The following is a 143,051-nucleotide window of genomic DNA, read 5'->3' on the forward strand; positions in this document are numbered from 1 at the left end:
AGAGGGAAGGCGGGGGCACAGGGCCTGGCGTGAGGACAGGGAAGGTGAATCCCAGCCAACCCCTGCCCCTCACTGAACCTCTTCATCCTGGAAATAAGCCAGTGAATAAGACCCCATAACACCTGAGAGCAGAACTCAGACAAGCTCAGCCCTGAGTTCTGAGAGGTCCCCACTGTCAGGTGACATTGTGGAAAGGGAGGTGCCTTCACTAGGCTGAGGGCCTACTGATGCTTAAAGGGTTTAGCCAAGTCCCCTGACTGAGCACAGACTGCTGGCTGGCAGGGCCCAGAGTACGTGGTATGAGAACAGCAGGCACTCAGGGTGAGGGCAGGACTCCCGGGGCCTAAGAGCAGCATGGGGGCTCCACATGATGTGTCAGCGGGGAGGGGACCCACCCAGGGCCCAAGATGAGAGGGGCCGGGCTCTCATCCCAGAGAAAGGGGTGGGAAGGCCTTTGCAGACCCAAGTCCAAAGGCCTGTTCTCACAGGAAATGGCATGGGTCAAGCAGGAAGGCAGAGCCCCACAGCAGAGACTGGGGCAAGGGCTGAGGCCAGGCCTGTGCTCCTGGAGCAGCAACAGTTGTGACTCAGCCTGTGGCCTGCATGTCACCAGCCTCCTGGGGACCCAGAGCCCCATCACTGAGCAGCCCTGCCTTGAGCAGAGGTGCCTGGGGATGGTGGGCCTGAGCTGGGGTGGAGGCGCCCAGTTGGGGGGACCAGGAAGAGATGGGGGCAGGGACCTTGGTCCTGAGAGCTGTGTGTGCTGCTCCGAGGATGGAGTGGCGCGAAGGAAGGAGGATTGCCCGCAGACCACCAAGGCTGTCAGGAAGCAAGGCCCCTCCTCTGGGGACCTGCTCCCTGGTCCTTTAGGCCCCACTCGGGGAGGATCTGGACCTGAGTAAAGGAGCAGATTGATTCCTCACTGGCTCCAGTCCTGAGCCTGAGCAGGGGGTGTCAGGGCCTGGGGTGACTCTGTGATGCAGGAAGGAAGGAGGAGGTGACAAGAAGCTGCTGGGCCTGGGGTGGGGGTGGGGATGGAGGACACAGGAGCCCCTCAGTGAGGGCGGGGCTGCAGGGGCTGGTGAGGGGCCACCCCAGGAAAGTGACAGGAGTTCCTCAGCCTCCTGGACCAAGCCTCTTTCTTTTCTGCAGGAGGCGGTGCTCCCAGGAAAGCCTGACAGGGGCTCTGTTGGCCTGCAGGACTCGAGTCTCTGCTTGGCCGCCTTTGTTCTCCTGCTCGTTCACCTTAGAGCCAGGAGATGAGACCTCAGGAATCCCAAGTCTGTCTGTCAGTTATGACGACACGGTGGCTGCACCATCTCGTGTCTCTTGTCGCATCTGATGAACATCCTCCTCAACATCTTTACTTTTTTCAAATCTCCTTTCCCACTTTCTCTTGGTGTTGAGTGATGCAGTCTCTGCACTGATACTTCCAACTACTTGTACAAGAGATCACCACAAACATAACACTTTCAATCTTCTGGTTTTTGGAAAATTAGACTTTTCCCTGCATCGTGACCTTATTCTTAAAAATGATGATATTGGTGGAAAAAATACATCTGCTATTACAGGACTCAGGGTTTTTTTCGTTTATCCAGAGAAACAACTTCATTATATTTTCAAAGGGATACAATTTTACATTGACTTGTTCCCTTCATAATTTATTACCCTATTGGTGCTGAGTCGTGTTAGACTCTTTGCGACCCCATGGACTGTAGGCCACCAGGCTCCTCTGTCCATGGGATTTCCCAAGCAAGAATCCTGGAGTGGTTGCTATTTCCGTCTCCAGGGCATCTTCCTGATCCAGGGATCACACTCACGTCGCATGTGTCTCCTGTACCTCATTCGTTGGCAGGCTGATTCTTTACCACAAGCACCACCTGGGAAGCCTTTATAGAGATTCTTAAATCAACATCTCTATATTGAAGAAAAGTTACTTCATGCCTGTTTTCTAATCCAGGAGAAAAGTCATCAGTTCAGTTCAGTCGCTCAGTCGTGTCCGACTCTTTGTGACCTCATGAATCACAACACGTCAGGCCTCCCTGTCCATCACCAATCTCCCGGAGTTCACTCAGACTCACTGCCCATCGAGTCAGTGATGCCATCCAGCCATCTCATCCTCTGTCGTCCCCTCCTCCTCCTGCCCCCAATCCCTCCCAGCAGAGGAGAGAAAAGACCAGAGTCTTTTCCAATGAGTCAACTCTTTGCATGAGGTGGCCAAAGTACTGGAGTTTCAGCTTTAGCATCATTTCTTCCAAAGAAATCCCAGGGCTGATCTCCTTCAGAATGGACTGGTTGGATCTCCTTGCAGTCCAAGGGACTCTCAAGAGTCTTCTCCAACACCACAGTTCAAAAGCATCAATTCTTCGGCACTCATCCTTCTTCACAGTCCAACTCTCACATCCATACATGACTACTGGAAAAACCATAGCCTTGACTAGACACACTTTAGTTGGCAAAGTAATGTCTCTGCTTTTCAATATGCTGTCTAGGTTGGTCATAACTTTTCTTCCAAGGAGTAAGTGTCTTTTAATTTCATGGCTGCAATCACCATCTGCAGTGATTTTGGAAGCCCCAAAGAAATAAAGTCTGCCACTGGTTTCCACTGTTTCCCCATCTATTTCCCATGTAGTGATGGGACCGGATGCATGATCTTTGTTTTCTGAATGTTGAGCTTTAAGAGAACTTTTTCACTCTCCTCTTTTACTTTCATCAAGTGGTTTTTTAGTTGCTCTTCACTTTCTGCCATAAGGGTGGTGTCATGGTATTTCCCATTCCTCCACATTCTATAAATAAAAACAATGATAATGCTTTATTTCTTGTGGAAACAGAGAATTAAAGGATCATTCCTAAAGTAACATGCCGTCCAGCTGTGAAGTGATCCTTAAATTTTCTGGATTTTTAAATGTATATTTCACCATATCCCAACAGTAGGTCATGTGTTCATCCTACTATGCAGCCATCCAAGTGTTAGATCCAGGCTGGGAAACAGACTAAAAGCCATGTAGATAGAGGCCAACCTCAGAGATACTGTGGGCTGGGTTCCAGACCAGGGCAATAAAGTAAATTTCACAATAGAGGGAATCACACAAATTTTTTCATTTCCACTGCACATAATATTGTGTTAACATGGAAGTCTGTTAAGTGTGTAATACCTTTATGTCTAAATAAACAATGTCCAGACATTAATACACAACACTTTGTTTCTAAAATAAAATATGTTGAGCATCATCTGAGCCACCAGTGAATCATCATGTTTTTTGCTGGTAGAGGGTCCTGTCTCAGTGTCTGTAGCTACTGACTAATCAGGGTGGTGGTTGCTGAGGGTTTTGGTGGGTAGCACAATTTCTGAAAATAACACAACATTGAAATTTGCCACATCATTTGACTCTTCCTTTCACAGAAGAATTCTCTTAGCAGCAATGCTCTTTGACAGCGTTTTACCCATAGTAGAACTTCTTTCAAAACTGGAGGTAATCCTCTCAAATCCTCCTCCTGCCTTTTCAACTAAATTCATTCTAAACTTAAACGATTCTAAGGCCTTTGTTGTCATTTCAACAATCTTCACAGAATCTTCACCAGGAGTAGATTTTATATCAAGAAACCACTTTGTTTGCTCATCCATTAGAGTCAACTCATTCCAATTTTATCATTAGATTGCAACAATCAGTCCCATCTTTACATTAGGCTCCACTTCTAATTCTAGCCGTCTTGCTATTTTCACCAATCTGTAGTTACTTCTTCAAAAGTGAACTCTTGAATCCCTCAAAGTCATCTAAGAAAGTCAAAATCAACTTCTAAATTTCTATTAATGTTGAAATTTCAACCTCTATTCATGGATGACAAATGTTTTTGGTGGAACTTATAATCCTGAATTTGCTTTAGAAAGTTTCCAATTGACTTTGCCCAGATCCATCAGAGGAATCATTATTTGCGGCAGCTATAGCCTTACAGAAACTGTTTCCTAAATGCCACGACTTGAACATCATGACTACTCTGTGATTTGTGGGCTGCAGAACAGATGCTGTGTTAGCAGGTGTGAAAACAACGTGAATCTCATTGCACTTCTCCATCAGGGCCCTTGGGTGCTTTCTCAATGACCAGTGATATCTTGAAGGGAATCCGTTTTTGGGAGCACTAGGTCTCCACAGCGGGTTTAATATTTTTGGTAATCAGTGTTATAAACAGAGATGCTGTCATCTCGACTTTGTTGTTCTGTTTGCAGAGCACAGGCAGAGCAGATTTAGCATAATAATGAAAGTCACTAGGATTTTCAGAAGGTAAGTGAGGCTTGGCTTCAAGTCACCAGCTGCATTAGGCCCTAACAAGAGAGTCAGCCTAGCCTTTGAATCTTTGAAGCCAGGCACTGAGTTCTCCTTGTTAGCCATGCACGTCCTTGGGGGCATCTTCTTCAATAGAACACTCTTTTCTCTACGCTGGAAAGCTCTAATTTAGGATCGCCATCTTCAGAGATTATTTTATTAGATCTTCTGGATAAATTACTGCAGCTTCGGCATCAACTCTCTCTCTTCCACTCTGCGCTTTGTGTTACAAAGATGGCTTCTTTCCTTAAAACACATGAACCAACCTCTACCGGCTTTCAACTCTTTTTCTGTAGCTTCCTCACCTCCTTCAGCCTTCATAGACTTGAAGTGAGCTAGGGCCTTGCTCTGGATTAGGCTTTGGCCTAAGGCAGTGTTGTGATCTTTCCTCCAGTCCACTGAAAGATTCTCCATATCAGCAGTAAGGCTGTTTTGGTATCTTCTCCTTTGTGTGTTCACTTTGATTTCCTTTAAGAACATTTCCTTTGCATTCACAACTTGACTGTTAGGGGAAAGAGGCCTCGTTTCTGGCCCATCTTGGCTTTGACATGCCTTCTTCAAAAGCTTAACCATTTCTATTTTTGGATTTAAAGTGAGAGAGGCGTGATTCTTCCTGTCAATGGGACATGTAGAGGTAATGTTATTAATTGGCCTAATTTTGATAAGGCTGTGTCTCAGGGACTCAGGAGTCTCAGGAGAGAGATGGACGGGTCAACGGAGCAGTCAGGACACACACACATATCAGATGGCAATGTGCCCATGGTTCCTGGCACCCCAAAACAATCACAATACTAACATGAAAGATCATTGATCACACAAAGGCAAAATCTAGATGGCCAAGTAGGACACCCTGAGCTCCACTCTCCCATGAACACACCAAAACTGCAACCACATACAAAACAGCTCTCTTTCCTAGAAAATGACCTGCAACCAGCAGAACATCCCCTCTACAACCAGCATAGAGAAAGAACCACGCTGAGAAGGGCAGGACCAGAAAAGAAGGGATCTAGTCAGGACCCTTTGGCCAGGTAGTCTCCAACAGAGGGGTCATCACAAACTGGAGCATTCTGCCTAAGGAGCAGGAGGTTTTGGCCCTACATCAGGCACCCCAGCCCTGGTGCAGTGCTGGGAGAACCAGCCCCACGTCCCTACTCCCTCACTCCTGTTTTAGAAACCAAGAGGGTTTATGATCTGGAGCACTGGAGGACTATGGGAAATGGAGACTCCACTCTTAGAGACCGTGGGCACAGAATTACTTGCTTCCTGAACCAGCAGAGTCAGCAGATTGCAAAGTGTCTGGTGCTCTGGCCAGCATCTGGAGACCATGCCTAGGAGTGGCTGGGCTCACAGCCAACAGAGTTCCAGGCAGGAGCCTCCCCGCAAACCATCTCCCCACCAACACACCCACAGACACACAGGGAGAGGCCAAAGCTTGGCTCTAGCCAATCTCTCAGCTCTGCCCCACCTCCATGTGACGCCAGCCCAGGCTAAGACAATCACGGCAGGTCCCTGGGATCCTGATGAGTTGTGTGATTGCATTGCCACACACAGGCTTCTCTGGTAGAAGCCCTGACTCACATCAGTCCGACACAAGGCTCTACCTTGGGGTCACCCAGCTGCCGCCCACGGAGAGCAGCAAACTCTGTGAATCAGCAGGTGCAAAGGAGACAAGAAGGTTCTCAATGGACTCACTAGAGTCTCTGTGTGGGACAGACCTGTGCTGGGCGGCTGGTTGGAGGACAAGAGACCCACAAGCGTGGGCAGGACTCAGGGTTGGGTGGGGCAAGATCTTGGTGGGGCCAGGTGAGCTGCGTGGGGAGAGACTCTCTTATGAAGGGCTGAGGGCGACAGCCTGGGTTGAATCCCCCGGAGGAGGCAACCCGGAAGCCCCTGGTAGACTCAGACCACAGGGAGGAAGGACTGGGAGAACAGGAGGAAGTCAGAGGCTGCCGTCAAAGTTGGGCGGGGTAGGCCCCATGTGAGGAGCATGGGCGCCAGGGACCTGGGCACCCGACTCACCCCATGCACGCCCCTGACCCCCGGGCTCACTCTAGATCCCCAGGCGTGAGGTCAGAGGTGGAGGGCTGGGGAGGTTGAAATTAGTACTGAGAGCAGTTTCATGGATGTGGACTATAGATACCTCCAGAAACAGGAATCTGGACAAAATTCTGACTGTGCTAGTTTCCTCATCTTGCCATGTCTCAACTTACACATTTGTCAGTGGGAAACGCTACCTACGGAAATGAACAGAGGCTGAACATTCATTTAGGACCTGAGGAGATCATGCAGGTGGTCCCGAGTGTGTATATGCTGAGGGCTCGCCAACCCCTGTCTCGGGAGTTGTTGTTGTTTAGTCACTAAGTCGTATCTCTGTGATCCTGTGGACTGTAGGCCGCTAGCCTCCTCTGTCCATGGGATTTGCTCAGGCAAGAATATTGGAGTGTGTTGCCATTTCCTCCTCCAGGGGATCTTCCCCATCCAGGGATGGGACAGACATCTCCCACATTGACAGGCGGATTCTTTACTGCTGAGCCACCTGGGAAGCCCCTTATCAGATGTTGTGAAGTCGCTCAATCCTGTCCAACTCTGTGACCCTATGAACTGTAGCCTATCAGGCTCCTCCGTCCATGGGATTTTCCAGGCAAAAGTGCTGGAGTGGATTGCCATTTCCTTCTCCAGGGGATCATCCTGACCCAGGAATCGAATCCAGGTCTCCTGCATTGCAGGCAGACGCTTTACCACTGAGCCACCAGGGAAGTCCCTATCACAGGTGTTAGTGCTGCTAAAAAAACACAAGGAACCCGGGGATCCAGAGAAGGGGATGCATAGAAGAAAGGTGAGGGACAGATCGTTGAAATTTTGAGGAACATCAGTCCCACAGAGGGTGTGGGGAGCCTGTGGGGAGCCCCCAGGAGAGACTCCAGTGGGAGGACTCTGGGGACTGATTCCCTTCTCCACTGGCCAACCAGGCTCCTCCCCTAGGGTGGGTCACCCGGGGCTCCAGGTGGCAAGGGCTGCTGGCACCAACATCAGTCGTGCTTCCTGGTCCTGCTTCTGCTGCCCAACTGTGCCCACGTAGCACAGGGTGGTGAGCTCCCGGTGCACTTGCTGGGAGAGGGAGGGGATGATGCATTATAACCAGAGAGCGGGACCCGAGCTGCCTTGATTAGAGAGCCCATGGGTGCAGTGTTGCCTCCGCCTCCTCCTCCTCAGTCCTTAGGTGAGCTCCTTTCCTTGTTGGCAGCTGCTGGGCTGATTGGCCACTTTCAGGCCAGCAAAAGCGCAAACTGGTTGAAATAGCAATGCTCAGACAATGGGAGGTGGGGAGGCAAGAGGACAGAGAGAGCATGGCTGCCATCCCTAAGCTCCCAGCCCCTCAGCCATGCCTCCAGGAGTTGGAGCCCCCGTGGCTGGGCTGGGATGGGCAACCTTCCTGTGGGGAGGAACCCGGACACCCCCTGAAAAGCACACACACTCATCTCATCTGTCCACACAAACCCTTCTCCTCCACACAACTCCCTGCCCTTGACTCCCAGGCCACTTTACCACCCATGAACCACCCGGGCCGCCTGGGCTCTCCCTTCCCCAGACACATCCCCTTAGTGGCCACAGCTCCTCCCCCGCAGCTCACCAAGTTCATTCCACATCTGCATCCCGAGAAGCCCAGGGCCTCCAATACCTTCCCACCTGTGAAGGGACATGAATCACACTCTCCACTACTGACATCATATCCCCTTGCCTGAGGACTCACCCCAACAAAAGCCTCCCAGCCTGGTATCCAGGAGGGGCAGGAGCCCATTCTTCCAAAGTGTGACATGGGGGCCTCAGGGTGAGGAGGGACACCCCCACTTCTACCCTTTGGTCCCACATTCATATCGTCCACAGACTGTGGAGATGGCAGCCTGTAATGGTTATTGATTAAGACAGGAGCTGGGGAAATCTTCTACAGAAGACAAATCTGTTCGTCTCTTCAGGCCTTTTGGCATCTGTCTCTGTGCACCTCCAGGTCTGTGGTGCGACAACAGGCAAAGACAACGTGAAAAACCAAAGGAACCCCTCTGACCACTGCCCTGGTTTGTGAACCCCAGCACTGGGCGACTCATCACCTGGGGAATTATCCAGAGGCTGCCTCGGCTGCCTGTTTATGAATCCCAACCCTGCCTGGTCCGCCTTGTAGCCTCTGGTGAGTGGGAATGTGACAGGAGGGTGGGTCCTGCAGTTATAGGCTAATGCCCCCCTCCTCTGCTGTAGAGTGGCTTCCTCGGTCCAAGCGGCCACGGGGACCCTGTGAAGCCACAGAGGTGAGCAGAGGACAGGGAGGTGCCACAGTTCTGGTGTCAGGTCTTGGTCCCCTGCTGCTCATCTTTCTTGTCCCCTGTGGCCCTGCTTATGCCAAACCACACGATCACTTCTATCCTATGACAGCTGACCTCTCAGTAACGATTACTGAGTGGATGAGCCCAGTTCATCAAGACCGGAGGTCCCTTCTCTACCAGACTCAGGACCATATCAGTAGCCATGTTTAAATGTTAGACTTTCCTCACTCAAGTGGCGTGGTTGTGCCTCTGACCCTGTGGGGCTGGGTTGTGATGCTCTGATTAGGATGTCACAAGCTTTCCGTGGGGGAGGGCATGGCAACCCACACTGGTATTCTTGCCCGGAGAATCCCATGGACAGAGGGACCTGGTGGGCTACAGTCCATAGGGTCGCAAAGAGTCAGACACGACTGAAATGACCTAGCAGGCAGGCAGGTTACCCCTGGCACGATTTGCCCGCTGATGGACTTCTGTGTCATGGGTGCTACAGGGTCCTAGGGTCCCAGTGGCAGATCCTGCCAGACTCATTCCTTCAAGTCCTTTCCATGAACACCTTCCACAGCTGAGTTGAGCAGTTGCAGAGGCCTCTGGTCTGCAAATTCTGAAATATTTAGTGTCCGGCCTTGATAGAAATGCTTTAGACCAGGCAGATATAAAAAGGAGATGTGAAGGGATCAGAGCCCTGCATGCTTTCACGTTATGATTATTCACTAATCTCTGTCATTTTGCCCAGAAAAGGGTGGTCTTGCAACATTCTGTTTGCAGCAAAGGAAAGGCAATATGAGAACGTATTCGTACTTCTTAACTATGGCAGCCTTCACCCCATTCCTAACTACAGAGACTTTTCCATCACTGGTTCAAATCTGGAGAATGTGAAATAACCACGGTCTTCACACACCGTGAGACCCCTGTAAGCAGGATGCAGGACGGTTATGTACTCAGCACCCTGCATCTCATGCATCACATTAACAACAGCGGGGCTGCGATGATGCTTCAGATCCCTGGACATGATGTGAGTCACACCCTGGGTCCATAGGAATGTGGGGTGGCTTCTGCTTCCCAGTGGGCACTTACCTGAGTCAATGGCCACGTGGCTCCCAGGGATGGGGAAGGCCAGAGGACTGCTGCACTGCGCTTGCCATGGTGATGAGGGCCCGCCTGCTGGAAACTGCATCTCTCTCAGGTAACGGGTTCTCGGTCCTGATAACTGGCTCAGTTCTAGAAACTGGGCAAAGTATCCAGACAAGCTGTTGTGATGGCTGTTTTCAGCATCCTGATCATCCAGCTTGTGTTCTATTTTCTTTTCATTTCTTGGGTTTTTTGTTTCTTGGTCAGCTGCCTGGCTTTTGGGATCTTAGCTCCCTGACCAGTGATCAAACCGGGCACCTGGCAGTGAAAGCCCGGAGTCCTAACCAGTGGAGCCCCAGGGCATTCCCTGTCTCATTCCTTTCAGTCGTGCAGTTTGCGTCCAGGTTGGCCGCCCATCCGGGTGTTTGCCTCTAGGATCGCCCTGTGCTGGGAACCAGCGTCATACTCTACAGTCAGGACCTGGGAGCCGTCCCATCTCTCTACTCATATCAACCATTGTGCCTGCTTTGTTCCTGACTTGGTGCATCCCCACCTGGAATCTGCATATGTTCAACCCCTGTTTCTGCTGGAAGCCCACTGGAGACACCATCTCCGAGCAGCATCCTGACCTTCAGCAAAAGTCCTCCTGTGTCACCGACCAGGGCTCCTGGACTCGATCAATAGAAGTTGGTAAAAGGCCAGACACAAATTCAGGGGGGAAAAAAGCTTTATTGGGACTCATGAGGGAGCAAAAACAAGTAACATGTTCCCTTGCTGGCTCCAGAGAGTGGGGGAGCTGGTCCCACATATGAGATGAGGGTGGGGGCAGGTCCTGGGTCCAGGCCAGAGGGGTGAGCTGGGTGTTTGTTCCCCCTTGGTGGTGCTGTGTGCAGGGATCATGACCAGTACTCTGCTTTTGCTCCTGGCTGCTCTGAAATCCCCTTGGGTTTTTGGTCTGTTTGTATCTTGTTGTTGATTATTTTCCCCAACTGCACATGCATGCAATTATTTTTAGCCCCTTATAATTTCTTTGTATTGTGATGCTTGATGTGACTTTTGTCCAGGTTCACTCACTGCAGCAAACTGTCCCACCCTGTCTCATTACCTACTGAGGGGTCTACACCCTTATTCTTAACAGTTAAGGGGCCAAAGCTTTCTTCTATCCAAACTTCTGCCTGCTGGACAGGGACCACTGAACTGAGCCTCCCCTCAAGGTGCAGAAGCCCCTCACAAGGACCTACATGGATCGGGGCCACCCTCCACTGGAACAGGCTATATTCCTTGAGCCACCAGGAGTGTTATTTCAAACTGGTAGATCCTACAGACACAAAGTCAATCAAAAGGTGAAATAAACAAGGGCTAGAAAGGAAAGAACAACAATAGCCATTAAAGGGCAGAGAAAGGGAAGGACCCGGGTTAACTTTGGAAGGACTTTCTCTTTTTTTTAAACTCTTGGCAGAGGCGTAATCTCCCATGACAAAATTGTGAAGCCCCTCTACCTGTATATTTAAGGTGCATATTTACACCTTAATATAAGGTGTAGTAATATAAGGTGTATATTTCCTTAATATTGATCTAGAGGGACCGCAGTGAGCCGTGCTAAAGAGGGATCTTAGTTTCCTGCCCAGGAATTGAACCTGGGTAGCTTGGTGTAAAATGAGGAATTCTAGACACTATTCCCTGTGGTCACGTATGGATGTGAGAGTTGGACTGTGAAGAAGGATGAGCGCCGAAGAATTGATGCTTTTGAACTGTGGTGTTGGAGAAGACTCTTGAGAGTCCCTTGGACTGCAAGGAGATCCAACCAGTCCATTCTGAAGGAGATTAGCCCTGGGATTTCTTGAAGCTCCAGTACTTTGGCTACCTCATGCGAAGAGGTGACTCATTTGAAAAGACTCTGATGCTGGGAGGGATTGGGGGCAGGAGGAGAAGGGGACGACCGAGGATGAGATGGCTGGATGGCATCACAGACTCGATGGACGTGAGTCTGAGTGAACTCTGGGAGTTGGTGATGGACAGGGAGGCCTGATGTGCTGCGATTCATGGGGTTGCAAAGAGTCGGACACGACTAGCGACTGAACTGAACTGACTGAACTGAAACACCAGGGGCGAGATGCAAAGTTCCCTTGGCTCTTACCATCTTTGAAAGCAAGAATGTTTCAAGGAGGCAAAAACTGTAAAAACAGATACCAAAGTTATTACTGGAGACAAACAGAAATAGTTTGTTTATTTAAGATGGAAGCAAGGTGGAAATATATACCCAGAGAGGAGTGCAGGCGTCCTGAATGAGCAGCACAAAGAAGCTAGGCTAGGGATTTAACACACACATACAGGGCTTCCCTTGTAGCTCAGTCAGTAAAGAATCTGCCTGCAGTGCAGGAGACCCGGGTTCGATCCCTGGGTTGGGAAGATCTCCTGGAGAAGGAAATGGCAACCCACTCCAGTATCCTTGCCTGGAAAATCTCATGGACAGAGGAGTCTGGTGGGCTGCAGTCCATGGGGTTACAAAGAGTCGGGCACGACTGAGCGACTAACACTTACTTACTTACATGTCTCTATCTTCCCTGGTGGCTCAGTTGCTAAAGAATTTGCCTGCAATGCAAGAGACTCGGGTTCGATCCCCGGGTCATGAAGATCCCCTGGAGAAGAAAATGGCAACCCATTCCAGTACTCCTTTGCCTGGAGATTTCCAAGAACAGAGGAGCTGGCAGCTGACAGTCCATGGGATCCCGAAGAGTCGGACATGACTGTGTAACTAACCTTCTTTCACTTTCACTTCCATACATGCATCTATTCTTCCCCAGCTCCCCTCCCATCCCCACCCAGGCTGCCACGTAACATTGAGCAGAGTTCTATGTGCTATACAGTAGGTCCTTGCTGGTTATCCATTTTAAATAAATCAGTGTGTACATGTTGATCCCAGACTCACTAACTATTCCTTTCCCCTCATCCTTTCCCCCTGGCAACCATAAATTCATTCTCTAAGTCTGTGAGTCTCTTTCTGTTTTGTAAGGAAGAGCACTTGTATCATGGCTTTTTTGATTGAGTATAAAGGATGTCAACAGGTGCCTCTGCCTCTCTGTCTGACTTATGTTGTTCAGTATGACAATCTCCAGGTCCATCCACATTGCTGCATATGGCATTATTTCTTTCTTTCTGATGGCTGAGTAATACTGCCCTGTGTATATGTCCCACAGCTTCTTTGTCCATTCACCTGTGGGTGGACGTTTAGGTGGCTTCCAGGTCCCGGCTGCTGTGAGCAGAGCTGCGTGTGTCCTCTCAGACCCTGTTTCCTCAGAATCACCAGGTGCACTGAATCCCATAAGACGGAGAAATGGTGACACATCATGACCTCTCTTGTGGGTTAGAAAACAAAACTCTCACAGACTTCAAGCTTTCTGGAGTCCTGAGATGCAGATTTAAATAGCACTAGCATAATAAACAGGCTTCCCCAGTGGCTCAGATGGTAAAGAATCTGCCTGCCAACGTAGGAGACACAGGAGACGTGGGTTCAATCCCTGAGCTGGAGAGGTCCCCTGGAGAAGGAAACAGCAACCCACTTCAGTGTTCTTGCCTGGAGAATCCCATGGACAGAGGAGCCTGGCGGGCTACAGTCCAGGGGGTCACAAAGAGTTGGACACGATTGAGCGACTAACACTTTCACTTTCAGCATAATAAATTATTAAGGGAAATAGTCATAAATAAAACTTTCTTCTATTGAAAATAGGCTGAGGTGATTTCTCCAGACACAGAAAGAATCCCTGAGTCCTGTAATAGCAGATGGTATTTTTCTTGCAATATCATCTGCAAGAACGAGGTCACGAGGCAGAGTCTAATTATCCACAAACTAGAATACGATGAAAAATGTCCTATTTGTGGATATTTCTTCAAGTACTTGAACATTTCAGTGTAGAAATTCCATCACTTAGCACCAGGAGAAGGTGGCTAAATAAATTGTTTCTGTTTTTTTTTTTTAGAAATGCTGTGTAGGATATCGTCAAATGTGATAAAGCCCATGAAGTGATGCATCTACTGTGACATCATAACTGGAAAACAGACTCAGGATTCATGGTGTCTGATCTCCTGGATCTAACGTGAAGAGCAGGAGAAAGGCAGAGAGAGCACCTGCCGTGCTTCCTGGGAGCACCGTCTCCTGCAGAAAAGAAAGAGGCCTTGGTCCAGGGGGCTGAGGAACTCCTGTCACTTTCCTAGGGCGGCCCCTCCCCAGGCCCCCTCCAGCCCCGCCCTCACTGAGGGGCTCCTATGTCCTCCACCCCCACCTCTCCCAGGCCCAGCAGCTTCTTGTCAGCTCCTCCTTCCTTCCTGCATCACAGTCACCCCAGGCCCTGACACCCCCTGCTCAGGCTCAGGACTGGAGCCAGTGAGGAATCAATCTGCTCCCTTTACTCAGGTCCAGATCCTCCCAAAGGGGGGCCTAAAGGACCAGGAAGCAGGTCCCCGGAGGAGGGGCCTTGCTTCCTGACAGCCTTGGGGGCTTCAGGGAAACCTCCTTCCTTCACTCCCCTCCAGCCTCTGAGCCAGCAGCTGACAGCTCTAGGGACCAGAGTCTCTGCCCCCATCTCTTCCTGGTCCCTCCCCGCTATGCACCTCCACCCCAGCTCAGACCCACCCATCCGCAGGCACCTCTGCTCAAGGCAGGGCCGCTCAGTGATGGAGGCTCTGGGTCCCCAGGAGGCTGGGGTCGTGCAGGCCACACTGAGTCAGACCTGCTGTTGCTCCAGGAGCACAGGCCTGGCCTCAGGCCTTCCCCCAGTCTCTGCTGCGGGGCTCCTGCCTTGCCTGCTTGACCCACGCCACTTCCTGAGAGAACAGGCCTTTGGAGTTGGGTCTGCAATTATTGCTCTTGGGTGATATGGGGTCTTATTCACCTGCTCATTTCTAGGGTGAAGAGGTTCAGTGAAGGGCTGGGGTTGGCTGGGATTCACCTTCCCCGGCCTCACACCAGGCCCTGTGCCCCTGCCTTCCCTCTGAATTCTGCCCTCAGTACCTGCTCCTGAAAAGGACTCAGCCCAGGAAGACAGTTATGACAAAACTGGTGAGGAGCATGGGGAGGATCCAGGTGATGTGCTTGATGGCTGTGGCCGAGGACTTCACTGTAGGGGGGCCCGTGGTCGGTGACGCTGCAAGGAGAATAAGGGTGAAGCCCTTGTCCGGACCCCAAACTCGGCAGATGCCGCCTCAGCCCTCCTGACCCAGGTACCCCTACTATGCAGCCTGTTTGCACCCACACGTGGAGGCCCTTGTGACAGGTCCTCAGGCAAGATGGGAGGGAGGGAGGAGCCCAGTCCCCATGGGACTCTTGACAGCTAATGGGGAAGCAAGATTTCCAACAGAGTCACTCAGTCCTGCTGTGACATCAGAGATGGTGACATCAGGATGGAGTCCTCAGGAGCTGACAGCAGAGGTGCTATTGACAGATTTCCAGAAGGAGGATTGGTGACATTTAAAAGAAGGTTCCGGAAAGAGGGAATGGTAAGCAGGAGACTGGAATCATAGAGATGCTCTCATGTTTAGGATCAGTGAGAATCTGTGTCCAACAGTACAAAGGCCTGTGCTGTGAGGAGAGATGTCAGGAGGTGAAAGAGGAAAGAGGATGACAGAGCATCCCCGGGATGTTCTCCCAGGACAGCTCACCTCTGACGGGTCATTTCACACACACACAAACAGACACACACACACAGAGGGGTGGGTCCATGTCACCATGAGAGAACTACCACTTTCTCCTACTCTTCTCACGTACCCGAGGTCTTCAGCATTTTCTCCCAGCACACCATAAAATCCCGAAGCCAGGCCTGACAGTCTCCCATGGAGACTGTCCTGAAGAAGTCCGTCACACCTCTGTCGTTCCCCCATTTCTGTTTCATCTGCCTCCCTTTAGAATGAACCATTGTCCAGAATCCATTCTTCGAATCAAAGAGGAGGCACAGTTGTCCATTGAAGCCAAACTCCCAGGATGCACTGGTGTGTCCATTGCCTTCACGCCAGCATGTCATCCTGGCCTGCAGGGTGAGAGGTCCTGACCCTACCGAGGAAAAGACAGAGCTCAGCCTCTGCACTTGACAGATTCTTTGCCCCACCTGGGTCCATCTCCCCTGGGCCCAGCTAATCTGGTCCTTGTCTCTCCTGCAACAGCTGCTCTTTCCACTAGACTACTAGGGAAGGACAATACCCTTTTTTTTTTTTTTAACCCAAAAACAGCTGATGCAGCTAAGCCCCCAGTCTACTCCTCCTGCATTTGGATTTTCTAACTCACCCTTATCTGTGTGTTTCTCTGGTATAACGTCAGGCATTTGCCCCTTGAGCAAGTCTCCAGTGTCTTTGAGTGTGTCAGTCTGTGTTTCCCAGGTGCTCATACTTTTCACTTCCTCTCCCAGTGGACTAAGGTACTTGATCTTAGCTGTACCACAGTCATAGGAGAGAAAGATCTTTTGATCAACTTCTCCTTGAACCTTACACCATGGCTGATCATCTCTGGGCCGAGGATCAATGGTGAAATTATAGGAAAGAGAATGAGGGTCTGTGAAGGCAAAACACAGTGAGGGTGAGGTTGGGGAAAAAAGACCCTGAGGCCCCTTCCCCCAGTTATGTGAGAGCAGAGTAAAGTGAAGGGCGGGCTGACAGAGCAATAACACCCCACAACACACACCATACAGCCAGTGCCCCTCCTCTCCTTGTGAAGAAGGAGGAGTCCCCTGCCTGGAGAATTTCACACATCCTGGGTGAGTCCCCTTGTCCACCAGGTCCGTTCCCAGCATCATAACCTTTGCAGAGACGTGCCAGGCTGCTATGCAGGAAAAGCCTAGATGACAGAGGATGGTCAGAATCTAACCCCGGGTCCTGTGAGAGATGGGGAGCTGGTGGGGATGCCCCTGAGGAAGCAGGATCACAGGGAGAAGGGCAAAGAGGTGACGGGTGAGCACAGAACCCAAGTCAGAGAAGGAAGAGTTAATAATTACGGGTCATAGGACTTAGTAAGGCTGGGGAGAAGCTGCTGATCTCCCATTAGGATGGTTTTTGGAAGCCTGGAGAAAGGCCTGGCCCACATGGCATGAAAGAGAAAGTCCAGAACTTCCAAGGCAGGTGGTAGAGGAGAGGATCAAAGGCTCAGGGAAGTGAATCCGCCAGGGTGGACACGGGATGAAAGGGCAGGAAAGTTTCCAGGCCACCAGGCACCATGGGAAAGCCTGATGGAGTCTATGCAGCTAGAGAGGAAAGCGTGGATGGGAACCATCTCCAATAGCTCACGATTGACTTTTGCGGAAATCAGGGATAGTGATAGGAGACTGTGTACCTGTGGGCTTCCGACTGGAACAGGGATGGAAAATGGGGAAAGATCAGATTCCAGTTGGAGTGTTGTATGTCAGGAGTAAAGTTGGTACAACAGTCAATGAGATTAGTGAAAGTCGCTCAGTCATGCCTGACTCTTGTGACCCCTATGGACTATACATTCTCCGGGCCAGAATACTGCAGAGGGTAGCCTTTCCCTTCTCCAGAGGATCTTCCCAATTCAGGGATCGAACCCAGGCCTCCTGCATTGCAGGTGGATTCTTTACCAGCTGAGACACAAGGGAAGACCAAGGATACTGGAGTGGGTAGACTACCCCTTCGCCAGCAGATCTTCCCGACCCAGGAATCAAACGGGGGTCTCCTGTGTTGCAGGCGGATTCTTTACCAACTGAGCTATCAGGGAAGCTGAAAGTGATTAGAGAGTCCCAATGCCAGCCAGGGCCTGATGGCAGGGAGCACAATGCTGGCTCAGAGCACAGGGTGATCTAGAGGCAGAGAGATGGCCAGTGAACCTGGATGCAAACTGCTTGATTGACAGAAAACAAGGAGAGACAAACACAAGACTGGATGATCAGCAGGCGGAAAGCAGCCATCCCTCCCAAACATCCCTACCAAAATTTCCAGAACTGAGCTACTTCTCAGAAGGCATCACCAGAGAAAGAAGCCACGTCCCAGTGAGGAGGGCCCTTTCATCACCACAGCAAGTGCAGAAGACCTTTCATTCTCTCCCGATGAGCCACATGGTTATTTACTGGGGTAAGTCAGTCCAATACTTTGGCCACCTGATGGGAACAACTGACTCACTGGAAAAGACCCTGATGCTGGGAAGGATTGAAGGCCAGCAGAGAAGCGGACGACAGAGGATGAGATGGCTGGATGGCATCACCGACACGATGGACATGAGTTTGAGTAAGCTCTGGGAGTTGGTGATGGACAGGGAAGCCTGGCAGGCTGCAGTCCATGAGGTCGCAAAGAGTCAGACACCACTGAGTGACTGAACTGAACTGGACTGCAGAAGGAGAAACTACTCCCACATTCATATGGGACCCAGTGTGTTGCTAACACCACGCACAGGACTGTAGCATGATCATGGCCCCCGTGCTGTGAAGTGATGCTCCGAGGACCAGGCAATTAATAGACACCTGTCCCAGGTCCTGCTAACAGTGCTTATCTCTGGGTCCACAGATCCACTCAGTGTCCATTGCACATGTCCTGGACTTCTGACATGAATGGACAGTCTGTGTTGTTAGTAAACTACCATGGGTGAGGGTACCATAGTCATGAATTCCACATTCACTCTTCTGACCCTGACTCCCCATCCCCTGACAGTACGTGTAAACAACATCATCTCCTGGAGGAAATCATGGAAACGAGTACCAACCTACAGTCTCCCTAGGCCTGTAGAGCTGTGGTCCCTATCTTATCTCCACTGAATTACCACTGAGGTCCTAGATTTCCTCTAATGGTACATATGACACATTTCAGGCTTCACAGACCCTAAGTCTCTGCTGCAACTACTGTCCTGGCACAAAAGCAGTCACAATGATGAATGATGACTGTGGCTGGACCTGCTTCTTGGGCAGATGACCCAACAGAACTGGTGATGTCACAGCTATCTTTGTTTAGAAAGGTGCTACATGCTGTATGTGGCATTTTACTTGGAGGCTCACAACACAGACTCCTAGTGTCCTGAAGAAAGGACACACCACTTGCAGTGAGAAAGCCCATACCATTCAGTGTGGCTCCTGGTATGGCCCTGGGGCCTGGCAGAGAAGAGGCCTCTGGTCATGGAATGTCAGAGTTGCCCAACATGATCTGGGTTCACCAACTCCTAACCATTAGTTCAGATAGGCCAGCCATCATAGCATAGAAGTGATTATGTGGCTTGGCATAACCAGGGCCACAGGGAACAAATAAGATGTACCAGCAGGGGACCTAGGCCTGACACCAGAATTGATACAGGGCCACTATCCCCTGATCACACCTGTGACTTCATGCAGTGTCCCCTACGGCTCCTTGACCAAGGAAGTCAGTCTACAGCAAAGGGGTGCATTAGCCCATAACAGGCAGACCCACACTCCTATTACAGTCCCATCACCAGGAGCTACAAGGCAGGACAGGGTAAGTTTCTGGTTCATAAACAGACAACTGAGGCAGCTCTTGGATGATTCTCTACGGGATGGGTCACTTATTACTGGGGTCAGAAACCAGGACAGTGGACAAGTCTAGTTCTCAGTTGATTTACACATTACATTTGGCTTCTGCTGCTCCACAAACGTGCAAGCTCCTTTTCCACCCAGAGACAGATACCAAATTGCCTAAAGAGACCTTGAGATTTACTTTCTTCTGTAGAAAAAAGTCTGTGAACTCCTACCTTAATCAATAACCATTATAGGCTGCTGCTGTCCCAATTCCTAGACACTATGAATGTGGGACCAAAGGGTAGAAGTGGGGATGCCCAGCCTCACCCTCGAGCCCTGCGTCACTCTGGGAAACCCTGTTCCCGTCCCTCCTAAGTTAGGTCCTGGGGGCCAGGTCGGGGGTTTTGCTGGGTGAGGTATCAGACAGAGGGATAAGATGCCAGTTGAGAGAGGGCATGTTTAGACTTTCTTCAAGAGACAGGAAGCTGTTGGAGGCTCTGAGCTTCTTGGGATCATGGAAAAATGGGTAATAATGGTCTTGTAATCAAAAGGGCTCTAAGGCGCCTTAGTGGGAAAGACCACCCCCCATGGTATCTGTCTGCCTCTTGTTTGTAGAAAAGTTTTATTCAGCCAGGCCTCCTGTGAGTCTCAAACAGTGGTTTAAGAGTTAAGGATTAGAACATGTGAAGATGGAGGAAGAAACACTCCTTAGGTTGGGAAACGTAACAATTTAGACTGTGAGCAGCCACAGAGCAGTGTCATGAAATTTCCGGTTCCCTGAAAGATAACAAAGAGCTGACACAAGCCTCAAGTTGTTTCTACAGGAAGTAGATCCCCAGCACATAAAAACTGCGGGCTGCAAGCACGCAGACCCCCAGACTGGTTGAAACCATAAGCTTGGTGGTGCTCAAACATTAGCCTTGTGCCAACCATTCTGACTGCGCTCAGGCTGATGCGCCCTGCAGCAGCCACCTCTGCCCCCTTTCTAACCTGGAAACTTGGAGGCGGTCTGAGGACATTAGGTCACTATTTTCCCAGGGCTTCTGGACAAACCATCTTGTCCTTTTACACCACTTGTTAACTTCACCAGTGGTAGGATCTGGGTCATAACCAGCTTCAATTAGTAATAGCCTGAGCTGTCTGGGAGGAGCTTTGACTCCAGGGAGGCACTGATCAGTGGCTAGGCATTGAACGCCTTCCTCATGATGCATATGTAATTTTTTTTTTAAATTGAATTCTTTAATTTTTCAAGTGTTTAAAAAAATCCATTTTATACTTAAGCCAGCCTTGAAGATAAGCACAAAATCTGTTTACTTTTTTTTTTTTTAACGAAACACAACTCGGGCACCCATTCTGTGCAGAGCACTGTTCTAGGTGCAGTAAAAGGGATTCTTAACCTTAAACCATGATTGCACCTTCTGGAATTGTCTTATCCTCCTTTTCCAGAAAGTAAAAATTAATAAAATCACCTTTGTTTACTATTGACCTGCCCCAAATCCACTTCTGGCTCTGAGAACTGCTGCTGCTACTGCTGCTGCTGCTAAGTCGCTTCAGTCAGGTCCGACTCTGTACGACCCCATAGACGGCAGCCCACCAGGCTCCCCCGTCCCTGGGATTCTCCAGGCAAGAATACTGGAGTGGGTTGCCATGTGCTTCTCCAATGCATGAAAGTGAAAAGTGAAAGTGAAGTCTCCCAGTCGTGTCCGACTCTTAGTGACCCCATGGACTGCAGCCTACCAGGCTCCTCCATCCATGGGATTTTCCAGGCAAGAGTACTGGAGCGGGGTGCCATATGCTAGGATCTGCCAAATTTAAGATGTTTCAGTGAATTCCTCTCCTACTTTCCCCAAAGTAAGAAGGCAGAACTGCTCTTTATTTAAAAAAATATTTAAAATGCAATTTTTCATGAAATAGTAGTTTCTGTTTCTATTGTATTTTTCTCTTTTTTTCTTTCTAGCTTTTAAGGTTTCTTCCTCCAACACTGCCTTTTCCTGTACAAGGCAACAGCATTTTTTCATTTTTCTTTTCCTAAGACAAACTATTTTATCTTATAGACAAATAATTCCCAAGACTGGTGACAAATATTTAAAAAAGAAGAAGAAGAAGAAACTTAAGGGTTTCCCTGGTGGCTCATCAGGTAATGAATCCACCTCCAATGCAGGAGACTCCAGTTCAATTCCTGGGTCAGAAAGATCCTTTGGAAAATGGGGAGGCTACCCAGTCCAGTATTCTTGAGCTTCCCTGGTGCCTTAGATGGTAAAGAATCCACCTGCAATGTGGAAGACCTGGGTTCAATCCCTGGGTTGGGAAGATCCCCTAGAGAAGGGAAAGACTACCCATTCCAGTATTCAGCCCTGGAGAATTCCATGCACTGTATAATCCATGGGGTTGCAAATAGTCGGACACAACTGAGCAACTAAGCCCGGCACATTCAAGGGTGAATCAACTACATTACTTTGATGAAGTAAAAACTAAAAAGCACTTGCACTAAGCTAGTCCAAGTATTTGTTTTGGAACAGTTTTTAAAACTATTTATTTTATAATACTGTTTAAAAATTTCTTGGTCAAAAGATTTATACAAACATTTTCAGTTCAACCTAATGAAAGTGATATCTAGAAAATATTCCACATCACTAAGTCTGTCTTAGAAAGTTCAGATGCTATGGCATTCCTAAGGCACAGTGTTCTGGAAGACAATGTGCTTCTGCGGTGCCGGGTGATGTATGTGACTGCCTGGCTCCAGTGGACCTCAGCAGGCACCTTCCCCCTGACGCTGGGGGACTGTGAGAGGACAGTCAGACACAGGCCCCCAGGGCTGCCTGGAACCCTGTGAGACACTGGGCCAGCTGCTGGAACTGGGCTTCTCCTCCGAATCTGAGGCCCAGCACAAGCCATCACACCAATGGTTCATCAGGACAGTTGATAGGCTGGGGTATTTGATAACCTTCTTTCATATCTCTAAAGAGTCGACATCCGTGTAGGGTATTTGACCCAGAGCTATGAACTCCCACACTATCACTCTGAAGGCCCACACATCACTAGCACTGGAGAACTAAAAAAATTATTTTTTTAAAATCTTTTTTTTTTTTTTGGTTGTAATGGGTCTTAGTTGTGGCACTTGGGATCTTTTTGCAGCATGAAGACTCTCAGTTGCAACATGCTGACTTCTTAGTTGCAGCATGTGGGATCCAGTTCCCCGACCAAGGATCGAACCCGGCCCCTTCACTGGGAGTGTGGAAACTTAGCGACTGGATCACCAGGGAAGTCTGGAGACCTCATTCTTAACCAAACATTCATGAGCCATCCATCGATCCCACGTTTTCATTGTCCCCCACACAGTGACAGTCCATGTGTACAAGATTCTGGAGAGGGGCTATCTGCACTCTTAAGTTGAGGCTGTCATCAATGGCAGAGCTCCTAGCAGCCAGGTCTTTGTGGAGGACTTTTCTTCTGACCAGGTAATCCATTCCACAGGCACTCTGACCTTGTGGACCAGGTCCTGCTGAGAAATTGCCTGCGGATTATTGGCCTCTACTAATTTGTGCTGCAGGCTCCCCTGGTGGCTCAGACAGTAAAGAATCTGCCTGCAATTCAGGAGACCCGAGTTTGATCCCTGGGTCGGAAAGATCACCTGGAGAAGAGAATGGCCACCCACTCCATTATTCTTGCCTGAAGAATTCCTCGGACAGAAGAGCTTGGCGGGCTACAGGCCATGGGGTGGCAAGAGTTGGACAGGACTGACTGGCTAATACACACACAGACACACAATTTGCAATGCTGTGAAAACTATTTATGATTCTCCCAATTCATGTAAGGCAATATCACCAGGGGTTTCCTCTATCTTTTATACACACAAGGGAAATAGGTGGAAGATTTCTGTGATGAAGATCTCATAGCTTGCAATGTTCAGTGAGAATCATTGTCACCTGAATTTCAGAAGCTTAATCTCTGTTTTTACAGATGATTGCTGTTCTTTATCTGGATCTTTTTCATCTACATAAATCCCATGGAAAATATGCCTTAAACTACCTTCTCAGAGTACATCCTCTCCGTGGATAGAGTTATCCTCTCCTTGGATATTCCAATATCCTTCACCTTCACTCTGGCCTCCAAAAGAGTGGCACTTCTCAAAACACTCCTCTACCCAGCCACAAGGTAGGATAACGGGATGGAAGTACCACTGTTGGGTGTGTCTCCTCTCAGATACTGAGTCATCTGGGACATGGCTGAGACCACCTTTGGGAACTACTGGACACTGATGCTGTCTTCCAGTTCAGTTCTTGTCATACTATGAAGGTGCAAAACAGCTAATATTATTACTAGAGGAAATATAACTGCATGGCAAACCCCTGCTCTGATATAAAACACACGGGTAGAAATAGCTGGAGCTGCATGAACAGGATCATAAATAGTTCTGCTAGTGACTTTGTCTAAGACCGAAGTTTTTTGTAGCACATTTTCTTTCCTTTCAAGTTTCTGAAGAAGGGAAGTTTTTGAAGAATTTACAGTCAAGTTGAGCTGCATTTAGTATTATAACCTCATCATCTACTTTGCAGAAAAGGAAAGCTAGAGCCAATATAGTGCGTGGAAATCCCCCCACCCCGTGCCCCTCTCACGCCCCACCCCCACCAAGCAGAAATGCTGACCCGGGGCAGGTCCACGAAATTGTCTACTTGGAAACCTGCTTATATTCAACTTGGACTCTGCAGGTCAAGTGAAAGGCAGGACATCTGTTTCGCCGGGTTAAAGGATAGACGTAGTGCCCAACAAGGCCACTTCTCTGCTAAAAAATTTCTGCATCTAGACCAATGAGCCGAGGCACCTGGTCCCTGCTCAGGAAGAGACTCGCGCCGAACCCGGGGTCGAGGGTGAGGCCCGGGAACTGGGGGTGGAGCCTGGGGCCAGGGGTGGAGCCCTGGGGCCGGGGGTGGAGCCGTGACGCAGAGCCCGGGAGCCGGGGGTGGAGCCAGAAGCCACCGCTCTGACAGGAGAGAGCACTCAAGCACGTTTCAGCCGGGAGCGCGCCGCCGCCGCCTCCTGGGCACTCGGGTCCGCTCTGCGTTTATAACTTACGGCCGGGAAAGAGCGCTGGTCCCTCAAGGGCTGGGAGACGTAGGGACCAGAAGGGTCTCTGTTGCACAGGTCGGGGCGGGAGGGTGTGCTTTTCGGGGCGGGTATGAGTCTCTTCTCCGCGGAATGGCCGACTGGTCCCAAACGGCCCGGCTCCAGGGCTCCCACTTCCCAGGGGCGGGCTGGACCCTTGGGGGGTTTCAACCCTATATCCTGCCGGGTCCCGGCCCCCTCTTCTCCCAGCGTCACTTCCCAAATTCCCGGCATTACTACTTCACCCAAGTCACCCTTGTTCTGGCCCGGAGAGCCGGCAAGAAGCCGGGAGGAGCCTCCGAGGACTAAATGGCCCAGGGAGAGGAAAGAGGTGGGGGCAGCGGCGGCGCCACCCTTTAAAAAGTTTCGCGAAACCCTACGGACACCGCCTCCATCCCCTTCCCGGCTCATAACCCATCCAACCTCCTCGCGTTCCCCCCCACGCCCCGCGCAGGGTCATCCCCGAACTCACCGCTGGACGTTCCGCTGAACAAGACCATCGAAAGCAAAACGAGACTGGTCTTGGATCCACCCATCTCTCCCTTTGCCACCTGGATCCCAATTTTTCAGGAGTGCGAGGCTGCCAAGCCAGAACCCGCGATCCTCTCCGGCTAGCCCACAGCTGCACTCTGGACCTCCGCTCTTGCCCTGACTGTCTGGCCCGCCCCTCCACCCTCAGGCCCCGCCCCAGGTTTCCTAGCAGTAACCACTAGGAACCCCCGCGCCGCCGGGGCTGGGCGGAGCATCCTAACAGCTCACTCCCTCTCTAGCCCGGCTTCCCTGTGTACTCGGCCGCCCACTTGCTTACGCGGTGTGCCAACTCTCAATGGTGATAGGAGACCGCCTAGTTCTTGTTGCTGAAGCTGAAATGCCAATACTTTGGCCACCTGATGCGAAGAACTGACTCACTGGAAAAGACCCTGATGCTGGGAAGGATTAAAGACGGTAGGAGAAGGGGATAACAGAGGATGAGATGATTGGAAGGCATCACCGACTCGATGGACATGAGTTTGAGTAAGATCCGGGAGTTGGTGATGGGCTTGCAGTCCATGGGGTCGCAAAGAGTCGGACACGACTGAGCCACTGAACTTAAGGCTCTTGTTTCTCACCTTGTTCCTTATCAGTCTTAAGTCTCTTGTTCCTTATCAGATCGGGGGCATTCAGGCCAGTCATCTGAGTTGGGAGGAGACAAGGAACAAAAGAAAATTCTTGTTCGGGCCACTGGGTCAGGACAGTCAGCGGACAAGCTTGTCCCTAAGTACCTGAATGGTCAGGGCATCAGTCTCAGTGAGGAAATCCCACCAGAGTCGCCATCTGTTACAGAAAGGGCGACTCCTTGCAGGGTCTGAGAGTGGGCTTTTGTGTAATATTGGGAAATTAATGGTTCCAGGAGACACGCATGCTGACAAGGCAAGAGGCTTTTTTGGGAAGGGGATACAGGGCAGAGAGCCGCAGGGTAAGGGAACCCAGGAGTACTGCTCTGCCACATGGCTTGTAGTCTCAGGGTCTCTGGTGATGGAGTTAGTTTCTGGGTCATCTCTTGCCAATCATACTGACTCAGGGTCTTCCCTGCTGTAAGAAATGTGTTCTGGTGAGCTTTATTGATATTTCTGAGAGTTTATTTATATAGTGCTTACTTTCCCTTAACCCAATTAAATCCAGCTCAGTTACAAATTCATTTTCATGTAAAGACAGAACCAGAGATCTCCTTGTTTTACTGCTTCAGTTTTTAAAATGCTATTTTTCCCCCTCACTCTAGGGGACCACAGATGGATCAGATGGTTCCTGAGAACCCAGGTGAAAGACTTACATTTTGGAAGGGAGAAATGGAAGCTCCCTTTTTTGTTTGTTTTGTTTTTAAAGCCTTCCAAAATGATTGTGAACAGTGACTGCAGCCATGAAATTAAAAGATGCTTGCTCCTTGGAAGAAAAGCTATGATAAACCTAGACAACATATTAAAAAGCAGAGACATCACTTTCCCAACAAAAGTCCCTATAGTCAAAGCTATGGCTTTTTCAGTAGTCATGTATGGATGTGAGAGCTGGACCATAAGAAGGCTGAGAACTGAAGAACTGATGCTTTTGAGCTGTGGTGTTGGGGAAGACTCTTGAAAGTCCCTTGGACAGCAAGGAAATCAAACCAGTCAATCCTGAAGGAAATCAGTCCTGAATATTCATTGGAAGGACTGATGCTGAAGTTGAAGCTCCAATACTTTGGCCACTTGATGTGAAGAGATGACTCATTGGAAAAGACCTGGGAAAGATGCTGGGAAAGATTGAAGGCAGGAGGAGAAGGGGATGACAGGGGACGAGATCGTTGGATGGCATCACTGAGTCAATGGACATGAGTGTGAGCAAGCTCCAGGAGATGGTGAAGGACAAGGAAGCCTGGTTTGCTGCAGTCCATGGGGTCGCAAAGAGTCAGACATGACTGAGTGACTGAACAACAAGTAACCCATGCCCACAATTGTAGCAGAGCTTTGCAGGAGCAATTGGACAGAGAAAAGTACATAAAACAAAGATGCTTTTAAATTCACTGACTGAGAGAACCTCCCAATGACAGAAAATTAACAAACAAGAAACAAAGAGAGGGTCTTACTGGGAAGTGGCCTCTGGGGCACTTTGGCCAGCCCAGCCCAACTCATCTCTCAACTGGCCCTTCTGCAAGGGGGCCAGTGGGAAACTCAAGCCTGAGGTGGGAACACAAAACAAACAAGTGGTGGTGAAAACGGTGACCCAGCAGGGAGTCTCTTGGATGCAAAAGGACAGGAGTGTAGGTATGAGGCCCAAGGGGGAGCAAAAGGGAGGAGGCACAGAAAAGGCTGAAAAACGGAAAGGGCGCCATTGCCGTTTCAGCCCCTGCACCTGCGGGTGTCTATTTATTTAGGCACCAACCTGCAGGCTTTCAGAAAGGGCCAGTGAGGGAGGGAGCACCCTGTCCACTGCCCACTGGGGTGATCAAGCCCAGAAACCAGCCCCTTGTACATCGGCTGTGGGCCTGCAGCCCAGAGGTGGGATTCTCACCCACGCGTAAACCAGCATATAGAGAAATCTGCCAGTTCACTGAGTTCCCACAGGACTTCTCTTGGTGGCAGGAAAATAGAAGTGAGAATATGGGTATGATCAGATGTCCAACCACCACCTAATAAGAGGTTTGAACTTATATCATTCTCACAAATCTCCTATTAGGCAGAACCTGCTGGACCAAGACCTGCAGGGTATGAGGTGGGTCTCTCCCACCACCCTGTCATCCATCAAAGTGAGCCACTGACAGCCAGAGAGAGCTTTCTGTCCTAAGTTGAGAGGAGTGATGCTGTCCTTGCCGAGGTCCACTCTCTCAGAAGGATAAGACAGAGAGAGGAGAAGTGGAGAGATAATAGATGAGGGAAAGGGACAAAGGGTGAGGGGGAGCGCGATGCCTGAGTGAGGGCCCCGAGGCCCCCAGGGGCCAGGGAGGCAGATCAACCAAACTGGTGACTCTGAGCTGAGGTTCAGGCGCCACTTGTCACCACAGGGAAGTTGCACCCCGAGGTCACAGAGATGCCCAGATGCTCTGGCAGAAAGGCTTCTTGGCCAAGAAAGGCTTCTTGGCCTTCTTAATCAATCAGTTCATTCAGTTCAGTTCATTCAGTCGCTCAGTTGTGTCCGACTCTTTGTGACCCCATGGACCGCAGCACGCCAGCCCTCCCTGTCCATCACCAACTCCCAGTGTTTACTCAAACTCATGCCCATTGAGTCAGTGACGCTGCAGGGGCAGGGGCTCTGGGTTCGGCAGACTTGGGTATGGCTGGGTGCTGCAGACATGGGTATGGCATAAGTCCTCCTAGTGGAGGTCGCCATTAACCCCACAAAAGAGCTGCCAGAATGTACACAGGACTGGGCAAATAGACTCTTGGAGGGCAGGAACAGAACCTTAATCGATAGAAGTGGATAAGAGGCCAGATAAGAAATCCAGGCGAGGCTTCCCTGGGACACGTGCTGCAGTGTGAGGGCGCGAGCACCAGCAACAGGTCTCCTTGCTCATTCCCTTCATGGGGGCAGGGGTGGCGGGCTGGCCCCTTATATGGGGTTAGGGTAGGGGCAGGCCAAGGGTTAGGACCTGAGGGATGGCCTAGGTGCTCTGCCCACCGTTGTAGCAGTGCCCTGTGCAGGGATCATACCCCGTACCCTTCTTTTCCAGTTGGGTTTTTTGTCTTTTCATTCATAATTAACCCCAACTTGGCATGCATATCAGTCCCTTATAATTTCTTTGTATTTTGTTGCTGGAGGAGATTATTGTCCAGGTGCAAGCACTCGAGCAAAGGTCCACAGATCCCAGGGTTCAAGTCCTGGCAGATCTCACTTGCACTGTTGGACATGTTTCTTATCCGTGCTTTCCTCTCAGGCTCCATGGAGTCCATCAGGGGTTCCCATGGAGCTAATGGACTACACACTTTCCTGCCCTCTTGTACCGTGTCCGCCCTGGCAGATTCACTTCTCAGAGCCTTGGATCCCCTCCTCTCCCACCTGCCTCGGAAGTTCTGGACTTTCTCTCATGCTGTGTGGGCCAGTCCTTTCTCCAGGCTTCCAAGACCCATCCTAGTGGAAGATCAGCAGCATCTCCTTGGCCTTGCTAAGCCCAGTGACCTGTAATTATAAACTCTTCCTTCTCCAGCTTTGGGTTCTGCGCTCATCCATCCCCACTGTGATCCTGCTTCCTCAGGAGCAGCCCCCAAAGGCTCCCCATCTCTCCTCAGGACACTCGGAGACATTCTCACAGTCCTCTGTCTTTAGGCCTCTCCTTCTGAGCTGGCCTGGCCCACCTCTGGAAAAAATTGTGTCAGTTCATGCTAGGTATGGAGCTTTTGAACACAGTGGAGATAGGCATATCCAGCGCTGTGTGGGTTCTTTGCCTGATCAAGGCTTCCTCCTCTTCCTCAGCCGTAATTAGGGTGTGTTTGGGGTAGGGGGTGCAGACAGGGCCGTCCTGCTCTGTCAGCCAGCCCTGCAGCCCTACTCCGCTCTCACATAACTGGGGGAGGAGGCCTATGGGTCTTTTCCTCCCAACCTCACCCTCGCTGTTTTGCCTTCACACATGCTCACTCTCTTTCCTATAATTTTACCATCAGTCCTCAGCCCAGACCTGGACAGCCATGCTGTGAGGTTCAAGGCCAGGTGGACAGAAAGGTTTTTCTCTCCTATGACCGTGGTCTTGCTAACATCATGTTCATGAGTCCTGTGGGAGAATTCTGGAACTGAGGTCCCTATCGTTTTCCGAGAATTAGAGGGGAGCCTGGTTGATAAATCCCCTAAATGTACTGGAGATGATCATTCTGAACAGGACTAACACTAACAACATCAACCAAAAGGGATGGTAATGAAAGGCTGTCTTGATTCCTGATGTTTATTTTTATCTTATGTTCTTTCTTCATTTCCATCCATGGAGCAGAGCTCTTCAATTTGTACTATTTATGCAGCTGGGGAGGCTCCCTTTAGCGATCACTTATCTCTTACTGAGATAAAAGGTAAATATAAAATATATTCATAATATCTATATTATAAATATATATTTATATACATATGTATGTATATATTAAAATGGTGGATCGGGGGGCTTCCCTGGTGGCCCAGTGGTAAAGACTCCATGCTTAGACTGCTAGGGGTAGGGGTTTCCTGGTTAAGGAACAAGACCCTACATGCCTCATGGCACAGCCAGAAAATAAAAATGATGCATCTTAATTTCTATCCGGGGAAACTAAAATTTAAACCTTAACCTTTAAATATCAAAACTAAAAAATTAATACAGTCCATTAAAGAAAATCCAGCAATATTCATTACATTAGAAGTTCAAGGTGACATGGGGAAACAGAGTACAGATTCAAAGGCAGAAAAGACCATTAGTTACTGAACTACATGATGAAGTGTTTGAGGGCAAATGTTGTATTGTCTTCAAGTTTGAAATGCGTCAAGAAATAAGATACATTGATCTTATGAAGATACAAACCCTCCAGCACCATGATCTTGGACTTCCTCCCTACAGAACTGTAGGAAAACCTGTGTTTGTTGTGTAAGCCATCCAGTCTGTGGTCCTCTGTATGGCAGGACCAGCCGACTAGTATAGGCTCCTGTGCTGTGCTGTGCCTAGTTGCTCAGTCCTGTCTGACTCTTTGCGACTCCATGTACTATAGCCCTCCAGGCTCCTCTGTCCACAGGGATCCTCCAGGCAAGAATACTGGAGTGAGTTGCCAGGCCCTCCTCCAAGGGATCCTCCCAACCCAAGGATTGAACCTGGGTCTCTCACATTGCAGGTGGATACTTTTACCATCTGATCCACAAGGGAAGCCCAAGAATACTGGAGTGGGTAGTCTATCCCTTCTCCTGGGGATCTTCCCAACCCAGGAATCGAACCAGGGTCTCCTGCCTTGCAGGTGGATTCTTTACCAGCTGAGCTACTTGGGAGCCAAATATAGGCTCTTACCCTCCTACAGAGACTGGGAGATGCCAGCACTATCTCCTTTAATACTTCAGATTCAAAGAATGGCTCCCAAGGCCCACGCTCTAGAGGCTGCAGGCCATAACTACCAAACCCAATACCATGACCACTGAACCCCACGTGCCTAAGGCCAGTGCTCCACAGCAAGAGAACAAACCTCAGTGAGAAGCCCAAGCACCGCCACTAGAGAGGAGCCCCTGCTAGCTGCAGCTGGAGAAAGCCTGCACGCAGAAACATAGGACCAGGGCAACCAAAAAGAAAAATCTGTGAACAGACGCCACTCCAGTATTCTTCCCTGGGAAATCCCATGGACATAGGAGCCTGGCTGGCTACAGTCCATGTGGTCTCAAAGAGTTGGATATGACTTAGGGACTAAACAGCAACAAAGGAAGTTATACCTTATCAGATAATATCCAGTAGAAAAGCTCATGTCACATAGACTGGCAAATTATTATCTTTCACTGATTCCTTTTCCCGTGGTGTATAGCTTGTCTTAGTTTCTCACTCTTCCTTTCATCTGGGTGGGGTTGGTTGTAGAGTGTGCTAGCACATCTAAGTAAGCAATGGCCTTAATAAGTCACCTTAAGAAAAAGAAAGAAAGAGATGGCTCCCAGGGCCTGGCGAAAACAGGCCTGAGTTTTAAAACTGGTAAGAGAAAAAAGTGACAACAAGATTTTGAAATAAAATGTTCGAAGAAAAGGGAAGTCAGAGGCCTAGAGTCTGGAATGAGCTCAAGCTTCATATCAAGTTACAGTTCAGTTCAGTCACTCAGTCATGTGACTCTGCGACCCCATGAATCACAACATGCTAAGCCTCCCTGTCCATCACCAACTCCCAGAGTTCACTCAAACTCATGTCCATCGAGTCAGTGATGCCATCCAGCCATCTCATCCTCTGCAGTCCCCTTCTCCTCCTGCCCCGAATCCCTCCCAGCATCAGAGTCTTTGTCAATGAGTCAACTCTTTGCATGAGGTGGCCAAAGTACTGGAGTTTCAGCTTTAGCATCATTCCTTTCAAAGAACACAGGACTGATCTCCTTCAGAATGGACTGGTTGGATCTCCTTGCAGTCCAAGGGACTCTCAAGAGTCTTCTCCAACACCACAGTTCAAAAGCATCAGTTCTTTGGCACTCAGCTTTCTTCACAGTCCAGCTCTCACATCCATACATGACTACTGGAAAAACCATAGCCTTGACTAGACAGACCTTTGTTGGCAAAGTAATATCTCTGCTTTTCAATATGCTATCTAGGTTGCTCATGACTTTCCTCCCAAGGAGTAAGCGTCTTTTAATACCATGTGCTTGGTTACAACACTATTTTTTCCATATCCTTCCCCATCCCAAGAACCTCATGGCCTCCAACAACTTCCCATCTGTGAAGGGATCCTGAATCTGCTCTCTGTCAACTGGCACCAATCCTCTTGCCTGAGAATTCACCCCAGCAGAAGCCTCCCACCCTGGCCCCCAGGACATAAAGCAGGAGAGATGGGAGAAGAGTTTCCGAAAGTGTGTGACACAGGGCACGAGGGTGAGCAGGGGCACTCCCACTTCTACCCTTTGGTCCCACATTCATATTCCCTGAGACTATGAATACAGTGGCCTAAAATAGCTATTATGTAAGACAGGAGTTGGAGAACCTTTTCTTCAAAAGAAGAGAGTAACACTGTTGGTCTTGACAGGCCATTTGGTGTCTCTGTGCATTCTACATCTCCACATTTGTCCTACAAGAGCAGGCAAAGACGACCTGAAAAAACCTAAAGAACCATGTGACTTCCCTGGGCCACAATACGCTAACAGATGACTCATCCCCTAGGGACTAGTGCAAGGGATGCCTTAGCTGATTGTTGGTGAACCAAAAACTTGCTCTGCCCTACCTTGTAGGTTCTGGGTGGTGTGAATGTTAAAGGAGTGTGGGTCCAGCAGATATGGGCTAATGTCCCCTGACCCCTCTGCTCTAGAGTGGTTTCCATGGTCCATGAAGATATAGGGGACACTGCACGAAGCCTCAGGCATGCGCAGAGAATAGTGTGTCATGCCTAGTCATTGCGGTCATGTCCAGCTCTTTATGATCCTATGGACGATAGCCCACGAGGGTCCAGGCAAGAACACTGGGCTAGGTTGCCATGCTCTCTTCCATGGGTCTCCTCTCACTCAGGGATGGATCCCACCTGTACTCCAGCTCCAAATTGCAAGAGGATTTCTTACCACTGAGCCACAGGGGCAGGCCCTGGGGAGTAGTGCTCTTACAACAATTCTGATGTCAGGCCTAAACCACCTGATGTTCTCTCTTATTTGTTGCCTCTGGCCCTACTTATGCCAAACCACAATATTGCTTTAATCCTCTGATGGCTGGTTTATCTGAACTAATGATTGCAGGTTGATGAGCCCAGATCATGATAGACAATGTTGACATATCCTGACCAGAGGCCTCACCTCCACCAGCCCCCAGGACCATACCAGGAGCCACATTTAAATGGTGTCGTAGTCCCCACTGCAAATCACATGGCCTTTCTTCAGGACATAAAGGGTCTGTGTTGTGAACCTCCAAGTAAAATGCCATATTCAGCACATAGCACCTTTCCCACCACAGATACCTCTGACGTCACAGGTTCTCCTGGGTCATCTGCTCAAGAAGCAGGTCATCAGTCACCATTCATCTGTGGCTGCTTTTGTGCTAGGACAGCAGTTGTAACAGAAAACCATGGTCTGCAGAGCCTGAATATGTCATATGTACAATTATAGAAATGTATGGCCACACTGGGAACTAAATGGAGATCGGATAGGGATGACATCCCTGCAGCCCTGGAGGGTTGTAGGTTGGTACTCCTCTCTGTCATTTTCCCCAGAATATGATATTGCTTACATGTACTATCGGGGGATGAAGGTCAGTGTCAGAAGTGTGAACTTGGAAATTGCTTTATGGTAGCCCTCACCACATGGTAATTTACTAACTGTGAAGATTTTTCATTCACATGCAAATTCAGTGGATGTGAAATGAGCACTATGAGGACCAGTGGATGGGTGACACTCCTGTGGGCAGGACGTGGGACAGATGTGTATTCCTTACACAGATCTCAGGCACCACAGTAATGACAGGCGGGCCATGACGATGTTTCAGACTGCTGGACATGACGACAGTCCCACTCTCGGTCCTTATGGATGTGGGGGTGGCTTCTCTGTAGAATGTCTGTACACTTACCCCAGTCAGTGACCGTGTGGCTTCCAAGGCCAGAAGGACTTCTGCACTTGCTGTGGTGAAAAGAGGGCCCTCCTTGCTGATGCCTGGCATCTCTGTCTCTAGGAATGGATTCTGAATATAAGACCTGACTCAGTGCTGGATACTGCACAAAGGACCTGGGCATTTTGTTGGGATGTCTGCATTCAGCTTCCTGAACACCCAGCCTCGTGTTTGTCTCTGTTTTTTATATAATTTTTCCTCTCAATCGTGTAGTTTTTAGCAGGGCTCACTGCTCTTCTGTCTGCCTCTAGGATCGCCCTGTGTTAGGAGCCAGCGTGGTACTTTCTGCAGTGAGGCCTGGCTACAGGGGGCTCTCTGGTCCCCTTGGCCGCTGCATCTGCTTTGTTTCTGACATAGAGCACTCCCCCTGGCATCAGCTCTTCTACCTTCTCCATCCTCACTCCTGCTGGAAGCACACAGGAACACCAATCCCACCACCGTCCCTGACCCTCAGCAAAAGTCACCCTGGAGCTGTTGGAGATGCTTCTCATCCATTCTTTCCTCTCGGGCTCCATAGAACCTGGGGGACTGCACACTTTCCTGCCCTTTCATACTGTGTCCACCCTGGCACATTCACTTCTCTGAGCCTTTGATCCCCTCCTCTACCACCTGCCTCGGAAGTTCTGGATTTTCTCTTTCATGCCATGTAGGCCAGGCCTTCTCCAGGATCCCAAGACCCATCAAAGTAGTAGATCAGCAGCATCTCCCTGGCCTTGCTAAGTCCTGTGACCCCAATTGTGAATTCTCCTTTCTGTAGCTTTCAGTTCTGTGCGGGCCTTATGAGCAGAGCAGAGATAATGTTATGTGGTTTCTCCACTTGCTCAGCCTGTAGGTGGTGTTGGGGGGCATAGGGGCCTTCCTGCTCTACCAGCCCAGCCCTGCAGCTTTCCTCTGCTCTCACATAAGTGGGGGGAGGAGGTAATGGGTCTTCTCCAAAACCTGTCCTCACCTCTGTTTTCCTTCCCAGGCGCTCACTCTCTTTGCTACAACTTCACTGTTGATCCTCAGCCCAGTAATGGAGAGCCAGGTAGATGATTCATCCTTGAATGTACCATGAGTAGTTGCTCACTCCTGTCTGACTCTTTGCAACCCCATGGACTTATACAGTCCGTGGAATTCTCCAGGGTTGAATACTGGAGTGGATAGCCTTTCCTGTCTCTAGGGTATCTTCCCAACCCAGGGATTGAACCCAGGTCTCCCACATTGCAGATGGATTCTTTACCATCTAAGAAAGAAGCTAGATGGCACCAGGGAAGATCAAGAATACTGGAGTGGGTAGCCTCTCCCTTTCCAGGGGATCTTTCTGACCCAGGAATTGAGCTGGGGTCTCTTGCATTGCAGGTGGATTCATTACCTGCTGAGCCACCAGGGAAACCCTTAAGTTTCTTTCTTTTCTTTCTTTCTGTTTTTTAAAATATTTATCACTAGTCTTGGGAATTATTTGTCTATAAGATGAAATACTTCGTCTTAGGAAAAGAAAAATGAAAAAATGCTCTCGCCTTGTACAAGAAAAAGCAGTGTGGAAGGAAGAAAACTTAAAAGCTAGAAGGAAAAAAAGAGAGAAAAATACAATAGAAACAGAAACTACTCTTTCATGGAAAGTTGCCTTTTTAAATGTTTTTTTAATACAGAGGAGTTCTGCCTTCTTACTTTGGGGAAAGTAGGAGAGGAATTTACTGAAACATCTTAAATTTGGCAGATCCTAGCATTTCTCAGTGCCAGAAGTGGGTTTGGGTCAGGTCAATAGAAAAAAATTCCTTTTACTGCACCTAGAACAGTGCTATGCACAGAATGGGTGCCCGAGTTGTGTTGCGTGGAAAAAAAAAAAAGTAAACAGATTTTGTGCTTATCTTCAAGGGTGGCTTAAGTAGAAAATGAATTTTTTAAAACACTTGAAATAATTAAAGAATTCAATTTATTTATTTATTTTTAATTACATATGCATCTTGAGGAAGGCACTCAATGCCTAGCCACTGATCAGCACCTCCCTGGAGTCAAAGCTCCTCCCAGACAGCTCAGGCTGTTACTAGTTGAAGCTGGTTATGACCCACATCCTACCACCTATGAAGGTAACAAGTGGTTGAAAAGGACAAGTTGGTTTGCTCAGGAGCCCTGGGAAAATAGTGGCCTAATGTCCTCAGACTGCCTCCAAGTTTCCAGGTTAGAAAGGGGGCAGAGGTGGCTGCTGCAGGGCGCATCAGCATCTTGAACACGGTCAGGGTGGTTGGCACAAGGCGAACGTTTGAGCACCACCAAGCTTATGGTTTCAACCAGTCTGGGGGTCTGCGTGCTTGCAGCCAGCAGTTTTTATGTGCTGGGGGTCTGCTTCCTATAGAAACAACTTGAGGCTTGTGTCAGCTCTTTGTTATCTTTCAGGGAACTGGCAGTTTCATGATACTGCGATGTGGCTGCTCACAGTCTACATTGTTACCAGGTTCCCAGCCTGAGGAGTATTCCTTTCTCCATCTTCACGTGTTCTAATCCTTAACTCTGAAACCACCATTTTGAGACTCACAGGAGGCCTGGCTGACTAAAACTTTTCTACCAACAGGAGGCAGACAGAGACCATGGGGCCGGGTCTTTCCCAATAAGGCACCCTAGAGCCCTTTTGGTTACAAGACCATTTATTACCCATTTTTCCATGATCCCAAGAAGCTCAGGGCCTCCAACAGCTTCCCGTCTCTTGAAGAGAGTCTAAACATGCCCTCTGTCAACTGGCATCTTATCCCTTTGTCTGATAACTCACCCAGCAAACCCCCCAGACCTTGCCCCCAGGACCTAACTTAGGAGGGACGGGAACAGGGTTTCCCAGAGTGTGACACAGGGCTCAAGGGTGAGGCTGGCATCCCCACTTCTACCCTTTGCTCCCACATTCATAGTGTCTAGGACTTGGGACACCATCAGCAGTGGCACCCCACTCCAGTACTCTTGCCTGGAAAATCCCATGGATGGAGGAGCCTGGTAGGCTGCAGTCCATGGTGTGGCCTAGGACAGAGCAACTTCACTTTCACTTTTCACTTGCATGCACTGGAGAAGGAAATGGCAACCCACTCCAGTGTTCTTGCCTGGAGAATCTCACGGACAGGGGAGCCTGGTGGGCTGCCATCTATGGGGTCGCACAGAGTCGGACACGACTGAAGCGACTTAGCAGCAGCAGTAGCAGCAGCAGCCTATAATGGTTATTGATTAAGGAAGGAGTTGACAGATTTTTCTTCTACAGAAGAAAGTATATCTCAAGGTCTCATTAGGCAGTTTGGTATCTGTATCTGGGTGCAAAAGGAGCTTCCGCATTCGTGGAGCAGCAGGAGCCAAATATGATGTGTAAATCAACTGAGAACCAGACTTGTCCACTGTCCTGGTTTCTCACCCCAGTAATGAGTGACCCATCCTGTAGAGAATCATCCAAGAGCTGCCTCAGTTGTCTGTTTATGAACCAGAAACGTACCCTGTCCTGCCTTGTAACTTCTGGTGGTGGGACTGTGGTAGGAGTGTGGGTCTGGCTGTTATGGGCTAATGCACCCCCTCTGCTGTAGACTGGCTTCCTTGGTTCAAGGAGCCGTAGGGGACACTGCGTGAAGTCACAGGTGTGAGCAGGGGACAGTGGCCCTGTATCAACGCTGGTGTCAGGCCTAGGTCCCCTGCTGGTACATCTGATTTGTTCCCTGTGGCCCTGGTTATGCCAAGCCACATAATCACTTCTATCCTATGACGGCTGGCCTATCTGAACTAATGGTTAGGGGTTGGTGAACCCAGATCATGCTGGGCAACTCTGACATTCCGTGACCAGAGGTCTCATCTCTGCCAGGCCCCAGGGCCATACCAGGAGCCACACTGAATGGTATGGGCTTTCTCACTGCAAGTGGTGTGTCCTTTCTTCAGGACACTAGGAGTCTGTGTTGTGAGCCTCCAAGTAAAATGCCACATACAGCATGTAGCACCTTTCCAAACACAGATAGCTACAACGTCACCAGTTCTGTTGGGTCATCTGCCCAAGAAGCAGGTCCAGCCACACTCATCATTCATCAATTGTGACTGCTTTTGTGCCAGGACAGCAGTTGCAGCAGAGACTTAGGGTCTGTGAAGCCTGAAATGTGTCATATGTACCATTAGAGGAAACCTAGGACCTCAGTGGTAATTCAGTGGAGATGAGATAGGGACCAGAGCTCTGCAGGCCTAGGGTGACTGTAGGTTGGTACTCATTTCCATGATTTCCTCCAGGAGATGATGTTGTTTACATGTACTATCAGGCGATGCGGAGTCAGGGTCAGAAGAATGAATGTGGAATTCACGACTATGGTACCCTCACCCATGGTAGTTTACTAACAACACAGACTGTCCATTCATGTCAGAAGTCCAGGACATGTGCAATGGACACTGAGTGGATCTGTGGACCCAGAGATAAGCACTGTTAGCAGGACCTGGGACAGGTGTCTATTAATTGTCTGGTCCTCGGAGCATCACTTCACAGCACGGGGGCCATGATCATGCTACAGTCCTGTGCGTGGTGTTAGCAACACACTGGGTCCCATATGAATGTGGGAGTAGTTTCTCCTTCTGCAGTCCAGTTCAGTTCAGTCACTCAGTGGTGTCTGACTCTTTGCGACCCCATGGACTGCAGCCTGCCAGGCTTCCCTGTCCATCACCAACTCCCAGAGCTTACTCAAACTCATGTCCATCGTGTCAGTGACGCCATCCAGCCATCTCATCCTCTGTCGTCCGCTTCTCTGCTGGCCTTCAATCCTTCCCAGCATCAGGGTCTTTTCCAATAAGTCAGTTCTTTGCATCAGGTGGCCAAAGTATTGGACTTACTTACCCCAGTAAATAACCATGTGGCTCATCGGGAGAGGATGGAAGGACTTCTGCACTTGCTGTGGCAATGGAAGGGCCCTCCTCACTGGGATGTGGCTTCTTTCTCTGGTGATGCCTTCTGAGAAATAGCTCAGTTCTGGAAATTTTGGTAGGGATGTTTGGGAGGGATGGCTGCTTTCAGCCTGCTGATCATCCAGTCTTGTGTTTGTCTCTCCTTGGTTTCTGTCAATCAAGCAGTTTGCATCCAGGTTCACTGACCATCTCTCTGCCTCTAGATCACCCTGTGCTCTGAGCCAGCATTGTGCTCTCGGCAGTCAGGCCCTGGCTGGCACTGGGACTCTCTAATCACTTTCAGCTTCCCTGATAGCTCAGTTGGTAAAGAATCCACCCACAACCCAGGAAACCCCAGTTTGATTCCTGGGTCAGGAAGATCCGCTGGAGAAGGGATAGGCTACCCACTTCTGTATTCTTGGGCTTCTCTTGTGTCTCAGCTGGTAAAGAATCCGCCTGCAATGCGGGAGACCTGGGTTCGATCGCTGAATTGGGAAGATCCTCTGGAGAAGGGAAAGGCTACCCACTGCAGTATTCTGGCCTGGAGAATTCATCCATGGGGGTCACAAGAGTCTGAAACGACTGAGCGACTTTCACTAATCACTTTGATCATTGTACCAACTTTGCTCCTGACATACAACACTCCACCCAGAATCTGATCTTTCCCCATTTTCCATCCCTATTCCTGCAAAGGCCACAGGAACACGGTCTCCTACCACTATCCCTGATTTCCACAAAAGTAAACTTTGAGCTATTGGAGATGCTTCCCATCCATGCTTTCCTCTTGGGCTCGATAGAGTCCATCAGGCTGTCCCATGGAGCTAGTGGATTGAACACTTTCCTGTCCTTTCATACCGTGTCTGCCCTGGCAGATTCACTTCCCTAAGGCTTTGATCCCCTCCTCTACCACCTGCTTCAGAAGTTCTGGATTTTCTCTTTCATGCCATGTGGGCCAGGCCTTTCTCCAGGCTTCCAAGACCCATCCTAGTGAGAGATCAGCAGCATCTCCCCAGTCTTGCTAACTCCTGTGACCTGTAATTATAAACTCTTCCTTCTCCAACTTGGGGTTTTGTACCCACCTGTTGCCTCTTTGCCTCTCTCCCTGTGATCCTGCTTCCACAGGAGCATCCCCACAGACTCCCCATCTCTCACAGGACCCGGGGTTAGATTCTGACAGTCCTCTGTCGTCTAGGCTTTTCCTGCACAGCAGCCTGGCACGTCTCTGCAAAGGTTATGATGCTGGGAATGGACCTGGTGGACAAGGGGACACAGCCAGGATGTGTGAAATTCTCCAGGCAGGGGACTCCTCCTTCTCCACAAGGAGAGGAGGGGCACTGGCTGTATGGTGTGTGTTGTGGGGTGTGATTGCTCTGTCAGCCCTCCCTGCACTTTACTCCGCTCTCACATAACTGGTGGAAGGGGCCTACAGGTTTTTTTTCCCCAACCTCACCCTCACTGTGTTTTGCCTTCACAGACCCTCATTCTCTTTCCAATAATGTCCCCATCGATCCTCGGCCCAGAGATGGTCAGCCACGGTGTGAGGTTCAAGGAGAAGTTGATCAAAAGGTCTTTGTCTCCTGTGATTTTGGTAAAGGTAAGACCAAGTACATGAGTCCATTGGGAGAGGAAGTGAAATGTATGAATGCCTGGGAAACACAGACTGACACACTCAGAGACACTGGAGCCTTGCTCAAGGAGCAGATGCCTGACGTTACACCAGAGAAACACCCAGACAAGGGTGAGTTAGAAAATCCAAATGCAGGAGGAGTAGCCTGGGGGCTTAGCTGCATCCACTATTTTTGGAATTAAAAAAAAAGGGTACTATCCTTCCCTAGTAGTCCAATGGAAAGAGCAGCTGTTGCAGGGGAGACCAGGGCCAGATTAGCTGGGCCCAGGGGAGGTGGACCCCGGTGGGTAAGAATCTGTCAAGCCCAGAGGCTGAGCTCTTTCTTTTCCTCCGTGGGGTCAGGCCCTCTCACCCTGCAGGCCAGGATGAAATGCTGTTGAGAAGACAGCAGACACATCAGTGCATCCTGGGAGTTTGGCTTCAAAGGACAATTGTGGCTGCCCTTTAATTTGGACGATGGACCCTGTACAGTGCATCATGCTGGAGGGAGGCGGATGAAAAGGAAGAGGGAGAATGACAGAGCTGTGACCGACTGCTTCAAGAAGGTCTGCAGGAGAGCCTGTCGGCTCTGTCATCAGGCTCTCTTGGTGTGCTGGGAGAACACCATGGGCAAGTGAGAAGGGTAGGAGAAAGTGGTAGTTCTCTCTTGGTGACATGGACCCACCCCTGTGTGTTTGTGAAAATGATCCGTCAGAGGTGAGCTGTCCTGGGAGAACAATGGCCCGGGGATGCTCTGTGACCCTCCTTCCTCGTCCACCTCCTGGCGTCTCTCCTCACAGCACAGGCCTTTGTACTGTTGGACACGGATTCTCACTGACCCTAAACATGAGAGCATCTCTGTGATTCCACTCTCCTTCTTACTATTCCCTCTTTCTGGAACCTTCTTTTAAATGTCCCCATCCTCCTTCTGGAAATCTGTCAATACCGCCTCTGCTGTCAGCTCCTGAGGACTCCATCCTGATGTCACCATCTCTGATGTCACAGCAGGACTGAGTGACTCTGTTGGAAATCTTGCTTCCCCATTAGCTGTCAGAGTCCCATGGGGACTGGGCTCCTCCCTCCCTCCCATCTTGCCTGAGGACCTGTCACAAGGGCCTCCACGTGTGGGTGCAAACAGGCTGCATAGTAGGGGTACCTGGGTCAGGGGGGCTGAGGCGGCATCTGCCGAGTTTGGGGCCTGGACGAGGGCTTCACCCTTATTCTCCTTGCAGCATCACAGACTACAGGCCCCCCTACAGTGAAGTCCTCGGCCACAGCCATCAAGCACATCACCTGGATCCTCCCCGTGCTCCTCACCAGTTTCATCATAACTGTCTTCCTGGGCTGAGTCGTTTCCAGGAGCAGGTATTGAGGGCAGAATTCAGAGGGAAGGCAGGGTCACAGGGCCTGGTGTGAGGCTGGGGAAGGTGAATCCCAGCCAACCCCTGGCCCTCACTGAACCTCCTCACCCTGGAAATGAGCAGGTGAATAAGACCCCATATCACCTGAGAGCAAGAACTGCAGACTCAACTCCAAAGGCCTGTTCTCACAGGAAGTGGCGTGGGTCAAGCAGGCAAGGCAGGAGCCCCACAGCAGAGACTGTGGGAAGGGGTGAGGCCAGGCCTGTGCTCCTAGAGCAGCAGTAGGTCTGACTCAGTGTGGCCTGCACGTCACCAACCTCCTGGGGACCCAGAGCCTCCATCACTGAGCCGCCCTGCCTTGAGCAGAGGTGCCTGGGGATGGGTGGGCCTGATTTGGGGTGGAGGCGCCCAGCTGGGCGGGACCAGGAAGAGATGGGGGCAGGGACCCTGGTCCTGAGAGCTGTGTGTGCTGCTCAGAAGCTGGAGGGCAGTGAAGGAAGGTTTCCCTGCAGCTCCCCAAGGCTGTCAGGAAGCAAGGCCCCTCCTCTGGGGACCTGCTCCCTGGTCCTTTAGGCCCCCCTCGGGGAGGATCCAGACCTGATTAAAGGGAGCAGATTGATTCCTCACTGGCTCCAGTCCTGAGCCTGAGCAGGGTGTGTCAGGGCCTGGGGTGACTCTGTGATGCACGAAGGAAGGAGGAGGTGACAAGAAGCTGCTGGGCCTGGGTTGGGGGTGGGGGTGGAGGACATAGGAGCCCCTCAGTGAGGGCGGGGCTGGAGGCCTGGGGAGGGGCACCCCCAGGAAAGTGACAGGAGTTCCTCAGCCTCCTGGACCAAGGCCTCTTTCTTTTCTACAGGAGACGGTGCTCCCAGGAAGTGTGACAAGTGCTCTGTCGGCCTTTCTCCTGCTCTTCACTTTAGATCCAGGAGATCAGACCCCGTGAATCCTCAGTGTTTTCCGGTTACGATGACACAGTAGATGCATCATCTCATGGGCTTTATCACTTTTGACGAAATCCTACTCAGCACTTTAAAAAAAAAAAAAAAACAGGAACAATTTATTTGGCCACTTTCTCCTGGTGCTAATTGGTGGTATTTCTACACTGAAATATTCAAGTCCTTGAAGAAATCTCCACAAACAGGACATTTTTCATCTTATTCTAGTTTGTGGATAATTAAACTCTGCCTCGTGACCTCATTCCTGCAAATGATATTGCAAGAAAAATACCGTCTGCCATTGCAGGACTCAGTGATTCTTTCTGTGTCTGGAGAAATCACCTCAACCTATTTCAATAAAAGAAAGTTTTATTTATGACTATTTCCCTTAATAATTTATTATGATGAAAGTGAAAGTGGTAGTCGCTCAGTCGTATCCCACGTTTTGTGACCCCATGGACTGTAGCCCGCCAGGCTGCTCTGTCTATGGGATTCTCCAGGCAAGAACACTGAAGTGGGTTGCTGTTTCCTTCTGCAGCAGACCTCTCCAACTCAGGGATTGAACCCACGTCTCCTGTGTCTCCTACGTTGGCAGGCAGATTCTTTACCATCTGAGCCACTGGGGAAGGCAATTTATTATGCTAGAGCTATTTAAGTCAACATTTCAGTACTCCAGAAAACTTGAAGTATACAAGATTTTTGTTTTCTAACCCATGAGAGAGGTCATGATGTCTCACCATTTCTCCGTCTTATGCGATTCAGTGCACCTGGTGATATGGAGGAAACAGAGTCTGAGAGGACACGTGCACCCTGTGTTCATGGCAGCGCTGCTCATAGTAGCCAGACCTGGAAGCCACCTAAACGTCCACCCACAGGTAAATGGATAAAGAAGATGTGGGACATATACACAGGGCAATATTACTCAGCCATCAAAAAGAAAGAAATAATGCCATGTGTAGCAACATGCATGGCCCTGGAGATTGTCATATTGAACAACATAAGTCCAACAGAGAGGCAGAAGCATCTGTTGACATCCTTTACACTCAGAATCAAAAAAGTCGTGATATAAATGCTCTTCCTTACAAAACAGAAAGAGATCACAGACTTAGAGAATGAATTTATGGTTGCCAGGGGGAAAGGATGAAGGGAAAGGGATAGTCAGGGAGTCTGGGATCAACATGTACACACTGATTTATTTAAAATGGATAACCAGCAAGGACCTACTGTATAGCACATAGAACTCTGCTCAATGTTATGTGGCAGCCTGGGTGGGGATGGGAGGGGAGCTGGGGAAGAATAGATGCATGTATGGAAGTGAAAGTGAAAGAAGGTTAGTTACACAGTCATGTCTGACTCTTTGGGATCCCGTGGACTATCAGCTGCCAGCTCCTCTGTTCTTGGAAATCTCCAGGCAAGGGAGGACTGGAATGGGTTGCCATTTTCTTCTCCAGGGGATCTTCACGACCCAGAGATTGAACCCGGGTCTCCTGCACTGCAGGCAGATTCTTTACTGCCTGAGCTACAAGGGAAGCCCTGTATACGTGTGTTAAATCCGCTTCTTTGTGCTGCTCATTCAGGACTCCTGCACTCCTCTCTGGATGTATATTTCTACCTTGCTTCCATCTTATAAACAAACTATTTCTGTATGTCTCCAGCAATAACTTTGGTATCTGTTTTTATAGTTTTTGGCTTCTTGAAACATTCTTGCTTTCAAAGATGGTAAGAGCCAAGGGAACTTTGCATCTCCCGCCTGGTGTTTAGTGTCTAGAACTCCTCATTTTACACCAAGCTACCTAGGTTCAATTCCTGGGCAGGAAACTAAGATCCCTCTTTAGCACCGCTCACTGTGCTCCCTCTAGATCAATATTAAGGAAATATACACCTTATATTACTACGCCTTATATTAAGGTGTAAATATGCACCTTAAATATACAGGTAGAGGGGCTTCACAATTTTGTCATGGGAGATTTCGCCTCTGCCAAGAGTTTAAAAAAAAAGAGAAAGTCCTTCCAAAGTTAACCCGGGTCCTTCCCTTTCTAGGCCGTTTAATGGCTATTGTTGTTCTTTCCTTTCTAGCCCTTGTTTATTTCACCTTTTGATTGACTTTGTGTCTGTAGGATCTACCAGTTTGAAATCACACTCCTGGTGGCTCAAGGAATACAGCCCGTTCCAGTGGAGGGTGGCCCCGATCCATGTAGGTCCTTGTGAGGGACTTCTGCACCTTGAGGGGAGGCTCAGTTCAGTGGTCCCTGTCCAGCAGGGAGAAGTTTTGATAGAAGAAAGCTTCAGCCCCTTAACCCTTAAGAATGAGGGTGTAGACCCCTCAGCGGGGAATGAGACAGGTTGGGGCAGTTTGCTTCAGTTGAGTGTACCTGGACAAAAGTCACATCAAGCATCAAAATACAAAGAAATTGTAAGGGGCTAAAAGTAATTGCATGCAGGTGCAGTTGGAAAAAATAATCAACAACAAGATACAAATAGACCAAAAACCCAAGGCGATTTCAGAGCAGCCGGGAGCAAAAGCAGGGTACTGGTCATGATCCCTACACACAGCACCACCAAGGGGGAACAAATCACCCAGCTCACCTCCCTGGCCTGAATCCAGGACCTGCCCGCACCCTCATCTCATATGCGAGACTGGCTCCCCCACCCTCTGGAGCCAGAAAGGGAACATGTTACTTGTTTTTGCTCCTTCATGAGTCTCAATAAAGCTTTTTTCCCCCTGAATTTGTGTCTGGCCTTTTACCAATTTCTATTGATCGAGTCCAGGAGCCCTGATCGGTAACACAGGAGGGCTTTTGCTGAAGGTCAGGATGCTGCTCGGAGATGGTGTCTCCAATGGGCTTCCAGCAGAAACAGGGGTTGAACATATGCAGATTCCAGGTGCGGATGCACCATGTCAGGAACAAAGCAGGCGCAATGGTTGATATGAGTAGAGAGATGGGACGGCTGCCAGGTCCTGACTGCAGAGTATGACGCTGGTTCACAGCACAGGGCGATCCTAGAAGCAAACACCCGGATGGACGGCCAACCTAGACACAAACTGCACGACTGAAAGGAATGAGACAGGGAATGCCCCGGGGCTCCACTGGTTAGGACTCTGGGCTTTCACTGCCAGGTGCCCGGTTTGATCACTTATCAGGGAGCAAAGATCCCAAAAGCCAGGCAGCTGACCAAAAAACAAAAAACCCAAGAAACGAAAAGAAAATAGAACACAAGCTGGATGATCAGGACGCTGAAAACAACCATCACAACAGCTTGTCTGGATACTTTGCCCAGTTTCTAGAACTGAGCCAGTTATCAGAACCGAGAACCCGTTATCTGAGAGAGATGCAGTTTCCAGCAGGCGGGCCCTCATCACCATGGCAAGCGCAGTGCAGCAGTCCTCTGGCCTTCCCCATCCTTGGGAGCCACGTGGCCATTGACTCAGGTAAGTGCCCACTGGGAAGCAGAAGCCACCCCACATTCCTATGGACCCAGGGTGTGACTCACATCATGTCCAGGGATCTGAAGCATCATCGCAGCCCCGCTGTGATTAATGTGATGCATGAGATGCAGGGTGCTGAGTACATAACCGTCCTGCATCCTGCTTACAGGGGTATCACGGTGTGTGAAGACCCACACAGTGGTTATTTCACATTCTCCAGATTTGCACCAGTGATGGAAAAGTCTCTGTAGTTAGGAATGGGGTGAAGGCTGCCATAGTTGAGAAGTACGAGTACATTCTCACATTGCCTTTCCTTTGCTACAAACAGAATGTTGCAAGACCACCTTTTTCTGGATAAAGTGACAGAGATTAGTGAATAATCATAACCTGAAAGCATGCAGGGCTCTGATCCCTTCACATCTCCTTTTTATATCTGCCTGGTCTAAAGCATTTCTATCAATGGTCAGACACTAAATATTTCAGAATTTGCAGACCAGAGGCCTCTGCAACTGCTCAACTCATCTGTGGAAGGTGTTCATGGAAAGGACATGAAGGAAGGAGTGTGGCGGGATCTGCCACTGGGACCCTAGGACCCTGCGGCACCCATGACACAGAAGTCCATCAGCGGGGGAAATCGTGCCAGGGGTAACCTGCCTGCCTGCTAAGCCACTTCAGTCATGTCTGACTCTTTGCCACCCCATGGACTGTAGCCCACCAGGTCCCTCTGTCCATGGGATTCTCCGGGCAAGAATATCAGTGTGGGTTGCCATGCCCTCCCCCAGGGACAGCTTGTGACATCCTAATCAGAGCATCACAACCCAGCCCCACAGGGTCAGAGGCACGACCACGCCTCTTGAGTGAGGAAAGCCTGATATTTAAACATGGCTACTGATATGGTCCTGAGTCTGGTAGAGAAGGGATCTCCAGTCTTGATGAACTGGGCTCATCCACTCATACTGAGAGGTCAGCTGTCATAGGATAGAAGTGATTGTGTGGTTTGGCATAAGCAGGGCCACAGGGGACAAGTAAGATGACCAGCAGGGGATCAAGACCTGACACCAGAACTGTGACACCTCCCTGTCCTCTGCTCACTTCTGTGGCTTCACACAGTGTCCCCGTGACCCCTTGCACCAAGGAAGCCACTCTACAGCGGAGGAGCGGGGCGTTAGCCTGTAACTGCAGGAACCACCCTCCTATCACATTCCCATCACCAGAGGCTACAAGGCGGACCAGGCAGGGTTGGGATTCATAGACAGGCAGCCGAGGCAGCCGCTGGATAATTCCCCAGGTGATGAGTCACCCAGTGCTGCGGTTCGCAAACCAGGGCAGTGGTCAGAGGGGTTCCTTTGGTTTTTCACGTTGTCTTTGCCTGTTGTGACACCACAGACCTGGACGTGCACAGAGACAGACACCAAAAGGCCTGAAGAGATGAACAGATTTGTCTTCTGTAGAAGAGTTTCCCAGCTCCTGTCTTAATCAATAACCATTACAGGCTGCCATCTCCACAGTCTGTGGACGATATGAATGTGGGACCAAAGGTAGAAGTAGGGGTGCCCCTCCTCACTCTGAGGCCCCATGTCACACTTTGTAAGAATGGGCTCCTGTCCCTCCTGGGGACCAGGCTGGGAGGCTTTTGTTGGGGTGAGTCCTCACGCATGGGGATAAGATGACAGTAGTAGAGAGTGTGATTCATGTCCCTTCACACGTGGGAAGGTATTGGAGGCCGTGGTCTTCTCAGGATGCAAAGATGTGGAATGAACTTAGTGAGCTGCGGAGGAGGAGCTGTGGCCACTAAGGGGATGTGTCTGGGGAAGGGAGAGCCCAGGGTGGCACGGGTGGTTCATGGTTGGTAAAAAGACCTGGGAGTCAAGGGCAGGTTGTCATGTGGAGGAGAAGGGTTTGTGTGGACAGATGAGATGAGTGGTGTGTGCTTTTCAGGGGGTGTCTGGGTTCCTCCCCACAGGAAGGTCACCTGTCTCAGCCCTGCCATGGGGGCTCCCACTCCTGGAGGCATGGCTGAGGGGCTGGGAGCTTAGGGATGGCAGTGTTTCCTGCCATGCTCTCCTTGTCCTCTCGCCTCCCCACCTCCCATTGTCTGAGCATTGCTATTTCAACCAGTTTGCCCTTTTGCTGGCCTGAAAGGGGCCAATCAGCCCAGCACCTGCCAACAAGAAAGGAGCTCACCTACGGATTGAGGAGGAGGAGGTGGAGGCAACACCACGCCCGTGGGCTGTCTAACCAAGGCCAGCTCTGGTCCTGCTCTCTGGTTATAATGCATCATCCGCGCCCTCTCCCGGCAGGTTCACCCGGGAGCTCACCATCCTGTGCTATATGGGCACAGTTGGGCAGCAGAATCAGGACCAGGATGGCAAGACTGAAGTTGGTGCCAGCAGCCCTTGCCACCTGGAGCCCCGGGGTGACCCACCCTTGGGGAGAAGCTTGGTTGGCCAGTGGAGAAGGGAATCAGTCCCCAGAGTCCTCCCACTGGAGTCTCTCCTGGGGGCTCCCCCAGGCTCACCACACCCTCTGTGGGACTGATGTTCCTCAAAATTTCAATGATCTGTCCCTCACCTTTCTTCTATCCATCCCCTTCTCTGGATCCCCGTGTTCCTTGTGTTTTTTTTTAGCAGCACTAACACCTGATAGGGACTTCCCTGGTGGCTCAGCGGTAAAGCATCTGCCTGCAATACTTGAGACCTGGGTTCGTTTCCTAGGTCAGGAAGATCCCCTGGAGAAGGAAATGGCAATCCACTCTAGCACTCTTGCCTGGAAAATCCCATGGACGAAGGAGCCTGATAGGCTACAGTTCATAGGGTCACAAAGAGTCCGGACACGACTGAGCGATTTCACAACACCTGATAAGTTGTGTCCCAGGTAGCTCAGCGGTAGAGAATCGGCCTGTCAATGTGGGAGATGTCTGTTCCATCCCTGGATGGGGAAGATCCCCTGGAGGAGGAAATGGCAACACACTCCAATATTCTTGCTTGAGGAAATCCCATAGACAGAGGAGGCTAGCGGCCTACAGTCCACAGGATCACAGAGATATGACTTAGTGACCAAACAACAACAACTCCTGAGACAGGGGTTGGCGAGCCCTCAGCGTATACACACTCAGGGCCACCTGCATGATCTCCTCAGGTCCTAAAAGAATGTTCAGCCTCTGTTCATTCCCGTTGGTAGCGTTTCCCATTGACAAGTGTGTAAGTCGAGGCACGGCAAGATAAGGAAACTGGCGCAGTCAGAATTTTGTCCAGATTCCTGTTTCTGGAGGTATCTATAGTCCACATTCATGAAACTGCCTCAGGTACTCATTCCAACCTCCCTAGCCCTCCAACTCTGACCTCATGCCTGGGGATCTGGAGTGAGGCCGGAGGTCAGGGGCATGCATGGGGTGAGTCTGGGTGCCCAGGTCCCTGAGGCCCATGCTCCTCACATGGGGCCGACCTGGCCCATCTGTGGCGGCAGCCTCTGACTTCCTCCTGTTCTCCCAGTCCTTCCTCCCTGTGGTCTGAATCTACCAGGGGCTTCCGGGTTGCCTCTTCTGGGGGATTCAACCCAGGCTCCTGCCCCCAGCCCTTCATAAGGGCGTCTCTCCCCATGCATCTCACCTGTCCCCACCAAGCTCTTGCCCCACCGAACCCTGAGTCCTGCCCACCCTTGTAGGTCTCTTATCCTCCAACCAGCCTCCCAGAACACGTCCTTCCCACACAGAGACTCTAGTGAGTCCATTGAGAACCTTCTTGTCTCCTTTGCACCTGCTGATTCACAGTTTGCTGCTCTCCATGGGCGGCAGCTGGGTGACCCCAAGGTAGAGCCTTGTGCCAGATGGATGAGTCAGGGCTTCTACCAGAGAAGCCTGTGTGTGGCAATGCAGTCACACAACTCATCAGGATCGCAGGGACCTGCAGTGATTGTCTTAGCCTGGGCTGGCATCACATGAAGGTGGGGCAGAGCTGAGAGATTGACTAGAGCCAAGCTTTGGCCTCTCCCTGTGTGTCTGTGGGTGTGTTGGTAGGGAGATGGTTTGCAGGGAGGCTGCTGTCTGGAGCTCTGTTGGCTGTGAGCCCCAGCCAATGCTAGGCATGGTCTCCAAATGCTGGCCAGAGCACCAGACACTTTGCAATCTGCTGACTCTGCTGGGACAGGAAGCAAGTAATTCTGTGCCCATGGTCTCTAAGAGTAGAGTCTCCTTTTCCCACAGTCCTCCAGTGCTCCAGATCATAAACCCTCTTGGATTCTAAAACAGGAGTGAGGGAGGAGGGACATGGGGCTGGTTCTCCCAGCACTGTCCCAGGGCTGGGGTGCTTGATGTAGGGCCAAAACCTCCTGCTCCTTAGGCAGAAGGCTCCAGTTTGTGATGACCCCTCTGTTGGACCTCTGTTGGACCCTGGCCAAAGGGTCCCAACTAGATCCCTTATTTTCTGGTCCTGCCCTTCTCAGCATGGTACTTTCTCTATGCTGGTTGTAGAAGGGATGTTCTCTGGTTACAGGTCATTTTCTTGGAAAGAGAGCTGTTTTGTATGTGGTTGTAGTTGTGGTGTGTTCATGGGAGAGTGGGGCTCAGGGCGTCCTTGGCCATCTTGATTTTGCCTTTGTGTGATCAATGATCTTTCATGTTAGTATTATAATTGTTTTGAGGTGCCAGGAACCATGGGCACATTGCCATCTGATATGTGTGTGTGTCCTGACTGCTCCGTTGACCCGGCCATCTCTGTCCTGAGACTCCTGAGTCCCTCAGACACAGCAATATCGAAATTAGGCCAATTAATAACATTACCTCTACATGTCCCATTGACAGGAAGAATCACACCTCTCTCACTCTAAATCCAAAGATAGAAATGGTTAAGCTTTTGAAGAAGGCATGTCAAAGCCAAGATGGGACTGAAGTGAGGCCTCTTCCCCCTAACAGTCAAGTTGTGAATGCAAAGGAAATGTTCTTAAAGGAAATCAAAGTGAACACACAAAGGAGAAGATAGCGAAACAGCCTTACAGCTGATATGGAGAATATTTCAGTGGACTGGAGGAAAGATCACAACACTGCCTTAGGCCAAAGCCTATCCAGAGCAAGACCCTAGCTAACTTCAAGTCTATGAAGGCTGAAGGAGGTGAGGAAGCTGCAGGAAAAAAGAGTTGAAAGCCGGTAGAGGTTGGTTCATGAGTTTTAAGGAAAGAAGCCATCTTCGTAACACAAAGCGCAGAGTGGAAGAGAGAGGGTTGATGCGAAGCTGCAGTAATTTATCCAGAAGATCTAATAAAATAATCTCTGAAGATGACTATCCTAAATTAGAGCTTTCCAGTGTAGAGAAAAGAGTGCTCTATTGAAGAAGATGCCCCCGAGGACTTGCATGTCTAACAAGAACTGAATGCCTGGCTTCAAAGATTCAAAGGCTAGGCTGACTCTCTTGTTAGGGCCTAATGCAGCTGGTGACTTGAAGCCAAGCCTCACTTACCTTCTGAAAACCCTAGTGACTTTCAGAATTCTGCTAAATCTGCTCTGCCTGTGCTCTGCAAATGGAACAACACAGTCGAGATGACAGCATCTCTGTTTACAACACTGATTACCAAAAATAGTAAATCCACTGTGGAGACCTAGAGCTCCCCAAAAAGGAATCCCCTCAAGACATCACTGCTCATTGAGAAAGCACCCAAGGGCCCTGATGGAGAAGTGCAATGAGATTCACGTTGTTTTCACACCTGCTAACACAGCATCCATTCTGCAGCCCACGAACCAAGGAGTAGTCAGGATGTTCAAGTCGCGGCATTTAGGAAATAGTTTCTATAAGGCTATAGCTGCCGCAAATAATGATTCCTCTGATGGATCTGGACAAAGTCAATTGAAAAATTTCTAAAGCGAATTCAGTATTATAAGTTCCACCCAAAACATTCGTGATTCATGAATAGAGGTTGAAATTTCAACATTAATAGAAATTTAGAAGAAGTTGATTTTAACTTTCTTAGATGACTTTGAGGGATTCAAGAGTTCACTTTTGAAGAAGTAACTATAGATGTGGTGAAAATAGCAAGAGAGCTAGAATTAGAAGTGGAGCCTAATGTAAAGATGGGACTGATCGTTGCAATCTAATGATAAAATTGGAATAAATGAGAGTTCACTCTGATGGATGAGAAAACAAAGTGGTTTCTTGATATAAAATCTACTCCTGGTGAAGATTCTGTGCAGATTGTTGAAATGACAACAAAGGACTTAGAATCTTTTAAGTTTAGAATAAATTTAGTTGAAAAGGCAGGAGGAGGACTTGAGAGGATTACCTCCAATTTGAAAGAAGTTCTACTATGGGTAAAACGCTGTCAAAGAGCGTTGCTGCTAAGAGAATCCTTCTGCGAAAGGAAGAGTCAAATGATGTGGCAAATTTCACTGTTGTCTTATTTTCAGAAACTGCGCTACCCACCAAAACCCTCAGCAGCCACCACCCTGATTAGTCAGTAGTGACAGACACTGAGACAGGACCGTCCACCAGCAAAAAACATGTTGACTCACCAGACGCTCAGATGATGCTCAACATATTTTATTTTAGAAACAAAGTGTTGTGTATTAAGGTCTGGACATTGTTTATTTAGACACGAAGGTATTGCACACTTAACAGACTTCCGTGTCAACACAATATTATGTGCAGTGGAAATGAAAAAAATTTGTGTGATTGCCTTTATTGTGAAATTTACTTTATTGTCCTGATCTGGAACCCAGCCCACAGTATCTTTGAGGTTGGCCTCTATCTACATGGTTTTAGTCTATGTTTCCCAGCCTGGAACTAACACTCGGATGGCTGCATAGTAGGGTGAACACATGACCTACTGTTGGGATATGGTGAAATATACATTTAAAATTCCAGAGAATTTAAGGATCACTTCACAGCTGGACTGCATGTTACTTTAGGAATGATCCTTAAATTCTCTGTTTCCACAAGAAATAAAGCATTATCCTTGGTTTTATTTATCGAATGTGGAGCAATGGGAAATACCATGACACCACCCTTATGGCAGAAAGTGAAGAGGAACTAAAAAGCCTCTTGATGAAAGTAAAAGAAGAGAGTGAAAAGTTGGCTTAAAGCTCAACATTCAGAAAACGAAGATCATGGCATCCGGTCCCGTCACTTCATGGGAAATAGACAGGGAAACAGCGGAAACAATGTCAGACTTTATTTCTTTGGGCTCCAAAGTCACTGCAGATGGTGACTGCAGCCATGAAATTAAAAGATGCTTACTCCTTGGAAGGAACGTTATGACCAACCTAGATAGTATATTCAAAAGCAGAGACATTACTTTGCCCACTAAGGTCCGTCTAGTCAAGGCTATGGTTTTTCCAGTAGTCATGTATGGATGTAAGAGTTGGACTGTGAAGAAGGATGAGCGCCAAAGAATTGATGCTTTTGAACTGTGGTGTTGGAGAAGACTCTTGAGAGTCCCTTGGACTGCAAGGAGATCCAACCAGTCCATTCTGAAGATCAGCCCTGGGATTTCTTTGGAAGGAATGATGCTGAAGCTGAAGCTCCAGTACTTTGGACACCTCATGCCAAGAGCAGACTCATTGGAAAAGGCTCTGATGCTGGGAGGGATTGAGGGCAGGAGGAGAAGGGGACGACAGAGGATGAGATGGCAGGATGGCATCACTGACTCGATGGACGTTAGTCTGAGTGTACTCTGGGAGTTGGTAATGGACAGGGAGGCCTGGCGTGCTGTGATTGATGGGGTCGCAAAGAGTCGGACATGACTGAGAGACTGAACTGAACTGATGACTTTTCTCCTGGATTAGAAAACAGGCATGAAGTACTTAACTTTTCTGCAATATAGAGATGTTGATTTAAGAATCTCTATAAAGGCTTCCCAGGTGGTGCTTGTGGTAAAGAATCAGCCTGCCAACGAATGAGGTACAGGAACACAGGTGACATGAGTTTGATCCCTGGATCAGGAAGATGCCCTGGAGACAGAAATAGCAACCACTCCAGGATTCTTGCTTGGGAAATCCCATGGACAGAGGAGCCTGGTGGCCTACAGTCCATGGGGTCGCAAAGAGTCGAACACGACTCAGCACCAATAGGGTAATAAATTATTAAGGGAACCAGTCAATGTAAAATTGTATCCCTTTGAAAATATAATGAAGTAGTTTCTCTGGATAAAGAAACAAAACCCTGAGTCCTGTAATAGCAGATGTATTTTTCCACCAATATCATGATTTTTAAGAATAAGGTCACGATGCAGAGAAAAGTCTAATTTTCCGAAAACTAGAAGATTGAAAGTGTTATGTTTGTGGTGACCTCTTGTACAAGAAGTTGGAAGTATCAGTGCAGAGACTGCATCACTCAACACCAAGAGGAAGTGGGAAAGGAGATTTGAAAAAAATAAAGATGTTGAGGAGGATGCTCATCAGATGGGACAAGAGACTCGAGATGGTGCAGCCACTGTGTCGTCATAACTGGTAGACAGACTTGGGGTTCCTAAGGTCTGGTCTCTTGGCTTTAACGTGAATGCAGGAGAAAAAAGGCGGCCAAGCAGAGACCGAGTCCTCAGGCGGACAGAGCCCCTGTTGGGCTTCCCGGGAGCACCGCCTCCTGCAGAAAAGAAACAGGTGTTGGTCCAGGAGGCTGAGAAACTCCTGTCACTTTCCTGGGGCTGCCCCTCCCCAGCACTCTCCAGTCCCACCCTCACTGAGGGGCTCCACCCCCACCCCCACCCCACGCCCAGCAGCTTCTTGTCACCTCCTCCTTCCTTCCTGCATCACAGAGTCACCCCAGGCCCTGAACCCCCTGCTCAGGCTCAGGACTGGAGCCAGTGAGGAATCAATCTGCTCCCTTTACTCAGGTCTGGATCCTCCCCGAGGGGGGCCTAAAGGACAAGGGAGCAGGTCCCCAGAGGAGGGGCCTTTCTTCCTGACAGCCTTGGGGGGCTGCAGGGAAACCTCCTTCCTTTGTGCCCCTCCAGCCTCTGAGCAGCACACACAGCTCTCAGGACCAGGGTCTCTGGCTCCTATCTGTTCCTGGTCCCCTCAGCTGGACACCTCCAGCCCAGCTCAGGCCCACCACCCCCAGGCACCTCTGCTCAAGGCAGAGCCACTCAGTGATGGAGGCTCTGGGTCCCCAGGAGGCTGGTGACGTGCAGATCACAGGCTGAAACACAAATGCAGCTGCTCCAGGAGCACAGGCCTGGCCTCAGCCCTTCCCCCAGTCTCTGCTGTAGGGCTCCTATCTTGCCTGCTTGACCCACGTCACTTCCTGTGAGAATGGGCCTTTGGAGTTGGGTCTGCAAAGGGCTTCCCACCCATTCCTCTGGGATGAGAGCCTAGCCCTTCTCATCTTGGCCCCTGGGGCCCCCTCCCCGCCCCGCTGACACATCACATGGAGCCCCCATGGTGCTCTCAGCCCTCGTGAGTCCTGTCCTCCCCCTGAGTGCCTGCTGTTCTCACACCACGTACCTTGGGCCCTGTTAGCCAGCAGTCTGTGCTCAGTCAGGGGACTTGGCTAAACCCTTTAAGCATCAGTAGGCCCTCAGCCTAATGAAGGCCTCTCCCTTTTCACAATGTCACCTGACAGTGGGGACCTCTCAGAACTCAGGGCTGAGCTTGTCTGAGTTCTGCTCTCAGGTGATATGGGGTCTTATCCCCCTGCTCATTTCCAGGATGAGGAGGTTCAGTGAGGGACAGGGGTTGGCTGGGATTTACCTTCCCAGGCCTCACAGCAGGCGGTGTGCCCCTGCCTTCCCTCTGAATTCTGCCCTCAGTACCTGTTCTTGAAAAGGATCCAGGCTATGATGCTTATTATGACGAAAACGGCGAGAAACTCAAGGACGACCTCGGTTATGTGGTTTCTGGTTGGGCCCGTGGGCTGCACTGTAGCGAGGACTGTGGTCGGTGATGCTGAAAAGAGAGTAAGAGTGAAGCCCTTGTCCAGACCCGAGACTCGGCAGATGCCTCCTCACCCCCCTGACTCAGTACCCCTACTGTGCAGACAGCTTGCACCCATCACATGGAGGCCCCTGTGACAGGTCCTCAGGCCAGATGGGGGGAAGGGAGGAGCCCAGTCCTCACAGGGCTCTGACAGCTAATGGGGGAGCAAGGTTTCCAACACAGCCACTCAGTCCTGCTGTGACATCAGAGACGGTGACCTGCGGATGGGGTCCTTAGGAGCTGACAGCAGAGGTGGTATTGACAGTTTTCCCAAAGTGGAATTGGTGATATTTGAAAGAAGAGTCTGGAAAGAGGGTACAGTGAGAAATAAATCCCAGAAATCAAAAAGATGTCTACAGGATTTGGATCAGCAAAAATCCATGTTCAGTCGTCCAAACGCCTGTGCTGTGAGGAGAGATGTCAGGAGGTGGAAGAGGAGGGAGGATGACAGAGCGTCCCTGGATCATTGTTCTCCCAGGAACAACTCACTTTTTAAATTTATTTTTTTACATTCTTTTATTTTATTTATATTCATGCCCAAAATATAAGGCATGTCATATGATATTTCTCCTTCTCTTTCTGACTTAGATCACTCAGCATGACTCTCTCTAGGGCCATCCGTTTCAGAAACAGCTCACTGGAGATGGATCACTTTGCCAAAACACACACAGACACAGAGGCACACACACAGGGTGGGTCCCTATCACCTTGAGTGGACTACCGTTTCTTTATACTCGTCTCACTTACCCGAGCTCTTCAACATTTTCTCCAGTGCACCATAAACTCCCGAAGCCAGGCCCGACAGTCTCCATGGAGACCTTCTTGAAGAAGTCGGTCACAGCTCTGTCCTTCTCCCACTTCTCTTTAATCCGCCTCCCTCCAGAATGATCCACTGTCCAGTGCCCATTCTCTGAATCAAAGCGGAGGCACATTTCTCCATTGAAGCCAAACTGCCAAGATCCACTGATGCGTCCATCCTCTTCATACCAGCACGTCATCCTGCCCTGCACGGTCAGAGGGTCTGATCCCACCAAGGAAAAGAAAGAGCTCAGGCTCTGGAGTTGACAAATTCTTTGCCTCACCGTGTCCACCTCCCCTGGGCCCAGGTAATCTGGCCCTGTTCTCTCCTCCAAGGCCTGCTCCTTCCACCGGACTACCAGGGAAGGAACAATACTCAATTGAATTTTTTCCCCATAAGCAATGGATGCAGCTCCTTCAGTATTTGGACTTCCTAACTCACCTCTGGACTCGATGGACATGAGTTTGACTTGATGGACATGAGTTTGAGCAACCTCTGGGAGTTGGTGAAGGACAGGGAAGCCTGGAGTGCTGCAGTCCATGGGGTTGCAAAGAGTGGGACACGACTGAGTGACTGAACTGAACTGAACTGAACTCACCTCTGTGTGTGTGTTTCTCCGGTATAATGTCAGGCAGTTGCCCCTTGAGGAAGTCCCCGATGTCTCTCAGTGTTTCTCCTGTGTTTGCCAAGTGTTTGTAGTTTTCCCCTCCTCTCCCCATGGACTTGTGGATTGGATCATGGCGCCACCACAGTCACAGAGGAGAGAACCATTCCCATCTTCCTGGCCTTGAGCCACACACCACGGTTCTCCAGGACTGGGCTGAGGATCAATGGGGAAGTTGTAGCCAAGAGAGTGAGTGTGAACGAAAATGCGGGTGAGGGCAGGTTTTGAAGAAGACCCATTACCTTCTCCCCTCACTTATGTGAGAGCAGAGGAAAGCTGCAGGGCTGGGTTGGTACAGCAGGAAGGCCCCCCTGCCCCCCAACACCACCTACAGGCTGAGCAAGTGGAGAAACCACATAACATTATCTCTACTCTGCTCATAAGGCCAAAAGAGAACACAAAGCTGCAGAAAGGAGAATTCACAATTGGGGTCACAGGACTTAGCAAGGCCAGGGAGATGTTGCTGATCAACTACTTTGATGGGTCTTGGGATCCTGGAGAAGGCCTGGCCCATGTGGCATGAAAGAGAAAATCCAGAACTTCCGAGGCAGGTGGTAGAGGAGAGGATCAAAGGCTCAGAGAAGTGAATGTGCCAGGGTGGGCACGGTATGAAAGGGCAGGAAAGTGTGCAGTCCCCCAGGTTCTATGGAGCCCGAGAGGAAAGAACGGATGAGAAGCATCTCCAACAGCGCCAGGGTGACTTTTGCTGAGGGTCAGGGACGGTGGTGGGACTAGTGTTCCTGTGCGCTTCCAGCAGGAGTGAGGATGGAGAAGGCAGAAGAGCTGATGCCAGGGGGAGTGCCCTATGTCAGAAACAAAGCAGATGCAGCGGCCAAGGGGACCAGAGAGCCCCCTGTAGCCAGGCCTCACTGCAGAGAGTACCACGCTGGCTCCTAGCACAGGGCGATCCTAGAGGCAGACAGATGAGGAGTGAGCCCTGCTAAAAACTACACAATTGAAAGGAAAAAGTATATTAAAAAACAGAGACAAACACAAGGCTGGATGTTCAGGAAGCTGAGTGCAGACATCCCAACAAAATGTCCAGGTCTTTGGTACAGTTTCCAGCACTGAGTCAGGTCTTATATTCAGAATCCATTCCTAGAGACAGAGATGCCAGGCACCAGTAAGGAGGGCCCTCTTATCACCACAGCAAGTGTAGAAGTCCTTCTGGCCTTGGAAGCCACACAGTGGCTGGGGTAAGTGTACACTTGGCAGAGAAGCCACCCCCACATTCATAAGGACCTAGAGTGGGACTGTCGTCATGTCCAGCAGTCTGAAACATCGTCATGGCCCGCCTGTTATTACTGTGGTGCCTGAGATCTGTGTAGGAAATACACATCTGTCCCACGTCCTGCCCACAGGAGTGTCACCCATTCACTGGTCCTCATACTGCTCATTTCACATCCACTGCATTTGCAATATGAACGAAAAATCTTCTCAGTTAGTTAAGTTACAGTGCAGTGAGGCCAACATAGAAGTGATTTCCAAGTTCACACTTCTGACACTGACCTTCATCCCCCAATAGTACGTGTAAAGAATATCATATCCTGGAGAAAATGACAGAGTAACAACCTACAACCCTCCAGGGCTGCAGGGATGTCATCCCTATCCTATCTCCATTTAATTCCCAGTGTGGCCCATAGATTTCTATAATTGTACATATGACATATTCAGGCTCTGCAGACCATGGTTTTCTGTTACAACTGCTGTCCTAGCACAAAAGCAGTCACGGACGATTGGTGACTGATGACCTGCTTCTTGGGCAGATGACCCAGCAGAACCTGTGACGTCAGAGGTATCTGTCTGTGGTCAGATAGGTGCTATGTGCCGTCTATGACATTTTACTTGGAGGTTCACAACACAGACCCTTTATGTCCTGAAGCAAGGCCATGTGATTTGCAATGGGGAATACTACACCATTTAAATGTGGCTCCTGGTATGGTCCTGGGAGCTGGTGTGGAGGTGAGGCCTCTGGTCATGAAATGCCAACGTTGTCTATCATAACTTCGGCTCACCAACCCCTAATCATTAGTTCAGATAGACCAGCCATCAGAGGATTAAAGTGATATTGTGGTTTGGCATAAGAAGGGCCAGAGGCAACAAATAAGAGAGAGCAGCAGGTGGCCTAGGCCTGACATCAGAATTGTTGTAGGACCACTATTCTCCAGGGCCTGCCCCCGTGGCTCAGCAGTAAGGAATCCGCTTGCAATGTCGGAGCTGGAGTAGATGTGGGATCTATCCCTAAGTGAGAGAAGATCCCGTGGAGGAGAGCATGGCAACCCACTCCAGTATTCTTGCCTGGAGAATCTCTTGGACAGAGGACCCTCGTGGGCTACAGTCATAAAGAGTTGGACATGACTGGAGTGACTTAGCATGCACACACTATTCTCATGCCAGAGGCTTCATGCAGTGTCCCCTATATCTCCATGGACCATGGAAACCACTCTAGAGCAGACGGGCTCAGAGGACATTAGCCCATATCTGCTGGACCCACACTCCTTTCACATTCACACCACCCAGAACTTACAAGGTAGGACAGAGCAAGTTTTTGGTTCACCAACAGGCAGCTAAGGCATCCCTTGCACTAGTCCTTAGAGGATGAGTCATCTGTCACTGTATTGTGACCCAGGGAAGTCACATGGTTCTTTTGTATTTTTTTCAGGTCGTCTTTGCCTGCTCTTGTAGCGCAAATGTGGAGATGTATAATGCACACAGACACCAAATGGCCTGTCGAGACAAACAGCTTTACTCTCTATCTTTTGAAGAAAAGGTTCTCCAACTCCTGTCTTAAATAATAGCTATTCTAGGCCACTGTCTCCATAGTCTCAGGGAATATGAATGTGGGACTGAAGGGTAGAAGTGGGGGTGGGTGCCTGTCCTCACCCTCGTGCCCTGTGTCACACACTTTGGGAAACTCTTCTTCCATCTCTCCTGCTTTATGTCCTGGGGGCCAGGCTGGGAGGCTTCTGCTGGGGTGAATTCTCAGGCAAGAGGATAGGGTGCCAGTTGAAAGAGGACAGGTTTAGGATCCCTTCACAGTTGGGAAGAGGTTGGAGGCCATGAGGTTCTTGGGATGGGGAGGAATTCAGAAAAAATAGTGTTGTAACCAAGCAGGACTCTAAGGAAGCCTCCTAGGACAGACTCTACCCATCTCAGCGCCCTTCCCTCCTGCACTGGGACCCCCAGTTCCCGCCCAGGTGGCAGACTCCACCTAGACCCTTGCCCATCTCCCGCCACCTCTCCTGCGGCCAACGCAATTGGTCAGACTCCACCCAGCCTTCCCCTGAACCCGCGTGGGTTCGGTCCCTCGGAAGCGGCCGCCACCTTTCCTGCACCCGCTTCAGTGACTCCGAATCCTGACGGGGGAGTCCGGGCGGCTGCAGCAGCATTTCGTGACGCCGACCTGCCTCTCACGTCTCCCTGCCTTCCCTCCCTTCCTGCTGGGATTCCTTTTTCACCCAGATCTTGTCTTCTCCCTGCAGGGTGACGGCAACCAGCCGCGAGAGGAGGCGGGGAGCAGGAGCCCAGCGGGAAAGGAGCGCGCGGAGCTTTAAAGCAGGGAGGGGGCCCAGCCGCGGTGTTCCCCGAACCGCCTCGGACAGCCCGTCCGTCTCGGGTCTTATGGCCCCATGTCCTCTCCTCGCAGGTTAATCCCCGAACTCACCGCCTCGCGCCGTGCAGAACCGGGGAGCCACGAGGAGCACCAGAGCCGCGAAACCAAGACGCGCTCCGGGGCCAGCCTTCCAGTCCATCGCCAGCTGGAGACTGGATGGATTCGACTTCGCGGGATCTATTTATACCCGCCCAGCTTTTCAGTCCGTTCTCCGCCCCAGTCTCCTCCCCTCGTCACTGACGCCGGGCAGTAGCCGCCCCCTCGTGACTCACTCCTGTCCCTTCCAGTCCCTCCCCGTTTCTTTTCTCCTCCGAGTCCTTCTCGCCCCTTCCTCCCCATTCCCGCCTGTCTTCCTGCGGTGGTGGTTTACTGGCTCAGTCGTGTCCGACTCTTGCGACCCCGAGGACTGTAGCCCGCCGGGCTCCTCTGACCATGGGGATTCTCCAGGCGAGAGGACTTCAGTGGGTCGCCATGCCCTCCTCCTTGGGATCTTTCTGACCCTGGGATCGAAGCCGGGTCTCTGACATTGTAGGCAGAGTCTTTACTGACTGAGCTTCGAGGAAAGCCCTGCTTTTCTTTAAAAGACTCGATTCCCCCCTACACCCCCCCCAGAAAAAACACCAGCCCCACCGGAAAACTCTGCGGATCTGTGGAAGGGCCTGGAGAGAGCACTTAACTGCAGTGCCATCTGCAATATATTTTCTAGTAGTTTCTGTCCCAGGGTAGTCCTAGACATTTTGTGGGCCAAAGTAACTGCTCATTAGAAAGAGTCTGAGGACTGAGGCCGGAACCCGATTTACAGGATCCGCGTGGAGACGGGGAGCCTGTGCCCCCCCGGGCGCCCCCTGGCGGTCTCTTCCTGCTGCTTGTTCTACTCTGGTGCCTTTGGGCATGCTAAATTGCGTCAGCCATGTCTGACTCCCAGTGCCCCATGGACTTTAGCCCACCAGGCTCCTCTGTCCATGGGGATTCTCTAGGCAAGAATACAGGAGCGGACTGCAATGCTCTCCTCCAGGGGATCTACACTGTGGCCTGTGTGATCCATTTTCTTCCCCCTCATAATTTACTTTTATGCAGTGTCCAAGCAGCATTGAGCATCTCACGTTTACGCTTCAGGGCTATCCACTGATGAAGAGTGAGATCATCCATCACTCATTGGGGCTGACAAGACCTCCTGATTCTTGTAAGTGGGTCTACCAATGACATTGAGAGGTCAACGTCTGTGACAGAGGGATCCATCTCTCTGTTATCATGGGGGCTCTTGGCCTCTGCTAGCTTCAGGGGTGACTGAGCCCTGAGCTCGGAAGGTCGTGCTGACTCCTCAGCATGGGCAGTGCTCCATTTCATGTCTTGTCACTGAGTGAGGCTGGGTTCCCTGTTTATAGATGTGGAAATGGATGTGAGCAGAGTTTTACCGAAGTAGCAAGAGCGTATGCTAGTTGTCAACACTCATTAAAATCACCTCCCAGTTGATTCCACTCCCATCTGGGGTCTAGACTGTGCCCAGGTGCCAGGAGCATGCACGGGTGGGGGTGGCCAGGCCTGTCCAGAGAGCTCCATCTTCCCCCACCTGGCTGTCCTGACCAGGACACTAATGCTGTCCTTTTGTTTTTCTCCTGCACTCCCAGTCACTTGCCTCTTTGCCAGCCTCCTCCACTGGGGCTATGTGGTCCCCGTGTTGCCTCTTGCCAGAGATTAAACCCAGGACCCTGTCCCCAGGCCTATGCATGAGAGTCTTCCCCTGACACATCGGTCACCTGAACCCACCAAGTTGCTGCCCCACCCAAGCCTGAATGTTGTCCTCCTCCCAGCCCCCATGTGTCTCTGTTCCCAAATTGTTACACACCAGGCTCTTGGCCTCCTTCTTCAATAGAAATCAACCAGAGGCCAGACAATAGAAATAAATCAGATTTCTTAATCAAAAGAAATTGAGGCAAGGCTTTATTGGGGCTCCTGCTACAGCTGAGGGGAGAGAGGACAAATAACAGTGTCGTTGCTTGCTCACTCCCCGAGGTGGTGGGGCGAGCTTGTTCCTGTTATGGGGTGGGGGTGGGTGGTGTTCCCAGGGGTCAGTCAGAGGGGTGGCTAAGTGACTGGCTGAACGCTCAAGTGTTCTTGTGTGTTGGGGGCACATGAGGCATCCTGCTTTTGCTCTGGGCTCTTCAAAAGTGGCAGTTGGGTTTTTCATCTCTTTGTGTCTTTTTCCCAGAATAGCTTCAGCTACTCCACCTAAAGAACAGTCTGGTTTTAAGAACGTTTTTATTTTATATTGGGTATAGCTGATTTACAAACAGTGTTGGGATAATTTCAGGTAAACAGCTAAGGGACTCACCCGTACACATATATATATCCATTCTCCCTACACTCCCATCCTCACAGGGCAGTCACATAACATTGAGCAGAGTTGTGGGTTCGTTCCTTGGGCTGGGAAGATTCCCTGGAGAAGGAAAGAGCAACCACTCCAGTATTCTTGGGTGGAAAATCCCATGGACAGAGGAGCTGGCAGGCTACAGTCCATGAGGACAGAAAGAGTTGGACACACACAGAAGGAGTATACACACACACACACACACACACACACACACACACCATGTGCCATACTTAGGCCCTTGACGGCTATCCATTTTAAATAGAGCAGGGTGTACATGACCTTTCCACACTCCCTAACGATCTCTTTCCCCCATCCCTCCTCCAGCAATTAGAAGTTTGTTCTTTAAGTAAGTCTGTGAGTCTCTTTCTGAGAATGCAAAACATCCTTATTGCTGATATGAAGAAAGTTTTATGGGTTTTGGTAGAAGATCCAACCAGCCACAACATTTTCTTAAGCCAAAGCCTAATCGAGATCAAAGTCCTAACTCTTCATTTCTATGAAGGCTGAGAGAAGTGACAAAGCTGCAGAAGAAAAAAATTTGAAGCCAGCAGTGGGTGGATTATGGAGTTTAAGGAGAGAAGCCATCTCCATAGCATAAAGTGCAGAGTATAGTAACTAGACCTGATGTAGAAGCTGCTGCAAGTTTTCCAAAAGATTTAGCTAAGACAATCTATGAAGGTGGCTCCACTGAATCAGAGATTTCCAGTGTAGACAAAATATCCATCTATTGGGAGAAGATGCCCACCAGGACTTTGATACCTGGAGAGGAGTAGTCAATGCCTGGCTTCAAAGATTCCAAGAACAGGCTGATTCTCTTGATAAGGACTAATGCAGCAGATTACTGGAAGTCAATGGTCCCTTACCACTTGGAAAATTCTAAAGCCCTTTAGGATTAGGCTGAATCTGTTCTGCCTGAGCTCTGCAAGTGAAACAATGAAGCCTGGATGACAGCATACCTGTTTACAACATTGGCGCCAAGTGTTTAAGTCCAATGTTGAGAACAACTGCTCAGAAAGAAAGATTGCTTTCAAAATATTACTGCTGATTGACAAAGCATTCAAGAATGTGATGGAGAAGAACAACGAGATTCATGTTATTTTCGTGGCTGCCGACACAACATCCATTCCAAAGCACATGGATCGTGGAGTAATTATGATGTTCAACTCATTGTATTTAGGAAGCACATTATAGGCTATAGCTGCATAGATAGTTATTCCTCTGTTGGATCTGGGCAAAGTCAACTGAAAAATTTCTGCACTGAATTCATTAAAAAAATATATATTTTCTTTTAAAAAACATTAGCTAATTTATTTTATTGGTTGCATTGGTCGTAACTGAGGCATGTGGGGTCTTTGTTGGGTCATGCAGGATCCTTCATTGCAGCTCACAGACTCTCTAGTGGTGTTGCCTGGGCTCAGGAGTTGCAACACGTGGGCTTACTTTTTTGGCAACATGTGGGATCTTAGGTATCTGAACAGTTAGTTCTTTGAACAGGTATCAAGCCATCATTCCTTGCATTGGAAGGTAGATTCTTCACCACTGGGCCACCAAAGAAGTCCCTTTACAGTGCATTCATGGTTCTAGATTGCACTGAAAACAGTGAATCATGGGAATAGGTTGAAATATCAACATTAACGCGAGTGTGGGAGTAGATTTCTACCTTCACAGATGACTTGGAGGGGTTCAAGAATTCATTAGAGAAAGTAAGTGCAGATGTAGTGGAAATAACAAGGCAGCTAGAGTTAGAAGTGGAGCCTGAAGATGTGGCTGAATTGCTGCAGCTGCATCATAAAGCTGAAATGAATAAGGGCTCATTCTTATGCATAAGAAAGGAAGTGGTTTCTTGAGACAGAAACTGCTCTTGGTGAAGGAGCTATGAAGTTTATGGAAATGACAACAAAGGATTTAGAACATAACGTAAACTGAGTTGAAAAAAGCAGCAGCAGACTGCAGGAGATGAACTCCAATTTTGAAAGAAGTTCTACTGTGGGTAAAACCACTGTTAAAGGGCGCTGCATGTTCCAGAGAAATCTGTGAAAGGAAGAGTCATACGATGTGGTGAACTTCATTGTCGTCTTCTTTTCAGAAATTGCCCTACCCACCCCAACCTTCAGCAACCACCATCCTGATCAGTCAGCAGACATAGAGACTGAGACAAGACCCTCCTCCAGCATAAAGATTTTGATTTGTGAAGACACAGATGATGCTCAAACGACTTTATTTTAGAAGCACAGTGCTGTTAATTAAGCTTTGTGTATTATTTATTTAGTCATAAAGTTATTGCACACTTCACAGACTTCAGACAGTGTCAACAAAACTATATGCAATGTGGGAAATGAAAAACTTGTGTGATTCACTTTATTATGATCTTCAATTTAGTGCCCTGGTCTGGAACACAGCCTGGACTATCTCTGAGGTTTTGCTGTATCTACATGGCTTTTGGTACACATTTTCCATCTGGAACTAACATCGGGTTGGTTGTGTAATAAGATGAACAAACGATCTACTGTTGAGATACAGTGAAATATACATCTCAAGGCAGGATTCAGTTTTACTCCTACAAACAATGTACGAAAACTCCTGTTATTACAATTCCTGTACCACTTGATCCAGATTTATTTTAAAGGATGTCAGTTATACGAATATGTCCCAAGATATGGGAAATGAATAAGAGTTCATTCTTATGCATGAGAAAGGAAGTGGTTTCTTGAGACAGAAACTGCTGTTGGTGAAGAAGCTATGAAGTTTATGGAAATGACAACAAAGGATTTAGAACATAACCTAAACCTAGTTGAAAAAAGCAGCAGCAGACTGCAGAAAATGAACTCCAATTTTGAAAGAAGGCGACATCTCAAGGATGTCCCAGCAATTTTTTTGTCAGGTTGATTATTTGAGATATGTTCAATATTTTCATAGGTTTACAGTTTTATGAAGACCTACATGACCTTCTAGAACTAACGCCAAAAAAGATATCCTTTTCAGCATAGGGGATTGGAATGAAAAAGTAGGAAGTCAAGAGATTCCTGGAGTAACAGGCAAGTTTGGCCTTGGAGTACAAAATGAGGCAGGAGAAGGCTATTTTGAGTTTTGTCAAGAGTACACAGTAGTCATAGCAAAAACACTCTTCCAACAAAACAAGAGAAGACTCTACACATGGACATTACCAGATGGTCAATACTGAAATCAGACAGATTATATTCCTTGTAGCCAAAGGTGGCGGAGAAGGCAATGGCACCCCACTCCAGTACTCTCGCCTGGAAAATCCCATGGATGGAGGAGCCTGGTAGGCTGCAGTCCATGGGGTCACTGAGGGTTGGACACGACTGAGCAACTTCACTTTGACTTTTTACTTTCGTGCATTGGAGAAGGAAATGGCAACCCACTCCAGTGTTCTTGCCTGGAGAATCCCAGGGCCAGGGGAGCCTGGTAGGCTGCCATCTATGGGGTTGCACAGAGTTGGGCACGATTGAAGTGACTTAGCAGCAGTAGCAGCAGCAGCCAAAGGTGGAGAACCTCTATACAGTCAGGAAAAGCAAGACCGGGAGCTGACTGCGGCTTAGATCATGAGGTCCATACTGCGAAATTCAGAGTTAAATTGAAGAAAGTAGGAAAAACCACTAGGCCATTCAGCTATGACCTAAATCAAATCTCTTATATTATCCAGTGGAAGTGACAAATAGATTTAAAGGATTACATGTGGTACACAGAGTTCCTGAAGAACTATGGATGGAGGTTCACGACATTTTACAGCAGGTGCTGACCAAACCCATCCCCAAGAAAAAGACATGCAAGAAGACAAAATGATTCCTGAGGAGGCTTTACAAATAGCTGAGAAAAGAAGAGACGTGAGAGGCAAAGGAGAGAAGGAAAGATCTATTCATCTGAATGCAGAATTCCCAGGAGTAGCAAGGAGAGGTAAGAAAGGCTTCCTAGATGATCAGTGCAAATAGAGGGAAACAATAGAAAGGGAAAGCCTAGAGATCTGTTCAAGAAAATTCAAGATACAAAGGGAACACTTCATTCAAAGATGGGTACAATAAAGGACAAATCGAAAGGACCTAAGAGAAGCAGAAGAGATGAAAAAGGGGTGGCAAAAATAGACAGAAGAAGTGTGCAAAAAAGGTCTTAATGACCTGGATAAGCACGATGGTGTGGTCACTCATCTAGAGCCAGGTATCTTGGAGTGTGAAGTAAAGTGGGCCTTAGGAAGAATTGCTAAGAACATTGCTAGTGGAGGTGATGGAATTCCAGCTGAGCAATTTAAAATCCTGAACAATGATGCTGTTAAAATGCTATGCTCAGTATGCCAGGATATTTGGAAAACTCCACAATGTTTACAGGACTGGAAAAGGTCGGTTTCACTCCAATACCAAAGAACGTTCGAACTCTCATACCATCACACACATTTCACATGCTAGCGAGGTCATGCTCAAAATCCTTCAAGCTAGGCCTGAGCAGTAGGTGAACCAAGAACTTCCCAATGCACACTCTGGATTTAGAAAAGGCAGAGGAAGCAGAGATCAAATTGCTAACATCCGCTGGATCACAGAAGAAGTAAGGGAATCCAGAAAAACATCTACTCCTGCTTCATTGACTACACTAGAGCCTTTGACTGTGTGGATCACAACAAACTGTGGAAAATTCTTAAAGAGATGGGAATACCAGACCACCTTACCTGTCTCCTGAGTGGCCTGTATGCAGGACAAGAAGCAATAGTCAGAACAGGACATGGAACAATGGAGTGGTTCAAATTGGGAAAGGAGTACGTCGAGGCTGTATGTTGTCACTCTGCTTTTTTAACTTCTATGCCAAATACATCATGTGAAATGCTGGGCTGGATGAATGCCAAGCTGGAATCAAGATTGCTGAGAAAAATAACAACCTCAGATATGGAGATGATACCACCTGAATGGCAAAAAGCAAAGAGGAACTAAAGAGTCCCCTGGGGAAGGTGAAGGGGGAGTCAAAACTCTGGCTTAAACTGAACATTCTAAAAACTAAGATCTTGGTATCTGGGGCCATCACTTCATGGCAATAATATGGGAAAAAAGTGGAAACACAGGCAGATTTTATTTTCTTGGGCTCCAAAATCACCTGGAAGGTGACTGCAGCCATCAAATTAAAATTAATTTTATTTAAGAAATGAAAGGACATTTGCTCCTTGGAAGAAAAGGTTAAGAAAAGAAAAAAAATAAGCTTACAGTGCCCTCTCCATGTCCGAGTGGGAGACAGAATCAGACATCTTTCTCTTTAAATCCAAGGGGAGAAATAGTTAAAGTTTTGAAAAAGGCATATCAAAAGCCATGACAGGGTGGAAGCTAGGCCTTTCAAATCAAACAGTTGGCCAAACTGTGAAAGCAAAGGAAAAGTACTTAAAGGAAATCAAAAGTGCTGCCCCAGTGAACACATGCATGACAAGGAAGCAAAATTGACCATCAGGGTCAAGTGGTAAAATTGGTTTGAGAAGAAAAAAGAAAGATGCTGAGTAGGACGTGCAATGCAAAGACATCACTTTGCAACAAAGATCTGTCCACTCAAAGCTATGGAATTTCCAGTAGTCATGCACTATGTGAGTTGGACCTTAAAGAAGGCTGAGTGCTGAAGAACTGATGCTTTTGAACTGTAGTGCTAGATAAGACCCTTGAGAGTCGCTTATACTGCGAGGAGATCAAACCAGTTAGTCCTAAAGGAAATGAGTCCTGAATATTCATTGGAAGGACTGAGGCTGAAGATGAAACTCCAATACTTTGCCTTCCTCATATGAAAAGCCAAGTCACTGGAAAAGTCACTGATGCTGGGAAAGACTGAGGGCAGGAAGAGAATGGGGCTACAGAGGATGGGATAGTTGGATGGCATCAGCGACTCAATGGACATGAGTTTGAGCAAACTCTGGAGGTAGTGAGATACAGGGAAGCCTGGCGTGCTGCAGTCCATGGGGTCACAGAGTTGGACATAACTTAGCGACTGAACAACAATTCATATATGTGAACAGCTCAGTTGCCAAAAGTTACAATTTATCTTATTTATTTGTAGTAATTAATTATGTATTCTATGATCCTGTCAGTGGAGAAATAAATCTACTTTTCAAAACAGCCATAGTTTGTGCTGTGAAGTCTGGCTTCTCCTTTGAGAGGAGGAGGAATAGAGGAACACAGGAGTCACTACTGGGGGTGCAGATCTTGATGAAATAAAAAACGATTTCATTGCCCAAGTTCTAGGATATGTCTTTGGATCCAGGTATCAGGATTGGGATTGACAGCTAGACTGCATGTTAGTTTAAGAGCGTTCTTTTTATTCTCGGCCTCCACAATAAATGTAGCCGAATCATCAGTTCTCTTTAATCCCATAAGGTGGGAAAAGGGTGAAATGCCCCGAGTTCCCTCTTTGATTAGAAAAAGAAACTTGAAGTATTTATGTCCTTTGCAATAGCGAGATACTGACTTAAATATTCATATTAGGAAATAAAATGACTAAAAGAGACATTCAGGCACAATATTTTATTTTGTTGAAAATACTCTAAAGTTATTTTTCTGAACATACAAAGAATCCCTGAGTCCTGTTATAGCAGATGGTATTTTTCTCCCATTATCATCATTTGCAACAATGAGATTCCCATACAGAGAAGAGTCTGATTTTTCACAAACTAGAAGAAGACAGAAAATGTCCTATTTGTGGAGATTTCCTGTTCAAGTAGTTGAACATTTCAGTGCAGGGATTCCATCACTTAGAAGCAAGAGAAAGAGGTAAAATAGGCTGGAAAAAAGAGAGACTCAGGAGGCTGTTCACCAGATGTGACAAGAGACAGGAGACAGTGCAGCCACCTTGTCATCATAACTGGAAGGCCGGCTCCGAATTCCTGGGTCTCATCTCCTGGCTCTAAAGTGAACGCAGGAGAACAACGGCGGCCAAGCAGAGACTGAGTCCTCAGGCCGACAGAGCACACGTTGGGGCTTCCTGGGAGCACCGTCTCCTGCAGAAAAGAAAGAGGCCTTGGTCCAGGAAGCTGAGGAACTCCTCTCACTTTCCTGGGGCTGCCCCTCCCCAGGCCCCGTTCCAGCCCCGCCCTCACTGAGGGGCTTCTATGTCCTCCACCCCCACCCCCACCCCAGGCCAGCAGCTTCTTGTCACCTCCTCTTTCCTTCCAGCATCACAGTCACCCCAGGCCCTGACACCCCCTGCTCAGGCTCAGGACTGGAGCCAGTGAGGAATCAATCTGCTCCCTTTACTCAGGTCCGGATCCTCCCCGAGGGGGGCCTAAAGGACCAGGGAGCAGGTCCCCAGAGGAGGGGCCTTGCTTCCTGACAGCCTTGGGGGGCTGCAGGCAAACCTCCTTCCCTTGCGCCCTTCCAGCCTCTGAGCAGCACACACAGCTCTCAGGACCAGGCTCCCTGCCCCCCATCTCTTCCTGGTCCCCCCTAGCTGGGCGCCTCTACCCCAGCTCAGGCCTACCATCCCCAGGCACCTCTGCTCAAGGCAGGGCCGCTCAGTGATGGAGGCTCTGGGTCCCCAGGAGGCTGGTGACTTGCAAGCCACAGGCTGAACCACAACTGCTGCTGCTCCAGGAGCACAGGCCTGGCCTCGCCCTTACCCCAGTCTCTGCTGTAGGGCTCCTGCCGTGCCTGCTTGACCCAGGCCACTTCCTGTGAGAATAGGTCTTTGGAGTTGGGTCTGCAAAGGCCTTCCCACCCCTTCCTCCTGGGTGAGAGCCCAGTCCCTCTCACCTTGGCCCCTGGGTGGGTCCCCGCTGACACATCACGTGGAGCCCCCATTCGGCTCTCAGCGCCCCTGAGTCCTGCCCTCCCCCTGAGTGCCTGCTGTTCTCATACCACCTACCCTAGGCCCTGCCAGCCAGCAATCTGTGCTCAGTCAGGGGGTTTGGCTAAACCCTTTAAGCATCAGTAGACCCTCAGCCTAGTAAAGGCGCCTCCCTTTTCACAATGTCACCTGACAGTGGGGACCTCTCAGAACTCAGGGCTGAACTTGTCTGAGTTCTTGCTCTCAGGTTATATGAGGCCTTGTTCACGTGCTCATTTGTGGGATGAGGAGGTTCAGTGAGGGACAGGGCTTGGCTGGGATTTCCCTCCCCGTCCTCACACCAGACCCCGTGCCCCTGCCTTCCCTCTGAATTCTGCCCTCAGTACCTCTTCTTCTAATGGATACAGGCGATTATGATGCCCATTATGACAAAACTGGTGAGAACCCCGGTGGTGATCCAGCTGATGTGATTGCTGGCTGGGGCCATGGGCTGCACTGTAGAGGCTCCCATGGTCAGTGATGCTGCGAGGAGAGTAAGAGTGAAGCCCTTGTTCAGACCGCAAACTCGGCAGATGCCTCCTAACCCCCCTGACTCAGTACCCCTACTGTGCAGACAGCTTGCACCCATCTCATGGAGGCCCCTGAGATAGATCCCCAGGCGAGATGAGGGGAAGGGAGGAGCCCAGTCCTCACGGGGCTCTGACAGCTAATGGGGGAGCAAGGTTTCCGACACAGCCACTCAGTCCTGCTGTGACACCAGAGACGGTGACCTGAGGATGCAGTCCTCAGGAGCTACAGCAGAGGCGGTATTGACAGTTTTCCCAAAGTGGAATTGATGACATTTGAAAGATTCTGGAAAGAGGGTATAGTGAGAAATAAATCCAGAAATCAAAGAGATGTCTACAGGTTTGGAATCAGCAAAAATACATGTTCAGTCTTCCAAAGGCCTGTGCTGTGAGGAGAGACGTCAGGAGTGGAAGAGGAAGGAGGATAACAGAGCGTCCCCAGGCCATTGCTCTCCCAAGAACAACTCACCTCTGACGGATCACATTCTCAAACACACACACACACACACACACACACACACACACACACACACACCACGGGAGTGGGTCCATGTCACCATGAGAGGACGACCACTTTCTCCTACTCTTCTCACTTACCCAAGGTCTTCAACATTTTCTCCCAGCGTACCAAGAAAGCCCGAAGCCAGGCCCGACAGTCTCCCATGGAGACCTTCTTGAAGAAGTCCGTCACAGCCCTGTCATTCTCCCAGTTCTCTCTCATCTGTCTCCCTCCAGGATGAACCGTTGTGCAGTGTCCATTGTCTGAATTAAAGAGGAGGCACAGTTGTCCATTGAAGCCAAACTCCCAGGATGCACTGGTGTGTCCATTGTCTTCACGCCAGCATGTCATCCTGGCCTGCAGGGTCAGAGGGCCTGATCCCACTGAAGGAAAGAAAGAGCTCAGCCTCTGGGCTTAACAGATTCTTAACCACCTGTGTCCACCCCCCCTGGGCCCAGCTAATCTGGCCCTGGTCTCTCCTGCAACAGCTGTTCTTTCGACTGGACTACTAGGGAAGGACAATATCCATTTTTTTTTTTTTTTTTTTTTACCCCAAAACAGTGGATGCAGCTAAGCCCCCGGTCTACTCCTCCTGCTTTTGGATTTTCCAACTCACCCTTGTCTGTGTGTTTCTCTGGTGTAACGTCAAGCACGTGCTCCTGGAGCAAGTCTCCAGTGTCTCTGAGTGTGCGAGTCTGTGTTTCCCAGGTGCTCATATTTTTCACTTCCTCTCCCAATGGACTCATGTACTTGATCTGAGCTATACCACAGTCATAGGAGAGAAAGATCTTTTGATCAACTTCTCCTTGAACCTCACACCATGGCTGACCATATCTGGGCCAAGGACTGATGGTGAAATGATAGGAAAGAGAATGAGGGTCTGTGAAGGCAAAACACAGTGAGAGTGAGGTTGGGGAAAAAAGACCCTGAGGCCCCTTCCCCCAGTTATGTGAGAGCGCAGCAAAGTGCAGGGCTGGGCTGACAGAGCAATGACACCCCACAACACACACCATACAGCCAGTGCCCCTCCTCTCCTTGTGGAGAAGGAGGAGTCCCCTGCCTGGCAAAGATCACACATCCTGGCTGTGTCCCCTTGTCCACCAGGTTTGTTCCCAGCATCATAACCTTTGCAGAGACGTCCCAGGCTGCTATGCAGGAAAAGTCTAGATGACAGAGGACTGTCAGAATCTAACCCCGGGTCCTGTGAGAGATGGGGAGCCTGTGGCGATGCCCCTGAGGAAGCAGGATCACAGGGAGAGGGGCAAAGAGGCGACAGGTGAGCACAGAACCCCAAGTTGGAGAAGGAAGAGTTAATAATTACAGGTCACAGGACTTAGCAAGACTGGGGAGACGCTGCTGATCTCCCGTTAGGATGGGTCTCGGGAGCCTGGAGAAAGGCCTGGCCCACATGGCATGAAAGAGAGAGTCCAGAACTTCTGAGGCAGGTGGTAGAGGAGGGAATCAAAGCCTTAGGGAAGTGAATCTGCCCAGGCAGACACGGTATGAAAGGGCGGGAAAGTGTGCAATCCACCAGCTCCATGGGACAGCATGATGAACTCTATGGAGCCCGAGAGGAAAGCGTGGATGAGAAACATCTGCAACAGCTCAAGGTTGACTTTTGTGAAAATCAGGGATAGTGGTAGGAGAACATGTTCCCATGGGCTTCCGGCAGGAACAGGATGGAAAATGGGGAAAAATCAGATTTCAGGTGGAGTGTTGTATGTCAGGAGCAAAGTTGGTACAATGGTCAAAGTGATTAGTGAAAGTCGCTAGTCGTGTCTGACTCTTGTGACCCCCATGGAATTCTCCAGGCCAGAATACTGCAGTGGGTAGCCTTTCCCTTCTCCAGAGGATCTTCCCAATCCAGGGATTGAACCCAGGTCTCCAGCATGGCAGGCAGGTTCTTTACCAACTGAGCCACAAGGGAAGCCCAAGAATACTGGAATGGGTAGCCTATCCCTTGTCCAGCGGATCTTCCAGACCCAGAAATCGAACTGGGGTCTCCTGTGTTGCAGGCGGATTCTTTACCAACTGAGCTATCAGGGAAGCTGAAAGTGATTAGAGAGTCCCAATGCCAGCCAGGGCCTGACTGCCGAGAGCACAATGCTGGCTCAGAGCACAGGGTGATCTAGAGGCAGAGAGATGGTCAGTGAACCTGGATGCAAACTGCTTGACTGACAGACAGAAACCAAGGAGAGACAAACACAAGACTGGATGAAAAAAGGGAGGCGGATGAAAGAGAAGTGGGAGAACGACAGGGCTGTGACGGACTTCTTCAGGACGGTCTCCATGGAGACTGTTGGTTCTGGCATCACACTTTCTTGGAGCTCTGGGAGCAAATGTTGAAGACCTCGGGTAAGTGAGAAGAGTAGAAGAAAGTGGTAGTTCTCTCTTGGTGACATGGACCCACCCCTCTGTGTTTGTGAAAATGATCCGTCAGAGGTGAGCTGTCCTGGGAGAACAATGGCCCGGGGATGCTCTGTGACCCTCCTTCCTCGTCCACCTCCTGGCGTCTCTCCTCACAGCACAGGCCTTTGTACTGTTGGACACGGATTCTCACTGACCCTAAACATGAGAGCGTCTCTGTGATTCCAATCTCCTTCTTACTATTCCTGCTTTCCAGAACCTTCTTTTAAATGTCCCCAGTTCTCCTTCTGGAAATCTGTCAATAGCACCTCTGCTGTCAGCTCCTGAGGACTCCATCCTGATGTCACCATCTCTGATGTCACAGCAGGACTGAGTGACTCTGTTGGAAATCTTGCTTCCCCATTAGCTGTCAGAGTCCCATGGGGACTGGGCTCCTCCCTCCCTCCCATCTCGCCTGAGGACCTGTCACAAGGGCCTCCACGTGTGGGTGCAAACAGGCTGCATAGTAGGGGTACCTGGGTCAGGGGGGCTGAGGCGGCATCTGCCGAGTTTGGGGTCTGGACGAGGGCTTCACCCTCATTCTCCTTGCAGCATCACCGACCACGGGCCCCCCTACAGTGAAGTCCTCGGCCACAGCCAGCAAGCACATCACCTGGATCCTCCCCGTGCTCCTTACCAGTTTTGACATAACTGTCTTCCTGGGCTGAGTCCTTTCCAGGAGCAGGTACTGAGGGCAGAATTCAGAGGGAAGGCAGGGGCACAGGGCCTGGTGTTAGGCCGGGGTAGGTGAATCCCAGCCAACCCCTGCTGCTCACTGAACCTCCTCACCCTGGAAATGAGGAGGGGGATAAGATCCCATATCACCCAAGAGCAATAATTGCAGACCCAACTCCAAAGGCCTGTTCTCACAGGAAGTGGCCTGGGTCAAGCAGGCAAGGCAGGAGCCCCACAGCAGAGACTGGGGGAAGGGGTGAGGCCAGGTCTGTGCTCCTGGAGCAGCAGCAACTGTTGTTCAGCCTGTGGCCTACATGTCAGCAGCCTCCTGGGGACCCAGAGCCTCCATCACTGAGGGAACCTACCTTGAGCAGAGGTGCCTGGGGGTGGTGGGCCCGAGCTGGGGTGGAGGCGCCCAGCTGGGGGGACCGTGAAGAGATGGGGGGGCAAAGACCCTGGTCCTGAGAGCTGTGTGTGCTGCTCAGAGGCTGGAGGGGCACAAAGGAGGGAGGTTTCCCTGCAGCCCCCCAAGGCTGTCAGGAAGCAAGGCCCCTCCTCCGGGGACCTGCTCCCTGGTCCTTTAGGCCCTCCTCGGGGAGGATCCGGACCTGAGTAAGGGAGCAGATTGATTCCTCACTGGCTCCAGTCCTGAGCCTGAGTAGGGGGTGTCAGGGCCTGGGGTGACTCTGTGATGCAGGAAGGAAAGAGGAGGTGACAAGAAGCTGCGGCCTAGGGTGGGGTTGGAGGATATAGGAGCCAGTGAGGGCAGGGCCCGAGGTGGGGCTGGGGAGGGGCAGCCCCAGGAAAGTGACAGGAGTTCCTCAGCCCCCTGGACCAAGGCTCTTTCTTTTCTGCAGGGACTGTGCTCCCAGGAAGCGCAGCAGGTGCTCTGTCTGCCTTTCTCCTGCTCTTCACTTTAGATCCAGGAGATCAGACCCCATGAATCCTGAGTCTGTTTTCTAGTTATGATGTCACAGTAGATGCATCACCTCATGGGCTTTATCACATTTGGGGAAATCCTAATCAGCATCTCTAAAACACTAAACAGAAACAGTTTATTTCGCCACTTTCTCCTGGTGCTAAGTGATGGAATTTCTACACTGAAATGCTCAAGTAGTTGAAGAAATCTCCACAAACAGAACATTTTTTCATCATATTCTAGTTTGTGGATAATTAGATTCTGCCTCGTGACCTCATTCTTCCAAATGATATTGCAAGAAAAATACCATCTGCTATTACAGGACTCAGAGATTCTTTCTGTGTCTGGAGAAATCACCTCAGCCTATTTTCAATAGAAGATAATTTTATTCATGACTATTTCCCTTAATAGTTTATTATGCTGAAAGGGAAAGTGTTAGTCGCTCAGTCGTGTCCAACTCTTTGCGACTCGGTGGACTTTAGCCCGCTAGGCTCCTCTGTCCATGGGATTCTCCAGGCAAGAACACTGAAGTGGGTTGCTGTTTCCTTCTCCAGCGGACCTCTCCAACTCAGGGATTGAACCGCGTCTCCTGCGTTGACAGGCGGATTCTTTACGATCTGAGCCACTGGGGAAGCCTGTTTATGATGCTAGCGCTATTTAAATCAACATCTCAGAACTCCAGAAAACTTGAAATATTTAAGATTTTTGTTTTCTAACCCACAAGAGAGGTCATGATGTTTCACCGTTTCTCCGTCTTATGGGATTCAGTGCACCTGGAGATTCTGAGGAAACAGGGTCTGAGAGGACACCTGTGTTCACGGCAGCGCTGCTCACAGTAGCCGGGACCTGGAAGCCACCTAAACGTCCACCCACAGGTGAATAGATAAAGAAGATGTGGGACATATACACAGGGCAATATTACTCAGCCATCAGAAAGAATGAGATAATGCCATATGCAGCAATGTGGATGGACCTGGAGATTGTCATATTGAACAACATAAGTCAGACAGGGAAACAGAAGCACCTTCTGACGTCCCTTATATGTGGAATCCAAAAAGTCGTGATACAAGTGCTCTTACTTACAAAACAGAAAGAGACTCACAGACTTAGAGAATGAATTTATGGTTGCCAGGGGGAAAGGATGAGGGGAAAGGGATAGTTAGGGAGTCTGGGATCAACATGTACACACTGATTTATTTAAAATGGATAACCAGCAAGGACCTACTGTATAGCACATAGAACTCTGCTCAATGTTATGTGGCAGCCTGGGTGGGGATGGGAGGGGAGCTGGGGAAGAATAGATGCATGTATGGAAGTGAAAGTGAAAGAAGGTTAGTTACACAGTCATGTCCGACTCTTTGGGATCCCATGGACTGTCAGCTGCCAGCTCCTCTGTTCATGGAAATCTCCAGGCAAGGGAGGACTGGAATGGGTTGCCATTTTCTTCTTCAGGTCTTCACGACCCGGGGATCGAACCCGGGTCTCTTGCATTGCAGGCAAATTCTTTACCAACTGAGCCACCAGGGAAGATAGAGACACGTAAGTAAGTAAGTGTTCGTTGCTCAGTCGTGCCCAACTCTTTGCAACCCCATGGTTGCAGCCCACCAGACTCCTATCCATGAGATTTTCCAGGCAAGGATACTGGAGTGGGTTGCCATTTTCTTCTCCAGGGGATCCTCCCAACCCAGGGATCGAATCCCGGTCTCCTGCACTGCAGGCAGATTCTTTACTGACTGAGCTACAAGGGAAGCCCTGTATGTGTGTGTTAAATCCTAGCCTAGCTTCTTTGTGCTGCTCATTCAGGACTCCTGCACTTCTCTCTGGGTGTATATTTCCACCTTGCTTCCGTCTTAAAATGAACTATTTCTGTATGTCCCCAGTAATAACTTTGGTATCTGTTTTTACAGTTTTTGCCTCCTTGAAACATTCTTGTTTTCAAAGATGGTAAGAGCCAAGGGAACTTTGCATCTCGCGCCTGGTGTTTAGTGTCTAGAACTCCTCATTTTACACCAAGCTCCCCAGGTTCAATTCCTGGGCAGGAAACTAAGATCCCTCTTTAGCACCGCTCACTGCGGTCCCTCTAGATCAATATTAAGGAAATAGACACCTTATATTACTACATCTTATATTAAGGTGTAAATATGCACCTTAAATATACAGGTAGAGGGGCTTCATAAGTTTTTCATGGGAGATTTCGCCTCTGCCAAGAGCTTAAAAAAAGACAAAGTCCCTCCAAAGTTAACTCGGGTCCTTCCCTTTCTAGGCCCTTTAATGGCTATTGTTGTTCTTTCCTTTCTAGTCCTTGTTTATTTAACCCTTTGATTGACTTTGTGTCTGTAGGATCTACCAGTTTGAAATAACACTCCTGGTGGCTCAAGGAATATAGCCTGTTCCAGTGGAGGGAGGCCCAGATCCATGTAAGTCCTTGTGAGGGACTTCTGCACCTTGAGGGGAGGCTCAGTTCAGTGGTCTCTGTCCAGCAGGGAGAAGTTCTGATAGAAGAAAGCTTTGGCCCCTTAACTGTTAAGAATAAGGGTGTGGACCCCTCAGTGGGTAACGAGACAGGCTGGGACAGTTTGCTGCAGTGAGTGAACCTGGACAAAAGTCACATCAAGCATCAAAACACAAAGAAATTGTAAGGGGCTAAAAGTAATTGCATGTTAGGGAAAATAATCAACAACAAGATACAAATAGACCAAAACCGAAGGCGATCTCAGAGCAGCCAGGAGCAAAAGCAGGGTACTGGTCATGATCCCTGCACACAGCACCACCAAGGGGGAACAAACACCCAGGTCACCCCCCTGGCTTGAACCCAGGACCCGCCCCCACCCTCATCTCATAGGTGGGACCAGCTCCTCCACCCTCTGGAGCCAGCAAGGAAACATGTTACTTGTTTTTGCTCCCTCATGAGTCCCAATAAAGCTTTTTTCCCCCTGAATTTGTGTCTGGCCTTTTACCAACTTCTATTGATCGAGTCCAGGAGCCCTGGTTGGTAACACAGGAGGGCTTTTGCTGAAGGTCAGGATGCTGCTCGCAGGTGTCTCCAGTGGGCTTCCAGCAGAAACAGGGGTTGAACGCATGCAGATCCCAGGTGGGGATGCACCGTGTCAGGAACAAAGCAGGCACAATGGTTGATATGAGTAGAGAGAAGGGACGGCTGCCAGGTCCTGACTGTAGAGTATGATGCTGGTTCCCAGCACAGGGCGATCCTAGAGGCAAACACCCAGATGGGCGGCCAACCTAGACACAAACTGCACGACTGAAAGGGATGAGACAGGGAATGCCCTGGGGCTCCACTGGTAATTATTCCTTAAAAAATTTTCATTTTATTTATTTATTTATGGCTACACTGGATCATTATTGTTACGTGCCAGCTTTCTTTAGTTGTGAGAAGCAGTGGCTACCCTCTAGTTGTGTGGTGGCTTCTCATTGTGGTGATTTATCTTGTTGCAGGGCATGGGATCTGGGAGCCAGGGCTTCAGTAGTTGTGGCATACAGGTTTAGTTGCCCCACTGCATGTGAGATCTTCCTGGACCAGGGTTCAAACCCGGTCCCCTGCATTGGCAGGCGGATTTTAACCACTGCACCACCAGAGAAGTCCTCAATCCTATCATTTAATGATTCTTCTGTCCCAGTGGTTAAAACTGTGGTATTAATCTTTCTCTTATTTTCAGTGTCAAAAGTACTCAATGAGTAAACTTGGCAGAATCTTTCAGCTTTTTATAATGTATTTTCCAACTTGAAGATGTTCAAAGAATAACAGAAAAATAGCTAGATTTTATGTGTATTTCATGGCTTGACTAAATGTACCATTTTGGTTTTTCACTGATGCTATTAGACTGATAATTGCTTTCAATAAGATTTAACTTGTTAATGGAATAAGTTGTGTTCCTAGGGTTTACTTATAAGTTAAACAAAATATTACTACTTTATTTCCTTATCTCATCTCTTTAAGAAAAGTGTGTTCCTTTAAAATGATCTATCAGTTTAATTTTATATTGAAAGAACAATAAAATTATTCTTAATGCAAAAAAAAGAGAGATTTAACTTGTTTTCTTCATTCGGTATTACATTTGTAATGCAGCATTTTAAAAAATTCCAATAAATTGAATGGGATGTTCAAACAAGATCTAAGGTAAGTATAAGAATTCTGTTTATTTTCAAAGGTAGTGAGAATGGTATGATTTTGTCCTAGCACTTTGAACTACACAAGGCTCAGAATGTACTTTATGGTTAAAGATTTGCCATACGTTATCATGAGGGGATGCTAAGGAATTCAGTTTAAGGTGATGAAATCACTATCTGGTTCTCATTTTCTGTCCCAGAACAAATTCATAAATCCCCTCATAAGGATGCTCCTGTTTAATAAATGCATGCAACTAGTATTTAGCATGGAAATAATACAGGTTGAACTGTGCACATTTACTTTCTAAGGCAAGGTAAGAAATTAGAATATATGTTGAAAGATGGAAAGTATATTATTTTCAGGTCAAATAAGTTGAATATAGGAAAGATTTGTTCTCTAGTTTTGTGCTCTTACAGCTTACTGAAGGATGTAAACATATTTATCTATATGCCTATATATTTAACAAATAGCAAAATGTGTGTAACCTATATGTATGCTATGTTTGCTGCTTGGGTTTCAAATGATAGGCTACTACTTCCCCATAACAGTCAAAACTACTTGAGTGTGAATTTGTCACCAACTTATTCTTTTTTTGAGTAAATAATTTATTAATTTATTAAATCTGAGTCTAGCTAAAAAGTATATATATATATATATATATTTCCAGAGTTTCCAGCTGACCTAGTAGTTAGGATCCCAGGCTTTCCCTGCCATGGCTTGGGTGAGGAGGGCAGCTCTCCATGTGAGGTCACACAGGTTTTTCAGCCCAGAGTTGGACTCTTCACCTCTCTGTGGAGAGGGTTGCTTCTTTTGTTTTCCCATCACCTTTCTGTTCACTGGCTTGTGCCATCTCTTCCATTCCATCAGAGTTAATTCCAGTCCCTGCCGGAAGTTCTGGGGAGTTCTGGTGAAGTGTCAGCACACAAGCTTCTACCCTTTCTCAGGCTCTGGAGAGCAGGGCGGCCTATTGGGCAACCCACACCAGGATGAGGGGTCTTCCAGCTTTAGGCAATGTCCCAGGTCCACGTTTTCAGATCCTTGTTGTTGGCACTTAGAGCTGCCCCCATCCTTCCCTACCCTACCAGCCCAGTGGCAAACACCCACGTCATCATTGCCTGGGTGTGGCCTCTCTCTGCGGCTGCTCCTGCTGTAAACCAGTTGACTCAGAGCAGAAATCAGGTGCAGGAAGGGTCAGGGTTGAGGCCTGCTGCCAGGAAAGTAGGACCAGTGATGAGCCAGACTTGTGCACCCTTAACTGTTTTTTGTGTGTGATAAAATACACATAGCAGAATCTACCATCTTAGCTAATTTTTTAAGTTAATGAATTAATTTATTTTTGGCTATACTGGGTCTTGGTTGCTGCACACCGGCTTTCTCTAGATGTGGTGAACATTTGTTGCAGTGCACAGGCTTCTCATTGAAGTGGCTTCTTTTGTTGTGGAGAACAGGCTCTAGGCACACAGGCTTCAGTAGTTGCCATGTAAGGGCTTTAAAGCATGCCAGCTTCAGCAGTTGTGGCATGCAGCCTCAATAGTTGTGGCGCATGGGCTTAGTGCTCTTCAGCACATGGAATCTTCCTGGACCGGGGACAGAACCCATGTCCCCTGCATTTGCAGTTGGATTCTTATCCATTGTACCAACAGGGAAATCCCATCTTAGCTATTAAATATTTTTTAGTGTACAGTCCAGTGAATTAAATACATTCACATTGTTGTGTAATCATCACCACTATCTTCCTCCATAGACCTTATCACTGCAAAACTGTAACTCTGTACCATTCAAACATTAACTCTCCATTTCACCTTCTCCTTGACCCATGAAAACCACCATTCTACTTTCTGTCCTATTTTGTTTACTCCAAGAATCTTGTATATGTGGAAAAACATAGTATTTGTCTTTTTGTGACTGTCTTATTTCACTTAGCAGAATGTCCTCAGTTCAGTTCAGTCTCTCAGTCATGTCCGACTCTTTGCGACCCCATGAACCGCAGCACGCCAGAAATCCCTGTCCATCACCAACTCCTGGAGTCCACCCAAACCCATGTCCATTGAGTCGGTGATGCCATCTAACCATCTAATCCTCTGTTGTCCTCTTCTCCTGCCCTCAATCTTTCCCAACATCAGGGTCTTTTCAAATGAGTCAGCTCTTCCCATCAGGTGGCCAAAGTATTGGAGTTTCAGCTTCAACATCAGTCCTTCCAATGAACACCCAGGACTGATCTCCTTTAGGGTGGACTTGTTGAATCTCCTTGCAGTCCAAGGGACTCTCAAGAGTCTTTTCCAACACCACAGTTCAAAAGCATCAATTCTTCTGTGCTCAGCTTTCTTTATAGTCCCACTCTCACATCCATACACCACCACTGGAAAAACCATATCTTTGACTAGATGGACCTTTGTTGACAAAGTAATGTTTCTGCTTTTCAATATACTGTCTAGGTTGGTCATAACTTTCCTTCGAAGGAGTGAGCATCTTTGAATTTCATGGCTGCAATCACCATTTGCAGTGATTTTGGAGCCCAGAAAGATAAAGTCTGACACTGTTTCCACTGTTTCCCCATCTATTTGCCATGAAGTGATGGGACCAGATGCCACGATCTTAGTTTTCTGAATGTTGAGCTTTAAGCCAACTTTTTCACTCTTCACTTTTACTTTCATCAAGAGGTTGTTTAGTGCTTCTTCACTTTCTGCCATAAAGGTGGTGTCATCTGCATATCTGAGGTTATTGATATTTCTTTCGGCAATCTTGATTCCAGCCTGTTCTTCCTCCAGCCCAGCATTTCTCATGATGTATTCTGCATAGAAGTTAAATAAGCAGGGTGACAATATACAGCCTTGATGTACTCCTTTTCCTATTTGGAACCAGTCTGTTGTTCCATGTCCAGTTCTAACTGTTGCCTTCTGACCTGCATATAGGTTTCTCAAGAGGCAGGTCAGGTGGTCTGGTATTCCCATCTCTTTCAGAATTTTCCTCAGTTTATTGAGATGTTAGAAAGAATCAAAAAAGTTGATCTTTCCCTGGTTCAACTACCTGAATTTCACTCTTTTCTTCATTATCAGAAATGTTTTGACAGAGAATATTTGAGGAAGAAACCATCTCAATCTTGGCTAATACGTTTAATAAGGAAAATAGGGAATTGGAATGTTCTTGAATAGTTGTCTCTAAATTTTGACAGGCAAAGAGGCTGCAAAATGTAATGGCAAGTGGATAAAAGGTTCAGAAGAGAATGTAGGTATAAGCTTGTTACAATGTATTAATGCTCCATTAAAATTGACATACAAATACCACCCATATTACATATATTGAAACACTTGTAGAAATATATACTAAATTGTTCACTATTTAATATACTCACTTCATTATGTATTTCTTTATTGCCTAAACTAGGTTTAAAAATAAGATTCTTTTAATTTTGCAATAAAAATTTCCAGCCTTTTAGAAAAAAGACATTACATTCCTTTGATTCCTTGGTGGTTGTGGGTTTTTACTATCCTCTGCCTTAGTTTTTTACCTTTTGATACTGACTGGGGACAGACATCAGAGACAAATGGCATTGCTGTAAATGACTAATTTCCAAAAGCAAATCAAGTGATGAATATCAGAAATCCGTCTCTCTTCTGCTTTATTTTCTATTCCCCCCACCTTTCTCCCTCCTCTTACTTGTTTCTTGCTTCTCCAGTATCTAGCATGACCCTGGAGAAGGAAATGGCAATCCACTCCAGTATTCTTGCTTGGAGAATCCCCTGGACAGAGGAGCCTGGTGGGCTACAGTCCACGGGGTCGAAAGAGTCAGACGCGACTGGTCACAGCATACCGCACATCTCGCATGACACTTTAGACAAGGTGCTCCTGTCCTTTCTGCCCCTAACGCATCTTCCTGAATTAGCTGTCCCTTGCCTCTTCCCATGTCTCACAGCTGAACTTAACCCAAAGCAATGACAAGGTTGTAGGAAATGGTAACTGGGCGCAGCTCAGTGCCAGAGAGCTAAATTTGGAGTTTCCTGGGTTTTACCACTTTGTATGGCTATTTTCCCAAAAGTTTTTAGGCTCTGGTTCACCATTTAGTTATTTCCTCAAATTCATTATCAATTCATCACACGTGGTTGTTTAGAGTCAAAAATTTTGTAAATATCAGACATGTTATCTTTTAAAAAATTCTACTTTAATCTCTTCTAAGAATTTTTCCTTTTACTCATTCATCTAAAGTATAAATGGAAAGGCAGGTGGTAGCAATGATATTCTGATTTTTTTTAAGTCACACTCAAATCTGATTGAATTATAAGACTAAACAGTGCTGGCTCAGTGATTTCATGTGGTACAATCAATCAGTGCTTTCTGTTTCAATTATCTGCTTCATTAAACATGATGCTTGGCACAAAATCCATGTATCTGCCAGTCAAATGAATATTGCTTTGAACTTAGGTCTTGGCACAAATTAATAATCCCTGGCTTCCTCTTTAGTCAAACGTCTATTATGATGTGGCAAAATACAAAGCTTCTTTCTATAAAAATTAGTAATGAACAAATAAGAGGTTGTAGTAAATAGCCAAACAGGACAGAGGAAACGTCAGTGAAGCACCTGGTAGCTTAGCCCTTCATCTTAACAACTGCAATTCTTAACAAGGAAAGCCTCTCACTCTCAGAAAATATGAACAGTCCTTTGTCACACATCTTCGTTCTTTTGCTCCCTGTTCTTGAGATTAGAGCCTAGATCCTAGAGATACCCAAAGATGGTGTTATAATTTAGCTATCCATAGCCAGACACTTTTTATCATGTCTGAAAGCCTCTGAAATCCCTTTGGACGCCAGTCATATCCTCCCCACAATTCCCACTCCTCCCATATTGATACAAAAGGCATCGACACAATTGGCACACAAGGTAGAGAGGTTGTTGTTGTTTACTTGCTGGTTCAGTTCAGTTCAGTCACTCAGTCATGTCCGACTCTTTGCGACCCCATGGACTGCAGCATGCCAGGCTTCCCTGTCCATCACCAACTCCCAGAGCTTGCTCAAACTCGTGTCTACTGAGTCGGTGAAGCCATCCAACCATCTCATCCTCCGGCATCCCCTTCTCCTCCTGCCTTCAATCTTTCCCAGCATCAGGGTCTTTTCCAATGAATCAGTTCTTTGAATCAGGTGGACAAAGTACTGGAGCTTCAGCTTCACCATCAGTCCTTCCAACGAATATTCAGGACTGATTTCCTTCAGGATTGAGTGGTTTGATCTCCTTGCAGTCCAAGGGACTCTCAAGAGTCTTCTACAACACCACAGTTCAAAAGCATCAGTTCTTCCGTGCTCAGCTTTCTTTATGGCCGAACTCTTACATCCATACATGACTACTGGAAAAGCCATAGCTTTGACTAGAAGGACCTTCGTTGGCAAAGTAATGTCTCTCCATTTTAGTATGCTGTCTAGGTTGGTTATAGCTTTTCTTCCAAGGAGCAAGAGTCTTTTAACTTCATGGCTGCAATCACGATCTGCAGTGATTTTGGAGCCCAAAAAGGTAAAGTCTGACACTGTTTCCACTGTTTCCCCATCTATTTCCCAAGAAGTGATGGGACCAGATGCCATGATCTTAGATTTCTGAATGCTTAGTTTTAAGACAGCTTTTTCACTCTCATCTTTCACTTTCATCAAGAGGCTCTTTAGTTCTTCTCTTTCTGCCATAAGGGTGGTGTCATCTGCATATCTGAGGTTATTGTTATTTTTCCTGGTAACCTTGATTCCAGCTTGTGGTTCACTGGACCCAGCATTTTGCATGATGTACTCTGCAATAAGTTAAATAAGCAGGGTGACAATATACATCCTTGACGTACTCCTTTCCCAATTTGGAACCAGTCTGTTGTTCCATGTTTGGTTCTAACTGTTTCTTCTTGACCTACATACAGATTTCTCAGGAGGCAGATCAAATGGTCTGGTATTCCCATCTGTTTAAAAATTTTCCACAGTTTATTGTGATCCACACAGTCAAAGGCTTTTGCACAGTCAATGAAGCAGAAGTGATGTTTTTCTGGAATTCTCTTCATTTTTCTATGATCTAGCAGATGTTGGCAATTTAATCTCTGGTTCCTCTGCCTTTTCTAAATCCAGTTTGAACATCTGGGAGTTCACAGTTCACATACCACTGAAGCCTGGTTTGGAGAATTTTTAGCATTACTTTGCTGCTGCTGCTGCTGCTGCTGCTGCTGCTGCTGCTGCTGCTAAGTCGCTTCAGTTGTGTCCGACTCTGTATGATCCCATAGATGGCAGCCCACCAGGCTCCCCCATCCCTGGGATTCTCCAGGCAAGAATATTGGAGTGGGTTGCCGTTTCCTTCTCCAGTGAATGCTAGCTTGTGAAATAAGTGCAACTGTGTGACAGTTTGAACATTCTTTAGCATTGCTTTTCTTTGGGATTGGAATGAAAATTGACCTTTTCCAGTCCTGTGGCCATGGCTGAGTTTTCCAAATTTGCTGGCATATTGAGTTCAGTACTTTGACAACTCCAATAATTTGGCCACCTGATGCAAAGAGCTGACTCATTGGAAAAGACCTTGATGCTGGGAAAGATTGAAGGCAGGACGAGAAGGGGATGACAGAGGATGAGATGGTTGAATGGCATCACTGACTCAATGGACATGAGTCTGAGTAAACTCCAGGAGTTGGTGATGGAGGCCTGGCGTGCTGTGGTCCATGAGGTTGCAAAGAGCTGGACATGACTGCGTGACTGAACTGAACTGAACTGACTTTGAAAACATCATCTTTTAGATTTGAAATAGTTCATCTGGAATTCTGTCACTTCCACTAGCTTTGTTTGTAAGCGATACTTCCTAAGGCCCACTTGACTTCACATTCCAGGATGTCTGGCTCTAGGTGAGTGATCATACCATCATGGTTATCTGGGTCATGAAGATCTTTTTTGTATTGTTCTTCTGTGTATTCTTGCCACCTCTTCTTAATATCTCTGCTTCTGTTAGGTCCATACCATTTCTGTACTTTATCGTGCCCATCTTTACATGAAATATTTCCTTGGTATCTCTAATTTTCTTGAAGAGATGTCTGGTCTTTCCCATTCTATTGTTTTCCTCTATTTCTTCACATTGATCAGTTATGAAGGCTTTCTTATCGCTCTTTGCTATTTTTTGGAACTCTGCATTCAGGTGGATATATCTTTTCTTTTCTTCTTTGCCTTTCATTTCTTTTCTCACCTTTTTGTAAGGCCTCCTCAGACAAGTATTTTGCCTTTTTGGATTTCTTCTTCTTGGGGATGGATTTGATCCCTGCCTCCTATACAATGTCATGAACTTTCGTCCATAGTTCTTCAGGCACTCTGTCTATCAGACCTAATCCCTTGTATCTATTTGTCACTTCCACTGTATGATCATAAGGGATTTGATTTAAGTCATACTTGAATGGTCTAATGGTTTTCCCTACTTTCTTCAGTTTCAGTCTGAATTTTGCAGTAAGTAGTTCATGATCTGAGCCATGATCACCTCCTGGTGTTGTTTTTGCTGACTGTATAGAGCTTCTCCATTTTCAGCTGCAAAGAATATAATCAATCTGATTTTGGTGTTGACCATCTGGTGATGCTCATGTGTAGAGTTGTCTCTTGTGTATGTTAATTATTAAGTCCTGTCCAACTCTTTTGCAACTGCATGGACTGTAGTCTGCCAGGCTCCTCTGTCCATGGGATTTTCCAGGCAAGAACACTGGAGTGGGTTGCCATTTCTCTCTTCAGGGGATCTTCCCAACCGAGGGCTTGAACTGGTGTCTCCTGCACTGGCAGATGGGTCCTTTACCACTGAGTCACCTGGGAAGCTCCAAGGTAGAAAGGTACAAAATTCTAAAAGAAGAAAAATTCTAGAGAATACAGTCACTGCTCATATTAAAGACAGAATAATATAGCTATCTATAAAAATCCTGACTCTGCATTTATAGAGTAATTTGGGGATAAATCCATGATTTGCTGCTGGAAACTCAAATGCTTAGCAGTTTGCTATGTTACATTATAGCTTTCTCCAGCAGTCTCCAAAGTGACTTCCAAATCACTGACAGGACAGTTTTGCTGGCCCTGGATCTGGGGTGGCAGTAATTCCTCGATATGTTTCTTGAACTGATTGTCCCAAGTCTGGCTCTTCCAGGCTTGGGGATACCAGCTTTGACTCTTTTTGGGGTGGTTGCTTCAAGACCAACTGTTCCAGCTCTGGCTGCTCCCAGGTGGGATATCCTAGGTCCGTTCACTCTGTATAGGCAGGTTTCCAGAAGAGGTCACCAAGCAGTCCTGTGCCAGAAACAGAAACCCAGGAATTCTGTGGCCCTGAGTCACAGAGTCACTTTTACTCGGTCAGTTGTTTTTCTGTTTCTGGAACCAGGGCTTCACCTGTTTGTAGCTAAGTTTCAGGATATTGGAAAGTTCTTGCATCTGCTGGAGGCTGATTCCTGCCTCTGAAGTCTGTCGTTGAGCACAGACACCTGGGTCTGAGTGAACATGGTTCTGATCTTCTCTTTCTTACCTGGGACCTTCTCTTCCTTCTTTGCTGCACTTTTCTTGGCAGGTATGGGCAATAGTTTTACTCTGGGGCTTGTGGAAGAATCAGGACTGTCCAGTCTCCTTGTCAAGGGTCTCAGCAGATGACCCTTGCAAGGACACCTGGTTTCCTTCAGGCCCAGAAATTTCAGACATTGGTGAAGAGTCCCTGGAATTGGATGCTTTGGGGCCAAGCAGGCTGGGTCCACACTTGTGTTGTGGAGTTGAAGCAGAGAGAGAAAAAACCTGTGAGCTAGATGGTAGGAAGAGTTCAGGCTTAAGAACCTAGGTAGAAGAGCTTAGAGAAAGGTGAAGACCTCCAGGTGTAAAAGAATTAAGAAGATGGAATGAATGGAATCAACTGTCAGGTAACAGGAGCCAACCAGCCCAATCTAGAGAAAGGAAAAAAAGAAAGTCTTGATTCTTAAATGAGGTCATACTCTCCAGCAGGCAGGGGTCCCTCCCTTGCCTGCCCTCCTGTCTTCACCCAGAGTACCTGCTGCCCTCCTAATAATGACTGTGACCAAATTGAAATCAGGTGAGAGAGGCTTGCTGTGATGATCCAGTGGAGTTTATGACTCCACCATAAAGTGGATGGTGGAGGTGTGTGATATTGTTGAAAAAGAAATAGAAGATAAAAATCCTCGTCTTTACCTCTATTCTGAGCAGATGTTGTTCCCAGATGCTGTTGTCTTCAGTTTAATAAAAATATTTTGTTGTTGTTTAGCCACTAAGTGGTGTTTGACTCTTTGTGACCCCAAGGACTACAGTCCACCAGGTTCCTCTGTCCACGGGATTCCCCAGCAAGAATACTGCAGTGGGTTGACATTTCCTTCTCCAGGGGAACTTCCTGACCCAGGGATTGAACCAGTGTCTCATACACATGTCTCCTGCATAGTAGGCGGATTATTTACTGCCAAACCACCATTAAAAATACTGTTGTTGTTTAGTCACTCAGTTATGACTGACTCTTTGTGACCCCATGGGCTGCAGCCAGGCCTCCCTGTCCCTCACCATCTCCTGAAGTTCACCCAAGTTCATGTCCATTGCATCGATGGTGCCATCCAGCCATCTTATCCTCTGATGCCTTCTTCTGTTTCTGTCCTCCATCTTTCCCAGCATCAGGTATTAATAAAATATTAGTTCTTTGCAAATGTACTGCTTCTCCACCACAAGTAGCCACTATTTTCTGACTAGAAACTGAGGGAGAGACGCAGTTCAGCCCCTGGGCCTGGGGGAGGCATCAGCAGGTAAAGGCAGTTGACCCCTGCTGGCACCTGTCCCCAGGCAGCTATTCTTGTGTGTCATTTCCAGGCTAAAAGAAAAAAAGATTGACAGGAAATGACAGAGGATGTCAGTTTCTTCCCTGTCCCTGCCCTTTTTTGGTTCCCTTACAGCCTCCCTCCCCTTCCCCCATCCTCACTGGTGTCTCCATTGAACCCGTGATGTGCTGTAGACACATCCACATGGATGGCTGAGGACTTCCCCAGGGAACATGCTGATGCCAGTACAGTAGCCCTAACACATATTGGGGAGGGGGTCAGCCGTGTGAAGAGGAGAGTGCCAAGTGACAGAAAGCACATGATCCTGAGTCCCACAGTTAACCACTGAGCTGAAAAAACAAAAACCGTCTGGTGGGAAGTAAACATGATATGATCAGTTGTAGGGTGGCCTCTTGTCAAGATAAAGTCCTTGTATGGGGCCTGGGAAGATGCCAGGAGTAGAAGACTCTGGAAGTAGAGAATTCCTGGAGTCAATGCTGTGGGTGGGGTGGAGTGTTTCCCAGGAACTTGGCTCAGGCTCCTGAGCCCTGTTTCCCCTGAAACTGCTTCTGCTGCTGCTAGAAAGAGTTCAGGACACATGTGGCCGTGGGTATCTAAGGGTGGGGCTGGTGGGGGGTGGTGAGTCTCTCTGTGCATTTTCCTCGCTTCCTGCCTGAGCTGCTGGACAGAGCTGGCTGAGAGCTGGGACAATCTGGGATGGGGTGGGGGGGTGGTAAGAGGAAAGACAGGAAGGGGAGGAGGAAGGTGAAGGGAGAAGAAAGGACTAGGGAGTGATTAGGGGACAGTGAGGGGGACCCAGCCTGGAGAGGGGCACAGCAGAGTGCTCCTGGTAGAAGGTTCGCTCCCTGCCCCTCCCTGCTGTCCCCCCCACTTCCTTCTGCGTCATTTCCACCTCCTGTCTTTGCCCCACACTGCCCATCCCTTGCCAAAAACCCCTCTCGACCTCCCCACCTCCGTTCAGTGTCTCACGCTCTTCTCTTCTCACACAAAAAACCACTTCCGTTGGTGTCCCCACTCCCACCTGTTGCACCCCCAGGAGTCCCTCCCTGTGAGCTTTGTAGGCAGGAGGGGACTGAAGGGAAGACAGTGGCTCAGAGGCTCCAGGCTGATTGGGAACTGAAGGAGGGAATGCAGCTCAGCCCCTGGGCCTGGGGGAGGCGTCAGCAGGTGAAGGCTGGTGACCCCAGCTGACACCTGTCCCCAGGCAGCTATTCTTGTGTGGCATTTCCAAGCTAAAAGAAAAAAAGATTGAAAGGAAGTGACCTGGGGGTGTCAGTTTCTTTACTATCCCTGCCCATTTTGGCTCCCTTACAACTTCAGTTCCAGGTCCAGGCCAGGAATAAGCCTGTTAATTTATTCCAAAGTCCAGGCCAAGGAAAGGTGAGTCATAGGAAGTCAGTTGTTATGGCAACTGCTCCAACAGCAGCCATCACCCGCCCTGGCCCCATACTCCCCATCCATGTTTCTTCTCCCAGCCCCCACCCTCACAGACACCAGCCCCCTCATACTGCACACTGCCCTCCATCACCCACACTCCACCCTGACTCTCCAGCTCCACACACTCACACACCCCTCATACACTCCGTGCTTCTCACTTATACTCCTTCCACCCTTGTGCACAGGAGCCCTCGAGAAATTTTCCATGCAGGTCTCCTCACACCCTCTCCCCACTTTGCACACCCCCACCCTCCACCACACACTCTCCTTCACACACAAGTGCCCGCTTGCCTGCCCTCCACACTCTCCACTCTCTCCCAAGACACGCTGGGCTCCCCTCCCACAGGGACCCTGGCTTCCTCACACTGTCTGTACACACTGCTTGACACAAATTCCACACAGAAGGCTCCCATCTACGTCCACTGCCATCCAGAAAATTCCCCCTCACAGGCATTTCCCTTCACTGTCTCTCTCCTCTCTGGGGCCCCCAGGGCACCCCCCTCCGGGCCCTCTGCATACACATGCTGTCCACTCCCCTTCTGTCCCAGGCTCAGCTGTCCACAGTCACACACACACACACACACACACACACACACACACACACCATCAAACACCCGACGTCCTGACATACTGAGTTGTAGTTGCTCCCCTCAAACCCAATACACTCTCCCCAGTGGTCCCTCACTCTCCTCACACTTACCCTCCTCATCACAAATAAGTTTGTCACTGCCACACACACTCCTCTCTTCTGCCCTTCTCCTCTCAGGCACAACCCCCTTTCTATCTCTCACACACACACACACACACACACACACACACACACTCATACTCTGATGAGTCTTCCCCCAAGACAGAGGGCCCTGCAGCAGTCTCAGAGCCCACACAGAGCTCGGGGTGGTTCTGGGGAGAGGCTGGCTGCCAGGACTCTGTCCCAGGGCTGAGCCAGGAATTTTAGGTATCTACCAGTCAGTCCTAAACTAAATCAACCCTGGATATTCATTGGAAGGACTGACGCTGAAGCTGAAGCTCCAATACTTTGGCCACCTGATACAAAGAACTGACTCATTGCAAAAGACCCTGATGCTGGGAAAGATTGAAGGTGGGGCAACAGAGGATGAGATGGCTGGATGGCATCACTGACTCAATGGACATGAGTCTGAGCAAACTCCAGAAGATGGCGGAGGACAGGGAAGGCTGGCGTGCTGCAGTCCATGGGGTCACAAAGAGTCGGACATGACTTAGTGACCCAACAACAACCTGGATCCTACCCAAAATGGTGCTTTCTCTTTTTTACTGCTCCAGCCCCACACCTAAAGGAACTCACCAAATGCACTCCTACTAGCGTACAGCCCTGAGACCCCAGGAATAGTCACATTCATGTATTAATCAACCTAAAATTAATTTTTGTATATTGTTCCAAATAGAAATTCCTTCTTATTTACATCATTAACCAGTTATCCCTTTCCTGTGTACTGATCAGCACACCCTTCACTGGTATTTCTTTCTTCACCTACTAGATGTCAAGTTTCTAGACATCCCTGGGTCAATTTCTTTGCTCTTTTCTAAAACTGGTCTCCTGTCTGCATTATAACTCACCAACTACCGTTTGGTGTTGGGAATCCTGCTCAAGAAGATGCAGGCTGGGTTGGAAGTGAAGTCCTTTCATAAAAATTACCAGACTCAACAGCTTAAAACAATCAAAAGTTATTCTTTTGCAGCTGTGGAAAATAGAAGTCTGAATAATTTGTGTCCTTGATTACAGGAGTTTTAATAAAAACTTGTGATTCTCATCAGAAAAGAAAAATGTACAGCATCTTCATCACTGAGTTAACTGATTTTATTCCAGACAGGAGAAAACTTCCAATTTGTCTAGATATTAGTGAAAGCTGAGATATTAATTTTTTGTTAAAATGTGACACCCCTACAGTTTAGTGCACAAATCTCAACAAATGGCCAGTCAGTCAGTTCAGTTGCTCTTTGAGACCCCATGACTCTTTGAGACCCCATTGACGGCAGCACGCCAGGCCTCCCTGTCCATCACCAACTCCCGGGGTTCACCCAAACTCATGTCCATTGAGTTGGTGATGCCATCCAACCATCTCATCCTCTGGCATCCCCCTTTCCTCCTGCCTTCAATCTTTCCCAGCATCAGGGTCTTTTCTAATGAGTCAGCTCTTCGCATCTGGTGGCCAAAGGATTGGAGTTTCAGCTTCGACATCAGTCTTTCCAACGAACACCCAGGACTGATCTCCTTTAGGAGGGACTGGTTGGATCTCCTTGCAGTCCAAGGGAATCTCAAGAGTCTTCTCCAACACCACAGTTCAAAAGCATCAATTCTTCAGCGCTCAGCTTTCTTTATAGTCCAGCTCTCACATCTATACATGACCACTGGAAAAACCATAGCCTTGACTGGACGGACTTTGTTGACAAAGTAATGTTTCTGCTTTTGAATATGCTGTCTCGGTTGGTCATAACTTTCCTTCCAGGAGTAAGCGTCTTTGAATTTCATGGCTGCAATGACCATCTGCAGTGATTTTGGAGCCCAGGGAAAAAAAAAAAATTCAGCCACTGTTTCCATTGTTTCCCTATCTATTTGCCATGAAGTGATGGGACCAGATGCCATGATCTTCATTTTCAGAATCTTGAGCTTTAAGCCAACTTTATCACTCTCCTTTTTTACTCTCAAGTGGCTCTTTAGTTCTTCTTCACTTTCTGCCATAAGGGTGGTGTCATCTGCATACCTGACATTATTGAGATTTCTCCCAGAGATCTTGATTCCAGCTTGTGCTTCTTCCAGTCCAGCGTTTCTCATGATGTACTCTGCATAGAAGTTAAATAAGCAGGGTGACAATATACAGCCTGACATACTCCTTTTCCTATTTGGAACCAGTCTGATGTTCCATGTGCAATTCTAACTGTTGCTTCCTGACCTGCATATAGGTTTCTCAGGAGGCAGTTCAGGTGGTCTGGTATTCCCATCTCTTTCAGAACTTTCCACAGTTTATTGTGATCCACACAGTCAAAGGCTTTGGCATAGTCAATAAAGCAGAAATCGATGTTTTTCTGGAACTCTCTTGCTTTTTCCATGGTGCAGCAGATGTTGGCAATCTGATCTCTGGTTCCTCTGCCTTTTCTAAAACCAGCTTGAACATCTGGAAGTTCACGGCTTATGTATTGCTGAAGCCTGGCTTGGAGAATTTTAAGCATCAGGTTACTAGCATGTGAGATGAGTGCAATTGTGCAGTAGTTTGAGCATTCTATGGCATTGCCTTTCTTTGGGATTGGAATGAAAACTGACCTTTTCCAGTCCTGTGGCCACTGCTGAGTTTTCCAAATGTGCTGGCATATCGAGTGCAGCACTTTCACAGCATCATCTTAGAGGATTTGAAAAAAGCTCAACTGGAATTCCATCACCTCCACTAGCTTTGTTCATAGTGATGCTTCCTAAGGCCCACTTGACATCACATTCCAGGATGTCTGGCTCTAGGTGAGTGATCACACCATTGTGATTATCTTGGTCATGAGGATCTTTTTTGTACAGTTCTTCTGTGTATTTTTGCCACTTCTTCTTAATATCTTCTGCTTCTGTTAGGTCCATACCATTTCTGTCCTTTATCAAGCCCATCTTTGCATGAAATATTCCCTTGGTATCTCTAATTTTCTTGAAGAGATGTCTAGTCTTTCCCATTCTATTGTTTTCCTCTATATCTTTACATTGATCACTGAAGAAGGCTTTCTTATCTCTCCTTGCTATTCTTCAAAACTCTGCATTCAAATGGGTATATCTTTCCTTTTCTCCTTTGCTTTTCGCTTCTCTTCTTTTCACAGCTATTTGTAAGGCCTCCTCAGACAGCCATTTTGCTTTTTGGCATTTCTTTTTCTTGGGGATAGTCTTGATTCTTGTCTCCGGTACAAAGTCACGAACCTCTGACCATAGTTCATCAGGCACTCTATTTATCAGATCTAGTCCCTTAGATCTATTTCTCACTTCCACTGTATAATCATAAGGGATTTGATTTAGGTCATACCTGAATGTTCTAGTGGTTTTCCCTACTTTCTTCAGTTTCAGTCTGAATTTGGCAATAAGGAGTTCATGATCTGAGACACAGTCAGCTCCTTGTCTTGTTTTTGCTGACTCTATAGAGCTTATCCATCTTTGGCTGCAAAGAATATAATCAATCTGATTTCAGTGTCGACCATCTGGTGATGTCCATGTATAGACTCTTCTCTTCTGTTGTTGGAAGAGGGTGTTTGTATGACCAGTGCATTCTCTTGGTAGAACTCTACTAGCCTTTGCCCTGCTTCATTCTGTACTCTAAGGCCAATTTGCCTGATACTCCAGGTGTTTCTTGGTTTCCTACTTTTGCATTCCAGTCCCCTATAATGAAAAGGACATCTTTTTTGGATGTTCATTCTAAAAGGTCTTGTAGGTCTTCATAGAACTGTTCAGCTTCTTCAGTGTTCCTGGTCAGGGCATAGACTTGGATTACCATGATATTGAATGGTTTGCCTTGGAAATGAATAGAGATCATTCTGTCATTTTTGAGACTGCATCCAAGTACTGCATTTTGGACTCCTTTGTTGACTATGATGGCTACTCCATTTCTTCTGAGGGATTCCTGCCCGCAGTAGTAGATATAATGTTCATCTGAGTTAAATTCACCCATTCCAGTCCATTTTAGTTTGCTGATTCCAAGAATGAGAGATGTTCACTCTTGTCATCTCCTGTTTGACCTCTTCCAACTTGCCTTGATTCATGGACCTGACATTCCAGGTTCCTATGCAATATTGCTCTTTACAGCATCGGACCTTGCTTCTATCACCAGTCACATCCACAACTGGGTGTTGTTTTTGCTTTGCCTCCATCCCTTCATTCTTTCTGGAGTTATTTCTCCACTGATCTCCAGTAGCTTGTTGGGCACCTACGGACCTGGGGAGTTCATCTTTCAGTGTCCTGTCTTGCCTCTTCCTACTGTTCATGGGGTTTCAAGGCAAGAATACTGAAGTGGCTTGCCATACCCTTCTGCAGTGGACCACATTCTGTCAGACTTCTCCACTATGACCCGCCCATCTTGTTGGCCCCACACGGCATGGTTTGGTTTCACTGAGTTAGACAAGGCTGTGGTCTGTGAGACCATATTGGCTAGCTGTCTGTGATTGTGGTTTCCGTCTGTCTGCCATTTCACACCCTCTCTCAGTGCCTACCGTCTCACTTGGGTTTCTCTTACCTTGGAAGTGGGGTATCTCTTCACAGCTGTTCCAGGAAAGCACAGCCGCTGCTCCTTACCTTGGACGTGGGGTACCACCTCTTGGCTATTTAATCAATAGAAATTCATAAGAGGCCAGACGAGAAATTCAGGCTAGATTTTATTGATGTTCCTGTAACTAGGGTCTGGCTGCTTCCCGCTCAAAAGCCATTGAAGAGGTCATGTTGATGGAAAGGAAAGTTTGCCTTATTTTGGATGCCAGGAATGGTGGAGGGGAAGGGGGTAGGGGATTTCCATGGTGGCTCAGTGGTAAAGAATCTGCCCAGAATCCACCCATCAATGCAGGAGGTGTGGGTTCAATCCCTGCCTCAGAAAGATTCCTTGAAGAAGGAAATAGCAACCCACCCCAGTATTCTTGCCTGGAAAATCCCATGGACAGAGGAGTCTGGCAGGCTACAGTCCATGGGGTCACAAAGAGTCACGCGCTTAGCAACTAAACAACAAATGGAGGTGAGGGCATCTCCATCTGTCCAAAGCTGACTCCACCCAACTGACAATCAGTGGGCAAGAACTTTTATAGACAGAGGGAGGGGGCTGCATGCAGAAACAGCACAGTCAGCTCTGACAGTCATCTCTAAATTGGTCATGGATGGTCTGACCAGAGTCATCTTGATTATTTCAAGTTCTATTAATCTTTGGTTCCATGGTTGGTTTGTTCTTATCTCCTTGAGGACAATTCTTGGAATTGTGGCAGCTTATATCATGGCTACAGTCTGGTCATCATGTAGCTAATTTCTTCCAACTGGTGGGAATTTATGTAATATAAGACAGCTCACAGGATAGAGCTCAGAATATTATCAACAGCCCTTGAGAAGGACCTCACAGTCCTTGACTACGCTTAATGACTACATTATTCTTATTTGGTCTCCATTGACTATTTTCCTTAGTTTCTTCATTTTCTCACTTCTCTGATTAAGCTTAGTGTGTGGCTAAACCTTTCCCATGGACAAAAGGCAGGCTGAGTACATGGTGGGGCAAGGACTATAGGGTCCCGCTCTGTTTCATCGGAATTCTTGCTACAGTTTGAGGGAAGGGAAACAAGTTCCCTTGCTCGATCCCAAGGGGGACGCGCTGGTCCCTTATGTGGGCTGAGGGTGGGGGCGGATCTGTTGGTGAGGCAGGAGGGGTGGCTTAGGTGGTCTGCCCACCCCGTTGCTGGTGCTGTGTGTTGGCTTATACTCACTACCTTGCTTTTGCTCTCAACACCTCAGTAGTGGGAGTTGGGGTTTGATCATTTTGTATCTTGTTGCTCATAATTGTCCCAACTATGCATGCATGCAGCACTTTTCCTCCCTTTATAGTGTCTTTGCATTTTGATGCTTGATGAGACCTTAGTCCAGGTCCCAGCCTGTCTCAGGTGTGACAGAAGCAGGAGGGGAAGAGGGAATTCTGGCTTGGACTCCCCGGTCATAAACTTTCCCATGGTCTATACTCAACATCCAGAAAATGAGTTCTCAGAATAACTGAACCCCCTTCCATCTGATTTCATCAATCTGGTTAATAGGAAGAACTGCTCTATGGAGTTAATTTCACAGTGTGCAGTGAATTAACTTCTCATCCAGACATCTAAAAGCGGTTCTGGCTACGTGCCATCCTTGTGGGATGAATTGAGGAAAGAGTCACTGAACTCAATTACTGTGCTCCATGGTTCAGAGGAAGAGTGTGGTTGACACGAAGAGAGATCCTGGCCACACTGTGTGAGGAGATGGTCAACAGGGGCAGCTCTGTGCCTGCCAAGTTCCCATTTCTCAGCAAGAGTCCAATAAATATTTATTGACTGACTACATGTTCAGTTACTGCTTGTTCTCTAGTGTTAATGAATATGTTATCAGTCCAGGATCATTAATAGATGGTAAAATTATGGGCTGAAATATTGTCAGGGGACAGGATATTCCTGTTTTATGATAGAGGAATATTACAATATTCCTATTATTATTACTGTTTTATAACAGAGGAATATCCCTCTATTCTAACACAGAAATGAAGTTTCAACCCACATGTTATTTTTTTGTCTGTGCAAATATCAGAATCAAACTCACCTTTTATTTTTATCATCATCGTCATCGTGATCACTTGCTAGTCTGTATCTTATTGACATTCTGGAGACTTTGGTTTGACCTCCTTTATCCTCACTATTGAGGACTTTTTCTTCCTTAGGTGAGTTGCTGTGTGGTTTCCACTGGCTTTTTTTGAGAAGTGTGACCAGGGTAACCTTAATATTTCTTTTAGCTGGACTAAACTTGAGATGAAGCTCGAGCTCATTCCCAGCTCTAGACATCTAACTTCCCTTTTCTTAGAACATTTTATTTCAAAATCTTGTTGTCACTTTTTCTCTTACCAGTTTTACAACTCAGGACTGTTTCCTCAAAGCCCTAGGAGCCATTTCTTTCTTTCTTTCTCTTAAGGTGACTTATTAATGCTATTTATTACTTAAATGTGCTAGCATACTCTATGACCCCACCCAGATGAAAGGAAGAATGAGAAACTAAGACAAGCTATAACCCTAGTGGAAAAGGAATCAGTGACAGATACTGATTTGCCAGTCTATGTGACATGAGCTTTCCTACTGTGTATTATCTAATAAGCTCTAACTTCCTTTGCTGCTGTTGCTGCTGTTTAGTCCCTAAGTCATGTCCAGCTCTTTGAGCCCTCATGGACTGTAGCCAGCCAGGCTCCTATGTCCAAGGGATTTCCCAGGGAAGAATACTGGAGTGGCATCTGTTTACAGATTTTTGTTTTTGGTTGCCCTGGTCCTATGTTTCTGCGTGCAGGCTTTCTCCTGCTGCAGCTGGCAGGGGCTCCTCTCTAGTGGCAGTGTTTGAGCTTCTCACTGAGGTGGCTTCTCTTGCTGTAGAGCACTGGCCTGAGGCATGTGGGCTTCAGTAGTCATGGTATTGGGTTCGGCAGTTATGGCCTGCAGATTCTACAGTGTGGGCCTTAGGAGCCATCTCTTTGAATCTGAAGTATTAAAGGAGATAGTACTGGCATCTCCCAGTCTCTGTAGGATGGTAGGAGCCTATATTTGGCTCCCAAGTAGCTCAGCTGGTAAAGAATCCACCTGCAAGGCAGGAGACCCTGGTTCGATTCCTGGGTTGGGAAGATCCCTTGGAGGAGGGCCTGGCAACTCACTCCAGTATTCTTGCCTGGAGAATCCCTGTGGACAGAGGAGCCTGGAGGGCTATAGCACGTGGAGTCACAAAGAGTCAGACAGGACTGAGCAACTAGGCACAGCACAGCACAGGAGCCTATAGTAGTCAGCTGGTCCTGCCATACAGAGGACCACAGACTGGATGGCTTACACAACAAACACAGGTTTTTCTACAGTTCTGTAGGGAGGAAGTCCAAGATCATGGTCCTGGAGGGTTTGTATCTTCATAAGATCAATGTATCTTTTTTTTTTTGATGCATTTCAAACTTGAAGACAATACAACATTTGCCTCAAACACTTCATCATGTAGTTCAGTAACGAATGGTCTTTTCTGCCTTTGAATCTGCACTCTGTTTCCCATGTCACCTTGAACTTCTAATTTAATGAATATTGCTGCATTTTCTTTAATGGACTGTTTTAATTTTGTAGTTTTAATATTTAAAGGTTAAGGTTTAAAATTTAGTTTCCCCAGATAGAAATTAAGATATATCATTTTTATTTTCTGGCTGTGCCATGAGGCATGTAGGGTCTTGTTCCTTAACCAGGGATCGAACCCCTACCCCTAGACTCTAAACATGGACTCTTTACCACTGGACCACCAGGGAAGCCCCACAATCCACCATTATAATATATATATATGTTTATATATACATATATATAATATAGATATTATAAATATATTTTATATTTACCTTTTATCTCAGTAAGAGATAAATGATCGCTAAAGGGAGCCTCCCCAGCTGCATAAATAGTACAAATTGAAGAGCTCTGCTCCATGGATGGAAATGAAGAAAGAACATAAGATAAAAATAGACATTGGGAATCAAGACAGTCTTTCATTACCGTCCCTTTTGGTTGTTGTTGTTAGTGTTAGTCTTGTTCAGAATGATCATCTACAATACATTTTTAGGGGATATATCAACCAGGCTCCCCTCTAATTCTCAGAAAACGATAGGAACCTCAGCTCCAGAATTCTCCCAGAGGACTCATGAACGTGATGTTAGCAAGATCACAGTCATAGGAGAGAAAAACCTCTCCGTCCACCTGGCCTTGAACCTCACACCATGGATGTCCAGGTCTGGGCTGAGGACTGATGGTGAAATTATAGGAAAGAGAGTGAGCATGTGTGAAGGCAAAACAGTGAGGGTGAGGTTGGGAGAAAAAGACCCATAGGCCTCCTCCCCCAGTCATGTGAGAGCAGAGTAGGGCTGCAGGGCTGGGCTGACAGAGCAGGACGGCCCCACCTGCCCCACCCCCGAGCCCAGCAAGAGTGCCCAGCCCAGACTCAGGCGCAAAGCCTCCAAGGGGAAACCTGGGCGGGGCCTGTCGGCGGAGGGACCGCCAGGCAGTCAGCTCTTAGGCGGCGGAGGTCCAGACCGCAGCTGCCGGCTAGCGGAAGAGGATCACAGGTTCTGACTTGGCAGCCTCGCACTCTTGCAAAACTGGGATCCAGGTGGCAAAGGGAGAGATGGGTGACTCCAAGAGCAGTCTTGGCTTCCTCGTTTTGCTTCTGATTGTCTTGTTCAGCGGGACGTCCAGCGGTGAGTTCCAGATGAACTTGCGGGGGAACGCGAGGAGGTTGGATGGGTTCTGACCCGAAAAGGGGATGGGGGTGGTGTCGGCGGGGGTTCGAGGAAACTTCTTGCAGCGTGTCGCCTCCGCCGCCTCCTCTTTCCCTTCCCTCGGCCCCTTTTCTCCTCGGAGGCTCCTCCCGGCTTCTTGCCGGCTCTCCGGGCCAGAACAGGGGCGTCTTGGGTGAAGTAGTGATGCCGGGAGTTTGGGAGGTGACGCTGGGAGAAGAGGGTGGCCGGGACGCGGCAGGAAATGCGGTGAAACCCCCCAAGGTTCCACCCGCCCCTGCAAAGTGGGAGCCCTGGAGCCGGGCGGTTTGGGACCAGTCGGCCTTCCCGGGGAGAAGGGACCCAGATCCACCCCACAAAGCACACCCTCCCGCCCCGACCTGTGCAACAGAGACCCTTCTGGTCCCTCCATCTCCCGGCCCTTGAAGGACCAGCGCTCTCTCCCGGCGGTAAGTTATAAACGCAGAGCGAACCCGGGTGCCCAGGCGGCGGGGGCGGCAGCGCACTCCCGGCTTAAACGTGCTAGAGTTGCTGTTGTCAGAGCCGCAGCTGGTGGCTCCACCCCGGTCCCTGGGCTCCAAGCCACGGCTCTATCCGCGTTCCCTGGGCTCCACCCCCGGCCCCAAGGCTCCACCCAGGGACCCCGAGGCTCCGCTGCGCGGCTCCCCTGGTGATCCCCGGGCTCTGCGGCGCAGTTCCTTCCCGGTTCCTGGGCTCCCCTGCGCGGCTCCATCCCGGACCCCGGGGGCTGGTGCGAGCCTCTACCTGTGCGGGGACCACGTGCGCTGGCCCATTGGTCTAGATGCAGAACTTTTTTTTATTAGAGAATTGATCTTGTTGGGCACTACGTCTGTCCTTTCACCTGTTAGTACGCAGCGAAACAGATGTCCTGCCTTTCACGTGGCCTGCAGAGTCCAAGTTGAATATAAGCAGGTTTCCAAGTAGACAATTTCGTGGACCTTCCCCTGTTCAGCATTTCTGCTTGGTGGGGGTGGGGTGCGAGGGGCACGGGGAGGGGATTTCTGGCCCTGTATCAGTGATTTGGCTCTAGCTTTCCTTCTCTGCAAAGTAGATGATGAGGTTATGATACTAACTGCAGTGCTGCGCTGACAGGATTAGTCTGTCAACTGTCAGTATTAGTATTGACATTAAGTTCTTCAAAAACTTCCCTGCTTCTAAAATTAGAAAGGAAGGAAAATGTGCTACGAAATGTGATGGCTTGTGCTGGGCCTCAGATTCGGAGGAGAAGCCCAGTTCCAGCAGCTGGCCCAGTGTCTCACAGGGCTCCATGCAGCCCTGGGGGCCTGTGTCTGACTGTCCCCTCACAGTCCCCCAGCGTCAGGGGGAAGGTGCCTGCTGAAGCCCGCTTGGAGCCAGGCAGCCACATACATCACCCAGCACCGCAGAAGCACATTGTCTTCCAGAACACTGTGCCTTAGGAAAGCCACAGCATCTGAACTTTCTAAGACAGACTTAGGGATGTGGGATATTTTCTAGATATCACCTTCATTAGGTTGAAAGTGTTTGTATAACTTTTGTGACCAAGACATTTTTAAATAATGTTATAAAATAAATACTTTTTAAGATTGTTTCAACACAAATACTTGGACTAGCTTAGGGCCAAGTGCTTTTTAGTTTCTACTTCATCAGAGTAATGTAGTTGACTCATCCTTGAATATGCCATGAGTAGTTGCTCACTCCTGTCTGACTCTTTGAGACCCCATGGACTATACAGTCCGTGGAATTCTCCAGGATTGAATACTGGAGTGGATAGCCTTTCCCGTCTCTAGGGGATCTTCCCAAGCCAGGGACTGAACCCAGGTCTTCCACATTGCAGGTGGATTCTGTACCATCTAAGGCACCAGGGAAGCTCACGAATACTGGAGTGGGTAGCCTCTCCCTTTTCCAGGGGATCTTTCTGACCCAGGAATTGAGCTGGGGTCTCCTGCATTGCAGGTGGATTCATTACCTGCTGAGCCACCAGGGAAACCCTTAAGTTTCTTTCTTTCTTTTTTTTTTTTTTAATATTTATCACTAGTCTTGGGAATTATTTGTCTATAAGATGAAATTCTTTGTCTTAGGAAAAGAAAAATGAAAAAATGCTCTCGCCTTGTACAAGAAAAAGCAGTGTTGGAGGAAGAAAACTTAAAAGCCAGAAGGAAAAAAAAGAGAAAAATACAATAGAAACAGAAAGTACTCTTTCATGGAAAGTTGCCTTTAAAATTTTTTTTTAATACAGAGGAGTTCTGCCTTCTTACTTTGGGGAAAGTAGGAGAGGAATTTACTGAAACATAGGAGGGACGGGAACAGGGTTTCCCAAGTGACACAGGGCTCGAGGGTGAGGCTGGGCATCCCCACTTCTACCCTTTGGTCCCACATTCATAGTGTCTAGGAATTGGGACAGCAGCAGCCTATAATGGTTATTGATTAAGGTAGGAGTTGACAGATTTTTTTTTTCTATAGAAGAAAGTGAATCTCAAGGTCTTATTAGGCAATTTGGTATCTGTATCTGGGTGCAAAAGGAGCTTCCGCATTTGGGGAGCAGCAGGAGCCAAATATAATGTGTAAATCAACTGAGAACCAGACTTGTCCACTGTCCTGGTTTCTGACCCCAGTAATGAGTGACCCATCCTGTAGAGAATCATCCAAGAGCTGCCTCAGTTGTCTGTTTACGAACCAGAAACGTACCCTGTCCTGCCTTGTAGCTTCTGGTGGTGGGACTGTGATAGGACTGTGGATCTACCTGTTATGGGCTAATGCACCCCCTTGCTATAGATGGCTTCCCTGGTGGCTCAGAGGTTAAAGCATCTGCCTCCAATGGGAGTAGACCCAGGTTCGATCCCTGGGTTGGGAAGATCCGGTGGCTCAGAGGTTAAAGCGTCTGCCTCCAATGTGAGTAGACCTGGGTTCAATCCCTGGGTCAGGAAGATCCCCTGGAGAAGGAAATGGTAACCCACTCTAGTATTCTTGCCTGGAGAATCCCATGGATGGAGAAGCCTGGTAGGCTACAGTCCACGGGATCCCAAAGAGTTGGACACGACTGAGCGACTTCACCTTCACCTGCTGTAGACTGGCTTCCTTGGTTCAAGGAGCGGTAGGGGACACTGCATGAAGTCACAGGTGTGAGCAGGGCATAGTGGCCCTGTATCAACTCTGGTGTCAGGCCTAGGTCCCCTGCTGGTACATCTTATTTGTTCTCTGTGGCCCTGGTTATGCCAAGCCACATAATCACTTCTATCCTATGACGGCTGGCCTATCTGAAATAATGGTTAGGGGTTGGTATACCCAGATCATGATGGGCAAGTCTGACATTCCATGACCAGAGGCCTCATCTCTGCCAGGCCCCAGGACCATACCAGGAGCCACACTGAATGGTATGGGCTTTCTCACTGCAAGTGGTGTGTCCTTTCTTCAGGACACTAGGAGTCTGTGTTGTGAGCCTCCAAGTAAAATGCCACATACAGCATGTAGCACCTTTCCGAACACAGATAGCTACGACGTCACTGGTTCTGTTGGGTCATCTGCCCAAGAAGCAGGTCCAGCCACACTCATCATTCATCAGTTGTGACTGCTTTTGTGCCAGGACAGCAGTTGCAGCAGAGACCTAGGGTCTACGAAGCCTGAAATGTTTCATATGTACCATTAGAGGGAACCTAGGACCTCAGTGGTAATTCAGTGGAGATGAGATAGGGACCACAGCTCTGCAGGACTTGGGAGGCTTTAGGTTGGTACTCGTTTCCATGATTTCCTCCAGGAGATGTGTTGTTTACACGTACTATCAGGGGATGGGGAGTCAGGGTCAGAAGAATGAATGTGGAATTCACGACTATGGTACCCTCACCCATGGTAGTTTACTAACAACACAGACTGTCCATTCATGTCAGAAGTCCAGGACATGTGCAATGGACACTGAGTGGATCTGTGGGCCCAGAGATAACCACTGTTAGCAGGACCTGGAACAGGTGTCTATTAATTGCCTGGTCCTCGGAGCGTCACTTCACAGCACGGGGGCCATGATCATGCTACCGTTCCTGTGTATGATGTTAGCAACACACTGGGTTGGGAGTAGTTTCTCCTTCTGCAGTTCCAGTTCAGTTCAGTCACTCAGTGGTGTCCGACTATTTGTGACCCCATGGACTGCAGCCTGCCAGGCTTCCCTGTCCATCACCAACTCCCAGACCTTACTCAAACTCATGTCCATCGTGTCGGTGATGCCATCCAGCCATCTCATCCTCTGTCGTCCCCTTCTCCTCTGGCCTTCAATCCTTCCCAGCATCAGGGTCTTTTCCAATGAGTCAGTTCTTCGCATCAGGTGGCCAAAGTATTGGACTGACTTACCCCAGTAAATAACCATGTGGCTCATCGGGAGAGGATGGAAGGACTTCTGCTCTTGCTGTGGTGATGAAAGGGCCCTCCTCACTGGAACGTGGCTTCTTTCTCTGGTGATGCCTTCTGAGAAGTAGCTCAGTTCTGGGAATTTTGGTAGGGATGTTTGGGAGGGATGGCTGCTTTCAGCCTGCTGATCATCCAGTCTTGTGTTTGTCTCTCCTTGGTTTCTGTCTGTCAGTCAAGCAGTTTGCATCCAGGTTCACTGACCATCTCTCTGCCTCTAGATCACCCTGTGCTCTGAGCCAGCATTGTGCTCTCGGCAGTCAGGCCCTGGCTGGCATTGGGCCTCTCTAATCACTTTCAGCTTCCCTGATAGCCCAGTTGGTAAAGAATCCACCTGCAACACAGGAGACCCCAGTTTGATTCCTGGGTTGGGAAGATCTGCTGGAGAAGGGATAGGCTACCCACTCCAGTATTCTCGGGCTCCCCTTGTGGCTCAGCTGGTAAAGAATCGCCTGCAATGTGGGAGACCTGGGTTCGATCCCTGAATCGGGAAGATCCTCTGGAGAAGGGAAAGGCTACCCACCACAGTATTCTGGCCTAGAGAATTCCATGGACTGGGTCACAAGAGTCAGACACGACTAGCGACTTTCACTAATCACTTTGACCATTGTACCAACTTTGCTCCTAACATACAACACTCCACCTGGAATCTGATTTTTCCCCATTTTCCATCCTGTTCCTGCTGGAAGCCCACGGCAACACGGTCTCCTACCACAATCCCTGATTTCCACAAAAGTCATCCTTGAGCTAATGGAGATGCTTCTCATCCACGCTTTCCTCTCGGGCTCCAGTCCATCAGGCTTTCCCATGGCACCTGGTGGTGTGGACACTTTCCTGCCCTTTTATTCCATGTCTGCCCTGGCAGATTCACTTCTCTGAGCCTTGGATCCCCTCCTCTTCCACCTGCCTCGGAAGTTCTGGACTTTCTCTTTCATGCCATGTGGGCCAGGCCTTTCTCCAGGCTTCTGAGACCCATCCAAGTGGGAGATCAGCAGTGTCTCCCCAGCCTTGCTAAGTCCTGTGACCCGTAATTATTAACTCTTCCTTCTCCAACTTGGGGTTCTGTGCTAACCCGCCGCCTCTTTGCCCCTCTCCCTGTGATCCTGCTTCCTCAGGGGCATCCCCACAGCCTCCCCATCTCTCACAGGACACGGGGTTAGATTCTGACCATCCTCTGTCATCTAGGCTTTTCCTGCATAGCAGCCTGGCATGTCTCGGCAAAGGTTCTGATGCTGGGAATGGACCTGGTGGACAAGGGGACACACCCAGGATGTGTGATCTTTGCGAGGCAGGGGACTCCTCCTTCTCCACAAGGAGAGGAGGGGCACTGGCTGTCTGGTGTGTGTTGTGGGGTGTCATTGCTCTGTCAGCCCGCCCTGCACTTTACTCCGCTCTCACATACCTGGGGGAAGGGGCCTCAGGGTCTTTTTTCCCCAACCTCACCCTCACTGTGTTTTGCCTTCACAGACCCTCATTCTCTTTCCTATAATTTCACCATCAGCCCTTGGCCCAGACATTGTCAGCGATGGTGTGAGGTTCAAGGAGAAGTTGATCAAAAGGTCTTTCTCTCCTATGACTGTGGTACAGCTCAGATCAAGTACATGAGTCCATTGGGAGAGGAAGTGTAAAATATGAGCGCCTGGGAAACACAGACTCACACACTCAGAGACACTGGAGACTTGCTCCAGGAGCAGGTGCCTGACGTTACACCAGAGAAACACATAAAGGGCGAGTTAGAAAATCCAAATGCAGGAGGAGTAGACTGGGGGCTTAGCTGCATCCACTGTTTTTGGGTTAAAAAAAAAGAATTGGATATTGTCCTTCCCTAGTAGTCCAGTGGAAAGAGCAGCTGTTGCAGGAGAGACCAGGGCCAGATTAGCTGGACCCAGGGGAGGTGGACCCAGGTGGGTAAGAATCTGTCAAGCCCAGAGGCTGAGCTCTTTCTTTCCTTCCGTGGGATCAGGCCCTCTGACCCTGCAGGCCAGGATGACATGCTGGCGTGAAGACAATGGACACACCAGTGCATCCTGGGAGTTTGGCTTCAATGGACAACTGTGCCTCCTCTTTGATTCGGAGAATGGACACTGCACAATGCTTCATCCTGGAGGGAGACAGATGAAAGAGAAATGGGAGAATGACAGGGCTGTGACGGACTTCTTCAAGAAGGTCTCCATGGGAGACTGTCGGGCCTGGCTTCGGGCTTTCTTGGTGCACTGGGAGAAAATGTTGAAGACCTCGGGTAAGTGAGAAGAGTAGGAGAAAGTGGTTGTCCTCTCATGGTGACATGGACCCACTCCCGTGTGGTGTGTGTGTGTGTGTGTGTGTGTTAGAATGTGATCTGTCAGAGGTGAGTTGTTCCTGGGGGAGCAATGGCCCGGGGACGCTCTGTCATCCTCCCTCCTCTTGCACCTCCTGACGTCTCTCCTAACAGCACAGGCCTTTGGAAGACTGAACATGCATATTTGCTGATCCCAAAGCTGTAGACATCTTTTTGATTTCTGGGATTTATTTCTCACTATACCTTCTTTCCAGAATCTTCTTTCAAATGTCACCAATTCCACTTCGGGAAAACTGTCAATACCGCCTCTGCTGTCAGCTCCTGAGGACTGCATCCTCAGGTCACCGTCTCTGGTGTCACAGCAGGACTGAGTGTGTGTGTTGGAAACCTTGCTCCCCCGTTAGCTGTCAGAGCCCCGTGAGGACTGGGCTTCTCCCTCCCCCCCGTCTCGCCTAGGGATCTATCACAGGGGCCTTCATGTGATGGGTGCCAGCTGTCTGCACAGTAGGGGTACTGAGTCAGGGGGGTGAGGAGGCATCTGCCGAGTTTGGGGTCTGGACAAGGGCTTCACTCTTACCCTCCTCGCAGTATCACTGACCACGGGAGCCTCTACAGTGCAGCCCACGGCCTGAGCCATCAAGCACTTCACCTGGATCACCACCGGGGTTCTCACCAGTTTTGTCATAATGGGCATCATAATCGCCTGTATCCATTAGAAGAAGAGGTACTGAGGGCAGAATTCAGAGGAAAGGCAGGGGCATGGGGCCTGGTGTGAGGACGAGGAGGGAAATCCCAGCCAGCCCCTGCCCCTCACTAAACCTCCTCTTCCTGCAAATGACCAGGTGAACAAGGCCTCACATAACCTGAGAGCAAGAACTCAGACAAGTTCAGCCCTGAGTTCTGAGAGGTCCCCACTGTCAGGTGACATTGTGAAAAGGGAGAGGCCTTCACTAGGCTGAGGGTCTACTAATGCTTAAAGGGTTTAGCCAAGTCCCCTGACTGAGCACAGACTGCTGGCTGGCAGGGCCCAGGGTAGGTGGTATGAGAACAGCAGGCACTCGGGGAGGGCAGGACTCACGGGGGCTGAGAGCCGGATGGGGGCTCCACGTGATGTGTCAGCGGGGACCCACCCAGGGGCCAAGGTGAGAGGGACTGGGCTCTCACCCAGGAGGAAGGGGTGGGAAGGCCTTTGCAGACCCAGCTCCAAAGACCTATTCTCACAAAAGTGGCCTGGGTCAGGCAGGTAAGGCAGGAGCCCCACAGCAGAGACTGGGGTAAGGGCGAGGCCAGGCCTGTGCTCCTGGAGCAGCTGCAGTTGTAGTTCAGCCTGTGGCCTGCAAGTCACCAGCCTCCTGGGGACCCAGAGCCTCCATCACTAAGCGGCCCTGCCTTGAGCAGAGGTGCCTGGGGATGGTGGGCCTGAGCTGGGGTGGAGGCGCCCAGCTGGGGGGACCAGGAAGAGATGGGGGGCAGGGAGCCTGGTCCTGAGAGCTGTGTGTGCTGCTCAGAGGCTGGAGGGGCACAAAGGAAGGAGGTTTGCCTGCAGCCCCCCAAGGCTGTCAGGAAGCAAGGCCCCTCCTCTGGGGACCTGCTCCCTGGTCCTTTAGGCCCCCCTCGGGGAGGATCCGGACCTGAGTAAAGGGAGCAGATTGATTCCTCACTGGCTCCAGTCCTGAGCCTGAGCAGGGGGTGTCAGGGCCTGGGGTGACTGTGATGCAGGAAGGAAGGAGGAGGTGACAAGAAGCTGCTGGGCCTGGGGTGGGGGTGGGGGTGGAGGACATAGGAGCCCCTCAGTGAGGGTGGGGCTGGACGGGCCTGGGGAGGGGCAGCCCCAGGAAAGTGAGAGGAGTTCCTCAGCTTCCTGGACCAAGGCCTCTTTCTTTTCTGCAGGAGGCGGTGCTCCCAGGAAGCCCAACAGGTGCTCTTTTGGCCTGAGGACTCAGTCTCTGCTTGGCCGCCTTTGTTCTCCTGCGTTCACTTTAGAGCCAGGAGATGAGACCCAGGAATTCGGAGCCGGCCTTCCAGTTATGATGACAAGGTGGCTGCACTGTCTCCTGTCTCTTGTCACATCTGGTGAACAGCCTCCTGAGTCTCTCTTTTTTTCCAGCCTATTTTACCTCTTTCTCTTGGTGCTAAATGATGGAATCCCTGCACTGAAATGTTCAACTACTTGAACAGGAAATCTCAAATAGGACATTTTCTGTCTTCTAGTTTGTGAAAAATCAGACTCTTCTCTGTATGGGAATCTCATTGTTGCAAATGATGATAATGGGAGAAAAATACCATCTGCTTTTACAGGACTCAGGGATTCTTTGTATGTTCAGAAAAACAACTTTAGAGTATTTTCAACAAAATAAAATATTGTGCCTGAATGTCTCTTTTAGTCATTTTATTTCCTAATATGAATATTTAAGTCAGTATCTCGCTATTGCAAAGGACATAAATACTTCAAGTTTCTTTTTCTAATCAAAGAGGGAACTCGGGGCATTTCACCCTTTTCCCACCTTATGGGATTAAAGAGAACTGATGATTCGGCTACATTTATTGTGGAAGCCGAGAATAAAAAGAACGCTTTTAAACTAACATGCAGTCTAGCTGTCAATCCCAATCCTGATACCTGGATCCAAAGACATATCCTAGAACTTGTGCAATGAAATCGTTTTTTATTTCATCAAGATCTGCACCCTCAGTAGTGACTCCTGTGTTCCTCTATTCCTCCCCTCCTCAAAGGAGAAGCCAGACTTCACAGCACAAACTATGGCTGTTTTGAAAAGTAGATTTATTTCCCCATTGACAGGATCATAGAATACATAATGAATTACTACAAATAAATAAGATAAATTGTAACTTTTTGGCAACTGATGAGCTGTTCACATATGGTGAATTGTTCTTCAGACGCTAAGTTATGTCCAACTCTGTGACCCCGTGGACTGCAGCATGCCAGGCTTCCCTGTATCTCACTGTCTCCGGAGTTTGCTCAAACTCATGTCCATTGAGTCGCTGATGCCATCAAACCATCCAATCCTCTGTAGCCCCATTCTCCTCCTGCCCTCAATCTTTCCCAGCATCAGGGTCTTTTCCAGTGACTTGGCTCTTCATATGAGGAAGGCAAAGTATTGGAGTTTCATCTTCAGCCTCAGTCTTTCCAATGAATATTCAGGACTCATTTCCTTTAGGATTGACTGGTTTGATCTCCTTGCAGTGTAAGCGACTCTCAAGAGTCTTATCTAGCACCACAATTCAAAAGCATCAGTTCTTCAGCACTCAGCCTTCTTTAAGGTCCAACTCACATAGTGCATGACTAGTGGAAATTCCATAGCTTTGAGTGGACAGACCTTTGTTGCAAAGTGATGTCTTTGCATTGCACGTCCTACTCAGCATCTTTCGTTTTTCTTCTCAAACCAATTTTACCACTTGACCCTGATGGTCAGTTTTGCTTTCTTGTCATGCATGTGTTCACTGGGGCAGCACTTTTGATTTCCTTTAAGTACTTTTCCTTTGCGTTCACAACTTGACCAACTGTTTGATTTGAAAGGCCTAGCTTCCAGCCTGTCATGGCTTTTGATATGCCTTTTTCAAAACCTTAACTCTTTCTCCCCTTGGATTTAAAGAGAAAGATGTCTGATTCTGCCTCTCACTCGGACACGTAGGGGGCACTGTAAGCTTATTTTTTTTCTTTTCTTAACCTTTTCTTCCAAGGAGCAAATGTCCTTTCATTTCTTAAATAAAATTAATTTTAATTCGATGGCTGCAGTCACCTTCCAGGTGATTTTGGAGCCCAAGAAAATAAAATCTGCCTGTGTTTCCACTTTTTTCCCATATTATTGCCAGAAGAGATGGCCCCAGATACCAAAATCTTAGTTTTTAGAATGTTCAGTTTTAAGCCAGAGTTTTCACTCCTCCTTCAACTTCCCCACGGGGCTCTTTAATTCCTCTTTGCATTTTGCCATTCGGGTGGTATCATCTCCATATCTGAGGTTGTTGTTATTTTTCTCAGCAATCTTAATTCCAGCTTGGCATTCATCCAGCCCAGCATTTCACATGATGTATTTGGCATAGAGGTTAAAAAAGCAGAGTGACAACATACAGCCTCAACGTACTCCTTTCCCAATTTGAACCACGCCATTGTTCCATGTCCAGTTCTGACTATTGCTTCTTGTCCTGCATACAGGCCACTCAGGAGACAGGTAAGGTGGTCCGGTATTCCCATCTCTTTAAGAATTTTCCACAGTTTGTTGTGATCCACACAGTCAAAGGCTCTAGTGTAGTCAATGAAGCAGGAGTAGATGTTTTTCTGGATTCCCTTACTTCTTCTGTGATCCAGAGGATGTTAGCAATTTGATCTCTGCTTCCTCTGCCTTTTCTAAATCCAGAGTGTACATTGGGAAGTTCTTGGTTCATCTGCTCAGGCCTAGCTTGAAGGATTGTGAGCATGACCTCACTAGCATGTGAAATGTGTCCGATGGTATGAGAGTTTGAACATTCTTTGGTATTGGAGTGAAACCGACTTTTCCAGTCCTGTAACCACTGTGGAGTTTTCCAAATATCCTGGCATACTGAGCGCAGCATTTTAACAGCATCATTGTTCAGGATTTTAAATTGCTCAGCTGGAATTCCATCACCTCCACTAGCTATGTTCTTAGCAATTCTTCCTAAGGCCCACTTGACTTCACACTCCAAGATACCGGGCTCTAGATGAGTGACCACACCATCGTGCTTATCCAGGTCATTAAGACCTTTTTTGTACACTTCTGTCTGTTTTTGTCACCTCTTTTTCATCTCATCTGCTTCTGTTAGGTCCTTTTGATTTGTCCTTTATTGTGCCCATCTTGGCATGAAGTGTTCTCTTGGTATCCTGAATTTTCTTGAACAGATCTCTAGGCTTTCACTTTCTATTTTTTTTTTCTTTTTCCTCTACTTTCACTGATCATCTAGGAAGCCTTTCTTACCTCTCCTTGCTACTCTTGGGAATTCTGCATTCAGATTGATAGATCTTTCCTTCTCTCCTTTGCCTTTCACATCTCTTCTTTTTTCAGCTATTTGTAAAGCCTCCTCAGGAATCATTTTGTCTTCTTGCATGTCTTTTTCTTGGGGATGGGTTTGGTCAGTACCTGCTGTAAAATGTCAAGAACCTCCATCCATAGTTCTTCAGGAACTCTGTGTACCACATATAATCCTTTAAATCTATTTGTCACTTCCACTGGATAATATGAGATTTGATTTAGGTCATAGCTGAATGGCCTGGTGGGTTTTCCTAGTTTCATCAATTTAACTCCGAATTTCGCAGTATGGACCTCATGATCTAAGCCACAGTCAGCTCCCGGTCTTGCTTTTCCTGACTGTATAGAGGTTCTCCACCTTTGGCTGCTGCTGCTACTGCTGCTAAGTCGCATCACTCGTGTCCAACTCTGTGCGACCCCATAGACAGCAGCCTACCAAGCTCCCCTGACCCTGGGATTCTCCAGGCAAGAACAGTGGAGTGGGTTGCCATTTCCTTCTCAAATGCACGAAAGTAAAAAGTCAAAGTGAAGTGGCTCAGTCATGTCTGACCCTCAGCGACCCCATGGACTGCAGCCTACCAGGCTCCTCCATCCATGGGATTTTCTAGGAAACAGTACTGGATTGGGGTGCCATTGCCTTCTCCGCCACCTTTGGCTACAAGGAATATAATCTGTCTGATTTCAGTATTGACCATCTGGTAATGTCCATGTGTAGAGTCTTCTCTCGTTTTGTTGGAAGAGTGTTTTTGCTATGACTACTGTGTACTCTTGACAAAACTCAAAATAGCCTTCTCCTGCCTCATTTTGTACTCCAAGGCCAAACTTGCCTGTTACTCCAGGAATCTCTTGACTTCCTACTTTTTCATTCCAATCCCCTATGCTGAAAAGGATATCTTTTTTGGTGTTAGTTCTAGAAGGTCATGTAGGTCTTCATAAAACTGTAAACCTATGAAAAGATTGAACATATCTCAAATAATCAACCTGACAAAAAAATTGCTGGTACATCTTCACATATTCATATAACTGACATCCTTTAAAATAAATCTGGATCAAGTGGTACAGGAATTGTAATAACAGGAGTTTTCGTACATTGTCTGTAGGAGTAAAACTGAATCCTGCCTTGAGATGTATATTTCACTGTATCTCAAGAGCAGATCGTTTGTTCATCTTATTACACAACCAACCCAATGTTAGTTCCAGATGGAAAATGTGTACCAAAAGCCATGTATATAGAGCGAAACCTCAGAGATAGTCCAGGCTGTGTTCCAGACCAGGGCACTAAACTGAAGATCATAATAAAGTGAATCACACAAATTTTTCATTTCCCACATTGCGTATAGTTTTGTTGACACTGTCTGAAGTCTGTGAAGTGTACAATAACTTTATGACTAAATAAATAATACACAAAGCTTAATTAACAGCACTGTGTTTCTAAAATAAAGTAGTTGGAGCATCATCTGTGTCTTCACAAATCAAAATCTTTTTGCCTGTGGAGGATCTTGTCTCAGTCTCTATGTCTGCTGACTGGTCAGGATGGTGGTTGCTGAAGGTTGGGGCGGGTAGGGCAATTTCTGAAAAGAAGACGACAATGAAGTTTGCCACATCGTATGACTCTTCCTTTCACAGATTTCTCTGGAGCATGCAGTGCCCTTTTAACAGTGGTTTTACCCACAGTAGAACCTCTTTCAAAATTGGAGTTCATCTCCTGCAGTCTGCTGCTGCTTTTTTCAACTAAGTTTAGGTTATGTTCTAAATCCTTTGTTGTCATTTCCATAAACTTCATAGCTTCTTCACCAACAGCAGTTTCTGTCTCAAGAAACCACTTCCTTTCTCATGCATAAGAATGAGCCCTTATTCATTTCAGCTTTATGATGCAGCTGCAGCAATTCAGCCACATCTTCAGGCTCCACTTCTAACTCTAGCTGCCTTGTTATTTCCACTACATCTGCACTTACTTTCTCTAATGAATTCTTGAACCCCTCCAAGTCATCTGTGAAGGTAGAAATCTACTCCCATTCTCGCATTAATGTTGATATTTCAACCTATTCCCATGATTCACTGTTTTCAATGGAATCTATAATCATGAATCCACTGTGAAGGGACTTCCCTGGTGGCCCAGTGGTGAAGAATCCACTGTCCAATGCAAGGAATGATGGCTTGATACCTGTTCAAAGAACTACCTGTTCAGATACCTAAGATCCCACATGTTACCGAACAACTAAGCCCACGTGTCGCAACTCCTGAGCCCAGGCAACACCACTAGAGAGTCTGTGAGCTGCAATGAAGGATCCTGCATGACCCAACAAAGACCCCACGTGCCTCAATTAAGACCAATGCAACCAAAAAAATAAATTAGCTAATGTTTTTTAAAAAAACTATGTCTTTTTTTTTTTTAATGAATTCAGTGTAGAAATTTTTCAGTTGACTTTGCCCAGATCCAACAGAGGAATAACTATCTATGCAGCTATAGCCTATAATGTGTTTCCTAAATACAATGAGTTGAACATCATAATTACTCCACGATCCATGTGCTTCGGAATGGATGTTGTGTCGGCAGCCACGAAAATAACATGAATCTCATTGTTCTTCTCCATCACATTCTTGGATGCTTTGTCAATCAGCGGTAATATTTTGAAAAGAATCTTTCTTACTGAGCAGTTGTTCTCAACATTGGACTTAAAACACTTGGCGCCAATGTTGTAAACAGGTATGCTGTCATCCAGGCTTCATTGTTTCATCCAAGGACAACAGGCAGAACAGATTCAGCCTAATTCTAAAGGGCTTTAGAATTTCCAAGTGGTAAGGGACCATTGACTTCCAGTAATCTGCTGCATTAGTCCTTATCAAGAGAATCAGCCTGTTCTTGGAATCTTTGAAGCCAGGCATTGACTACTCCCCTCCAGGTATCAAAGTCCTGGTGGGCATCTTCTCCCAATAGATGGATATTTTGTCTACACTGGAAATCTCTGATTCAGTGGAGCCACCTTCATAGATTGTCTTAGCTAAATCTTTTGGAAAACTTGCAGCAGCTTCTACATCAGGTCTAGTTACTACACTCTGCACTTTATGTTATGGAGATGGCTTCTTTCCTTAACTCCATAATCCACCCCCTGCTGGCTTCAAATTTTTCTTCAGCAGCTTTTTCACCTCTCTCAGCCTTCATAGAAATGAAGAGAGTTAGGGCTTTGATCTCGATTAGGCTTTGGCTTAAGAAAATGTTGTGGCTGGTTGGATCTTCTACCAAAACCCATAAAACTTTCTTCATATCAGCCATAAGGATGTTGTGCATTCTCAGAAAGAGACTCACGGACTTACTTAGAGAACAAACTTCTAGTTGCTGGAGGAGGGATGGGGGAAAGAGATCGTTAGGGAGTGTGGAAAGGTCATGTACACCCTGCTCTATTTAAAATGGATAGCCATCGAGGGCCTAAGTATGGCACATGGTGTGTATGTGTGTGTGTGCTCTCTTTCTGTGTGTGTCCAACTCTTTCTGTCCTCATGGACTGTAGCCTGCCAGCTCCTCTGTCCATGGGATTTTCCAACCAAGGATACTGGAGTGATTGCTCTTTCCTTCTCCAGGGAGACTTCCTAGCCCAAGGAATGAACCCACAACTCTGCTCAATGTTATGTGACTGCCCTGTCAGGATGGGAGTGTAGGGAGAATGGATATATATATGTGTGTACGGGTGAGTCCCTTAGCTGTTCACCTGAAACTATCCCAACACTGTTTGTAAATCAGCTATACCCAATATAAAATAAAAAGGTTTCTAAAAACAGACTGTTTTTTAGGTGGAGTAGCTGAAGCTATTCTGGGAAAAAGACACAAAGAGATGAAAAACCCAGCTGCCACTTTTGAAGAGCCCAGAGCAAAAGCAGGATGCCTCACGTGCCCCTAGCACACAACAACACTTGAGGGTTCAGCCAGTCACCTAGCCACCCCTCTGACTGACCCCTGGGAACACCCCTCCCCTCACCCCATAACAGGAACAAGCTTGCCCCACCACCTCCGGGAGTGAGCAAGCAACGAAACTGTCATTTGTCCTCTCTCCCCTCAGCTGTAGCAGGAGCCCCAATAAAGCCTTGCCTCAATTTCTTTTGATTAAGAAACCTGATTTATTTCTATTGTCTGGCCTCTGGTTGATTTCTATTGATGAAGGAGGCCAAGAGCCTGGTGTGTAACAATTTGGGAACAGAGACACATGGGGGCTGGGAGGACAACAGGACTCAGGCTTGGGTGGGGCAGCAACTTGGTGGGTTCAGGTGACTGATGTGTCAGGGGAAGATTCCCTTGCATAGGCCTGGGGACAGGGGCATGGGTTTAATCCCTGGCAAGAGGCAACACGGGGACCACGTAGCCCCAGTGGAGGAGGCTGGCGAAGAGCCAAGTGAGTGGGAAAGCAGGAGAAAGGCAGAAAGACAGCATTAGAGTCCTGGTCAGGACAGCCAGGTGGGGGAAGACGGGGCTCTCTGGACAGGCCTGGCCACCCCAACCCGTGCATGCTCCTGGCACCTGGACACAGTCTAGACCCCAGATGTGAGTGGAATCAACTGGGAGGTGATTTTAATGAGTGTTGACAACTAGCATACTTCCAAGAACATGAAACTCCACCTGATTGCTCTTGCTACTTCGGTAAAACTCTGCTTGCATCCATTTCCACATCTATAAACAGAGAAGCCAGCCTCACTCAGTGACAAGACATGAAATGGAGCACTGCCCATGCTGAGGAGTCAGCACGACCTTCCGAGGTTAGGGCTCAGTCACCCCTGAAGCAGAGGCCAAGAGCCCCATGATAACAGAGAGATGGATCCCTTTGTCACAGACGTTGACCTCTCAATGTCATTGGTAGACCCCCTTCCCAAGAATCAGGAGGTCTTGTCAGCCCCAATGAGTGATGGATGATCTCACTCTTCATCAGTGGATAGCCCTGAGACGTAAACCTGAGATGCTCAATGCTGCTTGGACACTGCATAGAAGTAAACTATGAGGGGGAAGAAAATGGATCACACAGCCCACAGTGTAGATCCCCTGGAGGAGAGCATTGCAGTCCGCTCCTGTATTCTTGCCTAGAGAATCCCCATGGACAGAGGAGCCTGGTGGGCTAAAGTCCATGGGGCACTGGGAGTCAGACATGGCTGACGCAACTTAGCATGCACAAAGGCACCAGAGTAGAACAAGCAGCCAGAGTGACCGCCAGGGGGCGCCCGGGGGAGCACAGGCTCCCCGTCTCCACGCGGATCCTGTAAATCGGGTTCCGGCCTCAGTCCTCAAACCCTTTCTAATGAGCAGTTACTTTGGCCCACGAAATGTCTAGGACTACCCTGGGACAGAAACTACTAGAAAATATATTGCTGATGGCACTGCAGTTAAGTGCTCTCTCCAGGCCCTTCCACAGATCCGCAGAGTTTTCCGGTGGGGGTGGTGTTTTTTTTGGGTGGGGGGGGTGTAGGGGGGAATCGAGTCTTTTAAAGAAAAGCAGGGCTTTCCTCGAAGCTCAGTCAGTAAAGACTCTGCCTACAACGTAGGAGATCCGGCTTCGATCCCAGGGTCAGGAAACTCCCAAGGAGGAGGGCATGGCGACCCATTGAAGTCCTCTCGCCTGGAGAATCCCCATGGTCAGAGGAGCCCGGCGGGCTACAGCCCTCGGGGTTGCAAGAGCCGGACACGACTGAGCCAGTAAACCACCACCGCAGGAAGACAGGCGGGAATGGGGAGGAAGGTGTGAGAAGGACTCGGAGGAGAAAGAAACGGGGAGGGACTGGAAGGGACAGGAGTGAGTCACGAGGGGGCGGCTACTGCCCGGTGTCGGTGACGAGGGGAGGAGACTCGGGCGGAGAACGGACTGAAAAGCTGGGCGGGTATAAATAGCTCCCCGCAAAGTCGGATCCATCCAGTCTCCAGCTGGCGATGGACTGGAAGGCTGGCCCCGGAGCGCGTCTTGGTTTCGCGGCTCTGGCGCTGCTCGTGGCTCCCCGGTTCTGCACGGCGCGAGGCGGTGAGTTCGGGGATTAACCTGCGAGGAGAGGACATGCGGCCATAAGACCGGAGAGGGACGGGGTGTCCGAGGCGGTTCGGGGAACACCGCGGCTGGGCCCCCTCCCTGTTTAAAGCTCCGCGCGCTCCTTTCCCGCTGGGCTCCTGCTCCCCGCCTCCTCTCGCGGCTGGTTGCCGTCCCCCTGCAGGGAAAAGACAAGATCTGGGTGAAAAAGGAATCCCAGCAGGAAGGGAGGGAAGGCAGGGAGACGTGAGAGGCAGGTGGGCGTCACGAAATGCTGCTGCAGCCTCCCGGGCTCCCCCGTCAGGAATTCGGAGTCACTGAAGCGGGTGCAGGAAAGGTGGCGGCCGCTTCCGAGGGACCGAACCCACGCGGGTTCAGGGGAAGGCTGGGTGGAGTCTGACCAGTTGCCTTGGCCGCAGGAGAGGCGGCGGGAGATGGGCAAGGGTCGAAGTGGAGTCCGCCATTTGGGCGGGAAGTGGGGGGCCCAGTGCAGGAGGGCGGGGCCCGGAGATGGGTGGAGTCTGTCCTAGGAAGCTTCCTTAGAGTCCTGCTTGGTTACAACACTATTTTTTTTCCGAATTCCTCCCCATCCCAAGAACCTCAGAGCCTCCAACCACTTCCCATCTGTGAAGGGATCCTAAACCTGCCTTCTTTCAACTGGCATCCTATCTTCTTGCCTGAGAATTCACCCCAGCAGAAGCCTCCCAGCCTAACCCCCAGGACATAAAGCAGGAGAGATGGGAGAAGAGCTTCCCAAAGTGTGTGACACAGGGCAGGAGGGTGAGGACGGGCACCCCCACTTCTACCCTTCGGTCCCACATTCATATTCCCTGAGACTATGGAGACAGTGGCCTAGAATAGCTATTATTTAAGACAGGAGTTGGAGAACCTTTTCTTCAAAAGATAGAGAGTAAATCTGTTTGTCTCGACAGGCCATTTGGTGTCTGTGTGCATTCTGCATCTCCACGTTTGTGCTACAAGAGCAGGCAAAGACGACCTGGATAAAACCTAAAGAACCATGTGACTTCCCTGGGTCACAAAACAGTAACAGATGACTTATCCCCTAGGGATTAGTGCAAGGGATGCCTTAGCTGCCTGTTGGTGAACCAAAAACTTGCTCTGTCTTACCTTGTCGGTTCTGGGTGGTGTGAATGTGAAAGGAGTGTGGGTCCAGCAGATATGGGCTAATGTCCCCGACCCCCTCTGCTCTAGAGTGGTTTCCATGGTCCATGGAGATATAGGGGACACTGCATGAAGCCTCAGGCATGAGCAGGGTAGTATGTGCATGCTAAGTCGCTTCAGTCATGTCCAACTCTTTATGATCCTATGGACTATAGCCCATGAGGGTCCTCTGTCCAAGAGATTCTCCAGGCAAGAATACTGGAGTGGGTTGCCATGCTCTCCTTCACGGGATATTCTCTCACTCAGGGATAGATCCCACATCTCCTCCAACTCCGACATTGCAAGTGGATTCCTTACTGCTGAGCCACGGGGGCAGGCCCTGGAGAATAGTGGTCCTACAACAATTCTGATGTCAGGCCTAGGCCACCTGCTGCTCTCTCTTATTTGTTGCCTCTGGCCCTTCTTATGCCAAACGACAATATCTCTTTAATCCTCTGATGGCTGGTCTATCTGAACTAATGATTAGGGTTTGATGAGCCCAGATCATGATAGACAATGTTGGCATTTCATGACCAGAGGCCTCACCTCCACCAGCCCCCAGGACCATACCAGGAGCCACATTTAAATGGTGTCGTATTCCCCACTGCAAATCACATGGCCTTTCTTCAGGACATAAAGGGTCTGTGTTGTGACCCTCCACGTAAAATGCCATATTCGGCACATAGCACCTTTCAGAGCACAGATACCTCTGACGTCACAGTTTCTGCTGGGTCATCTGCCCAAGAAGCAGGTCATTATTCACCACTCATCTGTGACTGCTTTTGTGCTAGGACAGCAGTTGTAACAGAAAGCCATGATCTGCAGAGCCTGAATATGTCATATGTACAATTATAGAAATTTATGGACACACTGGGAATTAAATGGAGATCGGATAGGGTCGACACTCCTGCAGCCCTGGAGGGTTGTAGGTTGGTACTCCTCTCTGTCATTTTCCCCAGAATATGATATTGCTTACATGTACTATCGGGGGATGAAGGTCAGTGTCAGAAGTGTGAACTTGGAAATCGCTTCTATGGTAGCCCTCACTGCACGGTAACTTACTAACTGTGAAGATTTTTCGTTCATATGCAAATGCAGTGGATGTGAAATGAGCACTATGAGGACCAGTGAATGGGTGACACTCCTGTGGGCAGGACGTGGGACAGATGTGTATTCCTTACACAGATCTCAGGCACCACAGTAATAACAGGCGGGCCATGACGATGTTTCAGACTGCTGGACATGATCACAGTCCCACTCTAGGTCCTTATGAACGTGGCGGTGGCTTCTCTGCCAAGTGTACACTTACCCCAGTCAGTGACCGTGTGGCTTCCAAGGCCAGAAGGACTTCTGCACTTGCTGTGGTGATAAGAGGGCCCTCCTTGCTGATGCCTGGCATCTCTGTCTCTAGGAATGGATTCTGAATATAAGACCTGACTCAGTGCTGGATGCTGCACAAAGGACCTGGACATTTTGTTGGGATGTCTGCATTCAGGTTCCTGAACACCCAGCCTTGTGTTTGTCTCTGTTTTTTATATAATTTTTCCTTTCAATTGTGTAGTTTTTAGCAGGACTCACTGCTCATCTGTCTGCCTCTAGGATCGCCCTGTGCTAGGAGCCAACGTGGTACTCTCTGCAGTGAGGCCTGGCTACAGGGGGGTTCTCTGGTCCCCTTGGCCGCTGCATCTGCTTTGTTTCTGACATAGAGCACTCCCCCTGGCATCAGCTCTTCCGCCTTCTCCATCCTCACTCCTGCTGGAAGCGCACAGGAACACCAGTCCCACCGCCGTCCCTGATCCTCAGCAAAAGTCACCCTTGAGCTGTTGGAGATGCTTCTCCTCCGTTCTTTCCTCTCGGGCTCCATAGAACCTGGGGGACTGCACACTTTCCTGCCCTTTCATACGTGTCCACCCTGGCACATTCACTTCTCTGAGCCTTTGATCCCCTCCTCTACCACCTGCCTCGGAAGTTCAGGATTTTCTCTTTCATGCCATGTGGGCCAGGCCTTCTCCAGGATCCCAAGACCCATCAAAGTGGTAGATCAGCAGCATCTCCCTGGCCTTGCTAAACCCTGTGACCCCAATTGTGAATTCTCCTTTCTGTAGCTTTCGGTTCTGTGTTGGCCTTATCAGCACAGTAGAGATACTGTTGTGTGGTTTCTCCACTTGCTCAGCCTGTAGGTGGTGTTGGGAGCAGAGGGGCCTTCCTGCTCTGCCAACCCAGCCCTGCAGCTTTCCTCTGCTCTCACATAAGTGGGGGGGAGGAGGTAACGGGTCTTCTCCAAAACCTGTCCTCACCTGCGTTTTCCTTCACAGGAGCTCACTCTCTTTGCTACAACTTCACTGTTGATCCTCAGCCCAGAAATGGAGAGCTGTGGTGTGTCATTCACGGCCAGGTAGATGATTCATCCTTGAATCTGCCGTGAGTAGTTGCTCAATCCTGTCTGACTCTTTGCAACCCCATGGACTTATACAGTCCGTGGAATTCTCCAGGGTTGAATACTGGAGTGGATAGCCTTTCCTGTCTCTAGGGGATCTTCCCAACCCAGGGATTGAACCCAGGTCTCCCACATTGCAGGTGGATTCTTTACCATCTAGGAAAGAAGCTAGATGGCACCAGGGAAGCTCAAGAATACTGGAGTGGGTAGCCTCTCCCTTTTCCAGGGGATCTTTCTGACCCAGGAATTGAGCTGGGGTCTCCTGCATTGCAGGTGGATTCATTACCTGCTGAGCCACCAGGGAAACCCTTAAGTTTCTTTCTTTTCTTTCTTTCTTTCTTCCTTTTTTAAAAAATATTTATCACTAGTCCTGGGAATTATTTGTTTATAAGATGAAATACTTTGTCTTACGAAAAGAAAAATTAAAAAATGCACTTGCCTTGTACAAGAAAAAGCAGTGTTGGAGGAAGAAAACTTACAAGCTAGAAGGAAAAAAAAAAGAAAAAATACAATAGAAACATAAACTACTCTTTCATGGAAAGTTGCCTTTTTAAATGTTTTTTAATACAGAGGAGTTCTGCCTTCTTACTTTGGGGAAAGTAGGAGAGGAATTTACTGAAACATCTTAAATTTGGCAGATGCTAGCATTTCTCAGTGCCAGATGTGGGTTTGGGTCAGGTCAATAGTAAAAAATCCCTTTTACTGCACCTAGAACAGTGCTATGCACAGAATGGGTGCCCGAGTTGTGTTGCGTAGAAAAAAAAAAAAAAGTAAACAGATTTTGTGCTTATCTTCAAGGCTGGCTTAAGTAGAAAATGAATTTTTTAAAACACTTGAAAAAATTAAAGAATTCGATTTATTTATTTTTTAATTACATATGCATCATGAGGAAGGCACTCAATACCTAGCCACTGATCAGTGCCTCCCTGGAGTCAAAGCTCCTCCCAGACAGCTCAGGGTGTTACTAGTTGAAGCTGGTTTTGATTCAGATCCTACCACCTATGAAAGTAACAAGTGGTTGAAAAGGACAAGTTGGTTTGCTCAGGAGCCCCGGGAAAATAGTGGCCTAAAGTCCTCAGACCGCCCCCAAGTTTCCAGGTTAGAAAGGGGGCAGAGGTGGCTGCTGCAGGGCGCATCAGCGTCTTGAGCACAGTCAGGGTGGTTGGCACAAGCCGAACATTTGAGCACCACCAAGCTTATGCTTTCAACCAGTCTGGGGGTCTGCGTGCTTGCAGCCAGCAGTTTTTATGTGCTGGGGGTCTGCTTCCTGTAGAAGCAACTTGAGGCTTGTGTCAGCTCTTTGTTATCTTTCAGGGAACTGGGAGTTTCATGACACTGCTCTGTGGCTGGTCATAGTCTAAATTGTTACCAGTTTCCCAGCCTAAGGAGTATTCCTTTCTCCATCTTCACATGTTCTAATCCTTAACTCTTAAACCACCATTTTGAGACTCACAGGAGGCCTGGCTGACTAAAACTTTTCTACAAACAAAACAGACAGATACCATGGGGGTGAGTCTTTCCCACTAAGGTGCCCTAGGGCCCTTTTGGTTACAAGAGCATTTATTACCCATTTTTCCATGATCCCAAGAAGCTCAGGGCCTCCAACAGCTTCCTGTCTCCTGAAGAGAGTCTAAACATGCCCTCTGTCAACTGGCATCTTATCCCTTTGTCTGATAACTCACCCAGCAAGCCCCTCTGACCTGGCCCCCAGGACCTAACTTAGGAGGGACGGACACAGGGTTTCGCAGAGTGTGACACAGGGCTCGAGGGTGAGGCGGGGCATCCCCACGCCTACCCTTTGCGCCCACATTCATAGTGTCTAGGAATTGGGACACCGTCAGCAGTGGCACCCCACTCCAGTACTCTTGCCTGGAAAATCCCATGGATGGAGGAGCCTGGTAGGCTGCAGTCCATGGGGTCGCTAACGACTGAGCGACTTCACTTTCACTTTTCACTTGCATGCACTGGAGAAGGAAATGGCAACCCACTCCAGTGTTCTTGCCTGGAGAATCCCAGGGACGGGGGAGCCTGGTGGGCTGCCATCTATGGGGTCGCACAGAGTCGGACACGACTGAAGCAACTTAGCAGCAGCAGCAGCAGCAGCCTATAATGGTTATTGATTAAGGTAGGAGTTGACAGATATTTCTTCTACAGAAGAAAGTAAATCTCAAGGTCTCTTTAGGCAATTTGGTATCTGTATCTGGGTGCAAAAGGAGCTTCCGCATTTGGGGAGCAGCAGGAGCCAAATATAATGTATAAATCAACTGAGAACCAGACTTGTCCACTGTCCCGGTTTCTGACCCCAGTAATGAGTGATCCATTCCCTAGAGAATCATCCAAGAGCTGCCTCAGTTGTCTGTTTATGAACCAGAAACGAACCCTGTCCTGCCTTGTAGCTTCTGGTGGTGGGACTGTGATAGGAGTGTGGATCTGGCTGTTATGGGCTAATGCACCCCCTCTGCTGTAGACTGGCTTCCTTGGTTCAAGGAGCGGTAGGGGACACTGCATGAAGTCACAGATGTGATCAGGGGATAGTGGCCCTGTATCAACGCTGGTGTCAGGCCTAGGTCCCCTGCTGGTACATCTGATTTGTTCCCTGTGGCCCTGGTTATGCCAAGCCACATAATCACTTCTATCCTATGACGGCTGGCCTATCTGAACTAATGGTTAGAGGTTGGGTGAACCCAGATCATGATGGGCAAGTCTGACATTCCATGACCAGAGGCCTCATCTCTGCCAGGCCCCAGGACCATACCAGGAGCCACGCTGAATGGTATGGGCTTTCTCACTGCAAGTGGTGTGTCCTTTCTTCAGGACACTAGGAGTCTGTGTTGTGAGCCTCCAAGTGAAATGCCACATACAGCATGTAGCACCCTTCCGAACACAGATAGCTACGACGTCACCGGTTCTGTTGGGTCATCTGCCCAAGAAGCAGGTCCAACCACACTCATCATTCATCAATTGTGACTACTTTTGTGCCAGGAAAGAAGTACAGTGATTTATAACAAAGAGAAAAGTAATTAACTCAAAAGTCTAGTGTTGCTAACATCAAAACTACTATATTCCTTTTTCTATATCCCAATTACATGGATTAATATCCTTCAGGTGCATAAAAGATAAAGAATATGGAGGCCTGGCAGCAGTCATTGACTCAACAGTGAAACCTGTCACCAATGTAATTTTTAGCTCTTTAGAAAGGCTCTGTATCTGTAGATGCTTTAAGCTTTGTGCCTCTCGTGGTTGGGGGCCTTAAACAATCACAAGTTGTAAAAGTCCGGGCAGACCGGTCAGGTAAGTTAGAAAGCCATCAAAGGGGTTTAAACTGAGACATTCTTTTTATATGCAGGAGACTGTTAACTGGAGCCCTAAGTTAACTCCTTTTAGAGGAAGGTGATCGGGGATGGCCCCCTGATATGTCAGAAGAGTGGAAAGCACAGTACAATAAGGCAGGCAGACTCTGGTTTGGGGGGTAGACGTTCAGGAAAACCCAGGGGGAAGCCCTGAAGCCAGATCACGCCTTTGCATATGTCTGGCTTCCTTTCTCATGACCTTTGCCACGGGCAGGATTCCTCACGCTGGCTCCCAGTACATCTCTTCCTTGTGTGTCTACATTTCTTTAAAGGCGTGCCTCCTGGTAAAGGCACTAGTCTTTGGATTAGAGCCCAACCTAATCTATGCTGACCTCACCTTGGTTGGATTACATCTGCACACTATTTCCAGGTGAGGTCTCCTTCACCTAATGGTAGGACTTTACCACATTTGGGCCCCTAAAATAAAGGAGTTTCAATAAACATTCATGTGATTCTCATTGGGCAAAAAAGGTACAGTGTATAATTGAATTCTCTGCATCACTGAATATATTCCTGACAGGAGAAAACTTCAAGTTTGTCTAGACATGAGTGAAAACTGAAAGGTTAAAATTTTTTCTGATGTTGTCTTCTTCTCATCCTGGTATGAATGTATGAGCTCAAACATCCTCTGTGTTTGAGCATTGTTTTTAGGTGTTTCTGAGGTCAGCAGTGTTCTCTGTTAGCCAGTTCAGTGCAGTCGCCCTTTCTAAGTGGAAAATATTCATCCAAGAGCTAATTCTCTACAGTTTTGTTGTGCATGAGCTGGTTTAGAGCACCTGATAAGGGTCCATCTAGGTTGTGGGTAGTCCTTTAAATAATATCTTTTCCAGTATGCATAATTTCCTGGTTGCAAGTCATGGAACATTTAATCGTCATCCATAAATTATTGAGATGTGATTTAGAAGCAAGCTTAGAATGTCTTTTTAATAATTCGATTAGGGGCTTCCCTGGTGGTTCATTGGTAATGAATCTGCCTGCCAATGCAGGAGACACAAGTTCAGTCCCTGTCCGGGAAGATCCCACATGCTGTGAAACAGCTAAGCTCATGGGCCACAAATACTGAGGCTGTGCTCTGGAGCCTGGGAGCCTCAACTGCTGACCCTGTGTGCCCCAACTTCTGAAGCCCGCAGCCTAGAGCCTGCGCTCTGCTACAAGAAGAGTCATCACAGTGAGCGGCTCTTGCACCGTAACTAGAGAGCAGCAAGTAGGGAACGCCCACACACAGCAATGAAGACCCAGCATGACCAAAAAGAAATACATCTTAAAAAGATAATTCAGTTAAACTGCACAATCATGTAAACACAACAAATAGGAGTAGCACGGCGTATATATTCTTTTGTGTCCAGCACTTGCCTCTCAAATCCTTTTTATAAGGCATCTATGTTTTTACTGCAGTAATTCATTCTTTATTGATTGCGTTATAGTGTTCCATTTCTGGCTATATCACACTTTATCCTTTCTTCTGTCCTGGATACATTTTTACACATTAACATGTTAGTATGTTAATATGCATATTAATCTACATGATAATTCAACTGGTAGCCTCATACTTTTGTGTCATGACATCTAGGCAGTTAGCACTTGACTGTGGTTTCTGCATATGTATTAACCTGCTAGGTCTCTAAAGAAAAGCTGGTTTTCTATACTCAGAACACCAAATATGCTACCAAAATGTGGGTTTTAGAAACTCTGCTCCAGGAACCAGGACTCCGACCAAACGTATACTTCCTATTGTATCACAACACAGACTATAACCACACACCGCCGACTGAGTGGTTTCAACAAGTCTTCCTGGAGGTGAGGATTTTATCACATAAATTAAGAACATTCAGCCCATAAAAGCATGTGGTAACTTAACTGTACATGAAAGTGAGTGTGAACACATAAATTATGTCTCATTAAATCACAGAAGTATATCCCTAATGCACTGTCTTCTTAACAGAATTAAAAAAATGCCAACCCTGCCCCCTATCCCAATTCCACCCCACATGAAGGGAAGTCTAATGGAAAGAATAGAACTGGAAGTCTTAATTGATTGTGAGCAAATATTTGACTTTTGCAAATCCTCAAAACGACCAAGTCAGTACATCTTAAGGGCCTATCAACAGCCATGGAAAGTGAAGGAATTCTTAAGCATAAGCTTCTTTAGCTTCTTGTTAAACCCCACTCTGAGTAGAAGGTAGTATATTAGATCAACAGCCAGACTGTCATCAAGGGTCAGCTTTTGCCACCCAGAGTTGGGTTAACATTGTACCTTCTCATAGTCCAGGGAGAAACATCCAAATGATGGAATAGCTGTTAGAACACTGGGGGAAATGTTCGGCTAGATGGTGCTATCATCAGAGAACAAAAGGTTTTTTTCATCAAAGGGCTGGGAAAGCCTGAGTAAGATCTCAGGACAACTCCCCACCCCACCATGTCTACATCTCAAACCTGGGGCCCCCAAAGGAGAAGACACTTGTCTTCATCCCCACCCCCACTGCACTGTCCTGCTGCCCACACCAGCCTCTTCTACCCCAACGACAGGGTGGTTCCCAACCCTACAGGGAAGTGTGGGGGCCCAAGACAAAGACAGAACATCATCTTGGTAAAGATGGGTTCAGTGGACAGTGGCTTGGTGAGACCCGAGGCTCACCTCTCCCAAGTCTTGACCAGAACAAACCTGCCTAGGAGCCAGAGGCCGGCTGGCTTCTCACCTGCTGTGGTCCCTGATTTCTTCATAAGATTCATGACGATGAAGCAATTAGAACTAACTGGGTGATGATCAATAGGATAATGCAAGCGACCAATCGGATGGATGCAGACTGGCTTATATCTGGGGCCATTATTAGTGGTTCTAAAACGAAAAAGCAAAAGCCTTGTCAAATCTAAGAATACACCTTCCTCAGCACCTGCTGTCCTTAGCACCTGTCCCCCATATAGTTACTGACTCATGTGAAGGCACGCTTCAGGTCCGGGTATGGAAAGATTAATGGGCTTGTGCTCTGTCTTCGTGGAGCTTATATTTCTCCTGAGTTGTGTTAGTTGCTCAGTCATGTCCAACTCTTTTGAGAGCTCAAGGACTGTAGCCAACCAGGCTCCTCTGTCCATGGGATTCTCTGGGCAAGAATACTAGAGTGGGTTACCATTTCCTACTCCAGGGGATCGTCCCAACCCAGGGATCGAACCCGGGTCTCCTGCCTTGCAGGCAGATTCTTTACCGTCTGAGTCACTGAGACAGCAAGTGTCCATCTGATTATCTTTCAGGTGGACATGTTTACTGTGAGGAGTCCTTTTTGAGGAGGACACAATTGGGGGCACTTAATTCTGTCTGGGAAGGAATAAGGGCTTCATTAAGTGACACTGGAGCTGGTTAAAGGACCAGTATGACAGGAGGGAGAGAAGGCCTGGAAACATAATGCATATATAGATTTAGGGACCATCGTGCAGTGCCTGGGGTCTGGGTCATTGGTTAATGGGGAAGGGGGCTCCTGTGCTGAGGGAGGTGGGCTGGGACAGGAGGATGCTGGCAAGTTCTGTGCTATGCCCATGACTGACTCTCCAGACAGGAAGTCCACCAAGAGATCAGTCACTCCATCCATCCATCATATTTTCAATTACACACACATATGTGCTCACATCCACACATGAAGGCTCTAGACCTTTGAAGAGAGCTGCCACCTCCCCCACACCCCGCTCAGGTACCTGTGGTCTCTGGAGCAGCATGTTCTCCCAGTGTTTCAGGAATTCCCTAAGCCAATAGCTGCAGTCTCCTGTTGAGATGGTCCTGAAATACTTTGCCAGTTCCTGGTTGTTCTCCCACTCCTCCTTGATGCCTGTGGCTCCAGGATCAATGACTGTCCAGGTTATGCTCATGGTGTCAAGGAGGAGGGCTGTCCGTCCATTGAGACTGAAGTGCAAGGATGCACCAGAGCATTGCTCAGCTTCACGTTGACAGCACATTTTGACCTGCAGGGTGGGAGGACCTGCAACCCCCACACACAATGAATCTTTCTGGACTCTCCACAGTCCCTCCTCCCCAGTCACTCAAATGTGTCTGCACATCTAGGGGCCTGTGATCTTCTGACCATGACCTCCCCCTCTTACCTATCAGGTCCACCGGGTCTCTAAAGCTGGATCGTGTTCAGTCCTTTCACAGGAATCCTCTCCTTGCATGCACTCTTTCTCTTGCTGTCTCCAGCTCCCCACCCCCTTCCCAAACTTACCCCTCGTCTCCTTTTTGTCCAGTTTGGTGACAGGCAGGACCATCTTGAGCTCTTTTCCTGCTTCTGCCAGTGTTTCGCTCAATTCGGTCCACACGTTCGTGTCGTTTACCTCCTTCCCCAGGAAACCCAAAGGTTTGACCTTGTTGCTGTCACTGTCATACTGAATGAAAGGCTTTGTGTTCATGGAGCCCTGTACTTGACACCAGGGCTGGCCAGGTCTGGACTGAGATTTGATAGTGAGGTCAAGGCACAGAGAGTGGGCATCTGTGAGAGAAAACCACAGGTATGGCTGGGAGTTTTCTCCTCCAGGGCCTGGTTGCAGAGGGAGGGGTCTCTATCCCAGACCCCCTCCTCTGCTGCATCCTCAGTCCTGCCTCTCCTTTAACTGTCTGAGCTTTAGTTAAACACTTTGATGCCACCATGGATCTTTTCTGTCCATATACTATTAGCAGGAAGATTTATCTGATATATGGTGGCTCAGGCAGTAAAGAATCTGCCTGCAATGCAGGAGACCCAGGATTGATCCCTGGAGAAGGAAATGGCAATCCACTCCAGTATTCTTGCCTGGAGAATGGACAGAGGACCCTACAGAGTCTGTAGGCTGGCAAAGAGTTGGACACACCCATGGACGGAGGAGCCTGGTAGGCTACAGTCCATGGTGCCGCGAAGAGTCAGACACGACTGCGTGACTTCACTTTGACTTTTTACTTTCATGCAATGGAGAAGGAAATGGCAACCCACTCCAGTATTCTTGCCTGGAGAATGGACAGAGGAGCCTACAGAGTCTGTAGGCTGGCAAAGAGTTGGACACACCCATGGACGGAGGAGCCTGGTAGGCTACAGTCCATGGGGCCGCGAAGAGTCAGACACGACTGAGCGACTTCACTTTGACTTTTTACTTTCATGCATTGGAGAAGGAAATGGCAACCCACTCCAGTATTCTTGCCTAGAGAATCCCAGGGATGGGAGAGCCTGGAGGGCTGCCGCCTATGGGGTCACTGAGTTGGACACAACTGAAGCGACTTAGCAGCAGCAGCAGCAGCAAGTGACTAAATATGCACATGCCAGCTTGTGAGGCAGCAAAAACAGAAGACAGTGTCTGGTTTCTAGAGACTTCAAATCTATCTGAACAGACAAGACTTTCAACAGAATGGGGAGAAGGATGCCATAGGGCACATGCCGCATTCACAATGGGCCCCTGGTCATCAGGAAAGTCTTACTGGAGTAGGAGGTGGGGCTTGCCAGGAGAGGGAACGCTGCTACAGGAGCACAGGCCCAGGCACCATGCCTTGGGTGGGGTCCCAGAAGGCAGGGTGTCACCTCCTGGGCAGCCAGTCCAGCTAAACCACACCCTGTCCTAAGAGCAGGTGGACAGGCGCCCACCAGGGTGGAGCCCCTTCCCTCCTCATTTTCTCATGTCCTCCCTCCCCCACCAGAGCCCCAGATCCAGGACACTCACTGCCCAGAGTCTTCCCGGCTTCTGTCAGCAGCAGTGTCAGCAAAAGACGACCTGCGCTGTGAGCCACTGACATTCCTCCCTGAAGCTTTAGGAGAGTGACCAGCAAAAGGTAGTCTGGGCTGTGTCTATACCTCTGTCTCCTGGCACTGCCCAAAGTCTTCAGTCCTAGACTGAGGAAGCCCTGTTGAAATACAAGAAAAATAACACTTATACCCAGGAAGTATTTCTTAAGTTTCAAATGTAATTACTCATTAAAAAAAAAAAATAGTCATGACATTACAAAGCCAAATTCACTTTGAATAACTATCCTCCCTCCAAAAAAGCCCCTTTCTGGTGTGAGCAAGCAAAGCCCACGTTTTGTTGGCTCTTCTGCTCATTCCTTGAACCACTTCCTTCTCTGATCTTTCTTTGAACTCACTTCCTCCCTTACTCACAGGGCACCAGCACCAGCACCCTCCGCTGCCATCTCCTGCTCAGTTATCCCTTCTTTTCTCCTACATCCACTTTCCATCCTAACCTCTCAAACTTTCTCTGTAATGATTAGGATTCCCTACATGGTAGTCACTCAGTTGTGTCCGACTCTTTGCGACCCCATGGACTGTATAGCCTGCCAGGCTACTCTGTCCATGGGATTCTCCAGGCAAGAATACTGGAGTGGGTTGTCATTCCCTTCTGTTAATCAAACTAGCAGCGGCGACCCCACCAGGTCTGTCATATCGGAGGAGGGTGTACAACAGAGTCCAATAGTCCTGTTGGAGCCGAGCTCCAGAACAGCCGGGAATTTATTATCGTTTGCTCATCCGCAAGTGGCAAAGGCCTCCTAGGGACCCAGAGAAGCAAGCTCACCGCAAAACATTGGCGGATTTTCCCGAGTCAAGCAGCAGCAGCGGCCCCCTCCCGCGTTTCCCAGCTCCCTCCCCTGCGCTACCAGTCTCCAGCACCACATCCGCCGCGCAGGTGGCTCAACCCCGCGGTCTTCTGACTGGTGGCTTCGGGGCGGCAAGAGTAGACAGAACATTTGCGGGGGCCCGTCCTGGTTTCGTCCTCACCGCCCACTCCTTCTCCGCACCCGGCTCCTGCGATCGGCGGGGCGCGGTCCTCGCCTGCACGGTCCAGCCGAGGTCTCTTCTGCGCAGGTTGAGGCTGTCGAGTTCACAACGACAAGGGAAGTTCAGAAACTCTCCTCGGGGTTTCGTTTTGGGGTTTTCTGTTTGAATCGCTCTTTCGAATCTCAGCCCGACGCCCCGTGGCCCGGCTCGGGGGAAGCTCGGCCGGCGGCTTCGGAGAGGCGTCGCTGGAGCGGGGACCCCGGGCGGGCGCGGAAGAGGGGCCCCGGGCCGAGGTGCTGCGCTCGGGGGACGGCGCGCCGGGAGGCCCGCCCGGCCGGTGAGTGAGTCTCTGTAAGGAAGTGCCCAGGGCTGGGGGGTGATGACCAGGCTCTTTCCGGTTGTCAGTCTGGGCGCCGCCGCGGTGACTTCGGGGACCCAGGACCTGGGACGGGGGCCGGCCAACGAGCCACGGGCGACTTCTCAGTCCTGCCCGGGCGAGTTTCCAGGCGCTCAGGCTCCGCCCCTCTCTTCTCTATCAGCCTATCCCCTGTTTCCTGGCCACCTGACCAGCTGCCCCAAGTCAGTCCTTCATGGATGGCATTCTTTATAAGGGCAGCTCAGTTAGAACTGGACACGGAACAACAGACTGGTTCCAACTAGGAAAAGGAGTACACCAAGGCTGTATATTGTCACCCTGCTTATTTCACTTATATGCAGAGTACATGATGAGAAACGCTGGGCTGGAAGGAAGCACAAGTTGGAATCAAGATTGCCAGGAGAAACATCAATAACCTCAGATATGCAGATGACACCACTCTTATGGCAGAAAGTGAAGAGGAACCTAAAGAGCCTCTTGATGAAAATGAAAGAGGAGAGTGAAAAAGTTGGCTCGACATTCAGAAAACGAAGATCATGGCATTTGGTCCCATCACTTAATGGGAAATAGATGGGGAAACAGTGGAAACAGTGTCAGACTTTATTTTTCTGGGCTCCAAAATCACTGCAGATGGTGACTGCAGATGTGAAATTAAAAGTCGCTTACTCCTTGAAGGAAAGTTATTACCAACCTAGACAGCATATTAAAAAGCAGGGACATTACTTTGTCAACAGAGGTCAGTCAAGTCAAGGCTATGGGTTTTCCAGTGGTCATGTATGAATGTGAGAGTTGGACTAGAAAGAAAGCTGAGTGCAGAAGAATTGATGCTTTTGAACTGTGGTGTTGGAGAAGAGTCTTGAAAGTCCCTTGGATAGCAAGGGAATCCAACCAGTCCACCCTAAAGGAGTTCAGTCCTGGGTATTCATTGGTAGGACTGATGTTGAAGCTGAAACTCCAATATTTGGCCACCTGATGTGAAGAGCTGGCTCATTTGAAAAGACCCTGATGCTGGGAAAGATTGAGGGCAGGAGGAAAAGGGGATGACAGAGGATGAGATGGTTGGATAGCATCACCGACTCAATGGACATGGTTTGCGTGGACTCTGGGAGTTGGTGATGGACAGGGAGGCCTGGCGTACTGCAGTTCATGGGGTCGCAAAGAGTCGGACACGACTGAGTGACTGAACTGAACTGAAATAAATAGATGAGCTAAATAAAATACATGGCAGCAGGCTGTTTATTCTTCCGACTGTTCTGTTACTCCCACCGCCCTTCTAGGTGGTCTGTGATCAAGTCTGGGACAAGTTAGAGGGTGCAGGGCACCACCCCACTCCTAGGGACAGTCCCTCTCTGCTCCTCCCCCACAGTGGTTCCACGTTCACCTTGAACCTCCAGGGTCCGAGGGACACGGTCTTCTCCAGCACCCCTCACTTCACACTGCCTCCCACACGGAATGTCTGTTGTGTATTGGTTTGATCTGATTTCAAATCCACTTGCTTTTGACTTAAATGAAGTTGTACTACTTGTTTATGACTTAAATGAAATGTTCTAGTCCACTTGTTTATAACAAAAACAAAAAAGTTAGTTTTTCATGGTAAAGTTATTTTGAGACTAGAATGATGTAAGATGTGACAGCGTGTCCTTTCATCCGTTGTGGTTCCTCAGCACTTTTTAGATCATCTGCCATGGGTCCTCCCTGGGAGCTTGTCCAGAGAGCACACCCATTATGGAGTGTGAGTTCTTTATCTATTCTGATGTCGGTCACTTACCAGATATATGTGAGCTCGTTCTTGTGTTCAGCCGCTCGGTTGTGTTTGCTTCTTTGCGACCCTATGGACTGTAGACCGTCAGGCTCCCCTATCCATGGGATTTGCCAGGCAAGAATACTGGAGAGAGTTGCTATGTCCTCCTCCAGGGAATCTTCCTGATCCAGGATCAAACTTGTGTCTCCTGCGTTGGCAGGCAGATTCTTTACCAATGAGCCACCTGGAAGCCCTACCAGACACATGACTTGCAAATATCTTCTCTCAGTTTTTCACTTTCTTCATGGTATCCTTTAAAAAGGAATTTTCTTTTAATTTTGAAAGTCTTTTTTTTTCTGTTGTCTTTTGTGGCTAGTATTGTATTTAAGAACAGTTTTGTCAAATGCAAAGGCAAAGATTCACTCATCTTTTCTTCTAAGACCTTCATAGTTTTGTCTCTTCAGTGTATGTCTATGATCCAATTTGAGTTAATTTTGTATATGGTGTTAGGGGGCGGGTCAACCTCATTCTTTTGCATGTAACTCTCCAGTTGCCCCAGCACCTTTTGCTGAAAACACTCTTCTTTGCCCATGACTTGAAAATTAATTGACCATTGTTGACTTAAAAAATAGTCACAGCCTAAAAGTTGAGAGCTGTGTTTTATTTGCGGAAATTTTTCAGACATAAATCCCAGAGGTAGCATCTCAAGTAGCCTTGAGAGAATTCTTCCAAGAAGGCAGCGAGGAGGACTCAGGTGATGTAGAAGTTTGCAACACAGGGCAGGTAGTCTGAACGTCAAAAGTATTTTTGTGAATTAAAGAAAACCAGATAGCTCAAGTTAGGGAATTTAGTGCTTTCCTATATATGGGAAGATGCAAGAGTCTGGGCTCACTGGAATCACTCCTTTCATATGCATCTCAGCTCTCTGAGGCCACTTGTCTGTGTCTTCACCTTCCAAGTTCCTCAGGGCTCCCAGTAGCAAGTGGCTGCAGCCTGATTCCTGCCATATCAAACAGGTGTTCTTTTCCCTCCTGAGTGCTCTGGAGGGCTGGAATTGCTGATGACTGTGACATCCTTTACTGACATAACAGGAAATATTCCATTTTCCAGTCCTTTCCCTTGGTCAGAAATTAGACCGATATTTGGGAGACATTTCGTGACCAATTTTGGTCCCACGGTGCTGGGAGGCTCATCCCAGGTCAGGTGAAGGTTTTCGTTGATATATCGCTCCAGGTGTTAGTTTCTGGATTAGACCCACTGATAGAGAATGAAAGATTTCCTGGGTCCTCTGTCTTTTAAACTATTGTGATCCAGGAGATAGTTCCCTTCTTTTCTTTCCCCTTACCTAGAGTCACACTATTATAATTATTGATCACATACAGAACTAAATATTTGATTAATTGTTTTAAGTCACTGTTCCATTTGTTGGAAGCCTGGTTATACACTCTAAGAGACAACAATCTTATAAAATATAGGTAATGTAGCTGTTAATAGCCAGAGAAGGCAATGGCACCCCACTCTAGTACTCTTGCCTAGAAAATCCCATGGATGGAGGAGCCTGGAAGGCTGCAGTCTATGGGGTCCCTGAGGGTCGGATACGACTGAGCGTCTTCACTTTCACTTTTCACTTTCATGCATTGGAGAAGGAAATGGCAACCCACTCCAGTGTTCTTGCCTGGAGAATCCCAGGGACGGGGGAGCCTGGTGGGCTGCCGTCTGTGGGGTCACACAGAGTCGGACACGACTGAAGTGACTTAGCAGCGACAGCAGCAGCAGCAGCTGTTAATAGCAACATTGACAGAGTCATAGTGTAGTAGAGACACGGACATAAACAATTTGGAAATGAAAAATAAATTAAAACAAAGATTAGTATCACTAGTTGTAATCCAGTTGTAATAAACCATCAAATCCATAGGAGAGCCAGCTGGAGAATCCAAATTTTGCCAGTATCAGGTAGAGAGAAAAAGTTAAATGTTTCATCTTTGTTTACAAAGGCTTCATATATCAACTTGTGACAGTATCAGAGAAAAAGGTTTACTGGAAGACAGATTCAAGTTAGTATGTTTTCTGAAATTAAAGTGATAAATTATATTTATCTATTTAGTGTCATGTACTTAACTCCTATTGATCTGCAGGAATTAGTCAAGTTTTCTATTATAGTTGTCATTTATCATCCAGTTTAGCGGCATTACCTAAAGGCTATCAGAAACTTACATTTGTTTAAACAGGTTCTTTTTATGAGTCTTTTTGAAAATCTTTATTTTGTACAAGCAATGTAAAATTATAATACTCTGTGAAGGACAAATTTAAAATAGTTTAGTTAAAACTTTGAATACAATGTAATTTGCAAGAAACTTGGATATTTCTGTAACATATAACCTTTTAGGATAATAACTAGATTTATGACTGATAACATTATATCAGGACATATCAGATGTTAGGGATAAATTTTGGAATATCTTTATCAATGACATTTACCTATACATTACAACCTAAAGTTTACCTTCAATAACTTGACAAGGTTTTTGAATTAAAAATAAACTTAATTTAGTATTTCTCTCTGAGATGTCTCAGAGATTTTTTTTGAAGCATCTCTGAGTCAGCTGGAGGCTAAAGGAGTTTTAGTTAGATTTTACTATTTGGGAAGTTTGTTAGAAATATTAAAAAAAGTTTTAAAACAACAGGATCATAGGTCACTGAAACAGTACTTATTCACTTCACCAAAGTCACAAAAACAGTAAATATGGCTCACCTAAGGGCACAGAAACTCATGCAATTTGTTTTCAAACAGGAGCACTTTAACAGAAAGAGAAATCAAATTCCAGTCTTGCATTAGCTTACTTAACAAAATCCATTTAGTTAGCTTCAAGGCTCAGAGGGTAAAGCATCTGCCTACAATGCGGGAGACCCGGGTTCAGTCCCTGGGTTGGGAAGATCTCCTGGAGAAGGAAATGGCAACCCACTCCAATATTCTTGCCTGGAAAATCCCATAGACGGAAAAGCCTGGTAGGCTACAGTCCATGGGGTTGCTAAGAGTCGGACACGACTGAGCGACTTCACTTAGCACTTAGGTGTTGTTTATCCTAACTATGTATAAAATTTTCCTCCTCAGGCTTCTTTTGCATAATCTCTCATCACTTTCTGTATTCATCCTGTCTCTCATTTTTCCATCTAAATATGCTCACCCAGCTAATTTTTTTCCTCCATAAAATGTAATCTCATTTCTCATATCTTTTTAAACTGAAAACATATATTTTACTTCTTACTATATACTGAAATGTTACTGTATTATTCCTTATAGCTTTAGTGACATGTTTAAATTAGAATCCTCAGCACTTAAAACCTTATTTTTTAGTAAAAGCTAAGAATTAAGCAATGGACTATCTTTTACACTGGCATTTTATAGACTAACGGTTATCATAAACACTAGTGATAAGTCTTTAAAACTTTTGTTCTCTTATAGAGAACATCTCAATGTGATAGCAACATTTTTTGATATTTCTAAAAGGAGATCAGCCCTGGGATTTCTTTGGAAGGAATGATGCTAAAGCTGAAGCTCCAGTACTTTGGCCACCTCATGCGAAGAACTGACTCATTGGAAAAGACTCTGATGGTGGGAGGGATTGAGGGCAGGAGGAGAAGGGGAAGACAGAGGATGAGATGGCTGGATGGCATCACTGACTCGATGGACGTGAGTCTGAGTGAACTCCGGTGATGGACAGGGAGGCCTGGCATGCTCTGATTCATGGGGTTGCAAAGAGTCGGACACAACTGAGCGAGTGAACTGATCTGAGCTGAAATACCTTTAGTGTTTTTTAGTAATTGATGTTTCAGTATATTTTATTTAATAAACTTTTATCACTTAAATTAACACAGTTCTAGGACTTTCAGTTAGTCAGTCATTTCAGTTGCTCAGTCATGTCCAACTCTTTGCAACCCCCTGGACTGCAGCATTCCAGGCTTTCCTGTCCATCACCAACTCCTGGAGTTCATTCAGACTCACATCCATCGAGTCAGTGATGCCATCCAGCCATCTCTGCTCAAACTCAGTTATCAAATATCTAGAAAGATTATTTTAGGTAGACATTTCTAAAATATAATTATTTTAAAGAGTTTATCCCAATGTTTTTATCTCATTTACATTTACTTTCAGATTTCATAATATCGTTATTTTTCTTATAACAGATCTAGTAAGGTCTTATGTATTAAATCTAGGTACAATAAGGAGTTACATAATTCTGATGAGTCTTGACATGTTATATCAATTAGATAAACAAACAAACATTAATACCAGATATTAACTTAATATTGAATATTTGCCAGTTCACGTGAACCTGAAAGTTATTTAGCCACTGTCTTTAAATGTAAGTGCTTTTTAGTAAAATTAAATAGTTATTTATAAATCTAATTTTGATCAAACTTTTTAGAAGTAGAGATATCTCACATGTATAATGTGTACACAGAAATATACAGGCAAAACCAGAGATCTCATAGCTTCACTTAAAAGCTTAACCATGAATCGGGTATTACAATATAAAGTTATTAGTTTACAAAGAACAGCTGAAATACATTAACATTGTTTGCTCAGATGACAAAGGCTTTGCTATCTGTGCGGTTTGGTTAACAGAACATTCCCAGCGCTTTTAATTTTAAAGCTGCCACTTTTCCCCTTGGTTTCAACTCTTGTCTGATGGAGCTAATTAGGCTCAGTCTCAGTCCTTGGGGCTTGTATTTACACTTTGGTTTGTAAGAGATTTCTAAGAGAAAGCCAGTTGCTTTTATAGTTTTCTAAAGAACAGTTCTGTCACCTAAAGATATTAAAATCAGTGACAAGATCTTTAACAAAACTGAAACTTCTTTTACTAATTGTCTGTTTTAGAACTTTAGAGTTTAACTTACCATGCCTTCAAAGGTTTATATAAAGTATTTAGCAAAGATCCTTTTGAGTTTACAAATTACACCCAAAGCAAAATCACTATTTTTATTAGTCCTAGTATGTTAGTTCCCAGTTGTTTTTTTTTTTTTTTTTCCCCTTTCTTGTGTGGCTCAGGTAACATTATCGGTTAGTATGTTTAGTTATTATCTCCTGGGTGGCAATCTATATCTCTTGTCTTATAATTCCACGCAGGAGAACTATTCTCCAGTGAAACATATCTATCTCATAGTACAGTTAAACAAGAGATTTAACCATTTTCTATAAATCCATTTAAATGTACCAATTTTATATACTCTTATCTAAATTCCATTAACTTGTATACCTTTTAACTTTAGTTTCTATCGTTATTGTTGTTGTTCAGTAGCTCAGTCGCATCCAACTTTTTGTGACTCCATGGACGGTAGCCCACCAGGCTCCTCTGTCCATGGATTTCCCAGGCAAGAATACTGGAGTGGGTTGCCGTTTCCTTCTCCAGACGATCATCCTGACCCAGCGTTCGAACCTATGTCACCTGCATCACAGGCGGATTCTTTACCACTGAGCCACAGGGGAAGCATATTGGAATTTTTTTTTTCTTTTTTTCCCTGTCCATTTTATCTAGTTTTATATAAAAAGCTCTGGGATCCCCAGAGTGGGGTTGAGCCAAGATGGTCAGGCCCCTTGGTCTAATTCTTGCCCCAAATAACTGTTGGTCAGATATCTCAATGTGAATTTTTCTAGCCCCTTAAATAATGGCTGCAGCCTGATGGCTGCTAGATCATAGGTGTTCTTCCTGAGTGCCCTTAGGGCTCACCAGCTCTCGTAGGAAGGCTGAGCAATCACTGGTGGCTATAGCATCCTCATTTGCTGATATGGCAGAAGATATTCCATTTCTCACTTTCTTAAACATCTTTTATCTCCCCTAAGCCTACATCCCTCTCCTCTCTCATTTCCTTATTAATGTGATATTTTGTGTGTGTATGATATAAACTGCTTTTTATTATTTATTAAAATTTTTTTGGATTGTGGTTTTGAGATATCTATTATGTAAGTTTCAGGTATACAGCACAGTGATTCACAATGTTAACATGTTATTCTCCGCTTATAGTTATAAAATATTGACTCTATTCCCTGTGCTGTACAATTAAAGGTAGTATTTAAGTCTGAATTCTAAGGAGATACTCATTTTTCCGTGGGTATCTCCCATATATACATGAGGTATACATGTTAATAAACTTAGCCACCTGATGCAAAGAACTGACTCATTGGAAAAGACCCTGATGCTGGGAAAGATTGAAGGCAGGAGAAGGGGACAACAGAGGATGAGGTGGTTGGGTGGCATCACTGACTCGATGGACATGAGTTTGAGTAAATTCTGGGAGTTGGTGATAGACAGGGAAGTGAGTTTGATCCCTGGGTTGGGAAGTTCCCCTGGAGAAAGAAATGGCAACCCACGCCAGTATTCTTACCTGGAAAATCCCTGCTGGGCTACAGTCAGTGGGGTTGCAAAGAATCAGACATTCCTGAGCTACTAACACATGTATCCTCCAAAGGCTCACAGTCTGTCTGGACACACAGGACGTTCAGCAGATAGTGAAGAGGCAGAACATCCTGGAAAACGTGGTAAATGAACACGGGGCGCAGGGTGGCCAGAGGCCTCCTGGGGAAGAAGGTAGGACACAGCAACAGGCAGAGTGAAGAGGAAGACTAGAGGGAGGAGTTGTAAACCAAGGGTCTGCTTTCCAGAAGATCCAGAGAAAGGCGCAGTGCGAGGAGGGGTCTACCTTGGGGTCTAAGAGGCAAGATTGCAGAGTAGTGATGAAAGAGATTTTCACATATTGGGATATAGGGAAGTCATTCTGGCTTATACATGAGTTTACCTGAATTTTATGTTAGTTAAAATAGCCTGTTTGTGGCCTATCAAACACACACTGTACGTCTGCTTTAATTGCTACGGAAAAGGACACCCTGACCAGAAGGAAAGAATGTCCATGCTAAAAATGAAGAATTAAATGCCCTTCCTCCTGGGATTCCAATGCTGGTCCTTCTTTGAGGGTAAGACGCCCTTCCCAGGGGCCAAGGCTGTACCGACTGGATGTGTGCATGCTGGTCTGTTCTTTCTTGAATCATTGGAGAAATAGAAGCCTCGCTTCTTTTTGTTCTTTGTCCTGACGAGATATGAGACTGTGCGGAAAACCCTGCCTCTCTGGAGCATGTTCTCAGAGTGACCTGAAAGCTGGCCACGGGCTGGTTGTTGCTTGGCTCCAACAGAACTCTTTTCTATTCTTATTACAAATTGTTTCTTGCTTATTTCTGTTGACAGAAGACCAGGCTCTCTCTCAAACACTGGGAGGGGACAACTTCCCTGGTACCTCCTGGCTAATCTACAGGCCCCTTTAAACACACTTGGAAATCAGACAGACACACACACACACATCTGAAGAAAGAAACAGGCAAAGCCCCAAGCCCCTGGCTCAGAAGATTGAGGGAAGGATGAGAAAGACTCATCTTCTTCCTTCACCAAGACAGAGTTCCCTCCTCCTTGGCTGAGGGGACCCAGCTCTGCAGAACAATGACCAATTCCAGGAGAGAGAAAAAGCATCGCGCAGCCATGCTCCAGAGACAAGGCAGAGGCAGGAGCCTCAGCCTCACCTAAGGGCACAGGGATGGGAGGCCAGGCCTGAAGCCGCAGCCCCTCCTGCCCTTCCAGGTCCTGTGCTTCTGTTAGGGGTGGATCCCCAGTAGTGGCACCGACCCGGGTTCTGGTGAGGTAGGCAACAGTGGGCCTCTGGGCTGGACACTGGTATTTGTCAGGTGGAATAACATTCAAGCTTTGTCCTCACTCCAAGGACAAAGTTAGTGGCAAAAGTTGAGCTCCGCTGAAGCAGAGATAAGGTGCCCACTCCTGAGGTTAAGGAAGACTTCCCTGTGTGCACATGTGCAGGAAGGCTTCTTGGAGGTCAAAAGGGAGCCCCCCCCCCCCCCCCCCGCCAATAAAAGTGTGAACATGTACCTATAGGCCTCTGCGGTGG

At 48.1% G+C, this 143,051-nt stretch overlaps 3 protein-coding genes, 1 long non-coding RNA gene and 4 pseudogenes across 5 annotated transcripts in view; 3 read left to right on the forward strand and 5 right to left on the reverse strand.

The window, feature by feature from the left end:
• On the reverse strand, positions 13,286 to 24,893 carry LOC108636738 (annotated as a pseudogene).
• On the reverse strand, positions 21,895 to 24,492 carry LOC108636761 (annotated as a pseudogene).
• Positions 40,209 to 42,840, forward strand: LOC102189941. Its single transcript, XR_001918555.1, has 3 exons — positions 40,209 to 40,420; positions 40,796 to 41,797; positions 42,650 to 42,840. It is a non-coding gene; the product is annotated as an uncharacterized LOC102189941 (long non-coding RNA).
• LOC102189662 lies at positions 54,134 to 61,265 on the reverse strand (annotated as a pseudogene).
• On the reverse strand, positions 70,263 to 74,608 carry LOC102182585 (annotated as a pseudogene).
• LOC102182304 (NKG2D ligand 1-like) lies at positions 101,406 to 110,694 on the forward strand. Of its 2 annotated transcripts, none has more exons than XM_018053350.1 (3): positions 101,406 to 101,621; positions 108,016 to 108,291; positions 110,221 to 110,694. In XM_018053350.1, exons 1-3 carry the CDS (start codon positions 101,549 to 101,551, stop codon positions 110,502 to 110,504), a joined length of 633 nt encoding a protein of 210 aa, XP_017908839.1. In that variant the 5' UTR covers positions 101,406 to 101,548; the 3' UTR covers positions 110,505 to 110,694. The 2 variants fall into 2 exon arrangements, with proteins under 2 accessions (XP_017908839.1, XP_017908840.1); XM_018053351.1 differs by lacking the exon at positions 110,221 to 110,694 and adding an exon at positions 108,919 to 109,056.
• Positions 119,232 to 143,051, forward strand: part of LOC108636773 (NKG2D ligand 3-like) — a 43,282-nt gene continuing 19,462 nt past the window's right edge. The window contains exon 1 of the mRNA XM_018053518.1: positions 119,232 to 119,323. Coding sequence (XP_017909007.1) covers positions 119,236 to 119,323 — 88 coding nt within the window. The 5' untranslated portion in view covers positions 119,232 to 119,235. The remainder of the gene's footprint in view (positions 119,324 to 143,051) is intronic.
• On the reverse strand, positions 128,376 to 133,495 carry LOC108636744 (NKG2D ligand 4-like). The gene is made up of 5 exons (XM_018053352.1): positions 132,988 to 133,495; positions 131,939 to 132,119; positions 130,480 to 130,743; positions 129,959 to 130,239; positions 128,376 to 129,110 (listed from the first exon to the last, which is right to left on the reverse strand). The coding sequence occupies exons 2-5, from the start codon at positions 132,009 to 132,011 to the stop codon at positions 129,102 to 129,104; spliced, it is 627 nt and encodes a 208-aa protein (XP_017908841.1). The 5' UTR covers positions 132,012 to 132,119; positions 132,988 to 133,495; the 3' UTR covers positions 128,376 to 129,101.

This window comes from Capra hircus, chromosome 9, assembly GCF_001704415.2.
Source record: "Capra hircus breed San Clemente chromosome 9, ASM170441v1, whole genome shotgun sequence".
Classification (NCBI taxonomy): Eukaryota; Metazoa; Chordata; class Mammalia; order Artiodactyla; family Bovidae; genus Capra; species Capra hircus.

What these genes read in the sequence shown, in the direction of transcription:
- LOC102182304 (XM_018053350.1), top strand. Translation starts at nt 101,549, where the DNA reads ATGGGTGACTCCAAGAGCAGTCTTGGCTTCCTCGTTTTGCTTCTGATT. An exon ending in GTTCAGCGGGACGTCCAGCG is followed by an intron (nt 101,622 to 108,015) that starts GTGAGTTCCAGA and finishes CCGTGGGATCAG; the next exon opens with GCCCTCTGACCCTGCAGGCC. An exon ending in GAAAATGTTGAAGACCTCGG is followed by an intron (nt 108,292 to 110,220) that starts GTAAGTGAGAAG and finishes TCTTTTCTGCAG; the next exon opens with GAGGCGGTGCTCCCAGGAAG.
- LOC108636744 (XM_018053352.1), bottom strand. Translation starts at nt 132,011, where the DNA reads ATGTCAGTGGCTCACAGCGCAGGTCGTCTTTTGCTGACACTGCTGCTG. An exon ending in AGCCGGGAAGACTCTGGGCA is followed by an intron (nt 130,744 to 131,938) that starts GTGAGTGTCCTG and finishes TTTCTCTCACAG; the next exon opens with ATGCCCACTCTCTGTGCCTT. An exon ending in GGACAAAAAGGAGACGAGGG is followed by an intron (nt 130,240 to 130,479) that starts GTAAGTTTGGGA and finishes TGGGGGTTGCAG; the next exon opens with GTCCTCCCACCCTGCAGGTC.